The 139,671-nt window shown below is 55.0% G+C and overlaps 5 protein-coding genes across 9 annotated transcripts in view; 3 read left to right on the top strand and 2 right to left on the bottom strand.

The window, feature by feature from the left end:
- Window positions 1-10,785, bottom strand: part of Akt1 (AKT serine/threonine kinase 1) — a 20,650-nt gene extending 9,865 nt beyond the window's left edge. For both annotated transcript variants that reach the window (XM_052184925.1, XM_052184926.1), the window contains exons 1-2: window positions 10,713-10,785; window positions 8,292-8,427 (exon numbers count right to left, since the gene is read on the bottom strand). In XM_052184925.1, the coding sequence (XP_052040885.1) occupies window positions 8,292-8,337 (46 nt within the window). In that variant the 5' untranslated portion in view covers window positions 8,338-8,427; window positions 10,713-10,785. The remainder of the gene's footprint in view (window positions 1-8,291; window positions 8,428-10,712) is intronic.
- A 4,502-nt stretch (window positions 10,786-15,287) lies between these two features.
- Zbtb42 (zinc finger and BTB domain containing 42) lies at window positions 15,288-19,215 on the top strand. The gene is made up of 2 exons (XM_052184917.1): window positions 15,288-15,459; window positions 15,887-19,215. The coding sequence occupies exon 2, from the start codon at window positions 15,904-15,906 to the stop codon at window positions 17,161-17,163; it is 1,260 nt and encodes a 419-aa protein (XP_052040877.1). The 5' UTR covers window positions 15,288-15,459; window positions 15,887-15,903; the 3' UTR covers window positions 17,164-19,215.
- Window positions 19,216-61,744: 42,529 nt separating this feature from the next.
- Window positions 61,745-86,331, top strand: Cep170b (centrosomal protein 170B). 3 transcript variants are annotated; one of them, XM_052184915.1, is made up of 19 exons: window positions 61,745-61,948; window positions 64,337-64,468; window positions 70,911-71,000; window positions 71,704-71,784; window positions 72,190-72,246; window positions 73,254-73,392; window positions 74,939-75,043; window positions 75,130-75,603; window positions 75,934-76,646; window positions 76,912-77,085; window positions 77,343-77,433; window positions 77,618-79,288; window positions 80,638-80,770; window positions 82,688-82,847; window positions 83,166-83,309; window positions 83,445-83,533; window positions 84,005-84,098; window positions 84,273-84,324; window positions 84,408-86,331. In XM_052184915.1, the coding sequence occupies exons 2-19, from the start codon at window positions 64,364-64,366 to the stop codon at window positions 84,653-84,655; spliced, it is 4,620 nt and encodes a 1,539-aa protein (XP_052040875.1). In that variant the 5' UTR covers window positions 61,745-61,948; window positions 64,337-64,363; the 3' UTR covers window positions 84,656-86,331. The 3 variants fall into 3 exon arrangements, with proteins under 3 accessions (XP_052040875.1, XP_052040874.1, XP_052040876.1); XM_052184914.1 differs by having other exon boundaries at window positions 80,533-80,770; XM_052184916.1 differs by lacking the exons at window positions 84,005-84,098; window positions 84,273-84,324; window positions 84,408-86,331 and adding an exon at window positions 83,624-83,988 and having other exon boundaries at window positions 80,533-80,770; window positions 83,445-83,561.
- A 14,066-nt stretch (window positions 86,332-100,397) lies between these two features.
- On the top strand, window positions 100,398-107,917 carry Pld4 (phospholipase D family member 4). Of its 2 annotated transcripts, XM_052184913.1 has the most exons (12): window positions 100,398-100,512; window positions 102,243-102,329; window positions 102,775-102,941; window positions 103,296-103,479; window positions 103,782-103,902; window positions 104,294-104,421; window positions 105,684-105,884; window positions 106,457-106,596; window positions 106,710-106,875; window positions 106,953-107,049; window positions 107,351-107,543; window positions 107,631-107,917. In XM_052184913.1, coding segments are annotated over exons 1-12 (1,512 nt in total). In that variant the 5' UTR covers window positions 100,398-100,485; the 3' UTR covers window positions 107,632-107,917. The 2 variants fall into 2 exon arrangements, with proteins under 2 accessions (XP_052040873.1, XP_052040872.1); XM_052184912.1 differs by having other exon boundaries at window positions 107,351-107,917.
- A 2,993-nt stretch (window positions 107,918-110,910) lies between these two features.
- Window positions 110,911-137,447, bottom strand: Ahnak2 (AHNAK nucleoprotein 2). The gene is made up of 14 exons (XM_052184911.1): window positions 137,355-137,447; window positions 136,647-136,748; window positions 135,795-135,945; window positions 135,339-135,526; window positions 133,550-135,217; window positions 133,061-133,507; window positions 131,698-132,592; window positions 129,509-131,163; window positions 127,811-129,019; window positions 127,085-127,330; window positions 126,590-126,631; window positions 122,230-126,094; window positions 120,500-121,713; window positions 110,911-120,025 (listed from the first exon to the last, which is right to left on the bottom strand). Exons 2-14 carry the CDS (start codon window positions 136,659-136,661, stop codon window positions 111,650-111,652), a joined length of 19,971 nt encoding a protein of 6,656 aa, XP_052040871.1. The 5' UTR covers window positions 136,662-136,748; window positions 137,355-137,447; the 3' UTR covers window positions 110,911-111,649.
- Window positions 137,448-139,671: the final 2,224 nt, after the last annotated feature.

The raw sequence follows: 139,671 nt of genomic DNA, 5'->3' as shown, positions 1-139,671 counted from the left end.
ATGGCGAGCCCAGGGAAGCCGTGACTAGAGCCACTACCAGGCTGAGACTCCCACTCCAGGGGCGAGCAGCTACAAGAGCTAGGGCTCCCGTCTTCCTGTCGTCACTGCAGACCTCCTAGGTCTGACAGCACTGATGCACACCCCAGCCCCACAATGGACAGGGGTTTCAAGTTCTCTTGGCAAGTGCCCAGATGTGGCTGGGGCTCCTCCAGGGCATAGAGACGTTTACTCTGATTCTCTTCAAGGGCCTAGAGTCCACGGTAACCACAGGGCCCTGTAAGTCCTCCTCCCATCTCTCGCTCCCAGAAGCCCAGCTCTCCAGCACAGCCACCTCCCACAGCCATGAGGAGGGGGGCTCAGAGCCATCGCCAAAGCCAACTCCCCTTCATTAGGAGGAGGGTCTGAGACCTCATCACTAGAACACAAAGCAGGGTCCCTACGAACCCCTTCGGGCACCAGCCCTGCTTCTGACCAGGTGGCACACACCTGCAGGTATTTACATGCCCAGCAGCCCCTCGACAGCCCCTCCCCTGGCACAGGGCCTAGAGGGTGCCATGGTAGGCAGGGGCTCTGAGGAATACAGCAGAGCTCTGGGGGGTATACAGCCCACCCCCATCATGTTCCTTCCCGGGCCACCCGCCGTGTGCGCCCACCCGCCAGCACCAGTCTGGAGCTGTCGGCCCCTGATGGAGTGCCTCCCATCTCACCAGCTGCTGCTCCCCGGGACACTAACTGAATATGGAGGCTGATGAGTAACTCGCCCGCGCCCCAGAAATCCATCTTGATTTACCAACTGCTGCCCATCTCACTGTGCCCAATGCAGGCCCCAGCTCTGGCCCCCACACAGAGATCTCCACCCTGACCCTGAATCTCCTACTGGCTCTTAGCCTCCATGACCAGCCCCCAGGCCCGTCAGATTCCAGAGTGTAGACCTGGAGTTACAGACAGCGGGGCACTCACCAGGCAGAGGAAAAGGTAAGCACCCAGCCTCACAAATACACAGAGGGCCCAGGTGCCCCTCCTCTCCCTGGCTGCACAAAGCACAGGAAGGCCACACGGCCAAGGCGAAATGTGAAGTAAAGTGGCCTCGTGGGCACTTTCCCTTTCGCAGGAAAGGGGGCCACAGCTCTGACACACACAGATCTCTTTCTTTATTTCCCGCCTCAAGGTTTAGCCGATTGGTCACTGGGGGCACCGGCTGAGCCAGCTGCAGCCTGGGCTGTGGCCTGCATGTTAATGAGTTCAGCCCAGACAGACCCCAAACTTTACTCCACTGCAGAACTGGGTCAATATGATAGACAAATATAAGAGGCGGCTGCGCTGGCCCTCCATGGCTCCGGGGTATCTAGGACTACTCCTGCCTACCCTGGGGGGTCTCTCTGGACACACAAACTTTGGCAGGTCTCCCTCCAGCCCTTCAGTCCAGCAAGGAGAGCCTGAGGCCGAGCCATCGTGGCCTCTGTGGAAGTGCTAGGCTCTGGCCCAACCCTGCTCTTCCTGGCGCCCTTGGCCCATTCGGATACTTGGTACCCTGCAGTCAGGTGAGTGCAGCTGGGGGAGCACAGCAGCCACCAGGGGAGCACAGTAGCCACCAGGGGAGGACCCTCCACCTGTCTACACTGCTCTGGGAAGCCAGGTGCACGTGGTCCACAAGATGTGCCGGGCTCTCCACCTGGAACTGGCCTTCCAGGCCCGTGTTAACAAACACATGGACAGATGACAAATGGCCAGGCACCACCTCCACAATGTGGTCCCCCTGGCTCTTGAGGGCAGAAGCCTGACAACAGCTTCTCAAGGAGAAATAAAAAACAGCAGAAGAGCAAACAGCCAGGGCTAAGCCCAGCCTCACATCACAGCACTGTCCACCTCTCCACCACACCCAGCTTGCAAGCCCATCAAGGAGGCCTCGTGCCTGCTATGCAGAGGTGACAGTGGTACCCACTCCACCCAAGGACCTGCTCCATCTCCTGGCTCCAAGACCAGCCCCTAGGAAGAGGCAAGAGCTCCCCCAACAACTTCAGGGCTCCCTCAGGCCCACCTCCACCTACCCTTCCAAGACTAGATTCTGTCCAATCCTCGGGGGAAAGGTACCCAGAGGTGCTGCTACTACTCAGCGCCTCAAGGTCTATGCCTTCCAGTGTCTGTGTGCTCAGCCTCCAAGGCCCCTCACCAGGGCCTCCTGTATCTAAATCGTCGCACCAGGAAAGGGGGAGGCAGTGTGAGCCTCAAGAGGCCAAGGCACAACCGGCGTCCTCTCACGCTGGCCTGGCCCATGTCCTTCCTCATCACTGTGAACATTCTCTCCGAGTCCCTGGTTCTTGGGGAAACTGCTGGATAAACACTTTGCCGCAGTAGCGGTGGCAGTGGCAGGCAGCAGCTGGCGAGGCGCCAGGCGGCACCGAGCTGTTTCTCCACAGCAAAGTGAGCCCCAGCAGGCCCGGGGAGCAGGCGCCAGCTGACAGCAGCGACCAAACGTCCCCTACCACCAACACATCCATCGCGCCGACAGCTGCCGGGCGCCCATTTACCTTCTCCAGCACATTGAGCAAGCGGTTTGCTGATGGCGGCCCATCGGGGCCATTAGCCCAGCTCCTGCTGCCTTCTGGGTGGTGGGTGGTCAGCAGGTGGCAGGGTCATCTCCGAGACCCAGCCTCCCCAGCCCCTAGGTAGATCCTCAGATCCAGGTCTCTTGACCCCCAACAGACTCAATGACCAAGAACCGGGCAAAGGCACGGAGTGGAGGGGTGAACTGCCCTTGAGTGGGTGAAACCCCAGGTGCAGCCCTTCCGAGAGGGGTGCTCACGTGGGTCTCACAGGGTGGGGTACCAATGGCCAGTGGCACTTCAGTGGGCCTGGGGACACTTTTTGCCACAGTCCACAAATGTAAAATCTCATGGAGCAAGACGTAGAGTCCACTGTACCCACCAGCTCTGTGGAGAAACTGAGGCTTAGTAGATAAAGAGACCCTAGTGGTCACAGAGAGGCAGGAAACAACCAGAGCTGAGGATGGCCAGGACACAAGCTGCACAGCAGACCTCAGCCAAGAAGAGGCCAAGACCCGGCAGCCACGCGACTGCACCACAGGCCTTCAGCTTCCTGGAACCCACGGTGGGTAGCGTGCCCCTCTGATGCCACACCCAGCCCAGCTCCCTGAGCCACAGGAGCACTGTCCAACTGCAGTCTCCCCGCCCACCTCCTCCACAGCAGTCCCCACCCTCCCCGCATCAGAAAGGAAGGCCGGCCTACAGCCCCACCCTACAGTACACACAGCGCATCTATCCCCAAGCCTCCACCACTCCCATCATCCTGGTCAGCTCACCATCCTATGCCGGCTTTTAGTCTCCTTACGCCAGCCCAACCCCTCTCAGCTATCCTACTTTCCAGACACAAGACAGCTCACAGACCCCACCATGCTCCTGTGCAGAGTCCCCATAGCTGCACTCTCCCCTTACCCATCCTCTCTCTCCACCTCACTGTGCCACAGCCCAGGAGGCCGGGAGAGGATCCTGAAAGATGACTTAGAGGGTAAAGGCCCTTGCCCTCAGGCCTGATGACCGGAGTTCCATCCCCGTAATCCACACAGTGGAAGAGAACCAACTCACAAGCTGTCCTCGGAACACATGCAAGCCGGCTGTAGCACATGAGAGTTCCCCCTCCACCCTGCATACACGCACGCGCACACACACACATATACACACGTACATACACGCTACATAAATACACACACACACACACACAAGTGCGCTATATACACACGCGCACACATATACACAGGTGCGCTACATACACACACACACACACACACACACACACACTACATAACACACTATATACACACACTACACACACACTACATACACACACACACACACTCTACATACACTACATTTTAAAAGGAGGCCCAGACAAAGCAGAAGGGATATGCTGGGGCAGAGCCAGCTCCAGCAGTGCCCTCACCCTACAGATACCAGAGCCCACGTGGGCCAGTCAGACCCTGGCCAAGGGCAAGGAAGCCTTCTCTAGAACAATGTCCACCACCTCCTAAGTCCTATGCCAAGAGTCCAAACAAACCAACAAAGCAAAAACACACCAGGAGGCCAGGTGCAGTGGCATCCCTTGTATTCCCAGCACTGAAAAGGCTGGGGCAGGGAACTCGCTTGGGTTCAGGACAATCTGGGCTACAAAGTAAGACCCTATCTCAAAAGAACAACTAAATGAATGGGGGAGAGGGGGCGGGAGGCGGGTGGGGTGGGGACACACAAGCCACTCAGAGGCAAGGCGAGTGAGGCCTCTGAAAGTGAGGCGTGCTGCCCGAAGACAGGCCACTGATACGAAGGGGCTCCTGGCTGCTCTGCCCACAGGCCTGGGCTGGAGTCTAGGTCTTGGCTGGGCAGACTCTTCTGGGGAAGTGCTGGGTGTGGGTGGATCACCAGCCGTGGTGGGGTGGCTGGGACAGCCACAGCTACTGTTACAGGGAGGGCCTAAGGGTTGGCGCTGGCTCCGGGCCTGGCTCGGGTGTGACTGGGCAGAGAGGATTGCCAGAAGGACAGAACAGTTCTGCCCACTACCCCATGGCACTTCTAGGAACCAGCCTTCCTGATGCAAGCCTTCACGCTACTCCTAGCAGTGGCAGTAGGTCCCGTTCTGGCCATCCACACAGCACCCCGCCCCTCCCAGGTCTCATCGGGCCTCTGCACAGTGCACTCCCCCCGCCCACAGCAGAGCTGGCAGGGCCAAGGGGCTGCCCCAGACCCGGCAGCTCGGTGGAGTGCCGTGTCCGCACGCTTTTCCTCAGCTCCTGGCAACCTCCACGTGGCTCAGCCCCGCTGGGTCAGTTCTGTCCAGGGGATGGCCATCAGGAAGTGGACAGGAGTGCTGCCCACTCTGGAGTCACCAGGCTGGGCCCTACCGACCCTCACGCCCCAGTGGAAGGCCGCCCAGCTTCCTCTTTTGTTGTTTGTTTTTAAGGGAGAACTCAACATGCTCACAAAACAGGAAACTCAGTCTCAGCACCAGCCAAGGCTCAGCCACAACCACTGCCACACAGTGCAGTGTCCTGTCCCCTCCCTGAGTGGGCCAAGGGCAGTCAGCTGCCATCTCTGTCCAGTTCTCCAGGAAAGCCACATGCTCACCTCTCTCTCAGATCGTCCCCATGCATGGCACCGCTCCTGTCCCTAGACGCTGGCCTGCCCGCTGGGCTCAGGACCCTTGACCCTCCCAGAGATCATGAGCTCAGCACTGATCCACACCCAAAGTCAGAGAGCCCCACGCTGACTGCCAGCTCCCTCCATCCTGGTACAAACCGCTTCCACCTGCCAGGAACTAACCCAGTGAGAACAGCTCGGCTTCCTACCCTGCTGGACCCCTCCACTAAGTCTGCTGAGTGAGCCCACGGGTGGCCCTGCCCGCAAGATGGCCCTGCAGTTGGTATGTGCTACCCCTCCAACCGCACGGCCCTTCATTCATTTTCAGTGTCTGCTCCTCTCCTGACCCACCAGGTCTGGACACCTGCTGGAGCTGGGAGACGCAGACAATGGCTAACCTGGCCAAGCTAAGGTCTCTGCCAGGGCAGCTCTCTCGCATACAGCCCAGCAAATGTCGGGGATTTGAGGGAAGAACCCAAAAGAGTAGCACGGACAGGCCTGTGGCCTCAGTACACAGCTCATTTGCAATCTGCAGGCTGAAATCAGAGGTCACGGACAAGCTCAGCCACACCTGCAACTTAACCCCAAGCTGGCTGTGAAGACACGGCTCACCCACCCCAGATCTCTGCATTTGGGGGTTCATCAGACCGGCCACCTCTCATCTCTAGGAGCTCAAGCCCAGTCTCCCACAGGTCTGTGCTGCTGGATGAGACTAGAGACACCAATGCACAGCTAGAATGTCTGCTCTAGTACTGGGCACTGGCTGGGCACCCTCGGGCCCAGAGCACAAACAGAGCTCCTGGGAAGTGGCTTGGGGACACTTCCTGAGGAGCGGGCACCTAACCCCCAGGGAGGAGGAGAAACCTGGACCTGGGGTCTCTGAAGCCATGAATCGAGGAGGAGAGAACAGCCTCTCTACCCAAATAGCCCTGAAGGCGTGGTCAGCCCGGGGGGGGGGGGGGGGGGGGGAGAGGGGAGTGTGAGAAAACAACCTCTCTTCTTTACCCAAATAGCCCTGAAGGCGTGGTCAGCCCGGGGTGGGGGGAGTGGGGGGTGAGAAGCAGCCAAGAACCAGTGTTCTCCAAGGCCCTGGCTGGACATGAGAGGCCTAGCGAAGACGGGTTCATTTCCCAGTCAGCAGTTCTATAGCCTGCAAAAACAACAGAGGGAGAAACACACGGGATATCCAGGTGTCTGAAGGATCATGGGACCCTTAGGGGAACTGCAACAGCCTTCCCTCCCTGCCTACCCCAGCCAAGTCATTACAGCCTCAGGTTAGAAGTCTCACGTGGCAATCCAGGACAGGAAGAGAGCTAGAACCCCAAACTAATGAAGTGCGTGAGCTGGAGCCCACAGCACACAGGGCTGGGTGTGTACAACGGGGAGACAAGGACCACCAAGACAGTCTTTTCCAGCAAGCAGCAGCGGCCAAGCTTGGGTCTTGGCTGGGCCAGAGCTGGGGCAGAATAGGGGGACCCAGCCCAGGACCATGGCGTGCTGATGCCTCTGCCCACAGCAGAGCCCTCACCACCGAGGCTGGGGCTGGGGGAGGATGAGGGACCATGAGAACAGCATGTCTCTTCCGGCCTAAGGCTGGGAAGACCCCACCCCAAAGTCAGACAGTCCTTGCCTGATTCATAGGGGGAGGGGGCAGACATTGCGTCCACTTGTCATCTCACAGAAAACACACTCTCACATCTCTACCTGCTACCATTTCCAAGGCATAAATAAGGAACTCAATGACCTTCTCCTGGAGAGGGACAATGACAGAGCTGCCAAATCAGGTTCGAACACAGCCTCTGCATGCCCCAGGGCCTAACGTCCTGTTCTACCCGGCCCTCAGACAGCTCATCCGTAAGGGGCAACAAGACACCCCTAGGCCTCAGAAGGCTCCCGACCTGGGGAGATGTCCCAGTAACGTGAGGCCCAGCGATCTTGTAGTCGGCTTTAACTCTGACAGCCACACAATACACATTTGTCCATGAAATGGGCTTTGGATGGCCCAGGGTTGGGGAGAAGAGGGAGCCAAAGGGGAGGAATCCCAGGAATCTGAGCTTAGGAGGCAGGATTCCTAGTGGGACAGGGAAGGATGCACTGGAGAGCAGATGAAAAGTCAGGTGGGGGAGCCAGACAAAGGTCACAGGTCACAGCCTCCTGGCAAAGCCCAGCACAGAATCATCCCTGCAGCTGTCAGAGTGGGACCTCCCGGCACACTGGACCACATCTCCACCCCTGCTTGAACCCTCCTGGGTCCCAAGCATCCTCCCCACCCCGCTTCGCTCCTGTGGCCCCTGCCCTGCTCTGCCGCGCACACTGTCTGTTCCCACCTCCCTTCTTCTGTGTCTGGGCCCTCCTCCTCCTGACACCCACAAGTACAATTCCCTCTACAGAGAGCCAGGAAGACGAGTGGGGGGAGAGGCTGGGACGGCAAGGATCACCCTAGGGCTTCCGGAGGGACCAGGTCTACAGGAAGAGGAAGTCAGTAGGGGGTGAGATGCCTGCCCTGGGGCAAGAGCAAGTGACTGTCCCGGGGCACGGGCTCGGAAACTTACTCCTGGCGGCTAGAGCAAGAACGGAGGGTAAGCTGGAAGCTGAGGGGTCCTGGGCCTGGTAGGCCTGGCAAAGAGTCCGTCTCAGTCAGCTTTTCCGTTCTAAAGTCAACATGCCCCCTCTGGGCCATTGCTGATGAGGAGCCCCCTGACCTCAGGAATCCAGGCCTGAGGTGGGCAGAGAGCCAAGCCGAGCAGCCCTGCCCTGTCTGCCCTCAGGAGCCCTTGGGCAGTGCCCAGGCTACCCGCCTGCCAGCCCTGGAACAGCGGCCACGTCCTTGCTGCCTTCCAGGAAAACCAGGAGTGAGGCTGAGCAGCTGGCCCCACCCCCAAGCCACTCACAGCAGGCAGGCCCTGCACAGGGCCTCAGCCTCTGGCCAAGAGGCCCCTGGAGGAGGCCGTGACCTCCATACTATGGGAAAAGCTGGGCCTGCACACTCCTGAAGCCGGCCAAGAGCCCCGAGGTAGGGAGGTGTCCCTCCTGTGCGCGGGCCTGGCCACGACCCTGCCTGCTGGGTGAGTAGAGCCCCCGAGTTCCACATTTAAGAGCTGGGCAGACCCAGGCCCAGCCCTGCCTCCCCACAGAGCACGGACTGACCTCGTTTGTGCAGCCAGCCCTCCTTCACAATGGCTACGTCGTTCATGGTGTCAGTGGCCCCCACAGACCGGGGTAACCCAGGGGTGCTCAGAGTCTCCTCTCAGCAGGCTGAGCCCAGCCGGCCTGGCCGCAGCGTCTAGAAGAAGCCAAGAAAGCATGTGAGGCAGGGTCCTGCTTGGGACCAGCTTTCGTGAACCCCAGAGGACCCACAATTACCCACGTCCCCTCATGTGATCTACCGTCTCAGGTGCCCAGGTCACCTTCACTCTCGGGCAGCCCGCCTAACTTCTCTCCAGAGGTTGTTATATCCAGTAGATGCTGCGCCCAGATGGGGCTTGGTAGTCTGGGGCGCAGGGCTGTGGCCAGCCCCCACCTCCCTGGCCTCGGCTGGAAACACTCATTTCCAGAAGGCTTTTCCTGTTAGGCTGCTTGCTCAATTTGTCACCTCCTCCAGGCAGCCCTGACTGTGTCTGCTCCGCCTCACACTAGTGAGTGCTGCTTACCACTTTCTCACTACCCCTCTGGTCTAGGAGGCCTAACGCAGGTCTCGGGTCCCTGTGGCTCGGGTTAGGAACACAGGGATGCCAACACTGGAAAGCACAGGTAGACCCGGGAATGGCATAAAGCAGAGCCCAAAGGCCTTTGGGACAATACCCAAAACTCCCCAGGCAGAGCCCCAGAACCCCTCAGAAACACAGCGCCCTGCCTCTGAAGCTGTCCCGTTCATTTGGCGAGTATGGTGGGCATCTATGGCTCTGTGGAGCCTTTGCTCTATGCCTGAGACAAAGAGACTTTTAGACAGCCTACTGGGCAGGAGTACCCAGTGCAGAGGCTGCGACACACAATGACAGTGTCTGGGAGCCCACAAACAGGGCAGGCAACAAACGAGACGAAGGGTCCCGCAGTGGCCAACCAGCTAGCCCGTGCAGAGCAAAGTCTGCTAGCTCATGTGCAAAGATGCCACCCACTGCTCCTCTGCTGGAGGAACGCCTGGGTACCCTTCAAATACCCCCAGCTCTGGACATCCTGGGAAAGTACATCTGAACACCCCGTGACCAGCAAGCCTGTGCTGTCCCTCCACCTGGAGTTCATGTGGACAGGCCCAGGAAAAGACTGGAAGGCCACTGTGGCACAGATCCCAAGCAGGGACTACCACAGCTGACTGACAACCCCCAGTGTCATCTCTCTAGCCCAGAAGGCACCCGGAGTCACTGTCACTTTGCCTTGTCTGAAGCTAAATGTAGAACAAAAGGAAGGCCGGCTGCTGTGTGTCAAATGCCTAAGTAAGAAAGACCACACCTGGCCCAAGAAGGAAAAAAGCCCTTCCCTCAGCAAGCAGGTGGCCACTGAAGGCCAGAATGAGAAAGATAAGCCAAGAAGAAATCCCAGCTCAGTGGCTGTCAGAGTGGGTGTGGCCCGAAGGCAGAGGGGTTGTGCTGCGAGATCTCTCAGTCGAAGTCCCCTGCCCCCACCCAGCCCCAAGGCCTGCTGATGACAGTCAGCTGTCCAGAGCCATGTAAAAATAAATTCACACACATGGAGTGAAGAAACACAGCCGTGTTAACGCCGATGTCCACATCGCGCAGCCTTGAGCACGGGACACTCTTCCCACCGTGCCTGTGGAGGACCTCGTCATTCGGCATATGGTTGCTATTGTTAAGTCTTAAGAGTTCAGCCCCTCTGGGACACTGGCCCGGGAGCCACACGCCCAGCTGGGGCCCCACCAAGGCGACTCGCCCTTCACTTTAGTGATGGCTTTAAGCAGTCAAGGCTAGCCACCTGGAGCAAGACCAGGGGCCCGGGGGAGGAGGAGTTTGGCTACACAGCAGAGGCCCAAGGTTCCACCACCGCCCAACTTAGAAACCAGTCCTCTTTAGACAAATCCATAGGCTCGGCCAGTATCCCGGATCCGGGAAGCCGAGCCCACGCTGTCCTTCAGGCCCCAGCACCTCCAGAAACCACCTAGTCCAGGAAGCAGCTTCCGGGCCCAGGAGGGCTAGCAGTCCTTTGTGGGCTAGCCTGGGCACTGTGCCACCGCGCACAACTTTCTGTCCGTGGGAAATGAGTGTTCTCCTTCCCAGGGCCCTCCCACCGCACGCAGGCCGCGGGGCGAGCCTTTCTCCTACCCTCGCTGGCCCAGTGCCCGGGCAGCCCCAGGCCCCAGGGCGCACCGGCCCCCCGCTGCGCACACTAACAGCGCCCCTCTCCCGCGACCTGGCCCCGCGGAGCGGCCACCCAAGGTCACGCAGCGGCCGCCCGCACCCTCGCCGGCGTGGGCCTCCTGTGCGACCAGCCCGGCCCCGCGCGCTCCCCGCCCAGGCCTCCGCTCGGCCACTTCCTGCTCTTGCTCCGAGGCGCGGCGCGGCCGGGAACAAAGCGGGGTGGCCGCGGCCCGGAACAGGGCGCGGCGCGGGCACTCACCGGGCCGCCGCGTGCGGGCGACGGGGCCTAGCCGGGCCGCGGCCTCGGGCGCCCGCCGCTCCGCATCCCGCGGGCGGGCGCTGGGCGGGGCCGGCTGAAGGCAGCGGCAGCCGGGCGCGCGCTGCTGGCCGGATCTGGGCCGCCGCGGTGCCGGCCGCAGGGCGCTGCTCGGTCCGCTCCGCCTGTCCGGGACTCGCGTGCGCTGCCGCGCTGGGCCGGCCGCCCGCCGCCTCGGTGCTGCCGCCGCCGCCGCTGCCGCCGCCGGCCCGCCTTCTCCCCGCCCCGCGCCCGCTCCTCCCGCCCACATCCGCCTCCGCCGCCCCGGGCGCCCCCGGCGCGGCCCGCGGCCAGGGCGAGGCACCCCGTGAGCGCGAGCGCGCCCCGCAGGCGCCGCCCTCGGGTGGCCCCGAGCCAGGGCCACGCGGGTAACGGAGCCCCGCCGCAGATCCAGAGCTCCGGCTCTGGCCTGGTTTTCCCGGTTTGTTGGGACCTGGCACTTCCCGGCCTAGCTCTCCAGACCCCAAGGAGGGAGGCCGGCGTGGGGAGTGAATCAGTTTGACTCTCAAGAGGCCCAACTGTCCCCATCTTGGGAGCCGGGAGAGACCGGTCACCGATGTCTTAAAGGCCACCCTACACAAGAAGGAAGGCTATTGAGGGCTCTTCCAACTCGGCACTGCCTGCCAAGGCAACTGATAGGGAGGGACTCTCCAGGTGACAGGGCGGAGGGGGCACACCTGGACACCCAGAGAGCGCAGATTCGGGGTAGGACTCAGTCCGCCAAGACCTTGCTGTGGACTCAGATGGGTGAGGCTTGGGGGGCGGTTCCTTCTAGTGTCCCGGAATTGAAGAGTCAAGGTGGTTCCTGCCTCTTATCCATCCTCGGTCCTTCCCCCTTCGGCCAGCCTCAGCAGTTCCTGCGCAGGGCCCCTCCCTCATCCCAGAAGCCCGAACTGAGAGTAACTCTTTTGTGAATGTACCTTCATGTGTTTGGTATTTTTAACCAGGGGGCATTTTTTGTTTTTCATACGCGGGTCAGAGTTCACCAGGAGTGTAAACAACAGGGTAGATTTAGTAGTCCACGCTCTCTATCGCCCAGGATGGAAACCGAAGCTCCTTCTCTGGCTCCTGGGGCTGACCTAGGAAGCACGCCCCGCTCCCGGAGAAGAACTCCCTCTCCTCTGCTCTCAGCAACAGCCCCATGCTCATCAGACGGGGATGGGGAGTGGGGGCTCTGTTCTGCGCCCTTTCTGCTGCACAGCTGCCCCAGCTCGGAGCGCCTCCAGGGCGCTCAGTCAGAGGCCCAGCAGCAGGTCTATTCCGCTCCAGCTGTATCCCTGACCCTGAGGATTGCCCTCAGAGGCCGAGAGTCTCACAAATATCCATCACTCACCCAGCAAACCTTCACCCCAGGCCCCCCCAACTCTTCCTCTCCTACTTCCCCATCCCGTTGCTAGACAGGTCTGGGCAGTGAGAGCCAGCAGGGCGCCCTCTTGTGGAACACATAGCCATTCCTGGCTCTTCTCTAGTGACCCGTCTCACTTGGGTGCTCTTCCTGGAAGCCACCGTTGGAGACAGCTCCCACCTGTGGTGAGCCCTGTTTCTACTCAGTGCCCAGTCCCGCCTCCCTTCGTGTGTCTCTATCTTCCCCTGTGTCTAGAGAGGAGGGGGGAGGAGGGTGGTAGGCGACTCCTTCTGGGTCCGCACTTTAGCAACAGCTCTCTTGGGCCTCCGAGACAGAGCCACAAGGTAAGCAAGCAAGTCTGCCCTCCTGAGCCTCGCTGCTGACCTGCTCTGCAGCCATACTTTGCAAGGAAAACTGGGGGTCCCTGGTCCTCTTCCCCCGGTGCAGAGGTCTTCCTCCCATCTCTGGTTGCTGCAGGCAGCTTGGTAGGACTCAAGTGCTGTCCTGAGCTAAGAGGTCTGGGGATGAGCTGCATACTGGGACCTTGAGACAGCTCCCAGGTTAGATGGCACCCTAAATCTGGACAGGTTCTGCCTGTACCAGCTGGACTGCGGCTCTGTCAACTATATGCCACAGAGCACTGGCCAGCACAGACGGTGGAGCAGCCTGAGGAATGTGGAGTGACCCTGCAGGTGTGGCTGGTCCTGCAGGCACCAGATTCACTGTCTTCTTCGTACCCCGCAGCTTCTCTGTCCAGAGAGCTGTGTAGGGTAAGCGAAGGGCTAGGCTGTGGAGGCATTGCTAGGTGCCCAACATGGAGGAAGAGGGAAAGGGGGCTGGTTGGCATCAGCGCTCAGTATCCAGCCAGCATCTTCTCAAGAGCCGTTCTGCGGCAGGCATAGGCTCGACCAGAGCGCACAAGCCACGGCCCTGATAAAGGAACAGGGATGCACATGGGCGGACAACCTTTGTCTCCCTGCACAGGTCGAAGCAGGAGTAGAGGATGGGTTGCAGGCCAAAAGGGATCGGGGAGGAAGCTCACTGAAGAGGTGGCCTTCAAGCAGAGACAGGAGTGGCGAGGAGACAGTGACGGGGACTTTTGGAAAGAACATCCCAGAACTACAGGCACATCACCTTATAATATGCCCGAAGTTGATTTTCCTAGGTCCCTAGAATGTGCTGATTCCCATGTCGCTAGTCCCCACTAGCAAAGGTAGTAAGGGGATAGGGCAGTGGTTCTCAACCTGTGGGTCACAACGACCCATTGGGGATAAAATGACCCTTTCACAGGGGTCGCCTAAGATCATCGGAAAAGCAGATGTTCACGTGACGATTTGTAAAAGTGGCGAAATTAAATTTATGAAGTAGTGACAAAACTATTTTTATAGTTAGGAGTCATCACAACTTGAGGAACTGTTTTATTAAAGGGTCAAAGCGTTGGGAAGGTTGAGAACCACGGATATAGGGGATCAGAATCTCTAACTCCGGGGTGGCTGAGGCAGGGGCAGGCTCCAGCCCTGGCAGGCTCACAGAGGGACAGTAGGATCTGGGCTTACCCTGCACATCGGATGTGGGCCATTCCTGCAGAGGTAGAGTGGTGGTAATCACTTGATAGTCAGAGGGAACTGGCCCTCACCCAGGCAGGGCTCCTCTGTTGGGGACAGCCAAGCTCCACCCCCTCAGCTGTGCAGGGCCTGGATAAATGCAGGGTGACTCTAGGCTCCTTGCTGCAGTTGCCAGACGTAGGAAATACTTCATATAGCTAGTCAAATGTGCATCTCAGATACACAATTTTTTTTTCCAGGATAGGAAGTTGAGGCCTTACCATGTAGCTCAAGCTGGTCTAGAACTTGAAATCCCCCTGCTTCTGCCTCCTGTTTAGCGGTTTTCTTCCCTGTAGAATCTATATGAACCCTGGGAGTCCCTTAGGCTTTGTACAGGCCCCCTGGGGCTGTCCCCAACAGCTAGAAAGCCCCACTTCACAACTGGGTACTCTGTTCTGAGTGTCTAAAGAGCAAGGGAGGGGACTCAGCAGCCCCCCCTCTACCCAGAATGCCTTTGGCTAGTCTACACAAACACCTGGCTTTGCCCCTTTCCTGTAATCCTTGTGCAAGACCTCTTTCCTTCTTAATCCTCTAGCACTCTGTGTGCTGCCCACCGAACATTCTTGGTCCCTGGACTTATAGCAAATCCAAGGTGAAAATTCGGAATGGCCCTAGCCCAGCCCCATAGGAACCCTGGCCCTGCACTTCGGTGCTATGTGGCCCTTTCCTCACGCTAGAACTATAAATGAGAGTATCTAACTGACAGATTTAATAAAGCTCCGAGTGAGCGATGTCTCAAGCAACTTGGAGCCCCCTTAGCCAAGAATACCCCTCCACCTGCACCCTTGGGGGAGAAGAAGTCCCAGCCATCGGCGTAGCCCATGCCAAGGGGCCTCGACTCCTCTCAACCCGGAGCTCGATTGTTCTTGACATTTCGTCTCCCCTGAAGAAGCAGGTGTCTCCTCATACCTTGCTGACCCTGATTCCCCTGGAACACTGTACCCAGGGTGCCGGCTCTGGCCTCTCCATATCACTCCTCCTACATCCTGGGACCTGTCTGCCTAACCCGAGAGGTCTCCTGCCACTTCTCTGTGATTGTGTCTTTAACCCATCCCACCACATCCAGTGCCCTCTGTCACAGATCTTAGTGTGCTTGGCTGCCAGCCCAGGGTCTGCAGAAGGCGGCAATCCTCTGTCGGAGACCCCAGCTCCACAGCCTGTGCCAGATGTGTTAACCTGAATTCAAGAGAATGCTTCCTAGGACAGAGTGAATTTTTTGACATTTTCGGTCTCCCGGTGGCGCCCTGACCCATCTGAAGGACTGTCTTCCAACGGGTACTAGGCCATTGTCCCGGCTACGCCGTCTGTGACTGCTGGTTCATTAGTCCAGGGAGAAGCGACTGCCCCTTTGTCCACCAGGGCAGTCGGGACCCCATGGAGGGCACAGAGGCCCAAGAGACAAGTATCGCGAGAGGGTCCCGTACCCCCTCCCGCCACAGAGAGCAGCGGGCTAGCTTCTAGCGGGGCCGACCGGGTAGAAGGGGTAGCGAGGTGACCTCAGCGGTTCGGCCGCTCCGGGAAGTCGCCTGGCCCGCCCCCTCCAGCTCCAGCCGGGAGTTTCGCTCTTCGGGGCGGGGCAAGCAGCAGGCGTCGCCCCGCCGGCCAAGTTAGTGCGCGCCCCGCCCGGCGCCGTCCGGGTCCCCGCGCCCTCCCGGCCGGGGCGCGCCGCCCGTGGCTCGGTGCGGTCCGAGCTGCACGGGAAAGCTTGCAGAACGAACGGAGAGCCGCGCGTGCGGCGGAGGTGAGCACAGGGGCGGGCACTCGGCTCCGCCTGCCTTGCCGGCCGCTCCCCACGGCCGCGCTGCCTTAAATGGGGCCGACGGCAGCGGTGGCAGCTGGCGGCGGCGCGGGCGGGCGGCGACTCCGGCGTCGGGGGGCGCGGCGGGCGGGAGGGGGGCGGGCGAGGCAGCCTGAAGTCCTGACTTCTGTCCGCGCGGCTCGGCCCCTCCGCTGCGCCCCGAGCCCCGCCCCGGCGACAGAGCGGCTTCTGTTTACTTTCGATCGAGTTTTTCCTGCTCCGGGCAGGTGCCGGGGCAGCTCAGTGCTGGCGGTCGCGCGCGTCACTCCCGCGCCTCTCTGTGGGCTGCCTGCACCCGGGAAGGGCGCGTCGGGGCGAGCGACGGCCACGGCATCCCCGGCGTGTTGACAGGCGTCCCGTTTGTACCCAGGTGATGACTGCGGCGGCATGGAGTTCCCGGAGCACGGCGTACGGCTGCTGGGCCGCCTGAGGCAGCAGCGCGAGCTGGGGTTCCTGTGCGACTGCACTGTCCTGGTGGGCGACGCGCGCTTCCCTGCGCACCGTGCTGTTCTGGCCGCGTGCAGTGTCTACTTCCATCTCTTCTACAGGGATCAGCCCGCGAGCAGCCGTGACACAGTGCGGCTCAACGGCGACATCGTCACGGTACCCGCCTTCAGCCGCCTGCTGGACTTCATGTACGAGGGCCGCCTGGACCTGCACAGCCTACCTGTCGAAGACGTCCTGGCTGCCGCCAGCTACTTACACATGTATGACATCGTCAAGGTCTGCAAAGGCAGGCTCAGAAAGAAGGACCCAGATCTGGAGACCCGTACGCTGGGGACAGAGCTTCCTGGGCAGCCACCACACCCCCTGCCTTCCTGGTCCCCTGCCTTCTGCCAATCTACACCGAAGGCCAAACCCTCATCTCTAGGGGTCAAGGCTGCCCATCCCCTGCCAACATTTGGACCTCCATCTTGGCAGGTTGCAGAGGAGTCAAGTGGGGCCCTGGACCTGTCACTGAAGCCTAGCCCAAGACCGGAACAGGTCCACCCACCCTGTCTCCTCCAGACATCCCTCTGCAGCTCCATACAGCAAGGGGCCCAGCCTCTGGTGAAGGCTGAGCAGGATTCGTTCTCAGAACAAGATAGCAGCAGCCCGCAGAGCGCGGACAGATCACCACCAGTCTGTGCTTCTGCAGCCCAAGGCCTGGCAGTGGATGTGGAGCCACTGCACATCCAAGGGCCAGGCAGCCAGCAGCTCGGGCTGCATGCAGAGCCGGTGGTGGACAGCGAAGAGCTGGCTCCCAGCAGGCACCTTTGCGTCTGCCCGCTGTGCTGCAAGCTGTTCCCCAGCACCCACGCGCTGCAGCTGCATCTCAGCGCCCACTTCCGGGAGCGGGACAGCGTCCGGACCAGGCTCTCCCCCGAGGGGGCCGTGCCCACGTGCCCCCTCTGCAGCAAGACCTTCTCCTGCACGTACACACTGAAGAGGCACGAACGGACACACTCTGGGGAGAAGCCCTATACATGCGTGCAGTGCGGCAAGAGCTTCCAGTACTCACACAACTTAAGCCGGCATGCCGTGGTGCACACGCGGGAGAAGCCCCATGCCTGCCGCTGGTGTGAGCGCCGATTCACACAGTCTGGTGACCTGTACCGCCATGTCCGCAAGTTCCACTATGGCCTGGTCAAGCCCTTGCTTGTGTGAAGTGTTTTTCTGTATCCCCAAGGTGGAGGAAGAGAAGGGGCAGGGTCTCCTGGGTGGGACTCAGGGACGGAGGAAGAAGCGCAGGCTGGTGGTAGCCCTAGCCCAAGGCTAGAAGGTTGCACCAGCCGACCAGAATGAATGATGCTGCTTCTTGGATGGGTTGCCTCCTCCTCCCCCTCAGTCCACCTTGCCCCTGAGGTTGTCCCCTGTCCAGTTAGGGGCACTTTCTTCCTCACTGTCCTCTCTAGCAAGGTTCTAGAGTGCCTGGCCCGCCCATTCCCTGGGCCACCAGTGTGAGAAAACACAGTTTTCCTCTGTCCTGGGGCTTCCCTGACCACCCTGCTGGGATGCTTGAGAGTGTCCTTGTGTGCCTAATGCTGTGATAGAATGACACACTTGTCAAGAAAGTCATTAATGCAAGTGTCTAACGGTGCACTGAGCGAGCAGGCCATTCCTGGTGAGTGACTGCAGGAGCCCCTGTTGAGAAGGCCTCAGGCACAACAAGTACCAGCAGGGGCCATGGAGACCCAGCTGGCCTTTCTCAGGAGGCATAGCTCCAGGGGGGACCCCGGGCATCATGAGGAGGGCGGCTGAAGCAGTGCTTCCCGGAGTGGCTGTCACTGGGGTGGAACTTTGGGCAAAGAAGGGGAATTCGGAAACGGATTCTCTTTCTCTCAGAAGCCACCATGTGTCTGCTAGTAGTCAAAGACCATGCAAGTGACCCCTGCAGGCTTCGTGGGGCTGGGGATGGCAGATTGTGCCTTTCGTGTTGAAGCCGAGGCTGTGTCCCAGCAGGCCTGACCCTGGGGGTCACTCTCCTGCTTTCTAAGGGTCTCCCTGGAGCTGTAGTTATTCTCAGGCTCCAAACACAAGGCCAGAGCTCGTCTGGCCTGACAGGAGGGGCATGGGTCGGGCAGCCGTCCCAGGGAGAAGGGAGGCAGATTGTCCTCCGTCATCTGCAGCCCTGGAAGGAAGGCTGGTGCCTTGGAGTGTGAAGGACTTTGTCCCCTGCCGTGGATATGGGCCACCTTGCTTTGACGACCTGCACCCCAAGCAAGCCTTGGTCATTTCAGGAGGGAGGTGGAGCAGGATGGGGTGGCCTCAGCAAGTGGTAGAGCTGCCTGAAGCCACCTGCCCTCTCCTCAGCAGGCCTGTCTGCTCATTGCGAGGGGCCCGGGGTACAGAGTCGGGCAAGTCTAAGTCACTGTCTTCTGCTAACACTTGATGTATTTATTTGTTTGCTTGGTCTGGAGTGAAGTGGCAGTTGGTCTCCCCAAGTGGACAGATCCCCTGTTCGTCTCCTAACCGTCTCTGTGCTCCCCTAATCTGTCCACGGCTGGCCTGGGAAGTTGGTGCCGGTCAGTGATGCTCCAAAACCGGAAGCCCAGGCCCAGGACAGGCTGCAGTGCAGACCTGGAGAAGAGGCAGTGCTGTCCTGGTTTCCAACTCCACCTCTGGAAAGGCTGGTGGGACCCCGTGACTTACAATTCGAGCGATCGCTCGCTCACTCCCTCATTCCACGTGTGTGTGTGTGTGTGTGTGTGTGTGTGTGTGTAGTACTACACATGCGCAGGCAGAACACCCCTGTGTTGTTGGTTTTTCCTCTAGTGCTTGCTTTCCCAGGGCAGGGAGCCTACCCTGAGTCAACACTGGACTCGTTGTCTTTGGTGCACAGTTACTGTGAAATTAACAAAGAGTAGTGCGTGACTGGTCATATATTGGTGACCAGCGTGGTTCAGTTGCGTGTATGTATGTGTCAGATATGCTACCTGCGTGGAGAGCACAGGACAGGCGCAGAAGGAGTCCAGGTGCTTTCTGCTGTGTGGGGTCCCCAGGCCAACCCGGCTACTGTTCCTGCCTGTGGTCTCACTGCTGCTCAGCCCCTGGAGGGACCTCTGGGAAGTGACTCTACAGGGCAGTTTTTCCTAGGTTTGGCTGGGATGTTTGCACAGTCCTGCTTGCCCCAGCTGCACCTAGGAACGTGCGCCGTCTTCCTGTTCTGCACATTCTGTAGGTCATGACGGCAGAGGAATAAAGCCAACTGCCGGTGAAGATGGCTGTGGTGATTCTGGGGGGGAGGGGAGTGGGCTTTGCTAAACTGGGAGTGGAGGTGGTGGACAGCCTGGGGGCTCGGTCCGAGAGACGCTCGTGCCCAGTGGGGTGAGTGGGCTGGGACAGGCAGCCTCTTCCCCCTGATGGGGAGAGGAGCCCCGGAGAGGCAAGATGACGATGATGTGAGACAGCCCAGGGTCTTAGATCTAAGACTGATTCTGTGCTTGCGGTTCTCTACCTGCTCCAAGCCGTCCAGGAAACCCCCAAACTGTGAGTCTTTTGCTCCCTCATCCCCCCCTCCACGTTACTTCACGCTTCTTTCAGGGTACAGCTGGCCCGAAGGCTTGTTCCCCCCTCCCGCTTCCCCCGCTTGGCCCGCTCCAGGCTGATGGTTTGGGGCCTAGGCCAGTTCCCCTACACCTCCACGTGCTAGACATTGCATAGGGGTGCAGATGTCCCCATGAGTCCCCCAGGCTTTATCCACCATCTTACCGGGCCCTCTGGTAGGTGGACTAGAATGACCTCAGTGTGTGATATCAGCCTCGTTCTGCTTGGACCGCAGTCAGGGCAGGGTAGGAGCTGGGCCTGTCCCAGGGGCCTGGCCACCCTAAGCTGGTACCAGAAGGGCCCAGCAGTTCCTGGACCAATTCCTGTGGCTTTCCCAGTTCTGGCCCCAGATGTAAGTCCTGGGAGGAGGTGCCTAGCCCTCCGCTGCCCCACAGTCACCATGCCTCCCACGAAGCCTGGATGGAAGCCACTGTCCTGCAGGAGGCCCTGTCATGTTCCCAGATGAGCCCGTGACTCAGCCCAAGCTTTCCAGTCGGGGAGGAGGAGGAGGCAGCTGTTGCTGTTCCAGTGGGGATGAGAGGAGGGGGGTCTTGATCCCAGGGAGCGGAGGCTTCCTGGAGCCCCTCTGACTGTGGACTCCGCCCAGCTGGGCTTCACTAAGCCGCCAGCTCTATTCCTGGACATCATGAGCCTCTTGGCGCCCCCATGGGAAGCATCCATCTTGACCTGTAGACCAGATGGTAAACTGAGGCATGTGCAAAGTCTTGGAAGTACCCCAAAATCTCAGCCAGTGGGCAACAAGTCTAGGACTTGCCTGCCTCCCGGGAGTGTTGGGTGCCTCAGCTGTGTGGCAGAGTGGGCGGCGCAGACCCTGGTGGTCAGAGGCCTGGGGCCTCCATGGGACTGGCACTCAGCAGGCGAGCAGGGCAAAGCTAGGGGAGTGCAGGGGAGTCCAGGAGCCTCCAGGTAGACCACGGAGCAGGGGGCGTAGGGTAAGACATCATGTGAGAGGAAGCAGGTGTGGGAAGGTGGAGGCCGTGAGGAGCAAGTGCAGTAGGGGCCAGATGCTGCCCCCCCGCCCTGCCTGGCCCCCCCGCCTCGGGGAAGCTGGGCCACGGAACACACACTGGCTCCACCCCTTCCTGATATTCACAGGCAGCACAGGGAGTTTGTATGGACAACCAGGGCAGCTATTGCTCCACACTTGACCTTCACCAGAGTGGAGGGGAGGAACACCAAGCTCTGCTGTGCCTCTGCCCTGCTCTTCTATATCTACTCCCAACCCTGTCCCATCTCCGCAGACAGCCCAGCTTGTGGAGTCACCGTCGTCATCATCATCGGCACAGCCACCGCTGTGTCCCCCATCCGTTCAATGCCCTCCCCGCTCTTCCACGCATTATCACCGCCTCCATCACCACCTCCACCACCGTCACTTCCACCACCATCAGCTCCACCACCACCATGATTGTCCATCACCACCTTCATCACCATCTCCACCACCATCATGATCCGCCATCACTGCCTTCATCACCACCTCTACCACCATCACCTCCACCACCACCATCATGATCATCTATCACCACCATCACCTCCACCACCACCATCATGATCATCTATCACCATCACCACCTCCACCACCATCATGATCCTCCATCACTGCCTTCATCACCACCTCTACCACCATCACCACCATCACCAACATGATTGTCCATCACCTCCACCACCTCCACCACCATCACCTCCTCCACCACCATCATGATCCTCCATCACTGCCTTCATCACCACCTCCACCAGTCATCACCTCTACTATTTCCATCACTGCTCCCCTCACCAGCTCTCCCACGGCCATCTCATCACCTCCACGATTACCATGTTTTCTAATCACTAATTCTACCACAGTCAGTAACCCCAGTATCACTTCCACCCCCACCGCCACCCCCACCCCCATCACTCCTCCCTCTCCCTTCACCTCTAGCTCCACCTTCGTCTCTGCCACCAGGCCTTCTGCCACCACCTCCCTCCTTGTCGTCTTCAGCATCATGCAGCACCAGCATGGTCCCGCTTACATCACCGCTGTCATCACGATCGTCATGTCCACTGTCACCGTCACCCTCACCGCCCCCACTCCTCCATGACATCTTGCCCACAACCTCTGCAGCCACCGCCAGCATCCCCTTTATGAAGGACCCCTGACTTTGGGCCAGCAGCCGTTTTATCTGTAAACAGAGGCAGCTAGAGGTCAGTACTCTCCATCCTATGTGGGGCGTTAGTACCTGTATTGTACTCCTCTGTCCTCCATGTTTTCTCAGTTTCCCTGAGTCTCCCGTGGAGGAGGCCTGCGTTTCTCCCTGCCAATGCTTACTCCTGGTACATGTGTGGACAGAGGCCTCCAGCAGGCATGACCACGCCCCTCCACACGGGGCCTCTGGCTCCATCCCATCAGGCTCCGTCCTGTCCCCCTGCCGCCTCTCTTCTGCCTTGGTGTTTTCACTTGCAACACTGGAATGGAGTGAAGCCTGTGTGTGTTGCATAGCTCAGCAGTGAACAGGCAAGCGCTGCTGCAGGTCAGAACCGCCCAGGCAGGACACTGGCACCCAGATCTGGGGCACACCAGGCCAGCCACAGCGTTAGGTGTCCCAGGACCTGTGTTGACATTAATGTGAGAATCACTGTAGCTGCAGCTACTCTGTGGGTACTTTTTCCCAACCTCTGTCCTCCAGGTTTCAGCTCCTCACACTAGAGAGGGGAGAAAGAAGGTTAGAGGGGAGGGGGATGTAGAAATCCTTGAACCTAATTTCTTTCTTTTTGTTTCTTCTTTGAGCCTGACTACTAACAAACCACGCCCCCCCTCCACACACACAGCTAACAACTACCAACAACGCCTATGAGGCTCTAGCTTTTATATACCCTATGGAAAAATCCCAGAATTCCAAAGGCTACACAATTGCAGAAACTAGCCACAGCTGGCAAAACCATGCCTCAGCTAGAGCAGGAGGCAAGTCATAGTCAGCTGCTACAAAGCAGCCCCATCTCTCCACACCTAGGATTAAAATGAAAACATATTCTTAAATTTGTATTTTTAAAAGAAAGCAGAATTCTCAGGACAGGCCACCGCCGTTGAGCACGGCTTAGCCGAGTCTACACCTGGGAAAGCCACCTTGTTCTCTGCCTCTTCCCTCCTCTCCACTTGGGCAGCTGTAGCATAAACCGTGGGGTAATGGGAGCTACAGCTGAGGCTCAAAGGCTACAAAGTTGCTTGAGGTAGAGGCAGCTGTAGGCTCCATGTTGGACAGAGGGAGGTGGACCAGATGCCCTGTAGCCGCTGAGGGTGGAGGTGGCTCCCAGTCCTGCCTGTGGTGCTCAGGCATGACTCTTCACACAGCTCTAGCTGTGGTGACACGTGGCCCCTCAGAGGAGCCAGTGGGTCTCCCAGCCCATGGATTCACCCTCCTAAGCAAGATCCTACAGGCCAGGAAAACTTATGGAGGTGCTGGCCTGTCCCTCTCTGCCTGTCTTGGCTCTGCTCACTGACCCAGGTTGTCATGACAGTCCAACAGACAGAAACTGAACAACAGTCGTGTCTCGTGGTCTTAGAGGCCAGAAGTCCTAGAGCAGGGACAGTAAGTAGATTGACCCCTGAGACCCCTCTCTCTGTGTAGACCGAGTCTTCTGTGTCCTCAGTGCATCCCGAAGTACATGTCCTTTCTTAGAAGGACACAATCACACTGAACTAGGACCTTCCCTACTCACCTCTTTAACAGGCCTGGATTCCAAAGCAGGTCCTTATTTCCTTGGTGGCTAGGACTTTGGCATGAGTTTGCTTGTTTGTGTGTGTGTGGAGGAGGGGACGGGGGACACACAACTCTGCACATTTGATGTTTCAGATGTGTGTGGGGGGTGAGAATATGGCCCTTTCTGGCCCCATTGGCCTGGTCCCCAGTAAGAATTATTGGTATTTTGCAGCATGCTAGGCCACAGGCCATCAGGCACTAAAGGGAAGTATTTACTCCCTCCCAAGGACCCCAGATCTGCCCTCTCTGCCTGCCTACCCCACCGATGGCTCGCCGTGTCCTGTATCTTAGGCCAGGTGACCGGTGGGGGTGAGAATATGGCCCTTTCTGGCCCCATTGGCCTGGTCCCCAGTAAGAATTATTGGTATTTTGCAGCATGCTAGGCCACAGGCCATCAGGCACTAAAGGGAAGTATTTACTCCCTCCCAAGGACCCCAGATCTGCCCTCTCTGCCTGCCTACCCCACCGATGGCTCGCCGTGTCCTGTATCTTAGGCCAGGTGACCGGTGTATGTGGCATAGATGAAGCCTGGCACTCTCCTCCCACTGGACAGACTGCACACACACACACACACACACACACGCGCACGCATGCACACACGTGCACGCATGCACACACACGCGCACACACATGCACACACGCACACATGCACGCGCATGCACACACACGCACACATGCACGCACACACATGCGCACACATACACGCGCGCACGCATGCACGCACACGTGCGCGCACACACGTACACACACACACACACGCACGCACACACACATGCACACACGCATGCACACACGCATGCACACACACGCGCATATACACACACACATACGCGTGCACGCATGCAGGCACATGTGTGCACACACACGCGCACACACATGCATGCACGCACACACACGCATGCGCACACACGCACGCATGCAGGCACAGGTGCACACACACACGCACACACACATACACGCACGCATGCACGCACACGCGCACGCATGCACGCGTGTGCACAGTCCAACCCCCTCAGCTGATGAAGGGCCTGGCTCCTAGCACTCAGTCCCTTGCTTCACCCACTCAGTCTTCCTCTCAGCCCCTGCAGCTGGTCATCACCTAACCGGTCAGCCCCGCCTTTGAAGGTGAGATCTGAGCATCCTTTCTCTGCCAACACCAGTGGCCTGGTGCTAGTTTGGTGATGTCACTCACTCCCTCTGCCACCTCTAGTTCCCCCGTTCCCCTCATGTGAGGTGCCACCACCACCCTGCCTCAGTTTGCCTTCAGGTTTAATGTCCTCTCCTGTGACACACAACTTGGCCAATTTGGAGTTCTAGGTGGTCTCAACATTTTCTCCAGAGTGCATTTCAGGCAGAAGGGGACAAATACGTCCAGAATACGTACAACAGGGACTCTGCCTCATTCATACTAAATATAGTAAGCTTAGTCCTTGCGATGCTGGAGCACGGTGTTGAAATAACCCCCTGGATAAAGTGATAAATTTGGGACAAAAATACACATGACAAAACATAACTTGAAAACACTGGCGAAACGTGAGCGTGTCAGGCAGGGCTGAGAGAAGCCAGCACCGGGCTCAGAAACCCGCCACAGCGCTGTGTGTCCATAGCCGCCAGTTTAACAGATGCTGACACTACCTGCTGTGGCTTCTTGGGGAGTGTCCTTGGCAGTGACTCTGCTTCCCCTTTACTGCTGGCACCTTCAATTCTAGAAAGGCCACAAGCTGCACCTACGTGATTAAGGTTTCGCTGCTAAATAACCTTGCCCAGAGTCAGAAGCCAGATTGTTGGGTGACCTTCTGATAACATCGAGTGTGACACCCTGTTTCAACTTTGACCCTGTGCATCACCCAACACTATGCAAACTGCCTGCCATGAGGGAGACACTCACCTCGGATGAGGAAGTCCTTGCTGGGTACACAGTAATCGGACACTGTCTTGCTGCACAGCTCCTGCTCCCGAGTTCCCCCAAATAAGGCTTTGAGGGCAACACCCCACTTCATCTTCTTGGGAGACCGACTTGGATCCAGCAAGTTACAAGAATAGCTAATAAGGTTGGGGGCGGGGACGGTGCATTCCATTTCTAAGTGCCAGGAAATGCAAATTAGCAGAATGAGATACCACCACACACATTCTAAGTTGAAAAGCTAACAATGGTGAATAGCTGCGGGATAGGAAAGCCTTCGTGACACCCATCACTGCCTCCCGGCAGGACTCACAAAGGGCGTGCAGCCCAGGCTGGCTTGGAGCTCATGAATCTCCTGCCTCGGCTTCCTGAGTACTGAGATTATATGTAATGCGCTACCATGCCTAGCAGGGACTGGCAATTTATAATGAATTTAAATCTACTACCTGTCACCAGAACCAACAATTCTTCTAGTGATGTGTTAGAGAAACAAATGTCTACCCTCAAAAAGATTTACACTCAAATGCACAGTAGCTCTAGCCATTATTGTCCAAAAACTGGAAAGGACCAGCATAGCCATCAACAGAGGCAAGATGGGTACAACTGCAGAACTTCGTGGAGTGAAAAAAATCACGTGGCAATGAAAATGATACACAAGGAAATGCATAGACCCTGCATCAGAGAAGGGAGCCACGCCACGTGCTGACAGGGCCCCTCTTGAGCATGAGTCAGGGCAGAACAGGGGCCGCAGGGGCTCGGGGCAGCAGCTGAGTATCCGCTGGAATCCATGGGCTGCTCCTGGGCTGATGTGATTTTGGTCTTACAGGAATGTTACATGGCTATATCCATTGGTTAAAATGTGCACAGTGATGTGGGTTCCAGTGCAGTCGTGAACGGCAGGAGAGGGCTGCTGAGGTCGGTGGTGGGAATGTGAGGTCTTTGCACTTAAAACATTGGATAGCTTGAAGCTTACCATAAATAATTTAGGTAACACACAATGACACCATTTTGCAGATTAAGAGAAAACATTGTGTCCCCCTTGGTCTGCTGAGCAGGCTGGGGGAGCCAACAACGAGCAGCATTCATGGTCTACCGAGGGTGGCTTTCTCTGCCCTCACCTCCTCTCCTCACAAGGATACGAATCCCATCACAGGCAGCCCACACCCATGAACCCATCGAAGCGGAGCCACCTTTACCGAGCCCAGCTGTAAATGCCAGCTGACTCAGACTCAGATTTGGGGCATTCAGATACAATCCGGAATTCGGGGGTGTTTTATACTTGGGGCGACAGCACACATTGTTTGGGGGAAATCCAAGTACAGCCATCCATATTACAACTGCACACGCACCTTCCTCCAGCAGGCGAGGGAGTCAGCCCCACGCACGAGTGCGCAGAGAAGGAAGTGACCTCGACATAAGGCCATCAGGACACTGTTCAATACAGGAACACTGGGGAACCTAACTATCCCGAGAGGAGACCTGCTACCCTTCCATTGCATAGGATACAGTACGTCCTCAAAACCAAAGTGCCAGGCTGGCGAGCTGGCTCAGGGGTTAAGAACACTGGTACTGCCGGGCAGTGGTGGCACACGCCTTTAATCCCAGCACTTGGGAGGCAGAGGCAGGTGTATTTCTGAATTCGAGACCAGCCTGGTCTACAGAGTGAGTTCCAGGACAGCCAGGGCTATACAGAGAAACCCTGTCTTGAAAAATCAAAAATCAAAATCAAAATCAAAAAGAACACTGGTTCTTCTAGAGGACCCAGGTGTGATTCTCAGCACCCACATGGCAGCTCACGAATGTCTTAACTCCGGCTCCAGGAATCTGATGCCCCCTTCTTTCCATGGCATTGCATGCACAGACATACATGCAGACAAAACAGATAAAATTAAACCTAAAACGAAACAGTGAACCGTGATTATTTATTTATATATATAAACTACTACCACGTGAAAATGACTCTCCCCGCCCCCCATGTGATGAATTCTATGCTGGAATTACATGCTCATGAATATGCGCTTATACACAAAGTATTTCTCGACAGGTGTTAAGGATATTTCGGTTTTATTACAGGGAATTTAGCACCTGGAAGATGGTCGTCCCTGAAAAGCTCCTCGCCGTGCGACAAATTGTCTTCTAGCATTTGATGAGTTGGATGAAAACCTGACACTCCTTTCCTCCTGGTTCTACTTCCAGTTCTCTGCTATAGCCAGCAGGATTTCCCCATGACTGACCAGTGCTGTGCTTTACATTTCCTTCACGACAAAAAGCATCTTGGAGGGAAACGTTTTTTTCTGGCCTATAGCTTCAGATCACAGTTCATGGCTGACGGAAGTCAGGGCAAGAACTCACAGGTGGCAGAAACCAGAGGCGAGAGCTGATACAGACCGTGGGGGATCAGTGCTGATGGGCCTGCTCCTCATAGCTTGCTGTTCCTGCTTTTTTACGCCAGCCAGGACCCAGGGGTTCTACCATTCACAGTAGCTGTCATCAATCACTGATCAAAACCATAACCCACAGACTGCCTACAGGAGGTATTTTTCTCAGTTAAGAGTCTCTTTCCTGCCAGATGGTGGTGGCGCACACCTTTAATCCCAGCACCTGGGAGCCAGGACAGAGGTGAGCAGATTTCTGAGTTCAAGGCCAGCTGGTGTACAGGACAGGTTCCAAGACAGTCAGGGCTACACAGAGAAACCTGAGAAAACAGAAGATCCCCTCTCGCCAGTTGCCTCTGCTTTGTGTAGCAATTGACAGAAAACTGGCCAGCACAGACTTACAGAACTCCCTCGATGTCACACATCATCAGATATGCTATGTGTACCTTACCTTTTTTCCACACAAACGGTCCCTTGTCCCTGTGTATGTGCGCACATGTGTAGGACAGTCAGCTCGAGGTGACCTCCCCTGGAGTCATTCCTCCTTGTTTTCCAGCTGTATGTGATGTGGGCGCTCTCACTAGCCTAGGGCTCCCTGGTAGGCTAGGCTGTCACACTCAGGGATCCACCTGTCTTTATCTCCTCAGTGTTAGATCACAGTGCGTCACTGTGCCTGCTTTTGTAAGTTCTGACTGAACTCAGGCCATCACCGTTATAAGGAAACGCTTTCCCTTCAGATCTCTCTCTCCAGCCCAGCCCTTTCATTTCCCCATCCTGTCATGTCACAGTGGGCTTACTCTGCCACACATTTATTAAGTTATCAAGTCTCACAGTGCTGGGCATCTGGGTAGTTCCCAGTTGACTGTAAGCAACCATAACAAATATTCTTAAATGGCACTGAACACTATGGGTACCCAACTCCCAAAAGCAGGATGGCAGGCCTCTTACAGTTCCCTCAGAGGGTGCCAAACTGCCTGCACTAGGGGCATTTTGTTTCCCTGCAGCCCTGACTGTATTTAACAAACCAAGAAGTTTGTAAATATGATAGTTCCCCACTGTGGTCATCTCTCTCAGTATGTGAGCATCTTTTTTCTAGGCTTGAGATCACTCAAATTTTGTCTGGATCAACTTACTTCAGCTTGTACAACCACTTTCCTAGTGAGTTTTTGAAGAACTTCTTAGTCCTTGGGGTTTTTAAAGGACTTCTTAGGTACTCTAATCCTTTGGTGTGAGATGGCAGGTGGTCAAGGTGCAGGCCCAACTATGACCGTTGGGAAGAACAATGTCACCTGTTAGAATACACGTGTTCATCGAACACCCTTGTGTGCAAAGCTGTGTGGAAGTGATGGTCTTCTGGTTCTGCACCCTCTTGTGGCCAGGACACAGTGAGTAGCTGTAACAGATTCCCCATACTCTCCACAAACAGAGCTGGCTATACTCATTCCGTTTGCTTTGCGTTCTCTTGGTTGCTTCCAACCATTCTCAAGGTGGCCTCTGGTATCAGTGTCTGGAACATGGAGTAAAGCTACTCTGGGCTCTGCTCCACTTCAAGATGGCTTCTCCCAAGCTCCAACAGACCCAGTACCCTGCCACCCAGTGGAGCAGAACCCCACCCGGCACCCCTGCACTCTCCACAGGCTCCTTGTTTTCTTTCCACCAGCAGCTCCTCCTGGTTCTTCACTCTAGTCAGTCTCCTCTCTCAGGCATCCATGGGCCTCAGACCTGGCTCTCGCGAAGGAACTCTCCTCTCTACAGTTCATAGCCTGTCTTGGGGTTTGGAAGCTGCAGGCCTGCGAAAGTGGGGCCGAAGTCCTGGTGGCTTGAGATACTGAGAAACGGGGAATGACAGGGGCTGGAGAGATGGCTCAGCAGTTAAGAGCATGGACTCCTCTTCCAAAGGTCCTGAGTTCAAATCCCAGCAACCACGTGGTGGTTTACAACCATCTGTAACAAGATCTGATGCCCTCTTCTGGTGCATCTGAAGTCAGCTACAGGGTACTTACATATTAATAAATAAATCTTAAAAAAAGAAAGAACGAACGAACCAGGGGGTTTGGGAACCTTAAGGACTGGGAGCTGGAGGCCAGATACTCTAAGGCTTAGATTCCAGGCAGCCAGGGATTTTAGAGTTTTAGGGTCTGGGAAACTGGGGTCTAGGAAAGTAATTAGGACTTGGGGATCGGGGGAACTTGGGACCAGAGGAGCTTTAGGAGTCTGGGGGGCAGGGAGCCAGGGGAGGCAGGGCCCGTATAGGGGAACAATCACCCACGCAGGGCCCTTATAGGGGAACAATCACCCACGAAGCGCAGCCCTACGCCGCGGTCCCGACATAGATGTAGATCCTTGTTTCTCCTGAGGGAAGAATCGGAGGAGGATGGATCGAGGGAGCAGCCTCGGCTGACACCAGAGCCAGTTGTGACCAAACCGGCAACTTCCGCCGGACAGGGCCGACGCAGCACTCTCCAGGACACCGAGGCCACAGCAGCACAGTTCCACCCCGCGACCCTGAAGACTCCGGGCCTTCTGCACACCAGCTGCGCACGCGCAGCCTCTTCACGCAGGCGCACTCCACCTCCCGCGTTCCCGGGTCACGTGGCCTCCGGGCGGTGTGGCCGCCGGGAACGCCGGGTGGAAGCGCGAGCCTCGGAGAAGCTGGTTCCTGCTCGGTCCGTGCTTCCTTTGGTCAGTCGTGCCTTGGAGCGTCCGCAAGGACGGAGGCCTCGTGGGGTTCGTTCAGCTCTGTGTCTGCAGAGCTGTCAGGACTGGCACCTCGTTAGGCGTAGCTGTGGAAACGACAGAGGGAGGAAGGGAGGGAGGCGATCCGTTGGATTACTGGTTGCTTCTCTGTCGATGGGATACTGACACCACCATTGTGACAGCAGAACCTGAGACCGAGGAGCTGCAGGGAGTTACAGGCCAACTCCTCCTTGGTGGAGGTCAGAGACAGATTGTTGGTGCAAATCCATTCTTACTTCAAAGGGAGTACGCTTATTCTGGAGCCAATATGAGTGACCCTCATGCTGTGTCATGTAACAATTTCACGAAGTCAAGGCATTCTTAAAGTGGTGTAATCATCAGGTAGGCAAGTTACAGCACCATGAGTACATCTCTGCTGTAGATCTCAGAGGCTGATAACGGTTTTTTTTTTTAGCTGGTGGATTATTGGAACCCGATGTTAAAGCAATTCAATGACTGGCTAGTGAGGGGATAAAAAAAAATAGTCCAAGATAAGTCAGCTTGAGATCTGAAACATTCCAACTCTCTGCAATCATGGAAGGCCCACTCATTTATCAGCCTTGTGGAATCTTTAACAAAATCCCCTATGAATCACTTAGAAAAGAAAGAAAACAGAAAGCCCATGTAGTGATGGTTTTAATCAGCTTACATTTTATGCAGGCCTTATGTCTCCTCTGTAGCTTCAGTTCAATCGATGAGTACTGATGGTGCGTACTTACCTTGCTCAGATTTTCATTGCAACCTTTGGGGTGCACCAATCCTGGCTACAGCATTGTCTATGACAATTCCCACTTACAGCAGAAAGGATCTTCGCATGTCTTAGTCTATGAACAGGACCCCTGCCTTCAGCCCAGCGGAAACTCTGGGGAAGGTGTTTGTCTTAGTTACTTTTCTGTTGCTGTGAAGAGACACCAGGACCAAGGTAACTTAAGAAAGAGTTTATTGGGATAGAGTCCATGACCGTCATGGTGGAAGCATGGCGGCAGGCAGGCAGGAATGGCTCTGGAGCAGTAGCTGAGAACTTACATCTGACCCACAAACATGAGGCAGAAAGCTAATTGGGAATGTCATGGGCTTTTGAAACTTCAAACCCTGCCCTCCACCCCCACCCCAGTGACACATCTTCTCCAACAAGGCCACACCTCCTAAGCCTTCCCAAACAGTTCTACCAACTGGAAACCAAGTATCCAAACATTAGCCTCTGGGGGCAAATCTCATTCAGATCACCATAGTGCTCATGGTATTGGCTGCTAATGACCTACCGTGGTCCTCACCATGATGTTGCAGACAGCTGGCAGGAAGTTCAGAGGGTGTAACTTCTCCACAGTATGAAGACGGATGCAGAAATTCTGAACCTGTCTCCAAAGGCAAAAACACATGAGGTTTAGAGAAAAGCTCTGCTACTTTTGAGCTCCATGATGGACTAGTTGTGGACTGAGAGATCCTGAAAAGCATCGCATCCCCAGATAGCACTTCTGACAGTCAACACCCCTCCCCCAACATCTCTGCAATCTGTTCCTTCATCTCTATACCCACACCGGCATCCAGGGTCCCCATGCCCCTTCTTTCTCTGGTTCTTTCCAAACAGTAGATTTAACCATGTCATGCATTTGCCTTGATTCAGTGAACTGTAGGATATGAATGATTGGTTAGGCGAAGGCTCAGCATGTAGGTGGGTGGCTAGGTGTACTGACGAGCTGTGGGCACATGGAGGGGCGTGTGGGTGTATGAATGAGTGGGTATAGAACAGGCTTCACATAGCGTGGTTTTGAATCAGTGCATTAGTTTGAGGCTGGAGTGGCTGATGGGACCTCGATAGTCCAGCTGTGCCAGCATGCTGCATAGCTATTTTCTCCAAACTGAAACACCCCTACACACACACACACACACACACACACACACACACGAACACGTATGCATGCATGCGGACAGGGAGGGAGGAGACTCCTAAGCTAATGAAACTTACAAGACTCATAAAATTAAAAGACACAAAAGGCCTCCTCCTCCTCCTCCTGGTTCTGTAAGCAATGAGTAATTTCTGGGGAAAGAAGACTCTTGGTGGAGTTGCGTGCAGGTTGGGCAGGAAGCTCCAAGGATGAAGGTGGTGGAGTGGTCACCCATGCTTGCGTGGGTGGTTTTGGTTAGTCAGATGCCTTTAATTTACCCATGTTCCTATAAATCACACCTCTGAAATCATTGGCTTACCAACCTGGATGTAGGTGGGATGGTTTCTGAGGTCTGTTGGTGCCCTGTCTGGAGGGAATAGATATGTTTTGTGGATTTGTTTTATTGCTTGTATTGGGTTAATTAGGTTCCCAAAATATTACATGAGAATCCGACATGTCAGACACTGTGGGTCCCTGCCCCCAGTTGGTTCTAATTGGTAAACAAAGCTGCCGGCAACCAATGGTGGAGCAGGGAGACAAGGGCAGGACTTTAGTTTTCCCAGGCAAGGGAACCAAGGGCAGAAGAAGGGTTTAGTACCGCCATGGCAGGGAAGCAGAAAGAGCAGTCTTGAGAGGAGCGTCCAATTGTGTAAGAGCCCAGAAGAGTGTCCCCAATACCCCATCTCCTCCCACCCCCCCCCCGCCGCACCAATTGGGACAAATTGGGTCTAAGGTAGCAAAGATGGAATATAGATTTTAAAGATTTATTTATTTTTTTATTTTTATTTTTTATGTTCTGTCTGCATGTATGCCCACACACCAGAAGAGGGTACTGGTTCCCATTACAGATGGTTGTGAGCCACCTTGTGGTTGCTGGGAATTGAACTCAGGACCTTTGGAAGAGAAGCCAGTGCTCTTAACCTCTGAGCCATCTCTCCAGCCCGCATATAGACCTTAGTAAGTACTAACTCAGGAGTATCAGAAGGGAGGCTTTAACAATGTGGACGTTTGGGAGTGGCCTAGCCATTGAGCTGATTAAGGCATATGAAGTATAAGGGTGTGTTTGTGCATGCATGTGCACGTGTGTAACCCACAACATTGGAGCGGTAGCAGGGAACTCATGCTGCCACTGCCCGGGGCTTAATCAACAACAGCCACAGATACATGCTCACGTCTCTGTGGAAAAGGCACAGCACAGGGCTAGCAGCATCTTCACAGTCCTATGGGTTTTCTCCTGCGACCTCAAGCAGGTTGCCACCGCTCTAAGCATCACACCACAGTCAACCTAAGAGAGGGAAAAGATACTGATGGAGATTCTCACTTAGCAGGGAAACAAAATTCCCAATGGGCTTCCCCTACATGTGGCGCCTAGAACCGCTATCCTAGTGGAACTACAGTGACAGCAGGTGTTCATTAATGCCCCCGGCCACCACCTTTTCATGATGTGGTCTGTGAGAACTTCCTCTTCTTCTCACTCAGACTGCCTTAGTTGTCTGACAAGATCGATCTGAGGATGGCAGGCTCTGTTTGACTCACAGCTTGAGGGTCTGGAGACACCGGCATGGAGGGGAAGTGTGTCAGTGTGCACTGGTGTAGCTGTTGCTGCAGGAGTAGGAGGAAGCTGGTCATGTCCTCAGTCAGGAAGCAGGGGCAGGCGAGTGCTGGCTGAGCGCTCCCTCTCTCATTTTATGCCGTCCAACCGACTCGTGCCACCTTAGTGAAGACCCTCACAGGTGTTTCCAAAGGTTTGTCTCCTAAGGGATTCCAAGTCCAGTCAAGCGGACGATGAAGACTCACCATCACAGCCTCCAGTTGCCTGGCTTGTTTTTCGGCTGGTGCCAGGGCATCAGTGATCTATGAGACAACCTTTCCGCTGTACCTCGTCCGGGTCAAACCAGGCAATCCATCTCTGCAGCTGGTGCTGGTGTCTGGAGATGACAAGCAGCTGACCGTTCCCAGGGCCAGTGCTGGCAGAGCCCTGGGCATTGCCTGTGGAAGCCTGCCTGGTCCATGAGCTCTCCAGGAATCCCGCGAAGTCACTTTCTATTTACCTAGGGGGGATTCTGTAATGTGTGACTCCTGTGAGTTAAGTTGTGTCTCCAAAAATTCTGTGGAAGTCTTAGCCCCAGCACCATACCTGCGACCTGATTTTGAAATATGAACTATGATCTCCACACTGAGATGGCCAAGGTATGAGCTGCTTTTGCAGAGGATCTGAGTTGGTTCCAACACTCACATCTGGTGGCCTGTTACTCTGCTCCAGGGGATCCAACACCTCTGACCTCTGAGCCCCCCACACGTTCACAACATGCCCACATAAAGACATGTGAAATTAAAAATACAATTTCAAAATTATTTTTTAAAGAGGACATCTTGGCACAAACAGAAGCAGTGGGCTGGAGAGGGAGCTAAGAGGTGGGGTATTTTATGGGCATTGGCCCACGCATGTGTGGAGGCTGAGAAATCCCACACTCTTCCATCTGCAAGCTAGAGGGGAAGAGCCTGGTGTGATTCAGTCAGTGTGCAAGCCCAGTGCTGAAAGCAGAATTATAATGTCCAAGGTCCAGGGGTGAAGCTCTCTCTTAGTTCACAGAGGCCTCCTGCCCTTACTCTGTTCAGGACCTCCTGGATTGGACGGCAGCAAGCACTTGGATAAGGAGATCTCTCTGGTTCAGTGCCACCATCTCAGCATCACACTGTAAGATCATGTTCTGCCAACCAATAGGGCATCACTAAGCCCAGCAAATTGGCACAGTGATAACTGAGGCAGAGGCTCGGGCCCTGTGATAAACTGAGGACAGCAGGGTTGTTGGCTGGGAAGTAGGAAGGACCTTCAGGGCCTGTGGCTGCCTGAACTTCACTCCTGTTTACAGAACTGCGGGAGAATGCCCTTTTGTTGTTTGAAGCCCAGGATATAAGCAGAACACTGAAGAACCCAGCCCAATGTGAGCGACTGTGACCAGAAGAAGAAAGGTGGCGGTGGATTTTGCTTTGTGCTTGAGATTCCTGAACACTAAAGAGACCCACAGAGTGTCCAGGCCCCTCAGTCAGCCTTCGCTCCTACAGCTCCTGCTCCCCACTCCCTCACAAGCCTAACTTCCTTCCTCGTCTGAGCAAGGGGAGTGATGGGGTGGGGTCCTTAGCCTCCTGGCAAAGACTGAAGCGGTTAGGGTAGAGGCTGTGTCCTCTCCGTTCTGAAAGTCTCGGAAATGCTGGCAGCATGGGAAACAGGCCTTAGGGCTGCACTTGTGACACTAGGTGTGTCGTGTAGAGCCCATGACCCCCTCCTTCGCCAGGTTCCTGAGAATGGAGGCTTCCTAGAGTAACAGGCATTCAAGGGATGGGCAGGCGTCGACAGCAGCCTAGGCACAGCAAGGAGGAGTGTCTTAGGGTGTCTGTTCCTGCACAGACATCATGACCAAGAAGCAAGCTGGGGAGGAAAGGGTTTATTCAGCTTACACTTCCACGTTGCTGTTCATCACCAAAGGAAGTCAGGACTGGAACTCAAGCAGGTCAGGAAGCAGGAGCTGATGCAGAGGCCATGGAGGGATGTTCCTTACTGGCTTGCCTCCCCTGGCTTGCTCAGCCTGCTCTCTTATAGAACCCAAGAACACCAGCCCAGGGATGGCACCACCCACAATGGGCCCTCCCCCTTGATCACTAATTGAGAAAATGCCTTACAGCTGGATCTCACGGAGGCATTTCGTCAAGGGAGGCTCCTTTCTCTGTGACAACTCCAGCTTGTGTCAAGTTGACACTCAAAACCAGCCAGTACAAGGAGCCAGACAGAATTAGTTCCTACGGCTGTTTCTAGAAAGGCCACTCATAGATATGATGGGGTTGAGAGGAGTGCGCGTCCCCATGGCTAATCACCGTGGGTGACCATAGCCGGCAGCCATGAGTCCTAGGCTGAAGAGCAGGGGAGAGGCAGGTCGGGGAGACTATGTCACCAGCAGTGTGGCCTTTCCAGTGCTCCCTTGGGACCATTTGGTCCAAGGAAGGAGCAGCGTCCTCGAACCTGAGTAAACATCGCTCTGCTGAAATAGTCTTTATTGTGATTCTTAGGAGACAGGCTCAAAGAAGGTGTGTTACCAGCTCAGTAAGCAGTGCTGCAGGGCAGGAGGACTGGGGGCTGGGTACCCTAGGGTGGGGTAGAAGGAGGGAGCATCCCCTTAGCTGGGGGCAGAGAGACAAGCTTGGTGGGTTGGGCCTCCATGTGGACCACACAGTCTATGCACAGCGCTGCTCTGCTTTCCTGCTTCAGAGCGGGACATGAAGAGGTGGGTAAGAGCAGTTTCTGTGCTCCCTGATAGGACGGCAGCAGCGAAGGCACGGGCCAGGATGCCTGCAGGGCAGGGACGAGCTGCGGCCTGAGCAGAGCCCTTGCTTTCCTGGGCTGTCCCAGCCTCCTCTCCCACTTTCTGTTCATGCTCCAACTTCTGCCTCCCTTGCTGGTAAGAACTTGTGCCAGAACTCAGCCTCCATCCTCACAGCACCCTCTCCGTGCTGGCAGTATCCACAGCCCCATTTTCCTGAGGTGCTTGGGACAAGCAGTCACCTGACTCCACTGCACCAACTGCTTTCCCAGGAAAGATCACAGTCTAAGACAGGAAGACTAGGACTCTAATATCAGAATAGTATGTGTGTATGGGGTGGGGCCATCCTCTTGACAGTATGTGTGTATGGGGTGGGGCCAGCCTCTTGACAGTATGTGTGTATGGGGTGGGGCCAGCCTCTTGACAGCTCCCCAAGGTGGTCTGTGGCTTGGCTCTCCACCACACTTATATGGCTTGCATTTCTTATTACATGGGTGGCCCACACCCTCTTTATGCAGCCTCTGAGCCCTTGGGTTCTGTCTTCATGGGTGTCGCACATTCACCTTTGAACTCCAGGACATCATGCACACCCTAGCATCCCTGGGCTCTGGACACCGTGAGGCCCCAGTTCCAGCTGTGACACTGCAGTCATTTCTCTGGCTGGTGCAGAAGCATCTTCCCCAACAGCCACTTCTGGGCGGTGAGGCTGCCTGGTCGGTCTCCAGTGCGGGAATCACTCTTCCCAGAGGACCACATGGTCGAAGTGGGAGGAAGAACCCTCTGTGATGGCCCTGAGTCTGAGTCCATCCCTTCTCTTGTTCTGAGGAGGGAAGTATAGTCCTCCATTAATCCCTCCTGCAGGAAGCATGTCACCATTAGGATGAAGCCTAGCAGGTCCTCGCAGGAGCCTCTGGAGACTCCTCGTACCATCACACCAGCCCCGCGTTTAAGCACAGACTCTGAGCTCAAGGCATGAGCTGCTGCCACTTGATTGCCTCTTAAATGACCCCATGGCTGCAAATGACATTTGTGGAAAGATTTCTGTGATGCTGTCAGGAACAGGACCCCACAGGGGACAGCTTTACTGTGGATGAAGTGAGCTTGGTGCCACTAGAAGAGCAGGGACTGGCCTCTGCCGTTAGGGCGCCACGTTTGCTGCCTTGGCCATCTTGTGTGAAGACTGTGTAGCTTGCGGACGAGCTCCTGACATCCATTGTGTGTCCTTTTGTCCACCCAGAGACCCCTCTGCAGGGGATGTCTTTGATAGCATTTCCCCAAAAGATACATGCCCTCACTGCACTCCTCAAGGGAACTGTAAACCCGTCTCCCAGCTGTTTCCCATCTCCCCACATATGAGCTACACCTTACCAGCCCATGTGAATGCCTCTTCTGGAAGACAAAGCGGATTACCAGAGTGCTTTCTGGATGTTTCCTCCAGGCCAAGGGCTGCTCTCGGCCGTGCTTTCCGAGCATCCCTGGACACGGCTGCTCTAGCAGGGTGGTGGTACTGATCTCCTTCAGCCCTTGCCTAGACCAGTGTTTTATTTTGCTCCTTTGTTAACCAGCCAAATGGGTGCCCCATGAGGCTGCACACATACCGAGGAAGCGAGGGTAAGCGGCAGGCAGCAACCCCAGGAGAGGGAGCATCTGCCGCAGCACTGCTGTGCCTTCCGGACCCGGGCTCTCGGGCCTGCCTCCCTCTCACAGACTCCCTTTACGACAGGAACGCTGCTGCGCGTGTTTAATTTTATGTTTGTGCAGATCAAATATCACCCTGTGAGCCACGAGGAGCTCACAGGGCAGTCGGTGTTTGGGGCCAAGTCAGAGCTTGATGCAAATAGGCAACACTCGAGCAGAGCCCTCGCCAGCCTTCCAGCATCCTCCCGTGGGTCTGCTGTCAGGACGACACCCAGAATCTGCGTCTTCTCCCGCTGCTGAACCTCCTCTAGGTCTCAGGGCTGTTGGGGCAGGACAGCCTGGATCCTGGCCTGGAACCACAGGAAAGCCTGTTCTTGCTCAGTTCCTACTGCGTGCAGAAGGTTCATGTGCTGCTCTGGAGGGAGCTGGTGCCGGGCAGCCTCCTGGACCCACACATGGCCACACACTGAATTGTTTCTCTCAGGTGGGGGTGGTAGTGCTGGTGGTGGTGGTGGAGACACACATTGTAGCCACTTTTACTTTGTGGGTAGGGTTAAGTGAAAGTCTAGCTGAGACTCCACCTGAGAAGTCTGTCTGTCTCTCACAGTCTGGTGCAGTCTGTCTAAGGAGTGTAGCAGCCTGTCACTTCCCCAGGATCAGGTCCAAGTAGAGTGACACAGTAAAGGAGGAGACTCCAGAGATATGAGGGTAGTATAGGCTCTGTAGACTGTTCTGACAGAAGGCAAGAGGTGACCCAATCCTGAGACAAGGCCACCAGGGTGGGGTGATGCCCTCTAGAGGGAAGGAGTGTTTTTTCTGATTGGCCTTCCACTGTGATCTTGGAAACATGATGAGCCCCAGGGATCAACCAGCATCAATTTTTGACCAGTACATAATGACCCAAGAAAACCTGACTGTTCTCTCCCGGTCCACAGTCACCTGCTTGGTCGTCCACGGGTCCTGGGCGAGGCTTTGCCTCGGTCCTGGTTTACTTTACATTGCTGTGATAAAAGCCATGACTAAAAACAACTCAGCTCACACTTCCAGGTCACAGTCCACCACTGTGAGAAGTCGGGGCAGGAACTCAAGCAGAAACCGTGGCAAACGCTGCTCTCTGACTCTGCCTGGCTGGCTTTCTCATACAACCTGTACCCACCTGTCTGGGACAGTGCTGCCAACAGTGATTCTCCTTACACCTACCGGCCGAGTGAACGTCTTAGTGGTGAGGCTTGGTTTGCGTCCACACCGGCACTCCAATGGGTGTGCAGTGACAATTTTGGAATTTTGGTTTCTTTCAAAAGACAGAAATATTATAAGACTACTAGAAGAATTTTCATATCCCAGGTGTGGGGATATGGGCTGCTTCAGACTGTCCACAGCAGCTGACAGATTTGCCTCCTGCTCTAGCAGGGGCTTGATTTTGCCTGCTACAGATAGTTTCAATTGTGTGACATTTGGAACTCTAGAGATGCTTGAGAGGGTGTATAAATGTTAGAGTCCCAAGAGGCAATGTGTGTTGGTAGTTGTTTGGTGGTGGTCACTGTTAAGTAGTCATACACAAAGCGGAGGAGGAAGAGGAGGAGGAAGAGGAGGAGGAGGAGGAGGAGGAGGAGGAGGAGAAGAAGAAGAAGAAGAAGAAGAAGAAGAAGAAGAAGAAGAAGAAGAAGAAGAAGAAGAAGAAGAAGAAGAAGAAGAAGAAGAAGAAGAAGAAGAAGAAGAAGAAAAAATAATTAGATCTCCAGATGGTAAAGATCAAACCTGCCCCACTGCTCCCAGGAACTTGGTGTCTCTAATCAAATCAGTAGGAAGTAATCTAATGATAATACCACCCCCTTTCCCTTCTTTTTTCTCTCTATCCAGTGTTAGATGGTTGAAAGGGTGGAAGAAGCCAGGCAGAGGTAGTGCACGCCTTTAATCTCAGCACTTGGGAGGCAGAGGCAGGCGGATTTTTGAATTCTAGGCCACCCTGGTCTACAGAGTGAGTTCCAGGACAGCCAGGGCTACACAGGGAAACCCTGTCTCAGAAAAAAAGAAAGAGAGAGAGAGAGAGAGAGAGAGAGAGAGAGAGAGAGAGAGAGAGAGAGAGAGAGAGAGAGAGAGAGAGAGAGAGAGAGAGAGAGAGAGAGAGAGAGAGAGAGAGAGAGAGAGAAAGAGAAAGAAAGTGTGGAAGAAAAGGGGTGGAGAACGGTGGAAGAAAGAACCCACACAGTAGCTACACAGTAGCAACCCAGGTGCTACACAGTAGCACCACACGTGCACTTCCGAGAATGCTCATCCCGTGCAGCCATGTCTCCGCCCCTCAGTCTGACTTTATGAGAGCCTGACTCACAGGCTCCAATCACCACAGAGCAGCAGACTCACGCAGGTCACTTGACTCACAGAGACTGCTCATGAGGGGCTGAGACCCTCATGTGGGGCAAGTGGAACCTCGCCACTGGACAGAAGAACCTGTAAGGTCAAAGCAGATTTAAAAACCCCAGTAAATCTCATAATTGAGAATAGCAGACACTAGAATCAGCTCCTGGTCAGACTACGGTCCTGGGACATGTGGCAATGACACTCCACTAAGAGGACCATGACAACTAGTCACTTAGCACAAAAACCTAGAGTTCTCCAAGCTAATAAGGTATCTAGATAAGCCCCACGTGTTTAGCTAATGAACTTTCCTTCCGGCAAAAGGTGTTTAATCTCCGGTCTACCCTGAGTAAGACATATGCATTTTCTTTCTTTCTTTTTTTTAAATTAAGTTTTATTAGATATTTTATTTATTTACATTTCAAAAGTTGTCCCCTTCCCTCATTTCCCCTCTGAAAATCCCCTATCCCAACCCCCTCCTCCTGCTCACTAACCCACCCACTCCTGCTTCCCTGTCCTGGCATTCCCCTGCCCTGGGAAAATAAGCCTTCCCAGGACCAAGGGCCTCTCCTCTTACTGATGTCCAACAAGGCCATCCTCTGCTGCATATGCAGCTGGAGCCATGGGTCGCTCCATGTGTACTCTTTGGTTAGTGGTTTATTGGGGTACTGGGGGTACTGGTTGGTTCATATTGTTGTTCCACCTATAGGGCTGCGAACCCCTTCAACTCCTTGGGTCCTTTCTCTAGCTCCTCCAGACATATGCATTTTCATCCACCATGAATAACAGTCTGGACAAGCAAGGACCATCTCCTTCATCAAAGGTCAGGGGAGGCCTTTATCATAAAGAGCCGCACCTAGACCTCACAGAGAAGGCCTCTCTCTCTTCCAGCCCCTCTGTACTTCTGGCTCTCTCGGAGATAAGTCAGACTCCACCCCTTCCCAGGCTCAGAGCCAGTCATGAACCCTGTTCCCAACTCCTTGAGGTCCCAGCCATGTCTGGGTGCACAAGAGGATGGAAGCCACCTTTCTCAACTCCTGGAGTTTTCCAGTGCCTCTAGGTACACAGGAATTTGAGAAACACAGCACCCATCCCAGATCTCACTGTTTCTTGCCCAGAAGAATGTGAACTGGAACCCCTATCCTAGACTGCATTCTGCCTTTCCTGGGCAACATTTGGGCAGTGCTCTGGTCCTCAGCAGCAAGGTAGGCATGAGGCCTGACGTCCCTGCATTTTGCCTCCCCTGAGTGGCACATCAGACACTCTCATTCTTGGCTGAGAGGCAGCAATGGCTCCCTGGGCCTAAGGAAAGCAGGTGTGTACAGCCACAATCCAAGGGAAGGCCAGCTCATCACAAGACTGCTTCCCACAATCTGGGAGGCCACAGTCGTTACTGTTGCATATATATATTGGCTTTTCAAGACAGAGTTTCTCTGTGTCACCCTGGCTATCCTAATCCTAGAATCCTGTAGACCAGGTTGGCCTTGAACTCATAAATCTGCCTGCCTCTGCCTTCCAAGTGCTGGGATTAAAGGCGTGCGCCACCACTGCCCAACAAAAATAATTTTATGGTTGGGGTCACCACAGCATGAGGTCATACAGCATTTTGAAGGTGAGAAGCACTGTTCTGATCAGACCTTTTCTTCCATCAGTTCTACAACTTCGTAAAAAGTGTCACCAGCTGTGACCAAGGCTCAAAACACTAGCCTGTGGGGAGGGCTTCTGGCTCAAATGATAACACTGGCTGGGGCTGGAGAGATGGCTTAGTGGTTAAGAGCACTGATTTCTCTTCCAGAGGTTCTGAGTTCAATTCCCAGAAACCACACAGTGGCTCACAACCTTCTGTAATGACATCTGATGCCCTCTTCTGGTGCATCTGAAGATAGCAACAATGTACTCAGAAACATTAAAACAACACAACAACAACAAAAACCACTGGCTCCATATGTACCTGGGGGCTGAAAGCTCATAGCTCATGCATGTCCCCTAATGCCCTGACTCCTTTTCAGGGAACCCCTGGCCTTAGCCTTGGGACTTGATCAAACACTGTACAGGCACAGTTGTACCCAGCCTGCCTCTCTAGGATGCGCATTGTCACCACTATGAGGAAAGAACAGCAGCGGCTCCGCTACTTAGCTGCCCTGAATTCTCAAGCCTGCCTTTCAGCATGTTCTGCCTCTGAAGAAACAAGTACCTTCACTGTCGCACAGGGGGACTATCTGTGTCCTTCTGCCCCTTCAGCAAGGTCCCTGGGCCACCATTAGATGTTAACAATCCAGTCCCCAAAACCCATTCGGAAGATCTTTCTCCTGGGGCTCCTTCTGCATCCCAGGGCTGGCCAGTGGGTGCTTCTGGGAAGCAGTGTCTAGCACAGACACTGGGGACCTTGCAGAGCTGTACTGCATGGAGGTGTGAGTGGAAGACGGTGGATGAATGAATAGGTAGGTGGGAGGAGAGGAAGAAGCATTCATTTACTCAATGGGACATTTTGCGGGGCTCCCTACACAGTGTGCTAACCAATGAAACAAAACAGTAACAGCTTATTCCTGAGTTGGCCAAACATGCTGCCAACAGACTTACCAGGGGACAAATCAAAGTTCCTTCAGCAGAATCACTTGTGGTCACCTAAAAGCAAATACCGGGGACTGGAACATGGCTCACTGGTTAAGAGCACTGCCTGCTCTTCTGGAGAGCTAGATAGAATTCAGTTCCCAGCATCCAGGTGGCAACTCATAACCATCTAGAAGTCACCCCAGAACTGCCTCTTCTGCCTCTGCAGGCAACAGACATGTACGCTGTGCACATACATACACGTGGGCAAACATTCGTGCACATAAATACATCTTAAGACATAGTAATAAAAGCGGGCAGCTAACAGGTGCTGTCGGCTTTGTTGGGGAGCAAGAGCAGGTGGCTTTCTCAAGCTTGTCCCCCACTTCTGAAGAGAGGGAAGGCTGCCAAGGTGGCTTCGTAGGTGGATGTCAGGCGTCATCTATATGAAAAGGTGCTCTGGTGATTGGGGCCTGGCTAGGGGTGCTGCCGGAGCACAAAATGGGAGGCTTGGGAGCTGGGATAGGCTGTCCAGACCATGGGGTGAGGGGTTTTGTGCCTGCGGGTTGGAGCAGTGACTGCTGTGTGGACAGAGGTGTACTGCCAGGTGTGTCTAGAGCATATTGGAGTAGCTCATTTGAGGACTCTGAATAATTTCAGAAGGCCCGGGCCCTGCTGGATGGGACTCACGAAGCAAGCAGATTTTTTCAGACCTAACTAAAAGCCAACGTTGTGCCAGCTGCTAACGGTGAGAGCATAGAGGATAGTGCGAATGGGGACTTCCCAGGGCCCCAGGCATGAATCCTGTCTGTGGTTGATGTTGGTGGCGGCCACATAGCAAGGTGGCAGCATCCTCAAAGTGACAGGGTCTTGCCAGGCTTCTGACCCCATACTGCCTGGAGGAGGTCGTGGGCAAGCCAGAAGGCTCTCGAGGGGACTTGGCCGCCTCGCAGGACTTCTGCAAAAGGGAAGGTGCTATGGTCGAGGTTCGCCATGAGCAAAAGATTTTTTCCGGTGGACAGCTGTGCGCCCAGGACATTGGAGGGGATCCCAGTTTATCTCAGTCCTGTCCAGTTGAAGTTCCAGCCAGGATACCCGTCTGCAGACCCAGCACATCCCTGCACCACGCCTTGCCCAAGAGTCCTCATGGCCAGCGCGACCCCTGGCGGCGATATGGTGCAATTGCGCCCTGCCCCGACCTCCCTTTCTTTGTGTGATGCTCCCCTAGCTCCCTAGGTTCTCCTCTCCAGAACTTCTCAAGGCATCCTTCCTCTCTTCAGCACCTAGCTCTAGGGGGAATATTGCCCTTCCACACCTCGAACACCAGTGAGATCTGCATTGGTGTGACGGCTCTCGAGACCCTGAGCATCCCGGACTCCAAAAGTGATAAACTAGAGCAGAGGCAGAGGCCTGCGAGGGGGTTTGCGGAAGCTGAGGTGCTCAGAGCTCGGATAAGTCCCCACCTGAGGGGGGGGAGACGATAGCATTGGCCAAGACCTGCTCTGCAACAAGAAACCAAAGGGAAGGGATCAGATGAGGGTCTACAGGGAGTAGGGTCACCTAGTGGGGGACATCTTTATGTTTTAAGCAGGACTGAGACTCAGAGAGGCTTTGCTTCTGGGAGGGTGTTCTGTAGATTCTGCAGGAGGGACTGACCTGGTACTCAACCAGGTGAGAGCCAGTGGCTGTGAGAGGGAGGGCTACAGTCAGGAGGCACTGAGAAAGGGTGGCACGCGCGGTGATCATGTGTGGAGGGGGAGGGAACAGTAGGGAGGGAAGGTGTCAGAGTGGAGGCACAGGAATTGACCTTGGACCTGGGAGTTAAGGAACAGAGAGGGATCTGGGCGGGATCTTGAGTTCTGGAGCTAAGTGCAGACTGGAATGTGGGCCTACAGATCATTCTGCTTCTTATTTTAAAATTGCATTTGTTTGTTTGTTTGTTTGTTTGTTTGTTTTATTTGTAGGGTGAGGTGGGTGTGCCACGGCATATGCATGAAGCTCATCAAAGCACCTTTACTCGCTGAGATATCTTGCTGTCTTAGTTACTGCTGTGAGAAGACAGCACGGCCAAGGAGACTTACAAAAGAAAGCATGTAATGTGAGGCTTGCTTACAGTTTCAGAGGGCGAGTCCATGCCAGTCTTGGAGGGGAGCATAGTAGCAGGCAGGCACCGTGCTAGAGAAATAGCTAAGAGCTTACATCCTGATCCAAAGGCGGAGGTGGAGAGATGAAGACTGGGCCTTGAACTGGCTTTTGAAAGTCAAAGCCCACTCCCAGTGACCCACCTCCTCCAACAAGTCCACACCTCCCAATCCTTCCCCAGACAGTTCTACCAACTAGGAATCAAACTTCCAAATACAGGAGCCTGGGGGGCGGGGTGGGGATGGGGCAGCATTTTCCGTTTTTTTTTTTGTTTTGTTTTGTTTTGTTTTGTTTTGTTTTGTTTTGTTTTGTTTTTTTTCCCCCTGAGACAGGGTTTCTCTGTGTAGCCCTGGCTGTCCTGGAGCTCACTCTGTAGACCAGGCTGGCCTCGAACTCAGAAATCCTCCTGCCTCCGCCTCCCAGAGTGCTGGGATTACAGCCGTGAGCCACCACCGCCCGGCCTGGGGCAGCATTTTCATTCAAGCTAACAGAGACCTGTGCACGCAGCTTTCTGTCTTTCTTTCTTTCTTCTTCAGGGCAGAGTTTCTCTGTATAGCCCTGGCTGCCCTGGAACTCACCTTGTAGACCAGGCTGGCCCCTAACTCAGAGATCTGCCTGCCTCTGCCTCCTGAGTGCTAGGATTAAAGGTGTGTCCTACCACCACTTGGAACATGCTGGTTCTTTGGAATGTTCTTAAATAGCACAGACTGTGCTCACTTGTTAAGCAGTGCATGGCATCAGACGCCCATAGCTCCAGATCCCACGGAAGCTGGAACTGGAAGAGCACTTGAGCCTAGGGATTCAGGGCTAGCTCCATGATTTTTAAAAAAGTATCTTAGGACCTAGGATGATGGTTTGGCAAGTAAGTGCTTGCTACAGGAGCGTCGCACTGGGGCTCTGATCCCCAGCACCTACCGAGTGGGTGTGGCAGCCCACCTGGGCACTGGAGACAGACTGAGGATCCCAGAAGCAAGGGATAACTACACTGGCCAAGTCAGAGCTCTCTGAGTTCAAGTGGGAGACTCAGCCTCAGTATATGGAAGCAACTGAGGAAGACACCCAACAAACCTGGGGCCACACACACATTCAAACACGCATATACATGTACCCATACCACATACACATACTAGAAAAAGGTATCTTATGCTAGATATGGTAGTACGCACATGTAATCCCAGCACTCTGGAGGCAGAGAAAAAATGCAGCAACTGTGTGTGTGTGTGTGTGTGTGTGTGTGTACACAATATATACAGGCAGAGCCCTCAAGGGATTGCTATGAAAGTGACTGAGAGAAGCTGGCTGTCCCTCCCACCAGGTGGAGACACAGCATATACGGGAGACAAGGTTGCCCACTCTCTCCCTATCTATTCAATATAGTACTCAAAGTCCTAGCCAGAGTAATTAGACAACAAAAGGAAGTCAAAGGGATACAAATTAGAAAGGAAGAAGTCAAAGTATCACGATTTGCAGATGGTATGATCATATATTTAAGTGACCCCAAAAATTCCACCAGAGAACTTCCAAAGCTGATAAACAACTTCAGCAAAGTGGCTGGATATAAAATTAACTCAAGCAAATCAGTAGGCTTCTCCACTCAAAGGATAAAGAGGCTAAGAAAGAAATTAGGGACAAGAAGAACGGAGGAATGGCCCTTTGTTCTGGAAAGACTCAGTGAAGCAGTATAGAACAAAATCAGAACAGGGAAGTGGGAAGGGTTGGGTGGGAAAACAGGGGGAGGGAAGGGGACTGATGGGACTTTCGGGGAGTGGGGATCCAGAAAAGGGGAAATCATTTGAAATGTAAATAAATATATCAATAAATTTAAAAAAAAGAAAGAAATAAAAAAAGAAAGAAATTAGGGAAATGACACCCTTCATAATAGTCACAAATAATATTACATAGTTTGGTATGACTCTAACCAAGCAAGTGAAAGATCTGTATGACAAGAACTTCAAACCTCTGAAGAAAGAAATCGTAGATCTCAGAAGATGGAAAGATCTCCCATGCTCATGGATTGGAAGGATTAATATAGTAAAAATAGCCATCTTGCCAAAAGCAATCTACAGATTCAATTCAATCCCCATCAAAATTCCAAATCAATTCTTCATAGAGCTAGAAAGAGTAATCTGCAAATTCATTTGGAATAACAAAAACCCCAGGATAGTGAAAACTATTATCCAAAACAGAAGATCTCCTGGGGGAATCACCATCCCTGACCTCAAGCTCTACTACAGAGCAATAGTGATAAAAACTGTATGGTATTGGTCCGAAGACGGGCAGGAAGATCAATGGAATAGAATTGAAGACCCAGATATGAACCTGCACACATACGGTCACTTGATATTTGATAAAGGAGCTAAAAACACCCAGTGGAAAAAAGATAGCATTTTAAACAAATGGCACTGAATCAACTGGAGGTCAGCATGCAGAAAAATACAAATCTTATCTTATTGTATAAAGCTCGAGTCCAAGTGGATCAAGGACCTACACATAAAACCAGATGCACTAAAGCTTATAGAGGAGAAAGTGGGGAAGAACCTTGAACACATGAGCACAGGGGAAAACTTCCTAAATAGGACACCAATGGCTTATGCTCTAAGACTCGACAAATGGGACCTCATAAAACTGCAAAGCTTCTGTAAGGCAAAGGGCACTGTCAATGGGACAAAATGGCAACCAACAGATTGGGAAAAGATCTTTACCAATCCTACATCTGATAGAGGGCTAATATCCAATGTATACAAAGAACTCAAGAAGTTAGACTCCAGAGTGTCAAATAACCCTATTAAAAATGGGGTACAGAACTAAACAGGGACTTTTCAACTGAGGAAACTTGAATGGCTCTGAAGCACCTAAAGAAATGTTCAGCATCCTTAGTTATCAGGGAAATGCAAATCAAAACAACCCTGAGATTCCACCTCACACCAGTCAGAATGGCCAAGATGAAAAACTCAGGGGACAGGAGATGCTGGAGAGGATGTGGGGAAAGGGGAACACTTCTTCATTGTTGGTGGGATTGAAAGCTGGTAAAACCACTCTGGAAGTCAGGCTGGTGGTTCCTCAGAAAATTGGACATAGTACTACCTGAGGACCCAGATATACCACTCCTGGGCATATATCCAGAAGATGTTCCAACATATAATAAGAACACATGCTCCACTATGTTCATAGCAGCCTTATTTACAATAGCCAGATGCTGAAAAGAACCCAGATGTCACTCAACAGAGGAATGGATACAGAAATTGTGGTATATATACACAATGGAGTACTATTCAGCTATTAAAATCAATGAATTCATGAAATTCTTAGGCAAATGGATGGAACTAAAAGGTGCCATCCTGAGTGAGGTAACCCAATCACAAAAGAACACACATGGTATGCACTCACTGATAAGTTGATGTTAGGCTAAAAGCTCAAAATAAACAAGTTACAATTCACAGAGCACAGGAAGCTCAAGAAGAAGGAGGACTTAAGTGAGGGTGCTTTGGTTCCTCTGAGAAAGGGAACAAAATACTACCTGGGGATTCATCCTATAAACAGTCACCAAACCCCCGACACTATTATGAAAGACAAGAAGTGCATATTGAAAGGAGCCTGTTGTGCTTATCTCCGGAGGGGCCCTGCCAGAGTCCTACAGATACAGAGGCAGATGCTAGCAGCCAACCACTGGACTGGGTGTGAGGTCCCCAATGGAGGAGTTGGAGGGGTTTACAGCCCCATGGGAAGAACAATGAGGTCAGCCACCCAGATGCCCCAGGACTCCCTAAGTCATCAACCAAGGGGTACACATGGTTCCAGACAAAAATGTGACAGAGGAATGCCTTGTCGGGCATCAGTGGGAAGAGAGGTCCTTGGTCCTGTGAAAGCTCAATAGATGCCTCAGAATGGGAATCAGGGTGGGAGTGGGATGGGTGGAGGAGCATATTCTTGGAGGCAGGGGTTGGGAGGACGGGTTGGAGGTTTTTGGGGAGGGGGAAACCAGGAAGGGGTATAACATTTGAAATATAAATGAAGAATATATACAATAAAAAGTTAATTACTAATAAATGAACATAGTTCATTAATAAAGGTATAATAAAATGATGCTTTCTATAATTCTGTAGGTGAATTTGTTACATGACAATTAAACAGGTATCAAATCAACAAATCTAATAAATAATTATTCTTACTGAAAAAAAAAAGAAAGTGGCTGAAATAAGATATCTGTCCCACCATGTGGAAACACAGCATACATATGTGTGTGTGTGTGTGTGTGTGTGTATGTATATGTATAGATGTATATATACTGTGCATGGTGACACACATCTTTAGCTTCAGCACTAGGGAGGCAGAAGCAAGTGGATCTCTGTGAGTTCAAGGCCAGACTGGTGTACACTGAAACTTCATCTCAAAACATTTTTAAAATTTTGTTTCAATTAAAAAAAAAATCCCTGGTCCTTGCTTTTTATTCTAAAAAGCCATGTTTTTAAATTGTCTGGGAAGTTGGCTTAGCAGCTAAGAGCACTGGCTGCTCAGGACCTGAGTTCAGCTCCCGGCACCCATATTGGCTAGCAACTTCCTGTAACTAACTCCTGCTCCAGGAGATCTGATGCCCTCTTCTGGTCTCTAAAGAGACTTGCACACATGTGGCACATTATACAGACAAGCAGGCACACATCTACATAAAATATTTTAAGTAAAATAGGGGTGGGGGGAGTGAAGGCAGAGGCTTATTCCTATTCTTCTGGTGTCTGCCATTTTTATCCTGATAATAAATAAGTCACTCTCTTTTCCTTGAACTCTCTGGTGACTCACTTCAGACTGTGGCAGAGAACTATTCTGGGAGTGTCAAAACTGCAGAGTGGAGTAGAGGGCACCCTAGAATCCAGACAAAGAGATGCTGCTGCTTGGGGGTGACAGGTTCCCTTCCCCTTGCTATGGAGTCAAGGGGCAGTCCCTCCCACAGAAGACCAGAGCCCTTCTTCTGCACTCAGTCACCTTGACTTAGAGCCCTGAAGGACACATAAGCCACCCTACCCCCAGCCAGAGGCTTTGATATTTGCTTGGAGGTTCTAGGACCTACCCTTTAGCTGATGAAGTGTACAAATCCCCAAACTGCAAACCAGGGGGCAGAAGATGAAGCCCCAGGCCCCAGCCAAGCAGCTGCACTGTGCACAACTGGTTCAGCTAGAGATCTGCACTCAGCAGGAATTCTTGCAATCCCCTGAAAGTGTGAGTAACGGCACAGAGTCTGAATGCTACACCCCTGACTCCACGGACTCCTAAGTTGAAAAGCTGCCCCTGCAGCTGTGGGGTTAGGTGGTACTAGGAGGTGCAGGCAGAGCCCTCAAGGGATTGCTATGAAACTGGCTGAGAGAAGCTGGCTGTCTCTCCCACCGTGTGGAGTCACAGCAAGAGAGCAGATCTGCAGTCCTAGACTTACACATAGACTTACACTGTGAGGGGCTCGCTGAGATTGGTTTTAAGTCAGGGGTCAAAGTGCTTTGTTACAGGGATGCTGGAAGATGCTGGCCATGTGAGCGTGGGAAAGGGGGTGCACTGGCTGGTTCTGTGTGTGTCAACTTGACACAGGCTGCAGTTATCACAGAGAAAGGAGCTTCAGATGAGGAAGTGCCTCCATGAGATCCAGCTGTGGGGCATTTTCTCAATTAGTGATCAAGGTAGGAGGGCCCCTTGTGGGTGGTGTCATCCCTGGGCTGGTGCTCTTGGGTTCTATAAGAGAGCAGGCTGAGCAAGCCAGGGGAAGCAAGCCAGTAAGAAACATCCCTCCATGGCCTCTGCATCAGCTCCTGCTTCCTGACCTGCTTAAGTTCCAGTCCTGACTTCCTTTAGGTGATCAACAGCAATGTGGAAGTGTAAAATGAATAAACACTTTCCTCCCCAACTTGCTTCTTGGTCATGATTTGTGCAGGGATGGAAACCCTAGGACACAGGGCAGAGGATAACCACTGTGGGCAAGAGGGGACGGACGGGGAGATGAAAGGCATACAGATCTTTGGGTGAGGTAGCTGATGGTTTTACACACCAGATCCTTCCCATCTATAGTCGAGAACTATCCTGAAGGTGGGTGTCAAACCCCCACATTTGATGACACAATTTCACTGTGACTGTGACCACTCGCATACTTTTCAGTTCAGTCTTTTAGGGTTGGTCAAAACTTGCTTGATAGCCAAGCCCTATCTCCGAGCTCACCTGGCCTTCCTGCCCAGGGCTTACCCGACAGCTGGCATGACCCCTGCGGCAGCTTCTGTGAAGCTCTGCCTGGGAGCACTCAGGGTTTCTGGCTTGTGGTCTGCTGGGTGGGAAGCCCCAAGGACGCACGTGAGGACATATAATCTCCCTACGTGAGGACATATAATCTCCCTACGTGAGTGGAAGGGGGCAGAGACCTCACCTGGCTACAGAGGTGGGGCCTACAGAAGTTCTTGAGGATCAGACAACGTCAGGGGGTCAGTGTGCAGCTGAATGCTGTGGCTTTTGTTTGTTTGTTTTCGAGACAGGATTTCTCTGTGTAGCCCTGGCTGTCCTGGAACTCACTCTGTAGACCAGGCTGGCCTCGAACTCAGAAATCTGCCTGCCTCTGCCTCCCAGGTGCTGGGATTACAGGTGTGCGCCACCACCGCCTGGCTATGCTGTGGCTCTATAAGGAGACCGAAGTGGGCACGGGGGCCCTGTGCTGCCTAAGGACTCTTGACATCAAGAAAGCCACAAGATGCAGCTCGAGATTTGACTTTCAGAACTAGGAGCCTGGAGAAACCTCCTCTCTTTATGCAGCAGCCTGCCTTCGGTATTGTGATACCCAGGAGGGACCTGCGGTTACTCCTGTGTAAAATCATTCTTCCCTCAAATCTGCCACTTTAGAAGAAGAGACCACCGGCTTCATGGCCAGGAGTTGTGACTGCAAGGGGCGGAAGTTAAGACAGGAGTGACACTCTCTTATTTTAAAATATTAGATATTTAAAATATTAGATAAAATATTAGAATGGACTTTTGTTAAAAGGAAACACTGCCCACCAATCTTCTAGGGAGCACAGTTTGGCTGTGCTGATGTTAAATCAGCTCTGACACAGAGTGCTGGGAAGCACATGGGATCCCCCCAACCCCCACCCACCCCACCTCACCCCTACCCCCCCACCCCTCACTCCCCCCCACCGCCCACCCCCGTCTTCAGTTAGTGAGATAAGATGTTTGCACCACGAGCTTCAACCTAGCTTTGCCTCTCTGTTCTGTGCTGGGTTTTCTGTCATCACGAGATGGCTGCCGCAGCTCCCCACATCATAGCCTGCCCAGAAAAGGAAGGATGCAAGGAAGAAAAGGGTCCTTCTTCACTCATCTCTATGGGGAACGGCGTCCCCAAAGCCACACCCCAGCCACCGCAATGGCAGCTCCTCATGCTGTACCCTAAATTGAACAAGTCCCTGTGCCAGCTGAGGGCCTGCTCCCTGATGATGAGAAGATCTAGCTGTGGGGAAGAAACAAGGCAGAGCTTAGGGGCAGGTGGCATCAGCGACAGCTGTGCTGGAGAGCATCGCGTTCTCTGTAGCAAGCCCTTCCCATCTCTGCGCCTCGCCCACCAAGGGAATTGCAGGGTTCTGTGAGTGTGTGTGTGTGTGTATGCGTGTGTATGTGTGTGTATTTATACACACATATATATCCATGCACACATATACATGCATATATACATCTATATATACACACATATATACATAGACATATATATACATACATACACACATGCATATATACACATATGTCCGTGATGGAGGTTTGGGAGAGGTGACACAGGACTGGTGGACATGGGTTCTATGATCCACCCTTAGGTTCCAATAGGACCACGGGGCTACCCAACATGTGATTTTTTTCTAGCTTGTATTGTCCTACAGAGTGCCATGAGGCAGAAGAATGGGTATCCAGAGCCCAGACCACAGAATATGTGGGGACACTAGAGGCAGGATATAGGAGGGAGGCAGTGGAGGTGTGAATACAGGGATCAGGAGCTGTGCGGCTACTGGAGTGATAGGGGTGAGAATTGTCAGTGAGGTGGGAATGCAGGGGTGAGTGAGGTGGGGATGCAGGGGTGAGTGAGATGGGGATGCAGGGGTGAGGTGGGGATGCAGGGGTGAGTGAGGTGGGGATGCAGGGGGCAGTGAGCTGAGAATGCAGGGGTTGGTGAGGTGTGAATGCAGGGGTGAGGTGGGGATGCAGGGTGAGTGGGATGGGGATGCAGGGGTGAGTGAGGTGAGAATGCAAGGGTGAGTGAGGTGGGGATGCAGGGGTGAGTGGGATGGGGATGCAGGGGTGAGTGAGGTGAGAATGCAGGGGTGAGTGAGGTGGGGATGCAGGGGTGAGTGAGGTAGGAGTGCAGGGGTGAATGGGGTGGTGAGGTGGGAACACAGGGGCAGTGAGGGTGTGACTTCAGAGCGACAGTAGGAGTGAATGCTGGGCAGCAATGGAGGGATAATGGCACTGGACAGGGTCCTCAGATGGTGCCTGGAGCTTGAGGCCCGAGATGTCGATGCCTCCGGCCAGGGAGCTGGGTGGTGGTGCCCAAGGATGCGAAGAGGAAAGTGGGGTGACGTACAGGGGACCATGGAGGTGTGGGAGCGGAGAAGCCTGAGCTATGGGCTTCTGAGCTCGGGGCGGAGCGGGTGTGGATGTAGCAGATCTGTGGTTACACTGTGCTTCGTGCTCACACTGCTGTCTCTGGCTCTCCTCCAGCTGAGGGTAAATACACTGGTTCTTTGGGTCCAGCTGGTGGCTGGAAGTTTGGCATCATTTAGTTTTTGTGTGATTAGCAAGTGAAAACGAGTCCAAATCAAAAGGATACTGTGGGTCCCACAGTCCCAAAGCCCCGAGAATCTGAGGTTCAAGATGAGTCCTGGAGGGAGGACCCAACCCCAGTTCACAAGAGACTGCTTGTGAACTCACTGCAGCAGTTTCAACAGGCCACAGCATGCTGGGCTGACCCTCACTGCACCCCACTTTCCTCTTCTTCTCATCCTTGGGCACCACCATCCAACCCGACATCTTAGGCCTCAAGCTCTGGGTACCATCTGAGGACCCTGTCTACTCTGAAGCCATAGTGCCTTATCCCTGAAGTCCAAGTGACCTGCTAGACACCCCCTGACCCTGTCTCATTTCTTGGGAAAACCCTTCCCTCCTGATTTTCTCCTGAAAAAATACAAGGAAATATTCTGAGCAACAGAGTGAAGCCAGCCCCACCCCGTGTACCCGTCAAAGAATTCTTCCCCTTTTCTATCAACGAAGAAGGTTCGCTTATACCTCATACTCCTGCTAAAGTTGGAAGTGTGTGCTCCGTCCCCACGTCCAACATACTCTCCCAGATAGCGCTACTCTGCCGTTCTCTAATCATGGGTCTTGTCAAGTGGCTTCTAAGAATATATAGATTTACCAGCATTTAATAGTTTTAATATGTATGTGCATCACCTGCAGAAGAGGATGTCAGATCCCTGGAGCTGGAGTTATGATCACAGTTGTGATCTGCCCCTACATGCATGCTGGGAACTGAACAGCGCTCCTATGCAAAAGCAAGTGCTTTTGACTGCTGAGTGGTGTTTCCAGCCCCATGAGCAGTTCTTGTCGTTTCTTAAACAACCCGGAGGAACTCTCCGGTAGCACAGGCTGGCCTTGAAGTCTTGGGATTATAAGAATGCACTGCAGCACAAAATGAGCATCTTGAGGCTGCAGCCTCGTGGTCTTCTTTTCCCATGGTGTTTGGCTGGTTTCTGAGATCAGTACCTCCTTTCTGTTCCACAACCAGCCCATTGTGGAGCAGGAGTTACAATGTTTCTCTAGTTTGTTGCAATCATTTGACTTTGCGTCAGTTCTCTGGGCAAAAGGTGTCATTTGTAACTTATTTTAGTCTTGGAGGCAAGTGCTTTTACCTGATGAGCCATCTTGCTGGCCCACAGTCAGGATGCTGAAAAAGCACCTACTCAGTGGTCACACAGATCCTGTATCTGCGTGCCTGGTAAATGATCCACGACAAAATGCTCCAGGTGATCTTATGGTAAGTTCCACAGCCCTGGCAAGGCTGGAGACACCTTTTTACCCCTGTCCACCACTACCATCTTTTTCAGAATCTATGCCCTCCTCCTCCTCCTCCTCTTCCTTCTCCTCCCTCTTTCCCCCTCCCCCTTATCACTTACTTTGCTAGTAAATATATATATAATATACTGTGATGGCTAATGTTAATTTGATTGGTTCGAAAAGCTTTAAAGAATTGTAAACCACACCCCTGAGTGTGTCTGAGACATTCGGGAGAGGGTTTACCAAGGTTAGAGAGGCACTATGGAGGCGGCAGGCACCCAGAGGCTGAGGTCATGGCAGAATGAAAGGGGGTGAGGAGGTCTCCGTGAGCACAGCTACCTGCTCCACCACACCCTCCACCACCACAGGCTGAAGCAAATGCTCCCTCCCTCTTTCTTCAAGGCCTTGTGACACAGCATGAAGGTCTAACCCAGAATTGGTACCAGCAGTGGGGTTACTGTCAAGAACTGGAGTTGTTGCTATGACTACCTGACCATGATGTGGTGAACGGCCTTTGGAACTGCTTTGTGGAAGAATTTGGGGAAAGTTTAGGGGTACAGGTGTGATGGTTAATCTTGTCAAGTTGATTGGATCTGGAATAAACTAAAAGATGCTCACTTAGTCTGTCTGTGAGCGCATTTCCTGGACGGACTGAGGGAGACAGGATGACACTTCCATAAAGTAGCTGGCCCCTGACAGCAGATGTAATGAGGAACCAGAGAAAATCTGCCGGCTTCTCTTCTTGCTGGCGAGTGTGTCTACCACTGCTGCTCCCATCAGAATCCAGTTCTCTCGGGTGTTCAGTATGGACACCCGAGAGCTCTCCGTGAATCCTCCAGGCTTCTCGTGCCGGATTGGGGCTCCTGAGACATCCAGTCCTCTGGACTGAGGGGAAATTGAGCTCTCACCTTCTCCAGTGTGCTGGCAGTCTGGAATCCCCAGACTGCGGTGGGTACGCCAGTATTATGCATCCCCGTTGGAATACGTATCTGCACTATCAGTTCTGTTTCTATAGGGGACCCTGGCAAACACAGCAGCCTAACGAAGGCCCACAGTGTGCCGAGCAAAATCCGGTGGGTAATTTTGGCAGGAGCTCAAGAAAGTAGAGTACAAATAAAAAGGTGGACACAGACATTTCATGTGGAAATGAGGCCTCGGGAACTGGAGTAGAGGCCGCGGGTGTCACGTTATACGGAGGAACTTTCCTGGGGTTAGTACATGAGCACACAGAATGAGACTTTAAAGGCGACACACTGCTGAAGGAAGTTTCACGATAGCCCAGAATCCAGGTTGTGCTACAAAACTGCTTGCAGCCAAGTTTTGGGAATCCAGAATAAAGCACAGTGAGGAATAGCTTAGGAAAATGTGACTTTGCTGAGAAAATAGGTGCATGTAAAACTGGGGCGGAGGAAGCCGGGCTGCTGGAAGGAGAGCCGGTAAAAAGAAGAGCAGAGCGCGCTCGCTCACGCCTGTGCTGCTGTGGGACTCTGACGCCCTCTCCTGGCCCCTGCAGGCATCGCATATGCATGTGGTGCACAGACATGCATGCAGGCAAAACACCTAAATACATATACAAGAATTTACAAAAATAATAAATCTTTTTTTGAGAGCTTGGATTTGGGGAGATAGCTTTGTTGGTAAAGTCCTTGAATTACAAAGTATGAGGACCCAAGCTGAACCCCCAAAGCTCATATGAAAACAGCAGGCACCTAGGCATACATTTTCTTGTTTCTTTGAGACAGGATCTCACTCTGCAGCGCTGGCTGACCTGGCACTTACCAGGAAAACCAGGCTGGCCTTGAACTCTCAGATCTCCACCCTCCACTACCTCCCAATTGCTGGGATTAAAGGTGTATACTGCCACACCCAGCAACAGCAAACGTCTGTAATCCCAGCATTGGGGAAACAGAGACGGGAGGATTCCTGGAACTTACTGGTCAGCCAGATGACTTGGTGAGCTCCAGGCCATTGTGAGACATTTGTATGAGAGAAGGGAGATGCTGTTCCGGAGGAGGACACCTGAGGTTCCCTGGGGGCCTCCACACACATGCTGCACAACACAGCACACATTAAGGAGGAAGATTTGGAAAGGTGCATCACGGGGGTGTCTGTGAGGGCCCTTCTACCGAGGATTAACTAAATGGAGACAGCTGGCCCAGGATGTAAGGTCACTTTCTATAGGCTAAGAGAAATGATTGAGTGCAGGCTCACATTCTCTGTCTACCCTGTCTACCCGTCCTGCTCTATGCTTCAGGGCCGTGACATGCCCTGCTCTGCTCTGCCTCAATCTCCCTGCCAGGCTGGACGGGAGCCTCGAAAACTATGAAAGACAATACGTTTCTCCTCCCTTAAACTGTTTGTATCAAGTCTCTTGTTATAGCAATAAAAATACTAAGCCATTTCAAGCACGTAGGTCAGAAGCATCAGCTACACATGCTGTGTAGCTGTCTCTAGAACAATATATACTATATATGTGTATATATATATATTATAAATATGTACTATTTATTTATATATTATATTATATATAATATATTTATATATAGTGTATATAATATATTGTATATTGAATACATACAATATATGTTACATATAATGTATAATATATATAATATATATAAATTTTTTTTGCCAGTGCATAGAAGCCCCATTCTCCCTCCTGTTCCTGTGACTCTGACCACCCCAGGGCCTCTAGATGAGTGGACTTGCTAAGCCTATGTGTTTGTTTGTTTCTTTGTTTTCAAATTCACCCATGCTGTAGCATGTGCCAAAATTCCTTTCCCTTTTAAGATTAATAATAATAGGTTATCACACATGGACCCGTCTACCCATGCTCCTGGATACAGACATTAGCACCGCTCCCTTCTTGGCTGTTGTGAATCGTGCCCCTAGGAAGGCAAATGTGCCACTGGGGAAACCCCCAAACCTCCTTTATTTGCTTAATCTTTCTCTCAACTGGCTTAAAAGTCACTAAGTTTGGGTGTCACACGGCCGGGCTGTACGTGACTGGTGACCAGTAATGTCAGTTGCAATAGCTTAGACTGTGAGCCACGGTAACGGTTCCCTGGCTTTCTTTCCAGGGACCCGAAGCCTGTTCCTGGGAACGCTGACTCTTGGGTGCGTATGCGGGTGATGGGTTGCCAGGAGTAGATGGAAAGATTCGGCATCTTCTCCTTCATTGCTTTCACCTTAATCTCCGTTTGCCCTGCAAGGAGGCACAGTGGTCATGAAAATCCTCCCCTTTTAGTAATTGCAACAGTGTGAGCAGCTACAGTCCTCTGGTAACACCCTCGTCCTCCTCCACCACCCACCCAGTACTCCTGAGGGTCTGGAATCTTCAGGCAAAAATATGGCAGTTGTTAACCGGCCCCAACAACAAGTAAGGATAGACCCCTCCCTTAGCACCAGGGTAACTTGGGCTGTGCTGTCCACTCAAGAGCCAAGGCCTCGCCAGGCATGCCTTTAATCCCAGTACTTGAGAGGCAGAGGCAGGCAGATTTCTGAGTTCGAGACCAGCCTGGTCTACAGAGTGAGTTCCAGGACAGCCAGGGCTACACAGAGAAACCCTGTCTGGAAAAAAAGAAAACGAGCCAAGGCCTCACTGAAGCCTGTCCATTTCTCTATCTGCTTCCTACTTCTATTGTTTCTGAGCCCTTCAAAAGCCCCAAGTCTGTGGTGACAAGAGTGTATGTCAAGAAGGTTTTGAAGTGCCGTGTGTGTGTGTGTGTGTGTGTGTGTGTGTGTGTGTACCTGTTCATGCCTGAGCTTCTGAACTTCTAGTTATTTTAGGAGACTACCCAGAAGAGGGATTGCAGGAGCACATGCGAATTTTAAATCTTCTGTCACTTCTGTAGTAACTGAACCATCTTACAGACCAAGGCCCCCACTTCTCCACATCCTTCTCTGGTAATCACTCTGTTTATGTGGTAGCCAGCTTGAGAGGTGTTGAGGAGGGATGGCCCCCATAGAGATTCATATATTTGAATGCTTGTCCATAGGGGGTGGGGCCTTGTTGGCAGATTGCGTGGAGCTGGCTTTGAGGTTTTATAAGCTCAAGGTTGGCCAGTGTGACAGTCTCCTTCTGCTGACTGTGGATCAAGACCTAAGAACTCTCAGCTCCTTCTCCAGCACTATGCCCGCCTGCAGGCCGCCATGCTTCCTTCCAGGACAGTAAAGGACTAAACCTCTGAAGCTGTAAGCCAGCCCCAATGAAATGTCCTTTATAAGAGTTGCTGTGAACCGGGCAGTGGTGGCGCACGCCTGTAATCCCAGCACTCTGGGAGGGAGAGGCAGGCGGATCTCTGAGTTCGAGGCCAGCCTGGTCTACAGAGTGAGTTCCAGGACAGTCAGGGCTACACAGAGAAGCCCTGTCTCGAAAAAACCAAATCCAAAAAACAAACAAAACAAAACAAAAACAAAAACAAAAAAAGTTGCCATGGTCATGATATCTCTTCTCACCAATAGAAACCAAACTAAGCCATCTACTCAAGTCTTTCGAGCCTGCGGTTATGTTTACTGTACGTTCACTCTGTGGAAACGGTAGGTACCATACTCACTGGGGTTCCTTACCTGGTCTATGTGTTCTTAGATTGAACTAAAGCAAGTCTCTCCATTCAGTGGCTGTAAGTGCCACCCTTACTTGATGAAGATGAAGCTACTGCTGGGCCTGCTCTCAGACCCCAAATGCTGCTTCTCAAGCCACTCACGCGTGCTCGGCCCCTCCCCATTGGGTCAGCAGCACCCCACTGCAGGGCTGCCCTCATGTTTAAGGATACCAACCCACACCAGCTGGCAGGGCCTCAGTCAGAACCCAGGACACCATTCCTTCAACCCCTGTCCTTTGCCTTGGAAGGAGTCACAGCCCAGGTAAAAGTCTCAAATAGAAAAAAATAACGTTTATAAACATCCACTACTAGGGCGTGAGCAGGAGACAAGCTAAGCTAAGACAGTGAGGCCACTGGGGAAAGGACTGGCTGCAGAGCCAGGAGAAAGCACGGGAGAGAGCCCCGCTCAGGAGTTGGGATTAGAAACAGGGCCGTCTCTGTCCACTAGGGAAGGAGCCTGGGAAATCCCTATACAGCTCCCAGAAGCTGAGGCTGGGCTAACAGCCCTGGCAGGACAAGTGGAAGGCAGGAAAGTACCCAGCCCTCCTCTTTCCAGTACCTGACACGCCCGCCCTCTCCATCTCTCCTCTGCCTCCATCTCTCTCAGTTCCTGGCCTCTCCTTGGAGTCCTGGCCTCCCCCTCAGAGTACTCCCGTTGTCCACGTGGACATCTAGAGCTCTCTGCAAGGCCTTCATCTCATGAGATCTCAGCTGCCACAAACCTCCTGCGCCCCACTGTCCTTGGGATGGCATCCAAAATCAGTCACGAGGCTATAGGTTCCTTCTCTGTCCATCCTGCAAACCAAGCTCCCCCAGTTCTGAGCTTAGAATACAGGCCTGGATTCTAAGTTCGCAGGGCCCAACAACCCAGCACATTCTCACGAAGCTTTCCCCATCTGTGTCTTCTCGGAGGGCTTGCCTCTACTCTCCGATTATGTAGAACCCATTATGTAGAACCCCTTCCACCTCCTCCAGGGCAGGACTGGGCAACCGTGTCCGTAGGCTTTGGAGCCTGGGCGGGGGTTCATTGGGTCTATTCAACCCCTCTTCCAGCAGGATAAAGAGCACATTCCTAGGCCTGGAGTCCGGCTCCGGATCCCACTTCCGCCAGGGCCCTCACCATTATCCTTTCAACAGGAATGCAGGAATGCACTCTGAACAGTAGTCCCTCCACCACTTCTGCAAAGCCGCCCCGCCCCACGCTAATCCTTTCCCCTTGGCACTACAGGGACACCTGATACCTCCATTGTTGCACCTGGCACCAGCTAGCGGCGAATTTACCTCAGGAACTGGGAGCGCCTTCGGAGTTCCCCGCCCCTCCCCGCCCAGTCCACTGTGACATCCAGGTCTGTTGGTGTCTTTGCCCACCATCCTGTCCCGCGTCCGTGGCCTGTCCTGTAACGTTGAGGGCGCAGGAGGAAGAGACCCAGCTGGACGCACAGGACTCTGGGATCCATCCTACTTCCTTCGCCCTGCACCCCGCTGGACTGAAAGGCCAAAGGTTGGGGCTGGGCGAGCGACTGGAGCTCGGGCTTTGGAATGTGGTTAAGTGTTAACTGTTCGGCTCTGGGGCGGGAAGCTGGGCAGCGGTACGCTCTGTCTCGCAACCCTGGGGTAGCCGGCGCCAGAGGGAAGAGGATCTGGGTACACAGGGTGGGGAGACACGCGGCCCCGGATCGGGCCGGACCGGGCCGATCCGGGGACAAAGGTGATCGCCGGTTCCTGGCTGCCCGATCCGGTGGACAGAACGGGAGGGGCTGCGTGCAACCTCTGGGGCGGCGCTGCGGAGCCCAGCTCACCTGCTGCGGCTGGCCCGCCCTAACCTGGTTTCCGGGGGGCGAGGCGACACGGGGCGGGGCGACACGGGGGCGGGGCGCGCCGGGGCGGAGCGTGCCGCCGCAGACGTCAGGAGACCCGCCGCGCGAGGCCGCGGTCCGGCGCTCTGCCCGTGGGCTCGGCCGGGGCTGCCGCCAGCGTGCGGGCCGCGCCGGGCATGTCCTAGGCGGCGGCCCCGCCCAGCGCTCGGCCGGGCGGGCGGAGGGCCGGGCTGGGCCGGGCAGCGTCCTGGCGGGCGAGCCGCGGGCCTGGCGGGAGCACAGGTAGGACGCAGGAGGGGCCGCGCCTGCCCTGCGCTCACGGCGGCAGGGCCTCCAGCAGGGCACCTGCGTGCTTCCGGGCCACACCGGCGCGGGCGGGCCTGGACAAAAGCGGCGGCGAGGAGGGCGCTGGGCGAGGGCCCGGCACACCTGGCCCGGCCAGTGCCTGCCGATGCTGCCCGTGTCTGCGCGCGCCCGGGAGGGGCCGCCTGGCACCGGCGACAAGGCCTGGCCCCGCGCATGTCTACGCGGCCTGCCGAGCTGGTAGACCTGGGTGCCGGGTCCCCGCCCGGGCAGGGCCAGCGCTGATTCAGGAGACAACGCCGCTCCCTCCCCCTCTGGGCCTGGCGCGCCTGCCCGCCTCCCGGCCTCCTCCCGGGTGCCCGGTCCCCCCTCCTTCTGCGGTCCCTCCCTCCATCTTCCTTCTCTTCTTTCCCTTCAGCCGCCACAGTCTCCCTGCTTTCCCTGACTCCTCTGGGCTAGTCCGCGGCCCGGAGGGGACCTCCTTCTGTCTGCTCCTTTCAGCCACTGGGCTGCTCCCTGCCTCCTACTGCCTCTCAGCATCCGCATCGTCACCTCCTCCTTTACCTTGGGGTGGTGGCTCTTCTGCTTGACGCGGCTGAGGGGACAAGTTTGGGATGTTTATTATTCTCCCTCCTAGCAACGATGGCCGGGCTAGCCCAGCCCCAAACCTCCAGCAAGCCCTGGCTCCGAAGCCTTTCCAAATTGGACCGGCGGTGGCCTTGGTCACTTCATGACCAGGCTCTGGGGTTTGGCCTCCCTCTCCTTTGAGGGTGTCCCCGTGCCTGCTGTCCACAGTGAGGTGACAGCAGGTGATGTCAGAGTGGGAGACATCCAGGCTGGGTGGGGCTGGGAGGCTCACTGACGCCCTGGGCCTGGGGTCTGGGGGCTCCCTCCACAGCCCTGACTCCTTCCTTTGCCAGTAGGATTGGGTCTTTCTGGGAGTTGAGGCTATGGATATACCCCGTGGCCTCCTAGAGGCTGCAAGGGCATTAACATCTTGCCCCTTTAGTCCGTGCCTCTCAAACTGGGCCTAAGGACAGGACGGGGACCTCAGAGCTGGGTAGGGGTATGTTCCACAGCACCTGGAGCTGCTTTCTGTGGAGGCAGGCTTCTTTTCTCCATCGTCCTCCTGCGTCCTGATGGAGTGCTGTGGGCCTTCGCAGACGGGTAGAGTCCAGTGTTTTTTGCCTGTTGCTTACCCCGAAGGGACCTGAGACCTGGGTGAGCAGCCCGGTGTTGCTGTCTCTGGGCATGGCTCCTGGGCATTGCAGGGCAGGGCTTGGACCCTGAGATCACCAGTGTGACCTCTCCAGTGTGTGTGTTGTGTGCGTTCACACTTCCAGAGAGATGAAGGAGGGCCTTGTATGACTGTCCTGCATCAGTGATGGCTTCTACCTGACCAGCCTTGTAAGGGACTCCGATTCTTGGTCCTGGGCATTGCGGGGCTTGGGCCCTGAGATCACCAGTGTGACCTCTCCACTGTGTGTGTTGTGTGTGTTCACACTTCCAAAGAGGTGACTTGTATGGCCCGTCCTGTGTCAGCGATGGCTTCCACCTGACCAACCCCGTGGGGACCCAGAGCCGTTCATCCAGCTTCCGATTCCTGCACGCTGTGGTCCTGCCTCCTTCACCTCTGCCCACTCTGCCCCACATTGCTGCCTTTCTTACCTGTGACGCGTCCTCCACTTGACTCTTAGTTGTTCCTCCTATTGCTGTCTCCTGACTTTCACTCTCTTGTGAGTGTGAGTGTGAGTGTGTGTGTGTGTGTGTGGTGTTTTAAAGTACCAGGGTTCAAATCCAGGTGGCACCCACCTGGCAAGGTGCCACCCCTGGGGCACTCTAGTTGTTCTTCGTAGTATAACTAGATTGTGAATCACTAGGACTCTGGAGCTCTAGACTGCCCTCTTGGATCGTTGGCCTGCACAGAGCCACTGTCCAGGCCCAGGCTTAGGTTCATGCTCTCCTCCTGAAGCTAATGCCTGTGTTTGAACAAGGCTTGGATTTTTATGTTGTCCTGGGCTCTCTAGGGATGGAGTCAGACCTGTGCTCTGCAGACTTCTTTTCTTGCCCCAGGATTTGCAGAGTGGCCTGCTGTGGGAAGCAGACCCTCTAGTAAGGATGTGTCCCCTGGCGCCCTCTGTAGGCCATGATGGGTACTCCCTGGGAACTGTTTCTCATAGTTCCTGTGGACTTGTCAGCACAGCCAGAGTCACCTAGAGAGAAAAGGGATGTAGGGCCTGGAGCCCAATGGAGATTCTGAGATGGTGGCCATGGGTCTTTAAAGGGGCAGGTCTGTGCTGGCCTTGTGCGTATCCAGGGGACCGAAGTCCAGGCTGGGGAGCTCCAGTGTTGACCCTCTCCCCACAGGGCCAGGCAGGCCTCCTCAGTGCCAAGATGAGCGTGACATCTTGGTTCCTGGTGAGCAGCAGTGGCACGCGCCACCGGCTCCCGCGTGAGCTCATCTTCGTGGGGCGTGATGAATGCGAGCTCATGCTGCAGGTGAGTGGGGCTTCTTACCTTTGGGCAGGTGGTCAGGGACCTCAAAGACGGGGAGATCGCTCCCTCTTTGCCTGGGCCTCAGACCCACGGGTGGGCATGAGTAGGGTGCACATGGGCCTGGGCTCTTGCCCTTTCGTGTTAGACCTGTTTCTGACAAGAAAGTGCCAGAGTTCCAGGAAGTGTGAGAAGTGTTCCAAACAGGTGGAGCTGAGGAGCATCTTGGATAGCACTGACCGGGTGGTACTTTTGCGTCCCCATTGCTTTGCCCTAGGGGTTGCCTGAGGGCTGTCCTGGAGGTCTTACTCCCAAATGTGTGCAGTGCTGTGTTATCATGTGTTCCTGACGGGGTGGGTCCCCTTCCTGGGCTAGAAAGGGAGATGTGGCTGGGCCACCTGGGTTCAGAGCCTGAGTTGCGATTCTTGGAGCTTATGTGTCTCTCTCTGTTGGGGTACTGACCTACAGGGTCCATCCTGGCCTGGGGGTACGGATGAGTTGGGCTCCCTGCAGTCCTGAACTGCTTCCTCCTCAGCATAGAGAGCAAAAAATCCTAGCCTCAAATCTCTGGGCTCCATACCCCATCATGGGACTCTGAGAAGAACATGAGTGTCCTCATGGGCTCAGCTGGCCTAGCTAAGGGGTCTGCTTGGGCACGGAGCAGCAGCCTAGTGTCCCCAAACGGGTATTTTGTATTTATTTACTCACTCTCCCGTGTACAGTTATGGCCACATTGCACACTCCCAGGGTGTGTGAGGTTCCTGGGAGTGGACTGTGTCTGAGCAGAGCAGACAACAGGACAGCAAGCCTCCAAGGCTAGCCCAGCCCAGCTGCTTTCTGAGAGTTTATGCCTTGATGGACCCATCCAAGGCTAGCCCAGCACAGCATTGTACGCTTTCTGAGAGTTTATGCCCCTCAAAGGTTTCATGCTGGACCTGGTCCCTAGTGGGATATTAAGAGGTGGGGACATGAAGGTCCTTGAGTATGGGATTAAAGGGTGTCTTATGTTTCTATTGTGATAAAAACCACGACTGAGGGCAACCTGGAGAGGACTGGGGTTATGTCACTTTACTAATCTGTCATGAAAGGAAGAAACCCAGAAGCAGAAGCTGGCTGAAGTAGAGGCCAGAGAGGACCACTGGCTACTGGCCTGCTCTTCCTGGCTTGCTCAGGCCCACTGTTCAAGGGCAGGATTACCTACAGTGGGCTGGGTCATCCCCTATCAATCAGCGATCAAGAAAATGTGCCAGGCTTGTATGCAGGGGATCGGATGCATTTGTTTTCTCAGTTGAGACCCCGCTTCCCGTTCGACTCTAGCTTGTGTCAAGTTAACAAAACTAGCCAGGATGGGGTCTTTCTAAAAGATGTCTGGGGTAGCTTGCCCACTCCTTATGCCAAGCGAGGGCCCAGCTGGAAGGTGCTGCCTCTGAGATAGCCTGTCTTTGGCACCTTAATCATTGGTACCCATCCCTTAGCACCATGACCAGTAAGTTTCTGTTATTTATAAACTCCATGTCTAAGGCATTTTGTCATAGCACAAGTTAGAGTCTGGATTTTCTGGATTTTCTCCAGATGGTGTCTGGAGAACTTCACCTAAACAAAAACCCAGCTGCTGCTCCTCCTGCTGGGAGACTTCCCTGCACAGCCCTCTGTCCCTTCCTGACTCTGTAGGAGGAGCCAAGTCAAATCTGTCCTGTAAAGGGCTGGGTGGATCGTGCAGTGTGGCCTTGTTTGCCTAGTCTGGAAGAGTGCAGAGGCTGTGGAAGAACACACAGGAAGCTTACTTATCTATGGGCATTGGTTTTATAAAGCATGAACTAGCTTTGGATGCTACTTAGTTATTTGAAAGCACAAAGTCTATGGAACAGGTGCCAGTTCCCGGCTGTGTTCCGAGCCTTGTAGCCCAGCTAGCTGGGTTGTCCCCTCGTGGTGTGGTCTACACACAGGCCTTGGCGATGGCTTTGCTGTCTTCCCCGGCATCACCAGGATGACTCCATGGATCAAGCAACACCTTGGGAGGAGCTGCAGTGAGCCTGGAGTGCTGGGGACCCAGAGCAGGCTCCTCCCCCTACCTGGGCCTGGCCTGGCAGCTCCACCAGGCCTCCTACTCAGGAGTCTTAGTACATAGAGCAGATTTGGGTAGTTTCTGGGCCTGTCAGTGGTGGAACCCCAGCAGTTTTTCCATGCTGGGTAGCCCCTGGTCTGGGTGCCACTGCATTTCTGTCCTCTCTGTCCCTGAGAGATGTGATGTAGGAAGGGGTGTCTCTCTTTTACATACTACATCAGCTGTGGCTTGGGAGGTCTTGCAGGTAGAGGAGTGCAGAGAGGAACCCCGTCCTAGCACCCCTGCAGTAGGCTGCCCCTGCCCTGCCCTGCCCTGCTGGCCCTCGTTCAGTCCATCCCTTCCTCTCACAGTCTTGGTGTCTGTTATCCTTCTGCTCAGTTCTAGACCCCTCACTCTCTGTGCAGATTCCCCTACTAAGAAGCCCCAAGGCATGTTCCTGGGACCCCTCTAGTCTCCCTGGCCTCTTAGCTGCTTACAGCCAGAGGATTGGTACCTGCCCTGACCCCAGCGCCTGGGCTGTTCCATTGCTGCCCCGGGACCTTTCCAAGTCCTCAGGCTTGGCATCATCTTCTGTCCCCTCTACCTATGTCTCTGCCAGGAGCCAGTGTTGCCTCAGTTCCCTTCCCCTCACTGGGGACCTCTGGCGTTCTCCAGCCCCACCTTACGCCATCCCTTGCTCTTCAGGGTCGGATTCTGGGTCTATGCCTTATCCCAGCCGTCGCCGCCCCGAACTAGCTCCCATTCACCTCTGCTCCCAGCTCCTTCTCCGTGGAGGCGTGCATCCCCGGCAGCCTCAGTAATACAGCTTGCTCAATCCCCGTGTGAGGAGAAATATGAGGAGATGCCACTGTTGGTGGGATTGCAGAGCCTAGGAGTGACCAGACACACAGCAGTGATGGGCAGCGAGAAGGGGAGGTGTCGACAGGGTTGTGTGGGAAGGACCGCTGTTGAAGGAGTTGGAGGCTCCACTGTAGAGATGGGTTGGTTATGGGAGAACAGAGGGGCAACCGCTGGGGTTGGGTAGCCTCAGCAGCGTTACAAAGAGGCTATGGCTTGAATCAAGTCAGGCAGAGGGGCTAGAGACATTTTGTTTGTGCTCTGGGGCACAGCCATCAACAATAGCCACATGCCATCAACGGGCTGTGCTGTTCAGGACTATGGTTTATCCAGTACTCCCTGGACAAACCTGGCCCAGAGCCAGCACCTGTGAACGACATGTACTTATGACATTTACATATGTAAATATGAGCACATGCATACACATGTGTGCATACATGAGGTGCCTGCAGGTGTTTTTTTTAAATACGTTATATATGATATATATGCTTGCATGTGCTGTTAGCTTATGGAGAGCTGGCTTTTGCCTCCACCTAGTCTGTTCTTCAGCTGTGTGTGACACCCTAACCCGGAAAGCACATCCCAGAACCTCGGAGAGGCTCTGTTCGTTCCCATAGCAAGTTCAGCTAGCTGCTGCGGGTACCTGCATCTCTTCTATGGTTATGCGGGTGATGAGCTGGCAGGGAGGCATGCCCAGAGTTCTGGGTGTGGTCACTGCCAGGGTCAGCACAGCCAGGACAGGGTGCCAGGCGTGAATTTTAGAAGCCTGTCATTTTAGCATCTGAAGTAAGCACGGGTCGTTAACTTCTCCTTCAATATGTGTCTGGTGCTCTTCTGGCCGTTTCTCATGACTGTGTTTGTCCACTCTCTGCCTCACGGTGTTCCTTCCCGGCCCCTGGGTGAGTCTAGCCCTGAGTGTTGGGCCCAGAGCTTCCTCTCCTGACTGGGCTGGCTTCTGCCTCCTGCACGTGTGGGTGTGGCTGGTAAACTTTGCTGCTTGTCTTTCGGTGTTGATGACAGGAGATTTCTGGCTAGGGGTGGCAAGGAGGTGGCGTGGTTCCTTCTTCTCCTGTAGTCTGAGAGGGACTTGTCAGGAGACAGTGTAAGGGATGGGTGGGCTTCTAAGCCCACCATGAGTCAGGGGTGCTCATGGGATCCTTGGGTGGGGGTCAGACTAATACTGTGGGGGAGGAAGGCTGGGTGCAGGGAGGGGCCGGTACTGGGTTCCAGGCTAGGTGAGGGTGTGGTTTGACTACAGCCCATCTGGCCTGGCAGAGAGGAGGTGTGGAGAGGCTGCCAGGGCCTTGGGGCTCTAGGTGTGCAGGCCTAGGGGGCTCAGGAAGTTACTCCGGACTGGGCAGAGTTGGAATGATAGCAGGACTGCCAGGCTGAGGTGGGGAGAGGGCATGTTTTGAATGTAGATCGAAACCTGCTGAATACTGAAGGCTGGTAGAGTATACCACCAGAAATGGCCAGGGGCATGCTGGGTCGGCATTCCTGGACCCACCCTGGAGGGTAGGAATGGCTGAAGTGCCTGAGGCCTCCCGGGAGAGGAGGAGGAGGTGGCCATCAGGTGCAGGGTGTGTAAAGCCTCAGGCAAGAAGCTCTCTGCCTGGAAGGGTCAGCCTGAAGGGCTTCAGGGGTCAGTCCAAGCTGCTGTCCCCCCCCCCCCTCAGGCCAGCAGAGCCCGGGGCTGTCCTGACCCTTCTGGCCTCTGGAGTCTGACCTTCCCTGAAGCAGGTGGTCTCTCTTTCCCCAAGAGCCCTTCTGTCTGGTAGGGTCTGAAATGTCCTGGCTCATGCACAGGGTAGGCACAGGCTAGGATTTGGTGAGCATGTGGAATGATGTATGGCCAGCCCTTCCCCATGCAAGGCCAGAGAAGGGAGGTATTTGTAGGTACAGCTACAGAGAAGGAATTTGGATCAGCCCAAGACGGACCTTGGAGCTGGCCATCTCAAGGTCAAAGACCCACTAGGTCAAGGCCGGTGGCTTTGGGAACAGGTGAACTAGACCAGGAACAGGCTAGGGAAAATCACAGGGAGACATTGAGCAGGCTGGATCTTAAGATGTTTGTAGCAGAAATGTGGGCTACACTGGAGGAGACAACTGAAGGGTGGACACCCCTGAACACTGTCCCCCTGGACACTGCCCCCAGACACCCTTCGGGGGGTTTATATAACCCTTGTATCCCACCCACTTCCAGAAAGAACTGGGGGTCCTGACAGGATGAGGTGTGACCCCCCTCTGACCCAAACAGAACCTCCCTTCAGCCACCTTGTGGGTGCTTGGTCCCCTGGTGACAAGCTATGGGACATAGAGGCTGGGCCAGGCCCCACCTGGAACCCACTCTGCTGCAGGCCTGTCTTTAGAATCTCCCTAATACCTCCTCTACATAGGCTAGAAACAGCCCCCTCTGCCAGGCTGGGTGGCTAGCAGTAGAGGTGGCCTGGGCCAGAGTTCACGGTCACCCTCTCCCCTGTCTCTACTATGTGCCTGGACCTGGAGGGGTGCTCCCCAAAATGGATCAGTTGTTGCTGGGCAAAGGGCATGATGATGATACCTGAAAGGAAGAGGGGTGGGCTGTAGTGGTGGGCATCTTGGGAGCCCCTGAACGAGCAAGCGACTGCAGGTTTTACACCAAAGGCCATCAGCAGTGTGCTCCGGAGGTGAACCTCCTTTGGAAGGTGCTGCCTGTCATGGGAGCTCAGTGGTTTCCCTGAGTTGGTTGATTCTGTTGTCTCTCTCAGGCTGAGCTCAGGGCAGGGCTGGGGGCCAGGCAGACCCCACTGCTCCCTGCGGTGCCGGTCACGTGCTATAGGGATGGAGAGAGGCAGCGGGCAGTGGTGCAGGTGTTGACGCCGCCTTTCACACAGGGTGACATGGACCCACACTGACAAGTAGCACAACCCTGTCCCCGCCTACGTTCTGGGCATAGAATCTAGGGGCTCAGCCAAGTGAAGAGCTCGGTGACTGTCCTTAGGAGGGGTCCTGGGCAGGTTGGTGGCCAGGGAAGGTGAGAACGACTCGGAGTGAAGTACTCATCATATATATCAACATGAGAGTGGATGCTCACACATGAAGAGGTGCACGCCAAGCCCGGCAGGGGTGGGCGGGGGGAGCTGGCTGGGGAGCCTGGTGATAAATGCGTACTATCAGCTGTATGTGGCCATCACACGGGTTTGTGTGCTTCCTGTGGGCTGGACCAGGGTGTCGCCTCTTGGCTGGTTCAAGTGGAGGTGGATGGCCTCCTCTGCCTGCCCTTGGGAGTGGACGGCAGATGACTAGAGGATTCGCATGCCCTCCCACGCTGACCCAGGAACCAGTGCTTGTACTGGGAATGGTGCTGGGGAGGGTGCTTGGGAAGGAGGTGCCCAGGACAGGATAGAGTGGCCCCGGTGACTCTCACAGCCCAACAGCTGGGTGACTTTGTCTGCACACTGTCATAGGACGGGGGCCTCGGGAGCTTTGAGTCCCAGGGGTGTTGGTGTGCAGTAGGCGTTGGCAGCATGGGATTGGGCACCTGAGATCACTGTCTATCCCTTCCAGTCCCGTAGTGTGGACAAGCAGCATGCTGTCATCAACTATGACCAGGACCGTGACGAGCACTGGGTGAAGGACCTGGGCAGTCTCAATGGGGTGAGTGCACTGGGCTCCTGCTTGGTCCCACCCCAGCCATGGTCTTGCCTCCAGGGACCTGTCCAGGGCCCCCACTGGCTGAAGAGGAGGCTAATCTCGATTGGGCTAGGGAGGCGCAATGCTAGGAGATGAGTGTCCCCCCCAAAGCAATGAGTGCCCGCCCCCACCTGGGAAAGGGAGTGTGTGTCTCTTTGGTTCTTTGGGACTAGGGGAGGAGGGAGGCCCTGGCTGTAAGAGTGAGGAGCTGGACTGGTGTAGAAGGCAGGGACAAGCCCTCTGTGGCTTCATGCATCTGTCCTACCCAGACATGGTCCATCCCAGGACCCTGTTTCAATAAGAAAACAGACTCTGACCTGTCCCTGCCAGTGCAGTCCTGAGAAGGTATCCCACAGTTACCCTAGTGTGTCTTGCCTATATAATGTGAGCCTGGCACCAAGACCTGGCAGTACCCTCAACTCCCCTCCTCCCTGATCCACCCTTCCATAATGCAGCCCTTCCTGCAGGGGCACTGTGGCAAGTAGGCTTTTCCCTTGCCACCCACTGGACTGTGGAGGACCACCAGGGCATCTGACCCCAGTCCCAGCCAGGGTTGCCCTCCTGGGCCCTGCGGGGTCTGCTACCTGTGAGGTCTGCTCCTAGACAGTGAGCCAGGAGCACAAGAAGGCCCTGCTTAGGCCTCCTCCCCGTCCCCTTTCTTCCACAGACATTTGTGAATGATGTGCGCATCCCAGACCAGAAGTACATCACTCTGAAGCTCAATGACGTCATCCGCTTTGGCTACGATATCCTTCTCTGAGGGGCTCCCCTGCTTTGCCCTGTCAGGACCAAGGCCAGGGTTGCTCTGCCATCTTAAAGCGGATTAGGGGATTTCTAAATCACAGAAGAGGCCCTCAGCCTTAGAGGTTGGGCCCCCTCTGATGGAGGGGCATGTCTGCCCCTAGCCTCAGCCTGTGAGGTCACAGAAAGCCTGGGGAACTTGGGTCTTGGAGTCCTGGCTTGACTTTGAGTTCTGGAGCCTGGATATTCTGCGTTCCTGAGTATGTTGGGGCATGATTGGTCCTCCCCAAGAATGTCTTCCCACCTCCAGGAGCCTTTGAGTCCGCCCACTCACCATTGACAACTCCAGTGCTGCGGCCACAGGTCCTTCCTGCTCCTCCCGTTCTGTCTTCTCCTTAACTCGTAGCCACATTCCAACATGTATGTGCTGGAGCGTGTGCAGCACCGACTCCCTGAGGAGGCTCTCAAGGTCAGTGCCGAGGCAGCCCAGGGCTAAGAGAGCCCCCCTTTGGGGCCCCTAGCCGGCCATTTCTGCTTCTGCTCTGGTCTACCCCTAGACACACCCCCCAGGCTCCTGAGCCACCCTCTGCTGGCTGCAGGTACCATGAGTCAGGGCTGCCCGGCCTGCCCGGCTGGCTGGCCCAGTCCTAGTCATCACCCTGAGGCTTATACAGCGACAGATGGTAGGGCAGCTGGGGAGGCGAGGGCTGAGTGGCTAGGGAGGCGAGGGTAAGTGGCTGGCCCTGCTGGAACGGTTGGAGCTTTGGAGGCCTACAATTATAACCCTAGACCTTTCAAGTCAGGTAGTGAGTAGGATACAGAGACTGTGGCCCAGGAGAAAGCCCCGTAGCTGGGAAGCAATGGATAGGGTGGGCCACCTAGCCGGAGGCCAAGATCCTCTGGGAGTAGAGTACACTACAGTGGGCCAGGCAGGGTACAAAGCCAGACCACACTCCTGGGCCTTGACCCGCCCAGGGGAGGATACAAGGAAGGATTGAATTAGACCAGCAAGGGCAGGGCAGGCAGTGTGTCCTCTGGGTTGGTGTCTTTGAGACTCCTGAGGTCACACTGGTTGGAGCCTGATGTAGGACTTAGGATCCTGTGGCATCCCTGTGTTTCCTTTCTTCTGCTTGTGTGGGTCATAGAGCTTTGACTCTTGTGTGGACCATGAGTGCTCTATCCTTATCCAGTTTTCCAAATGAATTTGTAAAGTAAGAGGTCACGTAGCTAGGCCCCAGAGTGGCCCGTTACAGGTGGGGCCCGGAGGATGCTGGTCTCTAGGCTCTGTTCTTGTGGTCCCCGCCTGCTTCCTCCCGTCCAGAGAAGCAAACTCCACTCTGCCTAACTATGTGAACTAGAGCATCCTCCGTGGGGCCTAGACCCTCAGCCGCCTCACCAGATGGACCTCACCAGATTTGTCTGTGGGGGAGAGGCAGGGCTGGCACAGCACCCCTTACCTTGCGTGCTTGCCCACAGCATGAGAAGTACACCAGCCAGCTGCAGGTGAGCGTCAAGGTCTCTGCACCCAAGAGGGGTGATGCGCTGCCGGATCACACACCCTACTGCGAGTCCTCACAGCCCAAGCCAGAGAAAGGGGACCGAAGGCATGGAGCAGGTAGGCCATGGCTGTGGGCACCAGGATGGGTAGGGGAAGGGCCACACAAAATACAGAGCCACTCAAGGCCTTTCTGTCTCTATCCCTGTTGCCCCTCTGTCTACCATCTTTCCCTCCTGTACCCCATGGGACTCCTCACCCCAGCTTATACTCCTGATTCATAATACAGCTGTAGGCGCAGGCCTGCTTAACCCTGGCTTTGGCTTGTGTATGTGCACAGGCATGCTCACTTTTCTTGGACCCCAGGGCCGCCAACAGTTGATGGGTCATTAGGTGCCAGCCCTGTGGTCTGCAGCAGGTCAAAGGTAGGCAGGCCTTAATTTCCTGGAGTCAGGTGTCTTGTGCCTGATTCTGCAGATCACCCCTGGGGCTGGGGTGGGTAGGTGAGTGCAGGTAAGGCCTGACAAACATTTAGGGGGCTACTGTAGAGGCAGAAGTGGTATCTGGGTCTGGGTGGGCGTGGGAATAGCATAGCACGGTGACAGGAGACGTGAGTCCTGCCTGCGTATGCAGTGGTGGACTGGGTACCAAGTTAGATGTCCTTCCTACATCAGGAAGGTCACCTTGCTGCTCAGCCTTGGCTAACTTCTGCTGTGCCCTGTGCGTCAGCCCATGTGCACACATGGGGGATCTTGTACTGCTGTTGTGTGGCTGAGATGCAGGTGTACCCTGAACCTGTGCCTACCTTTGTGAAGACCGCTGGGGGCTGGGCAGGTGTCCAGTCATCTGACTGTTCCCAGCACCTGCCAGTGTCCAGGCTGTGAGTACACACAGCTGGTGACAGCGGCCCAGGGCCTCCCGAGGTTATAGCAGGTGCAGCCAGCTGGGCAAGTAAGTTTCACAGTCCTGCAGAGCACAGCTCATGGAGGACCTCAGACAGGCTGAGAGACCACTGCCCCGTGGCAGACACAGCTGCGGCAAGGACCGCTGTGTACAGCACTAGGTAAAGAGTGAGGTCCCAGCGGTCAGAGAGCCAACAGGAGAAGGGCATGGATGGTGGAATGAGATTAGTGCTTATGGCATACCACAGGGGAATAAAACCCTTCATTTGCATATGGTAATTTTGTAAAGAGTAAAATATGCCCTGGGGGACAAGGAGACATGCAAAACACCAAGGGATAGCCTCATTCTATACGGACACTGTTGACTGATAGGTAGTCTAACCTTCAGGCCTTCTTGCTGCCTGCTGGTGTGAGCACCTAGGTCAGTAACCAAGATCCCTACGGCCATTGGACTCAGAAGAAATGAAAGGGCTTATGGGAGACAAGGCTGTTTTTACCTCATCACTGACCCCCTGCCCTGGGGCACCGGACTCTGTTCTTGCCAAATCAGAGCTGAAAACCTAGATTCATGGGAAATAGAATGCCAAGTTCTAGACATAGAAGATCCTAACACTAAAACAAATGCACCTAACAGCTGGCCAGACACTTGAATAGTGCAGGTCCCAGCAGGGAGGTAAGGTCACAGGGCCTGGTCCACAGACTGGCCCTGCTCCAGACCTTCCCATTAGAGGCCATAGCATCCTAAGTCCTGAACTCCCCCGCAGAGGCGGTAGCTTACCGCACACCCCTGTATGGGCAGCCCTCCTGGTGGGGTGAGGATGACAGTGGCACACCATCTGAAGACCGGCACCAGGAGGAGCCCTACCCAGGTGAGTCTGTGTGTACCCGCTAGGACTGGGTCGGAAGGCAGCAGGGTGGCTTTTAAAGGGCTTGGCCTGAGGACCCCTCCCCACAGAGCGTCCCAAGGACCTGGTACAGCAAAACGGTGAGCTGGACAGCTGCCGTGGCCCTGCCGAGCCACCGGACTACTCGTTCAGACGTGAGCCCAGCTACTTTGAGATCCCCACGAAGGAAGGCCCACAGCCACCACGGCTCCCTGAGGTGACACCTCAGGAAGTGCCCACGAAAGACCAGGAGTCGGGTGCTGGCGGGACGGCCCCTGTGGTGCAGAGCCATGCCTCCTTCACCATTGAGTTTGATGACTGCAGCCCAGGCAAGGTGAAGATCAAAGACCATATCACCAAGTTCTCCCTGCGCCAGCGGCGGCCTCCCGGCAAGGAGGCCACACCCGCGGAGATGGTCTCGGCCCAGACCAAGGTGGCCGACTGGCTGGTGCAGAATGACCCAAGCCTGCTGCGCCGGGACGGCCCAGGGGATGACCGCCACAGCACCAAAAGCGACCTTCCTGTCCACACTCGAACTCTGAAGGGTAAGTGCTGACTGGCATAGGGGCAAGTTCTTAAGCTAGCAGGTGGCCTGCCTGTCCCCCACACCACCCTGTCAGTGGGGGCCTGGGTGGTTTGTCTGGCTGTCACTTTCCAGTGAATTGGCCAGGAATCACCTGCCTGGTCTGGGTGGGGGAGCGAGATGGGGGAAGCCAGCGTCTAGTGTCTTACAGTCACTGAGCCACCTGTACTAGGCTCCCAGAGCTGCAGGACTTCTTCCACATGGGTGTCAGTTTGGGTCTATTCCCAGGGGGCATGGGGTAGTGAGGCTCCCCGAGACTGCTCACTCTACTGATGAATAAGGGTTCTCTCAGGTCACAAGCATGAGGACGGCACACAGAGTGACTCGGAGGACCCCTTGGCCAAGCCTGCGGCGGTGTCTGGAGCCCCAGCCGAGGCCGGTGGGGAGCAGGTGCGGCTGCAGCGGCAGATCAAACGGGACCCTCAGGAGCTGCTGCACAACCAGCAAGCCTTTGTCATTGAGTTCTTTGATGAGGATACACCCCGCAAGAAACGCTCACAGTCCTTTACGCACACCCCGCCTGCAGACCCCAAGGCTGACAAGCGTCGGGGTCCTGGGACTGCAGACAGAGAACGTCCTGGTGTCACGGTCCGTGCCCCTGGCAGCAGCTCAGGGCCACAGAGGGCCAGCTCGCTCAAGCGAGAAAAGACTGAGGAGCGACTGGGCAGCACTTCCCCCATCCCCCGCGGCCCCATGCGCCCCTTCGGCAGTGTGGGGCGCCGCTCCCGCCTGGCCCAGGACTTCATGGCCCAGTGTATGCGGGACAGTTCCCCAGCCACCAGGCCTGGCCTGGAGAAGACGCCTCCAGTGCTGCCCGCCCCTCTGACACCCCGAGGAGCCAGCCCTGTGACCCCCTCAACCACCCCACCGCCTCCCGCTGACCCTCAGCTGACCAAGGCACGTAAGCAGGAGGAGGACGACAGTCTTAGTGACGCAGGCACATACACCATTGAGACAGAGGCTCAAGACCGAGAAGTGGAAGAGGCTCGGAAGATGATCGACCAGGTGTGGAGGATGGTCAGATGGGACCCTCCAAGGGGCTGTGGGGCAGGAATGGACTCCAGGGTCATGTTGGAGAACCAGATATTGGCCTGTTGCTGTCAAGTCATGTGTCTGGTCCAGCTGGGCAAAGGACTTGGAGGAGGGAGGCCCCTGGGCTCTGTCTCCTACCTGTCAGAATGAAGCCTGTTTCCCAGGGCACCATGCCCAGCTGGGTGACTGGGCTCACATCTGGGTACCTCTGACCCTTGGAACTCTCTCCTTATGGCAGGTTTTTGGGGTGTTTGAATCCCCTGAACTCTCCAGGGTGTCCTCAGCTACCTTCCGCCCTGTCATCAGAGGTGACAAAGATGAGTCCAGTGATGGGGGCGGGGCCCAGCGGATGGCTTTGCTGCAAGAGTTTGCTTCCCGAACACCAGGCATGACTCCCCAGACGGAGCAGCAGGTATGACAGTCAGCCATGCTGGGAGTGGTCAGGGTAGAGAAGGGCCATCGCTGCAGACCTGGGAGCTGATGGGGCTGTGACGGTGCTGACATTGGGGTCCCACGGGCCTAGGGAAGGCCACAGGGCCCTCCTGACTGCTTTTGCAGAGGGCATTGTCTGTGGCAGCTACAGCACGAATAAGTCTCTCTAGCCCTGGCTTCCGTCTGAGCTTGTACCTCCCAGGCTGTGGGTATGTCCTCTTGCCCTTCTCTCTGCAGAGCCTCTTGGTCCCAGGTTCCCCCGGAGGTCAGAAGTGGGTTTCCCGATGGGCTAGCCTGGCTGACAGCTACTCAGATGCTGCCTTGGCAGGTATGTGAACCCTGAGTTGCTGTTAGGGTTGGGGCCCATACCAAGGTGGCCTCAGGTCCTCACCATAGACATAGTTTGTCTCGGCCTAGGCCTGGTGGGGGGTTGGGAGGGTTGGGGCTCTGTGTGCCATGTAGGGCCTGCAGGTCTGTAGCCATTCTAACTGCATTGGCCTTGTGATTTGCAGAGGATGTTCCTGGGCGCAGAAATGGAGAGCCTGAGGGGCCCCTGCCTGTGCGAACCCGGCGTCTCCTCCCTCAGTTGCCCAGTGAGAGGGCTGACAGCCCCGCAGGCCTTGAAGCTGCCAGGCGCAATGGCCCAGGGCCACCAGAGCTGGGCAGTGAGCCAGCGAACTGCCTTATAGGCCAGGAAGACCTGGACCCTGATAGTCTCAGTGATGCCAGCGGGTCAGATGGCGGCCGCGGCCCAGAACCAGGCCCAGAGCGGCATGAGGATCGAGCATGGGTCAGGGGTCGGCGCTCACCAAGGGCCCCTGGGGAGCTAGCCCCCACCTCTTTCTTCATTGGTGATCAGAATGGGGAGGTCACCTTCCCCAAGAAATCACTTGTGGGTCCTGGGGAAGTGGATGGCCCGGGACGGGTGGTCCAGAACAGCCCTTCAGCAAGGGATGGGCTTTATGTCAGTTCCAGCGGGAGGATGGTGATCCAGTTGCACAGTGGTCGGTCCCCAGAGCCTGACCCGGCCCCACCCAAGGAGACTCTGACCTTTGCCCGGCAAGAGAGTTTCACTAAGGAGCCGACCAGCGGCCCCCCAGCACCTGGCAAGCTCCCCCACATTTCTAGCCACCCGCTCCTCCAAGACTTGGCTGCTGCCCGCGCCTCGCGCCTGGACTTCCACACGCAGGACACCCACCTGATCTTGAAGGAGACTGAGACGGCCCTGGCGGCCCTGGAGGCCCGACTTCGTTCCAAGGCTGCAGATGAGTGTGAGGGGCCTGGCAACCCCAGGCCTCCGGAGGACTCCCTGTCTGGGGATTCAGATGTGGACACAGCCAGCACCATTAGCTTGCTCAGTGGCAAAAATGGTCCCAGCCCAACAACCCCCCAGACTCCAGGGCCACAGAAGGAGAGCCTGCTGTCTCCGCCAGCAGTACCAGACCCGGGGGGTGCTACCCCGGGAGGCACCCGAGAGCGGCTGTCTGAGAAACAGCATCGTCCGTCGCCTGCAGATTTGGGCCCTGGAGATCCATCAAGGCGTGTGGCCATGCGTCGAGGCCATGGGTCTCGAGGGTCCCTGGACTGGCCTGAAGAAGATCGAGGCTCTGGCCTTGCCCACCTGCCCAATTCTAACCATGAGACCCCTGAGGCTACTGCGGCAGGTCGACAAGGGCCTCGCCGGAAACCAGTGGCTCCCCCACCATCCCCCGCTGCCCAGGAGGAGCAAAGCCGCGGGTCCACCACGGCCCAGAAGGTGCAGCAGGCACTGACCCGCTCCAACAGCCTGTCCACCCCAAGGCCCACCAGGGCCTCCCGACTCCGGCGGGCCCGTCTGGGGGATGCCTCGGACACTGAGGCCATGGATGGCGAACGAGGGACCACGGCCAACCCTGAACCAGCAAATCGTGCCGCCCCTGAGCAGGCCAAGAAACTGACACGCTTGGACATCCTGGCCATGCCCCGGAAGCGGGCAGGCTCCTTCACGGGGCCCAGTGATTCTGAGACCGCCCCTGCCCGTACTGGCTTCTCTGGTCGCAGTGCTGAGCTTTACAGCAGCAGCCGGAAGCCCACGATAGCCGAGGCCCGCGCAGCTGCCAGGAAGACTGCTGCTACTGCTGCCACCACGGGCCCCCGCCAGCCCTTCAGCAGGGCCCGCCCGGGCAGTGCCAGATACTCCTCCAGTGAGTGTGGGTGACGGGGAGCGGGCTGGTGGGTGGGCAGGATGGCCAGCAGCAGCTGAGCCCCTGGGTAGATGTGTCGTGGACCTGCATATACATGTGCCCATGGCACCTATGTGGCAGAAGGTCCTCCCAGGATGCCCCCTGTCACCCTAGGGACCTCAGTGCCTGGGCCTTAAGGTTGACTCTGTCATTCTTGGTGTCCCCAGGCTAGGGGCCCAAGATGCCCAGCTGAGGACCGGAAGAGGGCTGTCCCAAAGTTCTCTGGTCCCTGTCCTCTGTGCTGAAGCCCCAATGAAGGGTGCCTATCTAATGACAGCCCTTATGACACCCTTGAATGGCCACAGAGCCCCTGACTGTGGTCTGTGTCAGTCCACATGAATAGTGACCTCTGTCCCATCCCCTGTGTAACGTGTGTACAATAAGAAAGGACACACTGTTTCAGCTCTCAGAGCTGGCCCCATTTCTGGAGTGGCTGGTGACCTCTCCATCTAGCCCCTGCCCCACCTCATCAAGGAAGCTGTGCTGTACCCCAGGATTGAGTGAACTGGTTTGAGCCAAGGTGCCGCAGCCCCACCCCTTGTCCTTGCTGTCCCTGGCTGGCCCCGCGTACCCCTCCCACCCCACTCCCCAGCATCTTCACATAGACCTCCTGCCGGCTGGGACCACTGGATGGGGATGTCTGCTTGTCCCTAACCTGCCTGCTGCACTGCCCAGCATGCAGGCCCATCCGGCCCTCATCCAAAGTATGTTTGCTATCCGTGCTGGTTGGGGCTCCAAACCGCCCTGAGCCAAGCAATCTAAGATCCTACCCAGGCAGGCAGCCATCCTAAGGATGTAGGTCTGATGAAGGAAGGCTATGGGAACCTGGCTTGGGTGGGTGGTGGTGACCCCACTCACCTGTGTGAGCCAGCTTTGTGGTGCCGTTGCTGGCCCCAAGCTGTGTATGGCTTACCTCATCACTGCCTGGCATCCTTTCCTGGTGCCCAGGGAGAGGCTCTCATCGGGCATGGCTGGTTCCTGCTGTGCCCCCTTCCTGCCCCTGGATGCTGCACTGAGCCCAGGAGTGACAGATCCCTGGCCCTGCTTGTCCCTTAGGCTGGGGGTGCTTCTGCTAGGGGATTCTGGGGACAACTGTGAGGCACCTGCCCTGCAGCACAGGCCTCATCCCGAGGGACCCGTGGCTGCCAGGGCACTGAGTGTTCTCTGTTCTGTTTTCGCTTCTGAATCCAAACCACTCACTCAAGACACGCGGCGTCGGCAGCAGGGTTCGGATTACACGTCCACCTCCGAGGAGGAGTATGGGTCCCACCACAGCTCCCCTAAACACACACGCTCCCATGCCTCAACAGCCACACAGACCCCAAGGGGCAGCAGCTCTACCCGGGCTCGCTCCACGGGCCCTCGAGACACAGACGATGATGAGGAAGAGCCCGACCCCTACGGCTTCATCGTGCAGACGGCAGAGATCGCCGAGATTGCTAGGTGAGTCAGGGCTAGGCCGGAGGTCCCTCCCCTCGGCTGAGAGCAGTCTGAGAGTGGAGGCTGGGCTGGGCTGGGCTGGGCCCTGACCTGAATGGGTTTAGAGATTATTTGGTGGGTGGTGGCTATGTGCGTGGATGGATCGATGAGACCAGGGGTGCCACACCTTTAATCCCAGCACTGGTGGGGGAGAGGCAGGCAGATCTCTGAGTTTGAGGCCAGCCTGATCTACAGAGTGAATTAATTTTAGGTCAGGGCTACACAGAGAAACCTTGTCTCAAAATCAACAACAACAGCAACAACAAAGAAGGTGGATAAATGAATAAATGAATGGGTGTGTGGATGGATGGATTAGTCACTAGGTGATGACTCAGTTTATTAGTAGATATTTGGATGGATAGGTGGATGGGTGGGTGGATGGATAGGAGGGCAGGGGAACTTTGGGTTCAAGGAGCTAGTGTGACACAGTTTATTCTAAATAAACTCGTCACATGGCCATTCCGTGGGGTGTGTTCTGGGAAAGGGTGTGGGGAAATGGGTCCAGCTGAGCTATGGCCAGCGTCCTGGCAGCCAGGCACTGAAAGGCTTGTAGAGCCTTTAGGGACGAGGTGGACATCAGGAATCTTGTTGACGATGCTGATCCTGAACGCTCTTGAGACACTGAGAAGGTGACCAGAAACAGATGGCCCTCCAGAGAGTGGACCATGTGGGGATTGCAATATAGTTACCGTGATCTCACCGGCAGCAATTGAGGCCATGGTAGAATGAGGTCATGTAGGGGACAGGGTAAGAGAGATGGGCTGAAAATGATGGTCCTCCTAAGAGGCGGGTGTGGGCTACAGGAGTATGTATGGCTCTTGGGTAAGACTCAAAAGGATAAGGGCTCCCCAGGTCTCAGGAGAATAAGGAACAAGCAAAGGTGTGGTCCGTGTGGGTTTCTCAAGTTCTGACGTGCCTGCCCAGTGGGCCCGGGAAACTGGCGCCGTGTGCTTCTCTATAGAAAGGGGCCCCAAGAGAGGCAGCATCGGTAGAAGTAGGAATACTTCTTTGGAGGTTTGGGGTCACCTAGAGTCAGGGGGACCTGCTTCTGTGCTCCCTTGATGTCAGAACCATGGGACCAACAGACGAGAGAAGCCTGGATCGCCCAGTTGGGGAACCGTGAGGAAGAGAGGCGGGTATGCCCAAGGCCCAGGATGCAGGTCCTAGGTAGACCAGGATGATGGTCGTAGGATATCCCAGGTCTGGAGCTGAGGGTATGTGGACCACGGTGGTGGTGAGCCTGAAGAACTAACTGTTAAGGCAAGAGATAGGATGTGGGCCCTTTGGTGACCTCCCTAAAGAGGGCTGGCCGTTGTGTGCAGGAGCCTGGCTAGCCTGGGGCCCTCAAAGCAGCAAGCTCAGGGAATTGATGCTGCCTCCTCTGTCTCCTAGCTGCCCGGGTGGGTACCTCACTGGGACAAGCACATTGTCAGATGTGTGGTCGCCTATGGTGGAACCAAACTTAGCTCTCAGCCATATTGTAAGAGCCATAAGGTCCTCTACAACACTGACCTTTGGAGTCAGGAGTCCCCCATGCTAGTTATGAGCCTCCATTCACTCCTCCCCTGCCTCCATTTCCCTGCTCACCGAGGTGGTACCTGTGCCTCCTGTGGCTGAGTTATATCCATTCTGAGAGGGCCTGACGGCCAGTGTCTAGCTCTGGTGTGCAGGAAGAAGAGAACGTCTGGGAGCCCTACTCTTCGTCAGACCCTTCCCCGTATACCCCAGGCCCAGCTCTGGCAGGCCTTTACCCAGCATGGCCTCAGGCAGTGGAGTTGGACCTGACTGCACAGGATGCTTGTGGGTCCTCACCACCTCCTGTGTGCTGGGGCTCTCCTAAGAGGACCTCTAGCAGAACTTGCTTTTTCCTGTTGGCCATAGGCTAAGCCAGACACTAGTGAAGGACGTGGCCATCCTGGCCAGGGAGATCCATGATGTGGCTGGAGATGGGGACTCGCTGGGCTCCCCAGGACCCACTCGCAGCCCCTCTCTTGGGAATGTGCCCAACACCCCTGCCTCAACCATCTCAGCCCGGGAAGAGGTGAGTCCAGGCCTCTCAAAGTGCGTGTGCTCATCTGCCAGGGTCGAGGTCCGACCTTGTGCTTCTTGGCTTGAGGGCTGTAATAAGAATCTTTGGAGTCCCCGAGAGTGTGTGCTTTGGGACCTTGTCCTCATGCTCTGCCATCTCCTTCCAAGGGAGTGGGTGTTGGGAGGGATCCCAGGGCAGATGGGCCCAGGCCTGTCTTAATCCTGTTTTATCTCTTGTCTGTCTGAAACAGTGCAGGGGCTCACTCCACCCCTAGCCCCGCCCCCTAGTGGCTCCTCTACATCACCCAAGCCAATGCTCTGTTCTCTGCAGCTGGTGCAGCGCATTCCAGAGGCCAGCCTCAACTTCCAAAAAGTGCCGCCTGGCTCCATGAACTCTCACAACTTGGACCAGAACATGAATGACAGCCGTGAGGACGCCCTGGCCAACAAGACCAGGCCCCGGAACCGTGAGGAGGCACGGTGCCCCTCCAGCGTGGCATAGCTGCGGGTTGGGGCGTGTCTTAGACAGTGTTGGGATTGTGAGATGGAGGCCAGCTAGCTGGGTGGGGAGGGAAGGGCCCCTGCCATACTGATGCCCACGTCCTTCCAGGTGATCTTTGATAATCTGATGCTAAACCCGGTGTCGCAGCTGTCTCATGCCATCCGTGAAAACACGGAGCATCTTGCTGAGAAGATGAAGTAAGTGGGTGGTCCCCGGTGCCAGCAGGTCACGAGTGATGCATGCATCAGGAGTATCAGTGTGCAGTGGGTGGTCCCCGGTGCCAGCAGGTCACGAGTGATGCATGCAGCAGGAGTATCAGTGTGCAGTGGGTGGTCCCCGGTGCCAGCAGGTCACGCGTGCTACGTGCAGCAGCAGTATCAGAGTGTGCAGCCTGACAGCCACGTCTGCAGCCAGGCTCTGTGCCTATGCTGCTCCCTGGGGTCGGGGCCCCCTGCTTCCCCTCTCTGGCCCTCATCTCCATCCCAGCTCCCCTAGCTGAGTCCTTCCACCTGAGCATTAGGTAGCTAGCCATGCTCCTGCTCTGGCCTTCAGTTTCCCCTGACTCTACCAAGAGACGGCATCAGCTTTACTATGGCCAGAGTATCGGGGAGGCAGCTTCTCTGTGTTCTCTGTCACTGTCGCTGTCCTTGTCCCTGCTCCTCTCCCAGGATCCTCTTCCAGAATACAGGCCGGGCGTGGGAGGACTTAGAGGCCAGAATCAACTCTGAGAATGAAGTACCCATCCTGAAGACATCCAACAAGGTGAGAGACCGAGACCCCATCCTCGGGCCTGGACCCCCATTCTCAGACTTAGCTCCCAGCCAGTGGGCTTTGCTGAGCTGGTCTGAGCCACATCCTCAGTCCCCCAGGAGGACCTGGGGGCCCTGCATGTTCCTGCTCTAGCCCTCTAGCCTTCCTCCTCTCTGTCCTTCCCAGGAAATCAGCTCCATCCTGAAGGAACTTCGACGGGTACAGAAGCAGTTAGAAGGTAGGTGTGTCCCAGGCCGCGGGCAGGCAAGGGCAACCTCAAAGGCCAGATCCTCAGTTGGGCTCCTTGGCCTCTTCCTGCAGTCATCAATGCCATCGTGGACCCCAGCATGAGCCTCGACCTACTCATGGGAAACAGGGCTCCTTCCGGGGCTGGTCAGCCAGGACATGGGAAAGCCCGGCCAGCAGCTCAGAGCTGCACCTCACCTGCCTCGGCGGACACCTCGCTGCCAGCCCTGCCTCTCAGGAGCTTCCCACAACGGGCCAACTGCGGGCCCCCTGGCCTCCCGGAGCCTGCCTTCCTTCCTGATGCTGAGAGGTTTCTGATCTAAGCTGTGAGGCAGGCAAGGCCGGCCTTCTTAAGCGCGTGTGTCCTGTGCATCCATCACGGCCCACCTGCCCGGCTGCAGGCGGCTCTCTGTGAAACCCCCTCTGTGCCATAACCCCACGACGGGTGCCTCCCATCCCCAGGCCCCTCCTCAGCCAGCACCCAGACCACTTCATCCAGCTCATGGGGACCCCACCTCCACAGGCCTCCTAGCCTGGCCCCTGGGGTGTCCACTGCCAAGGGCCAGCCAGTGAGGCCCCATGTTCACCTCCTGTCAGTCACCATTGTTTTTGTCAGTAGCTTTAAAGGAAAGAGTACTTTGCTCCCTTGCAGGAACTCCAGGCCTGGCTCAGGTCCAGCTCCGGCCTGGGAGGCCCTGTCTCATCCCTGTGTGCTGGCTTGAGGCCAGACAGAGAAAGGAGCTGGACCCTGGGCCAGTCAGTGCCAAACACACAAGCTGAATGGGCTTGGCATGTCCCCAGACTGTCCAAGAGGAGGCCACTTGCTTTGTGGCTCCTGCCGAGTCCATGGCGGGAGCTGCTGCAGAGTCCATCAACCTGGGCAGATGAGAGGTCCACAGAGGGATCTGCGGGAGGAGCCCCAGCTCTACACCCTTGGTGCCAACACAACTGCCAAACCCACGGAGTTTGGGTACCGTGCCAGCTCTCCTGAGTGGGGCCATCCCAGCTAGGGGCCCTGGGCTTCCTCACGGTGGTACTGGGTGTGGCTGGGTGGGCCAGCTACCCGATGGTTGTGGTGAGTGCTTTCCCAGAGTGGCAGAAAAAGCTCCTGGCTTTGTGGTCTAAACCGTGTCCCTGCCCCTGCTGTCCCAGACGGAGTGGGCAGGAAGTGGGAACTGCAGCAGGCTCCTGCGGCCTGATCCATTGTGGAGGCCTGGCAGGGACAGGCCCACGACTAGTTACGCTTTCTCAGGATTTGTTGGGCCGGGGCCTGCCAGGTGAGCAGAGTGTGGCTGTCTTGCTGCTGCCCTTGCCGATGCTTCTGGAGGCACTAAGCCAAAGAGCCCGTTGGCTGGAATGGGATGGGGACAGTCCCTTATTGGCCAGGCTGGCATGGGTGTGCTCTGTGACCTGCCCAATGTGTGTGGGCATTGCTCCTGAACAGGATCTGACTGCTGGGGAGAGGTAGCTGCGGCGGGAGACCCCGAGCCCTCAGGGGTAACGTGGGTCTCCCTGTTTACACTTAGCTGATAGAGTCATGCACGGGTCCTGTGTGCCTCTGCCCAGCCCACCTGATGTTTACGTGTGTATGCGTGTGTGTGTGTATGTGTGTGTGTGTGTGTGTGTGTGTGTGTGTAGCCTGCTGTTTGTCTGGAGGAGGTGCCATCTCAGCCTGTTGGCTGCTCCCCCTGCATGTCCCACACATTACCCACAGCCTGCTCCCCATAGGTAAACGGCTGTCCTGCAGAGTCCATGCCTCACACCCCTGGTTATCACTGTGTAATTTTTTTTTTAATTCACAGATCGGTGTTCCTCTCCACACTTAGGTCCTTTGTCACTTTAACCTCCAGCCCGGCCTTGGTCCTGCGCCTGCCTGGCTTCTGGAGGTGTCTCTGCGCATTGTTCTCAGGCGGTCTTGTGGATGTCTTTCAGAAAATGGTTGTTTTATATGATTTGTCATGGAATTTGTTCTAATAAATCATTCCTCCACGTGGCAGCACACCAGTGTCTGCTGCCTCGGCCCTCTTCTCTGGGCATGGGTTTGGGTGAACATCTCCTTGACACAAGGAGTCTCTGTGGGCTCAAGACACTAATGGCAGTGGGTGTGGAGGCATATACCGTTGACCCAAGAACTTGGGAGGCAAGGATCTCTGTGTCTGAGGCCAGCCAGGGCTACATAATGAGTCAGTCTTGGTCTTTAAAAAGAAAAAAAGAAAAAAAAAATGAATTCAGATGTTGCCACCAGGTGGCACCCAAAGCAAGGGAGTATTATGTGTATTAGTGGTTTGCCTACATTTTCTTTTTTTTTTTTTTTTTAAGATTTATTTATTTTTTATTATACACTGTAGCTGTCTTCAGATACACCAGAAGAGGGCGTCAGATCTTATTACAGATGGCTGTGAGCCACAATGTGGTTGCTGGGATTTCAACTCAGGACCTCCGGAAGAGCAGTCAGTGCTCTTAACCACTGAGCCATCTCTCAAGCCCCCTGTCTGCATTTTTGTATGCACTCTGTGCATGCCTAGTGTCTGTGGAGAGTAGAGGAGGCCATTGGGTCATCTGGAAGTGGAATTGCAGGTGTTTGTTATCCACTGCATGGGCTCTGGAAACCAAACCTGGTCCTCTGCAAGAGCAGCCAGTATTCCTAACCATCGAGCCGCCTCTTCAGCGCCAGTTCCTCACTTCACAGTTCAGAAAGCAGACAGAGCAGAAGCAGGGCTGAGCCATCCCCTCCACAGGCCCCTGCTACCAGGCCCCACGGCCTGAGCTCCCACAGTCTTACCTTCTGGGGTCCAAGGAGCTATGTGCTGAGACTGTGAGGGAACATTCTCGATTCAAGCCATAACAAGGAGTCATGGGGTGACTGTCAGCTGAGGGAAAATGCACAAAACAACAGCTTTCAGACGAGGCAACAGGCAAAGCGGGGCTGTGATCCCCTTGAGGGGACATGTGCGCGGACTGCTGCACTAGAGGGCAGTTCCTCCAGACATCATGGCACTGCTGAGCAGAGACAGATCGTAGACAGATCATCACAGCAGGAAGGACAGCAGCGAGGCTTTGCAGAACCAAGCAGGCAAGAGGAACGAACATGGGAGAGAGCAAGCCCTGGGCTGCACAGACTGGCCATGGCCTGCCATGTGGGAGAGACTGCAGGAGGCTGAAAAAGCAACCCCTGAGCAGGATGATGGCTGCGTGTACCTCGAGACTATGCCAGGCCCGGGACCGTCTGTGCCATCACCGTGTAGAGCGAGCTCGTAACACAGGACATGGGCCTTGGTGCAGCGATAGCCTCTCGTGTACTATCAGTAAAAAGCTGATGGCCTGTTAGCAAACATGGGGAGGGAACGGCAGAGAGCATGAGGATGAACCAGGAGGATCTACCGCGAGGTTGTGATGAGTCATAGGACGGACAGACAGACAGACGGATGGATGGACGAAAAGCCAAGACAAGGCTCAGATGCAAATAAAGGACCATGCTGCTTGGCATTGGCAGCCATAGAGAGTGAGGATAGATAAACATCTGCTGAGCTTAGTGCCTGCAGCTTGAAATAACAATACCAGGTCTCTGTCTAGAGACCTAGGAATGCCCTGTCATTACTAAGGAGCAAAGGGACATAGCCCTCCAAAGAATTACTTTGTGTTTGGTGCCCAACGTGGGGCTAGAAATCTAAGCTTAGAGCCTAAGAACTGGGTGGAGGGGACTGAGAAACCACAGGGGCAGTACAGAAGGCAGCTATCTAGAACAGACATACACATGCATGCGAGTGCATACACACACACACAACCTGCGGAACAGAAAAGCAGCTGATCTCTACCTGAGCCTTGGCACAGTAACTGGGTTTCCCCAAGTGTAGCATGATTCAGGAGAAGGGTTGGAAAAGAGTGCGTGTTACAGGCTAGATCTGACGTTGATGTGGTGAGGAGGCGCTTCTGCCTTGTCTTAGGGTGAACAGACACCATGACCAAAGCAAGTCTTATAAATAACAGCATTTAACTGGGGCTGGCTTACAGGTTCAGAGGTTCAGTCCATTGTCATCAAGGCAGAAACGTGGAAGCATCCAGGCAGGCAGGGTGCAGGAGGAGCTGAGGGCTCTATGTCTTTATCTAAAGGAAGCCAGGAATAGACTGGGCATGCTCAGGCATCTAGGAGGAAGATCTCCAAGTCCACCCCCACAGTGACACACTTCCTCCAACAAGGCCACGCCTTCTAATAGTTCCACTCCCTGGGACGAGCATACCCAAACCATCAATCACAGGGCTGTAGCTGGGGTGTACAGAGCACGTAGGGAGGACATAGAGTAGCTGAATTCAGCCCACAGAAAGGCTGCAGGCCAGGGAGGGATCAGGCATTTGGTGAGTTGCCCTTCCTAGCTGGTACCTCTGATGCCAGTTACAAACACATGGAAGGCAGAGACTCCTCTTCTCTGTGAGCTGAAAGGGAAGGGGCGGGGCCTGGCATAGCACCAGCTGTGGCTGACACAGGTAGACACAAGAAGAAATCCGAGTATAGATGAACTAACTGATCAGGTAACAAAAACATTTGAAGTTATGTTTAAATGCTAAAAGGGGGGAAAGACTGGGTCTGAAGCACCATAGATGTAAATAGTAAAATAAAATCCTTAAAGAGAATTAAACACATTAAGAAGATTAAGCCACACAAAGATGAAAAAGAATTTAGAGAAAATTAAATTCAGAAAAAGATAAGTCTAGAAGGCAATAACAGAGAAATAAATAAATGTACATAGAAGATTATGAAAAAAAGAAATGTGGATAAAAATGTTCTAAAAGGTGTGTAGAGGCTAAAGAAGACAAACTGACCGCAGACAGCCAGTGAAATACTGAGTTTAGATATTTCTTTTAAAAAGTCTCTTAGAAAGGAGAGAAAAGTTTCCAAAGGACGGAGAGAGGAAGAGCTAAAGGAAAGTCTCCAGAGGAAGGAGAGAGTTAAAGAGCGTAAAAAAGAAAATATTTTCCATGTTAAAAAATGGAAAACACTCTAGAAGGGGGCGTTTAGATGCCATATAGCTTTGCTTTGACTGTCAGCATAAAAATAATCATGTTCAGCAATGATTATAATTGTATATATTGTATTTATATATATTACAATATATAAAATTGTAATCATTACTCTCTTTAAGTGAGATCAGAATAAAACAGACTAAGAGAAAGAGAAGACTGAAAAATTACATGCTAGAACAGAGACAGTAGAACAGAAATTAGAGGATTTTTTAAATCAGAATAAAGAGTCCTCGGATGAGTCCGATCCGGATCCTACAAGGGCAGCGGAAAAGGCAGTTAGTTCCAGGTGAGAAAAGTCCACCAAGGCTTGAAAAATTAGCATGGCAACCCATAGAGATGCAATTTACCTAGTTAGAGGCCAGATTCTGGGGCTGGAGAGATGGCTCAGTGGTTAAGAGCACTGACTGCTCTTCTAAGTGGTCCTGAGTTCAATTCCAAGCAACCACATGGTGGCTCACAACCATCTGTAATGGGATCTGATGCCCTCTTCTGGGGTGTTTGAAGACAGCTACAGTGTACTTACATTAAATACAAACAAACAAACAAATAAATAACAAAAAAATCCAGATTCTGTTTAGAGCAATGGCACATAGCTCATGTGTTTCATTTTGTAGATATTGAACAATTAAAGTATGTTTATGGGCTAATCCATAATACAATCATTACCTGACCGGAATTCCAAGGGGCTTCTGCCTTGAGTTCTGAAAGGAACAGTTTTGAGATTTCACATTCATTAGAGGTGGCAGCTACCTTGAAGGTTCCTTTGCAGGCAGAAACTGATGGCGCTTATGAAATAGGTATCCATTAGAATACAGCAATATTTCAGACATTACGGCATAAGACATGTTACTGGCATAGCTAACAGTCTTAGAGGATAAGCAGCTGTCCGGAGAACTAATCGTGCTTTTCTTTGAAATCCTCATAATTTTAATGGCCGGTAGCCTCTGGTTGGCTTCTGAATGGTATAGTTAAACAGTATACTTAAGACAGCCCACAGCAAGTCTGTACCCCTAAGAAAATAGCCTCAGCTTCTATCCATACGGCATTGCCCAGTCAGACTTCCACAGCCTGGGACTTGCTCCTGGGCTATGGAAATAGCTATCTTAGTGTAATGAGCTGAATGAACCCCTGACACACCCATGATCTGTTCTTTTTGCTTAAAAAACAAAAACAAAAACAACTGCAAGTATTAAACCAACTACTTGCGCAAGTGTTGTTGCTTTACAGAGAAAACCCAGTGTTGCTTTGGCGATCTGAGCCCTGTGGGCTCCGTGCTTCTGCTTCTCCTCCCCTCTCCTGCAGTCATTGGGCGCAGAGCTCATAACCCTTCCTTACCCGGTACACCAGCAGCCAGGGCTGCTGTGCCGTGCAGTCTCTTGCTGTGCAGGCTGTCCTTCTGAACCAGCGCCAAACTGCCAGGAGACCCCATAGAGAATAACAGGCTAGGCTCAGCACACCAGCGGCCAGGGAGATGTAGCGGAAGTGATCGGGGCAGTGCCAGCGGGGTGATGAGGCAGGCAGTGCCCGCTAATGCTGCCATCTTGTGCAGGCATTTGCCTATGGTGATCCAGCATGCGGTCTCATCTCCAGTTCGGGTGGGCTCTGTCACAGTGCACGTCTACTGGGGCTTCCAGCGCCTGCTCCAGCTCATACTCACACTGGTCCTGGGCAGATGTCATGCACCATGTAGCAGCCTGTAGCTGACAGGCTAACCCTCTTTTGGAAGCCATGGCCACCCAGACCCAGAAGCCTCCTTCTCTTCCTGGCCATCTTGGAGACCCTAATTATATTGTTAAAGAGATGGTTAATAAACAAAGGGATAACAAAGACCCCCCCATACATCACATAGTACTTTATTTGCTTTATTTTTTTAATGCTAATAAACAAAAACAATAGCTGCTGAGAGACATTGGATCGTTGAAAAGACTGGCGGACTAAACCAGCCTGCAGCCTGGCGGTGGTGGCACACGCCTGTAATCCCAGCACTTGGGAGGCAGAGGCAGGCAGATTTCTGAGTTGGAGGCTAGCCTGGTCTACAGAGTGAGTTCCAGGACAGTCAGGACTATCAGAGAAACCCTGTCTCGAAAAAGCCAAAAATAAATAAATAAATAAATAAATAAATAAATAAATAAATAAATAAATAAATAAATATTTAAAAAATTAAAAAAAAAAAACCAGCCTGTGTACATTTGGGATGTCTGAACCTCAGAAGAGAGGGAAAGAAATGTGTTGCACTGGGGAAGAGGTTTTGCCTTTGTTTCAAAAGGAGAAGATAAGCCATGGATTCCATCCAAATTAATAAACATCAGGTTTGACTGGAGAGCCCCCCTGAAGATCCTGACTGAAGAGAAGAAGAAAGAAATCCAGAACGCCAACAAAGCAGGTAAAGTGTAAGCTCTGAGACTGAAACACAAAGACGTCTCCAGCCAGGACTCTAACTTAGCATGGCCAATATTCATTGTGTTGGCTACAAAATCCTTGGGACTCATCACACCTTCCTGTAAAATGGCATGGGTGAAAATTTATATTATAGTTTGGTTATACAGTCTGAACTAATGTATGAAGAAAGACAGATGTCTTATCCCCTCAAAAAAAAAAAAAAGCAGAAAATCATCTTTGACAGATCTGTGCACACTGCACATTCCATACATGTATTGATTCAGAAATGCTTATTACCTTTGGAAGTGTCTGTGTTTACAGACACTAACGAAGTTCAAACGGCGTTTACAGACACCAACGAAGTTCAAACGGCCCTGACAGGTGCACCTTGAAGATGCTGCAATGGACGCTGAGCTGCTGAGGCACAGTTACCCCACCACCCTGCCTGACCCTACCTCAGACTGCCTCAGTGCTGTTCACTTAAAAATCTGGGACATTTTCAAAATGGCAGCTAGATTGTCCAGCACCACAGACTATTCCAGCTGAGACTTTACGCCCTGCACTTCCACAAAGACTGAACAACAAATGGGCGGCTACCTTTCTTTCTTTTCTTTCTTTCTTTCTTTCTTTCTTTCTTTCTTTCTTTCTTTCTTTCTTTCTTTCTTTCTTTCTTTCTTTCTTTCTTTCTTTCTTTCTTTTTTTGGCTTTTTTGAGACAGGGTTTCTCTGTGTAGCCCTGGCTGTCCTGGGACTCACTTTGTAGACCAGGCTGGCCTTGAACTCAGAAATCCACCTGCTTCTGCCTCCCAAGTGCTGGGATTACAGGCATGTACAGCGGCTAGCTTTCTTAACACTGGCTGATATCCCAGTTTTCATTGACTCCCAAAAGAAAACAACACCTCCAGACAGCAGGAAGTGGTTTTAAGAGGATGACGCACCCTTCCCAAAGAGCAGAGTGGATGATTTGTGGCCATTTGGTGGGTGGATTGTTAATGGTCTTGATCATAGAGGACACAAAGAAGAAAGGTTAGATTCAGAGATTTCTTTTTCGTTTTTCTTTTCTCTATCCGTCCTTTTCTCCTATCTAATGCTAAAAACATGGTGGAGGAGATGGGATAAAAGGAAAAGGGGGTATATAGGAATGATAAGGGTAGATTATTGAATCTACTTTTAAATTAAAGAGCATTAGCAAGCCAGATATTTTACATTTGGTGTGGATTTACTATATTAATACAGATTTAAGATTATATCTTGTTACTACATGTATGTATGTTCCAACTCTTGTTTAAGGGCTGTATCTATTACAACTCATGTAAAAATTCAAGTTTAAGTCCTCTTAAAAACCGTTTATGATAATTAAGAAATGCAAGTTAGTGGCTAGTCAATTGAACTTAATGGTCATGGTAGATACTAATTTAGTTAATTATAGAAATAACCTCTCTTTAGCTTCCTATAGATGTTTTCAAAGTTAATCTGGTAGTAGACAGAGACAAGCAATTCAGATATACTATAGATAGATGGTCTTCAAAAACCTCAGAGAGCTACAGAATATGACATTTTAAAATGGTTTATTAATAGAAGGCTTTTCATGGCAGTGAGACTTGTCAGCTCCCGGTAGCACCCCATTCTACTTCAGAGACAATGATGGGCATCGAAGAACCGCCACACGGAGTGTGCTTCAAATGTGGCAAGTGCCCCTGCCCTGGCCTCAAGTCAGACAGCATGCAGAACAAACCGTGAATAAACAGGGCACCGAAGATGTCGCCTGCCGAGCTTTTCCAGGACCAGGTAGGCAATTCCTTCAACATTCCTGCTTCACAGAAACGCCTGTCAGATCTCCTGGGCCAGCAGGCAGGAGATGATCTGCAGTGGCACAGAAGAACGTCCGGGGACTGACAGGCAGCCAGGACCTCTGTCATTTCTATAGTTTTGGAAGCTGCTTGCTCTGTACTTAACCCTTCTCAGGTCTCTGATGGGGTCAAAGACTAGTTACAGTTTCACAATTAAGCTTAAATTGTTTAGGGTTTAAGAAAATGCTTTAAGGTCTAAGAAGATGTATTAAGGTTGGTAATGCAAGTCGCGATAGAAAATGATTTAGGTCCAGAGCCTTGGACTTGCCAAGATTGGCCAGATAATGAAGCACTCTATCCAACATTGTCAAATGCATGTAGTTTTCATAATTGTTCTTATTATATCGTTTATTGATGCTAAAGAAAGAGCCTTTTATTGGACTAAAGGAAGAGATGTGGGTATAATCTCTTGTGTACTGTGTGGAAACATCACCTGTCAATAAAAACCCTTGGCCTATAGGAAAGGGTAGAATAGGGGGTGAGACATTCAGGAGAGAGGTGGGGGTGGGGACTCTGGGAGAGTCAGGCGCAGGAAAATGCTCCACCCAGACTCAGAGGAAGTCAGAAGTATGGAACTATGGCAGACATAGAATAGTATAAGTGGGTTAGAATCTGTTAAGAACTAGCTAGAGACAAAGCCTAACTTGGCCTCGGCATCTATTCATAAATAAAATCTAGGTCATTATTCGGGAACTGTGGTGCAGGTGGAAAATCCTGGGGCTACAGCTTAGTCCTCGGTAGCACACAACTGGCCCAGTAAAATGCCTGCAAGCAAGTCTCAAACAAAAAAAGCAGCTTTGGCAAAATAAAGTCAGCATTGACTGATGGACACAGCAGAATCCAGAACCCAGTGACATGATGTCAAAAGTGGCCCAGAATGCAGAGGCCCCGTGAGAGAGCACATGCGTGATTTTTAATGTAGTATAGGTAGCCCATGGGGGCAAGAGAGACATGTTTTGAGAAAGTGCCATTCTCCCATTCTATTGACTGAAATAATTGAGTTGTTACTGCCCTCATCTAGCTTGAACCTCAGACTGTGGATTATTCCCTCAGCTTTCCTGGGCCATTGCCCCTAATCCATGTTTCTGTTCGCTAGGCTGTCCCTTCCCAGGCCTGCTCCCCACATACTTGCTGTTTGAGTCTTTCTGGGTTCTTTCTGCTGCAGCAGTCTGTTCTGGGGGCGGGGGGGATTTCACTCAGGCACACGCTCCTGGTCCGTCTCCTCTAAACGGAGACCTCCTGTTCTCTCCATCTTCCTCCTCTTCTCCTCCTTCTCTTCACTCTCCCTTCTTCTTCTTCTTCTTCTTCTTCTTCTTCTTCTTCTTCTTCTTCTTCTTCTTCTTCTTCTTCTTCTTCTTCTTCTTCTTCTTCTTCTTCTTCTTCTTCTTCTTCCTCCTCCTTCCTCCTCCTCTTCTCCTTCCTCCTCATGGTCCCTACCTGTGACTCCCAGCCCAGTAACAGAAACTCTCCCGCTTTTTATTCTCTCCAGGGATTGGCTACAGCCACCTTTTCTAACCAATAGTTTTAAATTTGGAGGTAAAGTTCACATAGGATCGGTTGGTGTATGTGAGGATCTGGGGGGGCATCGGTTGGTGTATGTGAGGATCTGGGGGGGCATCATTTGGTGTATGTGAGGATCTGGGGGGCATCGTTTGGTGTATGTGAGGATCTGGGGGGGCATCGTTTGGTGTATGTGAGGACCTGCACGACTGGGGGGAGGGGTGGTAACCAGATCTTGAGGGTCAGTATTTAGCATTTGAATATCTAACAGCACTAGACCAATCCCCCAACATTCGCTGGTTTTGTTTCAGATGGGAAGGCCACCCTCCAGGGTTCCCTGCCACCTCAGTCTAGGTTCTGCGGTCTCTGGAGGAACTGGGCCTGACTGGATTAATTTTTGGTAGATGAAAATAAGCGGAGAGTGTACCCTTCCGGTGGTGAGCCAAGTGGCAGCAGCAAAGCCCGCTCTGCCCAGACAAGCCTCCCTCCGGTTACCACGCCTGCGGCCTGTGCCTATTCCTGTACTGATCTCAGCGCTCTCCCTCCCTACTCACTCCCTACCCACGCCTGGCTTTGTTAGTTAGATACATTGGTTGAAAGAATGCATATAATGATGCAAATGAAAGTGTAAAGACACATAAATGGAGAAGTTTGCTAGGGTAAAGGGCAGAGTGCACCTGCTGCTCCCCAAGAAGGGCGCCATGTGGAGCCCACTGGAACTTGCTCTGCGGCGTTTCGTTTCCTAACCTTCCTCCTGTCTGATCGGCTTGGGCATCTTGTACCTGATGTAACCTTCTTATTTATTTTCCCATGTCCCTGACCTTACCATTTAATCTTGATATTTATTTTGACTGTAACAGTTCCACGTGTTGGAGACAGACATGAGAAGCATTCCAAATGAATCACAAAAGAAAACAGAACACAGCATTCATAGTTTGTGTGATAAATGCTGAGAAATCCAACTTAAGCCAGGACACAGTGGCACATGTCTATAATCCCAGCCCTTGGGGAGCAAAGATAGGTGGATCTCTGAGTTCAAGGCTAGTCTAGTCTACAGAGTGAGTTCCAGAACATCCAGGACTACACAGAGAAACCCTGTCTCAAAAATAAATAAACAAATAAATAAATAAATAATAAATAGAAAAAGAAAGACCTAATTAATAAGTGCCACCATCCCAGAGAAGGCAAGATAAAACAAAAATGCTCAAAGGAATAATGACAAAATAGTTTCCAAGTATGATGAAAGCTATAAACCCAGAGTCTAAAAACCCAGCCAAGAAAAAGACAAATGAAAACACCAAGAAACCTGTGGGGTGGCCTTTGTCACTATGATATGACCTGTAAGGGAAAAAGTTTGGTTTGGGCTCTGGTTTTCTCGAGTTTCCTCTCAAAGTCAAGAGCACAGGAGAACATGGGTTTGATCCTCCACACTGCTAAAAAGAAGAAGCAAGGCTCAGTCCAGGTGAGCTGGGCTCACCGCTGGGGGGTGGGGTGGGGGAAGCAGAGCAGCAGAGCTGTGGAAGGCTGTGTGGAGGCAGCTGCTGCCCCCCCCCCCCCAGCCAGGAAGCAGGCAGAGGGAGCAAGAGGGACCAGTTTGAGGAAAGAGTTGCACTCCAGGACTACACCCCTGTGACCTACTTCTGCCAACTAGGCCCCATCTCCAGAAGTTTCCAGCACCTCTCAATAACACCATCAAATTGTGACCTTATCAAAGGATTAACCATATACTGTAATGTCAGATTCGGTGGTTCAAACCTGCCACCCAAGGAACATGAGATTGAAGCATGGGGCTCATGATTTCAGGATGACATACAAAAATCCAGTCTCAAATCCAAAAGGCCGCTGGGTATGCCTGCACACACCTTTAATCCTAGCTTTGCAGAGGCAGAAACAGGAAGATATCTATACGTTCAAGCCTGGTCTTATATAGTGAGGTCCAGGCCAGCTAGAGCTACAAAGGGAAACCCATCCTTGAAGAAGAAAATGAAGAGGAGGAAGAAGAGAAGGAGGAGAAAGAGTAGGAGGAGGGAGAAGAGGAGGAACAGGAGAAGGGGAAGGGGGAAGAGGAGAAGGAGGAGGAAGAGGAGAAGAAGGAGGAGGGGAAGGGGAGAAGGAGGAAAAAGAGGAGAAGAAGGAGGGGGAAGAGGAGAAGGAGGAGGGGAAGGAGAAGGAAGAAGGGGAGGAGGAGATGAAGTATTTTGCCCTGTGATAGTAGGAAAGATGCCTTGAAGATAACTCAGGAATTAGCAAGACCTAGGCTCACGCATAAGAAAGTGTCAATCCCCCATCAGGCTTTGCTTTGGGAAGAGTACCAGGATGGCCCACTTACAGGCTGTTGGGATGGTTGCTTCTCTGCTTTGTTGCCATGTTGAGCCAAGGTTGTTGCAGCCATGGTACAAGTCAACCTTGGTTTTTTAAATATCTGAACCATTAAGGTTATTGGGGTATCGTGGGAATTCTGGAAATTTGGTTTCTTTTTTTTAAAAAAAATGCAGAAATATTATAAGAATATGTTTTCATTTTAATCCCATGTGTGCGGACCACCTGCTTCGGGTGGTCCACAGCAGGTGACTGATTTGCCTCAATTTGTCTCATGCTCTAGCAGAATCATGGCTTTGCCAACTGCAGATAGTTTCTGTGAGTGTGTGCTATTTGGAATTCTAGGGATTTTTCAGAGGGTATAAAAGTGCTGGAGCCCCAGTAGGCATTGTTGGTGGTTGTGTGTGGGGGATTGGTGTTTTAGTGGTTATGCTCAGAGAAGAAACAAAAAATTAGATTCCTCTCTCTCTCTCTCTCTCTCTGTCTCTCTCTCTCTCTCCTCCTCCTATTCTTCTTTCTCTCCTATCTAATAATAGAGATTGAAGCCAGGGAATAAAGTGTGGGGAAAAAGAACCCACAAAGTTCTTTGCAAACCAGCTACAATGGGGACTTAAGCTGGAGAGACAGCTCGGCAGTTCAGAACATTTGCTGCTCTTCCAGAGAACTAGGGTTCAGTTTCCAGCGCCCACACAGAGGCTCACAATTGTCCAGGTCCAGGGGATCTGATGCCCTCTTCTGGTCTCAGATCACTGACCCATGTGGTGCACGCACAGGCAAAACACAGTACAAAAAATTATGGAAGACTCTTGGGGGTAGAGTCAATAAATTCTGTACTGTGAGGCGGCCATGACCCTTTAGGGGCAAGGCACAGAGACCGGTGAAGTGAATAAAGTGAAATGTGCAGTGTCCCTGTGAGATGGTTTGTATATGCTCGGCCCGGGAGTGGCACTATTAGAAGATGTGGCCCTGTTGAAGTGGATGTGTCACAGTGAGTGTGGGCTTTAAGACCCTCATCCAAGCCAGGCGGTGGTGGCACACGCCTTTAATCCCAGCACTTGGGAGGCAGAGGCAGGTGGATTTCTGAGTTTGAGGCCAGCCTGGTCTACAGAGTGAGTTCCAGGACAGCCAGGGCTACACAAAGAAACCCTGCCTCGAAAAAACCCAAAAACAAACAAACAGACCAAAATCAAGACAAATCCATCCCAAAGCAGTGCTATGCGCCATGCCTGGTCCTGGCCTGCGCTGCAGCGGGGGAGGGGAGTTGCGGCAGATGTGCTTGGGTTTCCTTGAAGCTACAGGGCTTGCCCTCCTATACCTGAAAAGTATTTGTTGAGAGCATCAGGGATCCCTGCACTGCTTTCAGGCAGGAGAAAGACCCTGTTCCACTGAACAGTAAAAGAGGATGCTGTCCCTCAAGAACACAGTGATATTCAGGCATGCAGTGGCTTGACTTCAAGAGGCTACCTTCTGTGTCCTGGAAAGGACAGCCAGCCCTATGGTAAGGTCCTGAGACTTTAGCGCAACTGACTCCATGATGGAAGTTCCACTCAGACTGTAAAACTCAGCATGCTGACAGCATCACCAAAATTAAAACAAAGACCTAATCCATCAAAATGCGTAGTTCTGGGAAAGTCTCCGAATGTACTAACCTTGCTTTTTGGCTTCTGTAGTTCAGCTTCTGGATAACTGTTCTTGTTAACTAAAGTTTATCAACCCAGGACATGATTTTTGTGCTTAAAAGCTCACCCTGAGAAAGGCTAGGAGCTACACTGGGATTCTGAACATCCAGTGTAGTTGCTGGCTGGCTAATAAGGACTTTCTATTGGCTTAGGGCCATGTCTGAGCTGTCTTCTCTGGTGGATAACCCACAACAACCCCAAAGCCACCTTAAGGCATCATCCCACAGGAAGTGAGGCATCATCCCACAGGAAGTGAGGCATCATCCCACAGGAAGTGAGGCATCATCCCACAGGAAATGAGGCATCATCCCACAGGAAGTGAGGTATCATCCCACAGGAAGTAAGGCATCATCCCACAGGAAGTGCAGGATGGGACTCTTCTGTTCACTTTCTGGCTCACCAGGCTTGATATCAGTTGCTGAGGTCAGGCTCTTGCCATCAGGAATGCTCCCCATCCTGGGAGGTTGGCATCCGTCCCCTGAGGACACTCTGAGGCCAGATCCCTGAACAGAGGCCTACCACCTGACAAGGGGGAGGGAGGTCAACCTAGACCCTGATCAAAGTTGGGACTGTTCCCAAGATCCTGATCTAAAGGCAATGAAGTTTGTTCTTCAGAATATCCTTCTTGGAATATGAGGGGAGGCAGAATCCCTGCAAGGATCTTCTAGCCTTTTGGACAGGCCAGGGGACAGCCTCACCTGAATTTCTCAGCAGGATGAGTCATGGCTACCTCCAAATCCCAGCTTCCCTTGCAGCTAGGTATGGCTCCGTGACCAAGCATAGATTGAGTTGTAGGTAACACATAAATGGAAGTTCCCTTTTTGAACTCCAGAAGTGGTCTGGGGATGCTTTGTTCTGTGCTAGGGATATGGAGGTGATGCCTGGACTTTGGAAGGCCTTCTAGGGCTGTGAAGCTTGGATTCCAGGGCTTGGAGGCAGAGACTTCCTGTGACTGTGTCACTGATGTCTTCCCCAGAAACTGGTTGCAGGCCATGGTTGGTGGGTCCAATCAGGCCCCACCTTCCACCATCTCCACCTCCTCCCATCAGGACTATCATTGCCCAATTTGTCAATTAGCTTATGATGCAATTTCAGTAACACTACCAGCCTTCAATGCACAAGCCCCTGGAGGACAGTTAGGTCAGTTTGAGGCGCTCTTACTTGAGTGCTTGCAGTTAAACTTAATTCCAACATTTGGTTTATGACTGAGGGGCTCTCTCAAGAAGCAGGTAGGGTAGATTTTCTCCAGAGGTGAAAGTTCTCAGCTCCGCCCTCTAGAGGCCCCGCTCGGTCCTGAGGTGGGGGTGGGGTGCTTACAACAAAGAGGAAGTGGACAGAAGGGGAAGCAGGCCAGAGAGGAGGCAGGTGCCTGCACAGGCGAAGCCTGCACACAGCGTTTGGAGCCAGGATGGACAAGAAGAAAGGGCACCCAGAGGTAAGTGTTAGCCATGCTGGAGCCGGACAGAGGGCCTCAGGGGGGGTGTCTGTTCACCTCCCGCAGACCCATCCTCCCAGCACCCTAGACCCCACAAACCACCCGGATTGGCTGGCAGATGACTGTCACTCCTTGCTTGATCTATGGATCCAGAATCACTGGATATCAAAGTCTCCAGCCACTAGGCAGTCATGTCCTATCCCACTGGGCTCCACAGTTTAGCTCACAGGGCAGGAACCCCAGAACCTTAAGGATCAGGAGGCTCAAAGCCCATCTCCCAGATCACCCCACTTCTGAGATGCCAGTACCAGGGAGCGTTTCTCTCTAGTCAGACAGTCCCACCCAAGGATTCGAAAGACTCACACGGAGCAAGGATGGGGCAGGTCGGCAGCTGCTTAGAGCCACCCTTCATGGGTCTCCTCTCCTGACCCCAGCTGCCAGTGGTCACAAGGAAGTCGGAGGTCTGTGGCCCTTGCAAGTCCTAGATTACAGCTGCTGCATTCTTGCCTTTCTGTCAGTCCGACTATTTTAAGGGATGAGAACATTTCTCTCAGAGCAGCTGGGAGAGGAAGGCCAGCAGCTCTTTGAGGGACAGCCCAGCCTGGTAACCCTGGTCCAGAACCTCATGTCTGTGTCCCACTGGACATTATAGAGATTGGTTGGAGCCAGAAGCTAGGGTTCTGAAGCTGCCCTGGTCACCTGAGCTGCCTGCTGTGGGTCAGGGTGGGAGACATACCCAAGAGCATGAGCAGCGCTCTGGGTGCAAGTGACCTCCTGACTCCCCTTTTCAAGGAACTCTGGTGAGAGGGTGCTGGGCCTCTGTGGGTGACTCTGGTTTCATAGCACCCCCCCCCCCATCCTCTCACTGTGGTTTCTAGGCCCCACTTCCCTGTAACACTGGGCTCCAGGAGCAGACAGAGCTCCAGGCCTGGCTCCTGTCATCCACTCCCTGTGCTGAGGCTAGCCACATGTCTGCAGGCCGCTGTCCAAGACAACCCCTCGAGGACAGTGGGATTGGTCCCACTGCTCTCACAATGACCACAGAGCTGAAGAAGCCACCAGATCACACCACCAGCCACCTACAGTGCCTTAGGCTCCAAACAGCATCCAGACTGGGAGGGAGGGAGGTCAGCTCCTTGCAAGTGTCTGTGCCAGGAGCTGTGTGACCCATTTGGGGTACACAGGGCCTCCCGAAGAGTTGGCCTGGCTCTTTGTAGAGTGACCCTTCTGAGGGAACGTGGCGAGTTCTCCATCCCAACTAGCTGTCCCCTCCCTTGCCCTCCCCAGCCTCGACAGCAGTGCAGGGTTCCAGACCCAGCTCTTGGTCACCCTCTTGCCATGCGCCTCTCTACAACCAGCCGCCTACCCTTGGGGCCAGCCTCAGGGGCCAGCTGGGGAAGGGAAGCAGCTGCTCATAGCTAAGAAGGAAGGATGGATGAGACAGCCCAAGCAGAAACTGAACTTTCAGGCCTGGTTTCACTTGTGGTTGGAACAAGGAACCGAGATTCACATACTCAAGACACCCGCATCAGGGGATGCTGAGGGAGCCAGGGGGTACAAGCAGGACTCAGGCCCGGGAAAGGTGTGGGCTCAGCCTGCCTGGCTTCCACGGGAGGCCATGTCTGAGCTGTGACTGATGTCTGAAGGCTGGAGAGTGCCTCCCTAGGGACCACCTAAGGAGGTGACGCCATGGAGCTGGGGTTGCTGGTGACACAGACTGTTCTGTACAGATGCTGATGCCTCTCCAGACAGCAGTGGAGGTCCCTGACGGGCCCTGCTCCACTTCGCCTCATGATCCACACAACGGAGTTGGCATGGTAGGACAGGAGATCCTAAGGGAGGGCTGGCCGGGGACTCAGCCCTCTGAAAACAAGCTTGAACCCAATTTCTAATCAGAACCACACCCAAACTTTCTTAATTTCCCAACAATTAGGCCCTGGGGCTTGATTAGAGGGTACAAAACTAGCCCTGCAGTGGTGTGTGTGTGTGTGTGTGTGTGTGTGCGCGCGCGCGTGCTTGTGCGTGCGTGCAAGCAAGGCTACCTCCTAGACTGTTGCATATCTTGTCCACGTGTCCTCGCTGCAAAGTGGACCATAGAGAGAACTATGGACCACCTACCCCACCCAGGCCTTGCTCTGTGTCTCCCTTACCCCCTCCTGCTCACCCCTAATCCCTCCCCAAGAGCCTGGGCAGTTATCTGTTATAGTGCAGGGAGGGCTGTCTTGGCTGCTAGGAAGGCTGCTGGAGTGTCTGTTCCTGCAGGTACTGAGGGTGCTGGCTGTTCTGGGACTCAGCTCCATGACTCTCATCTTGTTCCTGTGGCAAGGGCCCACTTCTTTCACTAGTCATCAGATGGTCCCTGAGGAAGTACCCTCCTGGTCCTGGGAGACCCTGGAGGGAGACACTGGGCGGCAGAGCAACTCCTGTCAGTGAGTGAACACCAGGGGATCTCATGGGGTTGTGGGCTATGTGGCTGCCTCACTGGGTCCCTGAATTGGTGACATCGCTCACAGTAAGGCTGTGCTTGTCTCAGGGATGGAGACTGGATTTCCCCCAGAACCCCCGTGGCCCCTCTAGGCTGAGCATGCCCCATCCCCCAGGTTCCTCATTGTATAGTCCCCTGAATATCACCATGCTTCGGCTTGGGGGGCTCGGGCTAAATCTTCCCATTTCACTGTCCTCTTTCTGTCCCTTCAGCCTGGGGTCAGGCCCTGGAGCTGCCCTGGGGTCAGGCCAGCGGCTCCGACGGATACAGCTTGGTCTGCTTTGGCTTCCGTCCCTAGGCTCGTCCTTGTGGAAAGTATCCCCGAGGACCTGACATTTGCACCTGGCAGCCCCACTGCCCAGCCCCTGGCCCAGGCGTGGCTGCAGCTTCTTGATTCTGCTCAGGAGAGTGTCCATGTCGCCTCGTACTACTGGACCCTCACCGGGCTGGACATTGGAGTCAATGCCTCCTCTTCTCGGCAGGTTGGTCCTTGGTTTTGCTTTTTGACTCTGAGGCATGGGTCTCTCCCTGGATGCCAAGGACTCAGCAAGTCAGGCTGAGTCAAGTCTGTTCAGAGCTCAGGGCTCAGATTTTGGCTGGGGCTGGGTTAGAGCAAGGCCAGGCCCCTTGGGTGGCTTCTTGGGACAGGGACAGAGGGACTGAGGATTGTGCGTGCATGATATCATTTATTTGGCCTCTAGTCATGAACCAAAACTTGGCATACCCTGGACTGTGGGCAAAGAGCCAGCCTGAGCTAGCTTCTCATAGTATCCTGGTTTTGCAGGGAGAGGCCCTTCTACAGAAGTTTCAACAGCTCCTTCTCAGGAACATCTCTGTGGTGGTGGCCACCCACACCCCAACGTTGGCCAATACATCCACCGACCTCCAGGTCTTGGCTGCCCATGGTAGGTGTCTGCACGCTGGGGCTCTGCTGTGCTGAGGTCTGGCACCAGGAGATAAAGCCAAAGACTAGCAGGGTTGCTGGGGCAGATGGAAAAGTTTCTCCAGGACCCTGGAGGACTTGAACTCGGGGCTGAGAAGAAGACATTAGAGAAAGCCTTAGGTTAGAGGCGACAGGAAACAGTGGTGGGCACAAGCATCGTCAAGGCTGTGACCTGGACTGTCTAGCGGGGTCTTGGGAAGCCTGCACCTTGGTTTCCTCACCTGCAAGAGCCTTGCTCATGGGGTCATTCTGAGGGTAAACGAACGAACACAGACAGAGCTCTTAGGCGGCCCTGAAACCAGCATTGAAGAGCCAGCTCTCCGTCCGTCTGTCCGTCTGTCTGTCTGCCGCAGGTGCCCAAATACGACAGGTTCCCATGAAACAGCTTACTGGGGGTGTCCTACACTCCAAATTCTGGGTTGTGGATGGTCGGCACGTCTACGTGGGCAGCGCCAACATGGACTGGCGTTCCCTGACTCAGGTGGGTGCTGAGGCCGGGGGATGGGAAGAGGCCCAGGTGCAGCTTCTCCCCTCGCCGTCTCCAAGGGCTTCAGTTTCTGAAGAGAGCTGGTGCCATGAGGAGTCGGCAAACAGAGCCTTGGGGAACACGCCACTCTTGTCATACCGCCATAGTGGGGCCAGTCAGAGTTGGTCCCACCAGTTCTCAGGTTCCACATGACCCTGCACTCAGGCCCTGGGACAGCACGCTTGAATAGATGCTCAGGCCGTGGGCCACAGGAAGGCTGGGGAGACAGCTCGGCCAGTGAGGTGTTTGCCTTGCAAGCACAAGAACCTGAGTCTTATCGTTAGAATGCAGGTGGAAGGCTGGTGTGGCAGAGCACACTTGCAGTCCCAGTGACGGGGGAACTACAGATTGGAGGATCTCTGGGGCTGGCTGCCCAACCAGCCTCTCCCATCAGCAAGCCAGGGTCCCAGTGAGAGGCCTTGTCTCAGAAAACCAAGATGGAGGGCTGAAGAGATGACCCATCGGTTAAGAGTACCGTCCCATCTTCCGGAGGACTCAGGTTGGCGTTCCAGCAGCTGTGTGGTAGCACACAGCAAACCAAAGTGTAACTTTAGTCCCAGGAGATCCGATGCCCTCTTCTGACCTCTGTAGGCACCAGGCATGCGCAGACAGACATGTAGGTGGGACATAGCCATACACATAGACTACAACAATAGTAATAATAAAAACCAAGACGGATACCTCCTGAGGCATGACACCTAAAGTAGTCTTCTGACTTCCACATGTGCGCATGTACCCGCGCACATACGAACACACGTGCTGGCGTGTGCACACACATGCACACAAAGGTACGGTAGATTACAAAGTCTGAGGCTTTTTAGAAGTGTTACATTTCAAAGGCCTGAGTTGTGGCTCAACAGAATAACATGTGATTAGCATAGCACACCCCTAGGGCTGTTCTCTCTGTCTCTGTCTCTGTCTCTGTCTCTCTCTCTGTCTCTCTCTCTCTCTCTCTCTCACACACACACACACACACACACACATACACACACACACCTGTCAGTGCAAACAGTAGACATAACGTCAGGAGTTACCACTCAGTAGAATTTAACAATGGTTTTATTTCCTTTGTGTTTTCATGAATTTTCTACCCTGGAGCTGATGGCGCCCAGTGGCTGCCAGCTGCACAGGAATTACCCCTGCCTTCCGCCCCTGGTGGTTTCCACAGAGCCCCAGGAGGTCTTTGCTCTAGTGTCTACCGACCCTGATCCCTACAGGTGAAGGAGCTTGGCACTATCATCTACAATTGCAGCAACCTGGCTCAAGACCTTGAGAAAACCTTCCAGACCTACTGGGTGCTAGGGACTCCCCAAGCCATTGTCCCTAAAACCTGGCCTCGCAACTTCTCATCCCACATCAACCGCTTCCATCCCTTGCGGGGTCTCTTCGATGGGCTTCCCACCACAGCCTATTTCTCGGTAAGATGACCCATGAGAACCCTGGGGCTGCTGCAGGAGGCGGGCTCCACACTGGGGCAGGATGCTGGGCCACCGCCCGGTGAGAGAGAGGAACTGGAAGGAGGCAGGCCTGAGATCCCAGGACTCTCCAGACTGTGGAGGGCGCTTAGGGCCAAGAAGCTGTGGCTGGGTACAGGGAAGAGTGGGGAGACCGGAGCATTGATTATTCTTTCCTCTGAGGGAACAGAGGCGATCCCAGCAGCTCCGTTTCCACCAAGGGAAGTCCCTTGGTTGGTCCAGAGACAGATCCACAGCAGAGACTGTAGCAGATGGGGCAAAGCCCACTAGACATGCAGAGTCCATCTGGAGAGAGTGGATCCACTTCCCAAGCCAGACAGCCTGTAAACGGGCCAGTCCCCAGAGCCCAGCGTGCCTGGGGCCTCCCTCACAGGCCTCAGAAGCACCTCTGGCCATTGGGGGATGGTCTCAGTCAGCACATGGGGTTTCTTAGGTAGTGGGCAATGGCGTCATGAGCTTAGGAAAAGCCTGACTCAAGGGTGGCAGTGTTCTGAGAGATGCTTGTCCCACTGCAGGCCTCCCCTCCCTCCCTCTGCCCGCACGGCCGGACCCGGGATCTGGACGCAGTGTTGGGAGTGATGGAGGCAGCTCGCCAGTTCATCTACGTCTCGGTGATGGAGTACTTCCCCACCACGCGCTTCACTCACCCTGCCAGGTGGGTCTGAGGTCCACCCTCCTGACGGGCAGGTCCTAGGCACGGTGGACCTGCAGGTGAGACCCCCTGCTCACCTTGGTTTCAGGCAGAGAACACTGAGCCTCTCTTCCTAGGTACTGGCCAGTGCTGGACAACGCACTGCGGGCAGCGGCCTTCAACAAGCATGTGCGTGTGCGCTTGCTGGTCAGCTGCTGGTTCAACACAGACCCCACCATGTTCGCTTATCTGAAGTCCCTGCAGGCTTTCAGTAACCCCTTGGCCCACATCTCCGTGGACGTGGTAAGAAACTGACCTTATAAGTTGCAGGGGAAAGGGAAGTTTCTTCTCCCACCCTAACTCTCTCCTAATCCCTGAAGAAAGTCTTCATTGTGCCTGTGGGGAATCACTCCAACATCCCGTTCAGCCGCGTGAACCACAGCAAGTTCATGGTCACAGACAGGACGGCCTATGTAGGTGAGTGGACGGAGTGAGATGTACAGGAGGACAGAGAGCTGGACAAGAGAGATATGCTCATATATTCTGGGAGCCAGACTCTTAGCCCAGCTTGCCGGGTGAAGCCCTGAGCACCGGGGCCCAGAATGCTGGTAATGAACTGACTGCATCTACAGGAGGGGCCACCACGCCTGGGGTCTGATGGCAGCACTGTGGTCAGTGTTCTGAGCTTTCCTTCAACCCGTAGCAAGGGCCACAGCACGGGCTGGACTGCAGAGGACACAGGCCCAGGGATCAGTGTCTCTCCCTCCCCCTCCTCCAGGCACATCTAACTGGTCAGAAGACTACTTCAGCGGCACCGCTGGTGTGGGCCTGATTGTCAGCCAGAAGACCCCCAGTGCCCAGCCAGGCGCGACCACCGTGCAGGGGCAGTTGAGGCAACTCTTTGAACGAGACTGGAGCTCCCAATACGCCATGGGCCTGGACAGACAAGTCCCGAGCCAGGACTGTGTCTGGTAGGGCTGGGGGCTGGTGCCTTTGACTCCGGCCTACAGCTCTAGGTGGACAGTTATACTCACCAGGCCTCCATCTACCCAACTCAGAAACCGAGAAAGCAAAAGACCATCACAGCGGGCTGAGATTGTCATCTGACAAACAGACGACAGAGCTTCCGGCAGAGCTCTAAATGGCTTTTAAGTGAAGAAGAGAGTAAAGCAGAGGAAGACACGCAGTGACATGGAAAGACAGCAACTACATATATGTCACCCCAGAACCCGGTTGTTCCTCCCTGGCCTACCTATGATGAGTGGCTAGGGACGTTCCCAGATGTAATGTCGGTGCTGTCCAGCCACAACCCCTAATAAACCCTGCCACCAGCTTGCAGACCTGACCCCGGTCAAAAGTGGGCGTTTCTGTGTTCCCTCCCTCCCTCTTGTCTGTGGTGTGTGTGCGTATTTAAGTCACACAGATGCATGTGCCATGCATGTACAATATCCAAAGGTTGGCACCAGGTATCTTCCTTCACCTTAGTTTTTCAGACGGGGTCTCCTTCTGAACCCAAGGCTTGCTGGATTGGCTAGACTAGCTGTCCATCAGACAACAGAATCCCGTTTCTGCCTCCCTAACATAAAATACAAGGCACTGGCTTTTTACCTAAGTGCTAGAGACCTGAACTCAGGTTCCCACGTCTCCAGCAGAGCCTTTACCTAACAAGCCACACTCCTAGTCCCTATGGGTCATTTTCTCGCTATGCGTGAGCCCTGGTTTTCTGCCAGCCTCCGAGGAAGTGAGTGTTGAAAGGGCTTTGTCATGACTTAACCCACAGGTTTACCTGCCCAGGCGAGGGTTCAGCCTCTGTGATCCCCCACTTTCCTCAGGATCCCTTAGGATATCGTCCTTGAAGCAGCAAAGCTGTCTCACAAGCAAGGTGTCCCACTGAGTGTGTTCAGGACACACGGGAACCCCTTTACCCCAAGGACTCCCCAAGACTTCATGGTTATGGTCACTCTAGCTAAGCCCTGTGTTCATGAAAGGAAGTTTTGTCTCTGAACTGGGGCTTGGGGTTGGAGCTGGAAAGGAGCAGCAGTGGAGGAGCCCAGCCAGCCTCGTCAGGATCTGGAACTGTGGCTCACTGTTGCGCAGGATGCGGAGACGTGGGGACACAGGGGGTGTAGAAGGATGGGGTGGGGCTGAAAGGGATGGGCTCAGGGCTGCATGGCTATTATGGGGGGTGGGATCAGGTCCCTGCCAGGAAATGGTAGATAGTGTCCTGAAGACCAGTATTAGAGCTTTTCTTCTTTGTTTTGTTTTGTTTGTTTTTGTTGTTGTTGTTGTTGTTGTTGTTGTGGTTTCTCTGTATAGTCTTGGCTGTCCTGTAACTCACTCTGTAGACAAGGCTGGCCTTGAACTCAGAAATCTGCTGCTTCTGCCTCCCAAGTGCTGGAATTAAAGGCGTTCATCTTTTGATATCAACCCAGAAGGACTGGCCTGAAGGAAATTCTTTTTTTTTTTGGATTTTGGTTTTTTCGAGACAGGGTTTCTCTGTATAGCCCTGGCTGTCCTGGAGCTCACTCTGTAGACCAGGCTGTCCTTGAACTCATAAATCCACCTGCCTCTGCCTCCCAGATTGCTAGGATTACAGGCGTGTGCCACCAACGCCAGGCCTGAAGGAAGTTCTTATCCTGTGTGCTGAGGCAGGGCATGAAGCCATTGTTTGGGATGGAGTCCTGACGTTTGATGCTGGGCTGATACTGAGTTGGAAGTCTTACTTATTTCTGACCAGCACTCAGGCCTGCCTGCCCCACTGCTGTCACAAGGGTCATTGTGGCTGGAGCTCAGGGATGCTTTGGGAGTGTGGAGAGCACCGGATACTAAACAGATGTCCGGGTCCTTCTCTCCTATAGCCATGAACACCTTCTCTGCCCTCTCCTTCCCTCTGTGCTCAGACAGAGCTAATAGGATCACACCAGGCAGGGGCCAAGCCAGGGTGGGCCTGTTTCACCCACTGGTATCAGTGCGAGACCTCCTGGTATATTCTAAAAGAGATCCATCTTGACAGGCTTAGGAGACAGTGGGGGGCTTGTACTATGACATGGCCCTTCTTGAGGTGGCAAAGAAAGTTTTAGTGGGCTCCATGGTATCCAGTTCCTGGTACTCATACTCCTGTGTACTCTTGCCTCGAGTGTGGGCAAGGCTCATGTCTTGTAAAAGAACACACAAGACAAGGGATGTCACATCCTCAGTTGAGTGAGACTGTACCATCATCTGTCTGGGAGTCTGTGACAGAGAACCCAATAGCTTCCAGGAAACAAAAAAGATGAGGTCGTCTGTGTTCACCCAGCTCCCTGGCAACTGACATAGCAATCATGGCTACTTCAGTGGTTCCTATACTTCTATCTGGAGATGAAACAGAGCCCCTGCTTACATCTGATGGCATCCCCGTGGGGCCTTGAGCAGAGGGCTTGCAGAAGACAGGCAGGGACTCCTGACCCCTAGAAGCTAGGAATAATAAATGTGCACTAGACAGACTCTGTAGTGTTATTGGGCACACATCAAGTTTGGCTGGCACTTGTAAATCAGGCCACACAGAGGCTGGGCATTCTGGGCAAGGAATATTATAGCTGCTCCTGTCTATGGGGCAGAGATCAGCTTTCCTCAACTTGGCTGACCCAACTTGGCTGACTCTCCAGCCTGTGTGGCTACTCATGGAGACACAGAAGAGCCCAACCTCTCCTCTCTGGACTTTCCCCTACACACATCAGCTGCCACCCTCCTAGCCTCTGTGGGTAGCTTTCGGAGTAGCCAGTACTCACACCGCCCCACAAGCCATCCTGTCTGTGAGACAAGGAATACTTGTTGCCAAGAGCCTCTGTGGGTCAGGAGGAAGCTAAGTCCAAGTTTCAGTGTCTCCCTGGGAACAGTGAATACCAACCAGGAGGGCATCAGCAGGCAGTTGGGAGGTTGTAGAAAGCCCCTGGCCCTGCTCCAGTAACGTGTGAATTCGCTTCAGACTGACAGAAGGTCACTCAGGTAAAAGCAACTTCTGATTATGAGCCAAGACCCTGCTAAGCCTCCAGGGCAACTGCACTCTGTTGGCCTTACTCCACACAAATGCTCCCTCCTAGCGCTGCTGTCCAGCTGGCGGGAGGGGTGTGCTCCTGTCCCCTGCCCTATCATAAACTCGGGGCCCTGATATCTTCCTCTGTACCCATGAGGTCTCTGGCTGTGGGTGTGGTCGTCAAACCCACATGAAATGGCAGCCAGTCTAAGATGAAGCTCGCTCTGGTTTCTGGAGCTATACGGTAGAGACGGAGATTGCAGGAGGGAAAAGCAAGAGTAGGGATACACAAGGACCCCAGAACAAAAGACCTCAGCAAACCGAAGCACTGAATGCATCACTCCTTTATTGAGGTGACTGGGTGGGGCCGTCTGCACACAAGGTGCTTCGGAACCAGAGCGTGGAAGCTGTACACATCTGGGGAAACAGCTGCACACGGGCAGGCAGGTGGACAAATAGACACACACCAAGGTCTAATGGCAAACCCATGTGTGAACCCTGCTGGGCAACCCGCAGTTACCACTGGGTGCAGACAGCTGTTGGTCAAACCTTTCTGCTGCGAGAGCGTGCACGCACACACACACACCCTTGCAGTCCACGCCCCAAAGCTTGCCATTAGCCAAAGAGTCGGGGAAGGATCGAGTATGTGAGCAGGAAGGCAGTGGGGTTTCCCCAGGACACACCATACCCTGCCGGCTGAGTTCACCAGGAAGCAGCAGCAGCAGCAAGGCAGAGGTCACCCCAAAAGCTGCTCCTACCCACACAGGCATGGGTATCTCAGAGACAACTCTGCTCTCGCCGTGTCAGGCAGCCTCTTGGGACTTACCCCACCAAGGCCAACAGAGTTCCCAGAACTAGACAATTTTGCAGCCTCCGTTGCTTCCGAAGCTTGGAAGAAAGTAGCGCGTTTTGGTTCCATACAGGAGGGCCGTGGGTGTGACAGGTAAGTGCTGCTCATTTCTGCTTTGGATGATCTACGCGATATCATGTGTTCTAGGGGTCCTGGGGCGTTGTTAGTGCGAGGTTCTAATTGTTTTTCTCGCCTACTGACTCTGACCGTCCGCTTCATTTGGCCACAGGCCTGGGTATAGATTTGTCTCCAGTGTCTCTAGCCTGTTCCAACAGCACCAGTTCTGTTCTTGCACAGGAAGCCACCACAGCTTCAGAACCAGGCCTGGCACTCGTCACCTCTGACTTAGCTTCCTCCTCCTCCTCTGGGGAGAAGCTTTCTCGAGCATCAAAAAAGGTGACCGTTTCCTCCTTGAGCTTGGGTTCTGCCTGGCCTTCCCCATCCTCAGTGCTCCTGGGCTTCTTGGTAGGTGAAGAGGAGAATCCTAACTTGGGAAACCGGAACCAGCCTGCCTTCTCCTGTTTTCTGGGCAGTTCGGGGTCCAGTCGAGCGGTAGGCTGTACATGGACAGGAGGCCTCTGGGTAGTGTCTCTGGAATCAGCAGCCACCTCTTCCCCAGAGGAGAACCCAATACTTGGAAGCCAGGACCACAACAGGCTGGCCTTTTTACCTTCTGGTTTCTGTTTCGTAGCCGTGTCAGGGGCCTTAACCTCCTGGCTGTCCTCAGGAAATTCAAGAATCTCTGCTGAGTCCTCATCAGAGGTGCCGTCTGCAGGCTGGGGCCCAGGAGGCATGCCAGCACTGGAAGAGACAATCTCAAACGGTTCGCCAGTATCAGGTGGGACCTCGGCAGGAGTGGACTGTCCCCCTGCAGCAGCTGGTGTGGGGGCTCCACCCACGTGCTCCTGTGTCTGGGAGTCGGGAGCCACTGTATACACACAGGCCTGCACAGGGGGCTCTGGGATCTTTACTTTCAGCAAAGAAAATCCATAAGAAGGAGTCTGGATGGTAGAAACAGGAATCTCTGATTCCCGCACAATCTGAGTACAGAAGGCTCCAGGGGCTAAGGGGTCAGCACGTGATCTTTCCACCCTACTGGAAATGGCTACTTCTTGACTTTCACCTTGAGACCCCTGAATGTGCACTCTGACCTTAGAAACTGGGGATGCTTCCAAAGATTGCTCAAGGCTTGGTGGTGGCATTCTGGTGTCCTCAGCACCTGTCTTTAGAATGCTGGCTTCCCAGAGCCCGGGGCTAACTTTTTCCCTGGGACTCCCAGTGCTGGCCTCTATCTCCCTCACCACAGGGAAGAACACATCAGCTTCAGAGCTGGGAGCAGGGAAGGAGAACCTGGGTACCTTGAGTTTGGGGAATGTGACAGTTAACACAGAATCCTCCCAGAGCCGCTCCCCACTCGTGCTCACCACGGAGACCTGGGATGGCACATCAGTGATGGAGGCCTTCAGCTTCAGAGGCCCTTGTGGCGGGGAAGGCAGGCTTCCTGTCCTAGCCTCCGTCTCAGCAAGGATATTTCCTCCTGGCCCCGGATGCTGCTGCTTGCATGTTCCTTCTGGAGGAAGCTGGAGTTCTGTGACTCTCACACCAGGGACCTCAAGGGAGACAGAGCCTTTAGATGCATGGGTCCCAAACTCGGGGGTGGACAGCCGTGTATGGGGGAGCTCAGCAGTGGAGCTATGGATCCTAGAGCCTGCCCCGCGGAGATCACGTTTTACAACATCTGCATACGTTGGGCTCTCTAGGGGCCGCACACTGGTCCCGTCCTCTGGGGACCCCAGGGAGATATGTGCCTCTTCCTTTGACTCAGGCACATGGGACAGTTGCAGGCAGGCTGCTGCGTTTGCTCCCTCCAAGGCCGTGCTGATGACTGCGGGCTGTGACTTCTGAGGGGCTTCCTCTTCTCCAGCCCGGTCTCGCTCCTTGGATGAGGAGCGTCTGAAACCAGGAACTCGGAACTTGGGCATTTTTAATCGGCGCTCATTCGAGTCTGTTGATGTCTCTTTTGCTGTGGGATCCATCTCGGGGGTTTCCATGGTGGAGGCGTTATCGCTCTGTCTACCAGATGGCTGCAGGAGGCCTTCTGTTCTGGGTATTACCAGTTCACCAAAGGGCTGACTAGCAGAGACAATCACGAGACATTTGCTGTCACCTCTGACATTCAGGTCATCTTTGGGAGGAGGAAGCTCAGTTTTGGACCTGGCCAACTCTTCTGTGGTGGAGGAGGATCTGACATGGAGTTCTGTGGTGACATCTTTTGGATGAGTGTCCCCAACATGGGCATCACTGACAGTTGTTTCTAAGACTTCTGAGTCACCTCCACATGTGGATCCACTGAGTGAGGGCCTCAGGTCTTCCGGTGGCACAGCAGCTGACCCCTTAGAAACCTTTATCTTGGGTAGTGCCAGTCGTGGCATGGAAAAGCTCAGCTTCCGGCTTCTTCCTTTCTCCATAGCCCTGTCCAGAGGGCCGTGCTGGGGGGATTCCACCACGGAAACACCACTTTGATTTTCAGAATCCATTTCCAAAGAAGACAAACCTAGACTAGGCATGGGGGCCTCCTGTGCCTGAGAATCACCTATCGGCTCCGCTGCCTTCTTTGGAGACCAATTCAGTGAAGGTAACTTGATGCTGGGCAATTTGAAGGAAGTGTCTTTTGCTTCTTGATTAGATGCTTCACGTGGCTGACTAATTAAAGGCTGACTGGAGGGTGGATCCAAAAGGCTGCAAATAGAAGCATCAGAAGAGAGGACCTGAGGGCCTGCTGAACCTGCCGGTGTAGGAGAGGTTACACAAGGTTGGACCCCAGGAACAGAATCTGAGAGAGGACATTCAGACTCTGACAGAGGTACGGATAAGGAAAACTTTGGCTTGTGGAACTTGGGAAACATTATGCGAGCAGTAAAATGAGGGACATTAGGATCAAGACATCCATGTGGGGGGTCAACAAGACTCAAAGAAGGACGACCATAGGAAAACAAAAACTGAGAAGACTCAGAACTAGAAAATCCATGACAGGACGGGGAACTAATGCCCACAGTATCGCAACTGACTTCATCAGGAAATTGAAAACTTCCTTCCTGGTTAGAGGCGCTCACCTCGTCCTTGGTGACTTTCACGTCCACTTTGGTGCCCTTGATGTCCACGTTGGGCCCCTTGAGGTCCACCTTGGACATCTTGAGGCTGGGCATCTGCACCTTGGACAGGTGGCCCTTCAGGCTAGCGCCAGCAGCAGCCTGTGCAGCCATCTCTCCCTCGGGCATCTCTCCCTCGGGCAGCGTCACGCCCACCTGTCCTGCGTTGAGCTCCACTTCAGCAGACGGCAGCTGAATACTGAGGTCAGGGGTCTTCAGGTCACCCTGTACGGAGGGCAGGTCCATGTCTGCCTCTACCTTGGGCGCGCCCACCTCCAGAGAGGCCTCCATGCTGGGTTTGCCAGGCAAAGACACGCCGAAGGAGGGCATCTTGAACTTGGACATCTTGAACTTGCTGTCTTTGGGGGCCATGTACTTTTCTCCCAGTGCCAGTTCGCCCTCCAGCTTGGCACGGGGCACCTGGAAGTCCACCTCAATGGCGGGCACAGACACCTCCAGGTCGGGGGTGCTCACCTCACCCTTGGCACATTTCTTGTCCACTTTGGGGCCCTTCAGCTCCACGTGGGGCCCCTTGAGGTCCACCTTGGGTATCTTGAGGCTGGGCATCTGCACCTTGGGCAGGTGGTCCTTCAGGCCAGCGCCCGCTGCATCCAGTGCTGGCATCTCTCCCTTGGGCAGTGTCATGCCCACCTGGCCGGCCTCGAGCTCCATTTCGGTGGACTGCAGCTGAATGCTGAGGTCAGGGGTCTTCAGGTCGCCATGCAAGGAGGACAAGGCCATGTCTGCCTCCACCTTGGGCGCGCCCACATCCAGATTGGAATCAATGCTGGGCTTGCCAGGCACAGACACGCTGAAGGAGGGCATCTTGAACTTGGGCATCTTGAACTTGCTGTCTTTGGAAGCCATGTCCTTGTCTCCCAGTGCCAGTTCACCCTCCACCTTGGCACTGGGCACGGACAACTCTATGTCGGGGGCACTCACCTCACCCTTGGCTCCGGTCACATCCACTTTGGGGCCCTTCAGGTCCACGTGGGGCCCCTTGAGGTCCACCTTGGGCATCTTGAGGCTGGGCATCTGCACCTTGGGCAGGTGACCCTTCAGGCCGGTGCCAGTAGCAGTCGGTACTGCCATCTCTCCCTCGGGCATCTGTCCCTCTGGCAGTGACACGTCCACCTGGCCGGCCTGGAGCTCCATTTCAGCAGACGGCAGCTGAATGCTGAGGTCAGGGGTCTTCAGGTCGCCCTGCACGGAGGGCAGGGTCATGTCCGCCTCCACCTTTGGCATGCTCACATGCAGAGAGGCCGCCACGCTGGGCTTGCCAGGCGTGGACACGCCAAAGGAGGGCATCTTGAACTTGGGCATCTTGAACTTGCTGTCTTTGGCGGCCATGTCCTTCTCTCCCAGGGCCAGTTCACCCTCCACCTTGGCACCGGACACCTGGATGTCTACCTCTGCGGCGGGCACGGAGACCTCTAGGTCGGGGGCACTTGCTTCACCCTTGGTGCCCTTAAGGTCCACTTTGGGGCCCTTTAGGTCCACGTGGGGCCCCTTGAGGTCCACCTTGGGTGTCTTGAGGCTGGGCATCTGCACCTTGGACAGGTGGCCCTTGAGGCCGGTGCCATCAGCAGTTGGTACTGCCATCTTTCCCTCAGGCACCTCTCCCTTGGGCAGTGTCATGCCCACCTGGCCGGCCTGGAGCTCCATTTCGGTGGACTGCAGCTGAATGCTGAGGTCAGAGGTCTTCAGGTCGCCCTGCACAGAGGGCAGGGCAACGTCTGCCTCCACCTTTGGGGTGTCCACTTCCAGACAGGCCTCCATGCTTGACTTGCCAGGTACAGACACGCCGAAGGAGGGCATCTTGAACTTGGGCATCTTGAACTTGCTGCCTTTGGTGGCCATGTCCTTTTCTCCCAGGTACAGGTCACCCTCCATCTTGGCACGGGGAGCCTGGATGTCCACCTCGACAACGGGCACAGTCAACTCCAGGTCAGGAGCGCTCACCTTGCCCTTGGCACTGGTCACGTCAACTTTGGGGGCCTTGAGGTCCACCTTGGGCATCTTGAGGCTGGGCATCTGCACCTTGGGCAGGTGGCCCTTCAGGCTGGTGCCAGTAGCAGTTGGTACTGCCATCTCTCCCTCAGGCATCTGTCCCTCTGGCAGTGACACGCCCACCTGGCCGGCCTGGAGCTCCACTTCAGCAGATGGCAGCTGAATGCTGAGGTCAGGGGTCTTCAGGTCGCCCTGCACAGAGGGCAGGGCCACGTCTACATCCACCTTTGGGGCGTCCACTTCCAGAGAGGCCTCCATGCTTGGCTTGCCAGGCGCGGACACGCCGAAGGAGGGCATCTTGAACTTGGGCATCTTGAACTTGCTGCCTTTGGAAGCCATGTCCTTTTCTCCCAGTGACAGTTCGCCCTCCATCTTGGCACCGGGTGCCTGGATGTCCACCTCGACGGCAGGCACGGACACCTCCAGGTCGGGGGCGCTCACCTCACCCTTGGCACCCTTCAGGTCTATTTTGGGGACCTTGAGGTCCACGTGGGGCCCCTTGAGGTCCACCTTGAGCATCTTGAGGCTGGGCATCTGCACCTTGGGCAGGTGGCCCTTCAGGCCGGTGCCATCAGCAGCCGGTACTGCCATCTCTCCCTCAGGCATCTGTCCCTCCGGCAGTGACACGCCCACCTGGCCAGCCTCAAGCTCCACTTCGGCAGAAGGCAGCTGAATGCTGAGGTCAGGGGTCGTCAGGTCGCCCTGCACGGAGGGCAGGGTCATGTCCGCCTCCACCTTTGGTGTGCTCACCTCCAGAGAGGCCGCCACGCTGGGCTTGCCAGGAGTGGACACGCCGAAGGAGGGCATCTTGAACTTGGGCATCTTGAACTTGCTGTCTTTGGCGGCCATGTCCTTGTCTCCCAGGGCCAGTTCACCCTCCACCTTGGCACCAGACACCTGGATGTCTACCTCCGCGGCGGGCACGGATACCTCCAGGTCCGGGGCACTTACTTCACCCTTGGCGCCCTTCAGGTCCACTTTGGGGCCCTTTAGGTCCACGTGGGGCCCCTTGAAGTCCACCTTGGGTGTCTTAAGGCTGGGCATCTGCACCTTGGGCAGGTGGCCCTTCAGGCCAGCGCCTGCTGCAGCCGGTGCTGGCATCTCTCCCTTGGGCAGCGTCACGCCCACCTGGCCGGCCTGCAGCTCCACTTCAGTGGACTGCAACTGAATGCTGAGGTCAGGGGTCTTCAGGTCGCCCTGCACGGAGGGCAGGACAACGTCTTCCTCCACCTTGGGCGCGCCCACCTCCAGAGAGGCCTCCATGCTTGGCTTGCCAGGCACAGACACGCCGAAGGAGGGCATCTTGAACTTGGGCATCTTGAACTTGCTGTCTTTGGTGGCCACGTCCATGTCTCCCAGTGCCAGTTCACCCTCCACTTTGGGACCGGGCACCTGGATGTCCACCTCGGCGGTGCCCACAGACACCTCCAGGTCGGGGACGCTCACCTCACCCTTGGCACCAGTCACGTCCATTTGCGGGCCTTTAAGGTCCACGTGGGGCCCCTTGAGGTCCACCTTGGGCATCTTGAGGCTGGGCATCTGCACCTTGGGCAGGTGGCCCTTCAGGCCAGTGCCAGTAGCAGTCGGTACTGCCATCTCTCCCTCGGGCATCTGTCCCTCCGGCAGTGACACGCCCACCTGGCCGGCCTCAAGCTCCACTTCGGCAGATGGCAGCTGAATGCTGAGGTCAGGGGTCGACAGGTCGCCCTGCACGGAGGGCAGGGTCATGTCCGCCTCCACCTTTGGTGTGTCCACCTCCAGAGAGGCCTCCATGCTTGGCTTGCCAGGCACGGACACGCCAAAGGAGGGCATCTTGAACTTGGGCATCTTGAACTTGCTGTCTTTGGCGGCCATGTCCTTCTCTCCCAGGGCCAGTTCACCCTCCACCTTGGCACCGGACACCTGGATGTCCACCTCGGCGGCGGGCACGGATACCTCCCGGTCGGGGGCACTTACTTCACCCTTGGCGCCCTTAAGGTCCACTTTGGGGCCCTTTAGGTCCACGTGGGGCCCCTTGAGATCCACCTTGGTCGTCTTGAGTCTGGGCATCTGCACCTTGGGCAGGTGGCCCTTCAGGCCGGCGCCGGCAGCAGCCGGTGCCGCCATCTTTCCCTCAGGCATCTCTCCCTTGGACAGCTTCACGCTCACCTGGCCGGCCTGGAGCTCCATTTCGGTGGACTGCAGCTGAATGCTGAGGTCAGAGGTCTTCAGGTCGCTCTGCACAGAGGGCAGGGCCACGTCTGCCTCCACCTTGGGCGTGCCCACCTCCAGAGAGGCCTCCATGCTTGGCTTGCTAGGCACAGACACGCCAAGGGAGGGCATCTTGAACTTGGGCATCTTGAACTTGCTGCCTTTGGTGGCCACATCCTTTTCTCCCAGATCCAGGTCACCCGCCATCTTGGCACGGGGTGCTTGGATGTCCACCTCGACGGCAGGCACAGTCAACTCCAGGTCAGGAGCGCTCACCTTGCCCTTGGCACTGGTCACGTCAACTTTGGGGCCCTTGAGGTCCACCTTGGGCATCTTGAGTCTGGGCATCTGCACCTTGGGCAGGTGGCCCTTCAGGCCAGTGCCAGTAGCAGTTGGTACTGCCATCTCTCCCTCAGGCATCTGTCCCTCTGGCAGTGACACGCCCACCTGGCCAGCCTGGAGCTCCACTTCAGCAGAAGGCAACTGAATGCTGAGGTCAGGGGTCTTCAGGTCGCCCTGCACAGAGGGCAGGGTCACGTCTACATCCACCTTTGGGGCATCCACTTCCAGAGAGGCCTCCATGCTGGGCTTGCCAGGCACAGACACGCCAAAGGAGGGCATCTTGAACTTGGGCATCTTGAACTTGCTGTCTTTGGTGGCCACGTCCATGTCTCCCAGTGCCAGTTCACCCTCCACTCTGGGACCGGGCACCTGGATGTCCACCTCGGCGGTGCCCACAGACACCTCCTGGTCAGGGGCGCTCACCTCACCCTTGGCACCAGTCACGTCCATTTGCGGGCCCTTCAGGTCCACTTTGGGGCCCTTTAGGTCCACGTGGGGCCCCTTGAGGTCCACCTTGGGCATCTTGAGACTGGGCATCTGCACCTTGGGCAGGTGGCCCTTCAGGCCGGTGCCAGCATCAGCCGGTGCGCACATCTCTCCCTCGGGCATCTGACCCTCAGGCAGCGTCAGGCCCACCTGGCCGGCCTGAAGCTCCACTTCGGTGCATGGCAGCTGAATGCTGAGGTCAGGGGTCTTCAGGTCACCCTCCACGGAGGGCAGGGCCACATCTGCCTCCACTTTGGGCATGCCCACCTCCAGAGAGGCCTCCATGCTTGGCTTGCCAGGCACGGACACGCCGAAGGAGGGCATCTTGAACTTGGGCATGGTGAACTTGCTGCCTTTGGTGGCCACGTCCTTTTCTCCCAGGTCCAGGTCACCCTCCATCTTAGCACCGGGCGCCTGGATGTCCACCTTGACGACGGGCACAGTCAACTGAAGGTCAGGAGCGCTCACCTTGCCCTTGGCACTGGTCACGTCAACTTTGGGGGCCTTGAGGTCCACCTTGGGCATCTTGAGGCTGGGCATCTGTACCTTAGGCAGGTGGCCCTTCAGGCTGGTGCCAGTAGCAGTCGGTACTGCCATCTTTCCCTCAGGCATCTGTCCCTCTGGCAGTGACACGCCCACCTGGCCGGCCTGGAGCTCCACTTCAGCAGATGGCAGCTGAATGCTGAGGTCAGGGGTCTTCAGGTCACCCTGCACAGAGGGCAGGGTCACGTCTACATCCACCTTTGGGGCGTCCACTTCCAGAGAGGCCTCCATGCTTGGCTTGCCAGGCACGGACACGCCGAAGGAGGGAATTTTGAACTTGGGCATCTTGAACTTGCTGTCTTTGGTGGCCATGTCCTTGTCTCCAAGTGCCAGTTCACCCTCCACCTTGGCACTGGGCACCTGGATGTCCACCTCGACGACGGGCACGGATACCTCTATGTCGGGGGCACTCACCTCACCCTTGGCTCCGGTCACATCCACTTTGGGCCCCTTCAGGTCCACGTGGGGCCCCTTGAGGTCCACCTTGGGCATCTTGAGGCTGGGCATCTGCACCTTGGGCAGGTGGCCCTTCAGGCCAGTGCCAGTAGCAGTCGGTACTGCCATCTCTCCCTCAGGCATCTGTCCCTCTGGCAGTGACACGCCCACCTGGCCGGCCTGGAGCTCCACTTCAGCAGATGGCAGCTGAATGCTGAGGTCAGGGGTCTTCAGGTCGCCCTGCACAGAGGGCAGGGTCACATCTACATCCACCTTTGGGGCGTCCACTTCCAGAGAGGCCTCCATGCTTGGCTTGCCAGGCACGGACACGCCGAAGGAGGGCATCTTGAACTTGGGCATCTTGAACTTGCTGCCTTTGGAAGCCACGTCCTTTTCTCCCAGGTCCAGCTCGCCCTCCAGCTTGGCACCGGGTGCCTGGATGTCCACCTCGATGTTGGGCACAGACACCTCCAGGTCAGGGGCGCTCACCTCACCCTTGGCACCCTTCAGGTCTATTTTGGGGACCTTGAGGTCCACGTGGGGCCCCTTGAGGTCCACCTTGGGCATCTTGAGGCTGGGCATCTGCACCTTGGGCAGGTGGCCCTTCAGGCTGGTGCCATCAGCAGCCGGTACTGCCATCTCTCCCTCAGGCATCTGTCCCTCCGGCAGTGACACGCCCACCTGGCCAGCCTCAAGCTCCACTTCGGCAGACGGCAGCTGAATGCTGAGGTCAGGGGTCGTCAGGTCACCCTGCACGGAGGGCAGGGCCATGTCCGCCTCCACCTTTGGTGTGCTCACCTCCAGAGAGGCCGCCACGCTGGGCTTGCCAGGAGTGGACACGCCGAAGGAGGGCATCTTGAACTTGGGCATCTTGAACTTGCTGTCTTTGGCGGCCATGTCCTTGTCTCCCAGGGCCAGTTCACCCTCCACCTTGGCACCGGACACCTGGATGTCGACCTCGGTGGCGGGCACGGATACCTCCCGGTCGGGAGCACTTACTTCACCCTTGGCGCCCTTCAGGTCCACTTTGGGGCCCTTTAGGTCCACGTGGGGCCCCTTGAGGTCCACCTTGGGCATCTTGAGACTGGGCATCTGCACCTTGGGCAGGTGGCCCTTCAGGCCGGTGCCAGCATCAGCCGGTGCGGGCATCTCTCCCTCGGGCATCTGACTCTCAGGCAGCGTCAGGCCCACCTGGCCGGCCTGGAGCTCCACTTCGGTGCATGGCCGCTGAATGCTGAGGTCAGGGGTCTTCAGGTCACCCTCCACGGAGGGCAGGGCCACGTCTGCCTCCACCTTTGGGGTGTCCACCTCCAGGGAGGCCTCCATGCTTGGCTTGCCAGGCGTGGACACGCCGAAGGAGGGCATCTTGAACTTGGGCATGGTGAACTTGCTGCCTTTGGTGGCCACGTCCTTTTCTCCCAGGTCCAGGTCACCCTCCATCTTGGCACGGGGCACCTGGATGTCCACCTCGACGACGGGCACAGTCAACTCCAGGTCAGGAGCGCTCACCTTGCCCTTGGCACTGGTCACGTCAACTTTGGGGGCCTTGAGGTCCACCTTGGGCATCTTGAGGCTGGGCATCTGCACCTTGGGAAGGTGGCCCTTCAGGCTGGTGCCAGTAGCAGTCGGTACTGCCATCTCTCCCTCAGGTATCTGTCCCTCTGGCAGTGACACGCCCACCTGGCCGGCCTGGAGCTCCACTTCAGCAGATGGCAGCTGAATGCTGAGGTCAGGGGTCTTCAGGTCGCCCTGCACAGAGGGCAGGGTCACGTCTACATCCACCTTTGGGGCGTCCACTTCCAGAGAGGCCTCCATGCTTGGCTTGCCAGGCACGGACACGCCGAAGGAGGGCATCTTGAACTTGGGCATCTTGAACTTGCTGCCTTTGGAAGCCACGTCCTTTTCTCCCAGGTCCAGCTCACCCTCCAGCTTGGCACCGGGTGCCTGGATGTCCACCTCAATGTTGGGCACAGACACCTCCAGGTCAGGGGCGCTCACCTCACCCTTGGCACCCTTCAGGTCTATTTTGGGGACCTTGAGGTCCACGTGGGGCCCCTTGAGGTCCACCTTGGGCATCTTGTGGCTGGGCATCTGCACCTTGGGCAGGTGGCCCTTCAGGCTGGTGCCATCAGCAGCTGGTACTGCCATCTCTCCCTCAGGCATCTGTCCCTCCGGCAGTGACACGCCCACCTGGCCAGCCTCAAGCTCCACTTCGGCAGACGGCAGCTGAATGCTGAGGTCAGGGGTCGTCAGGTCACCCTGCACGGAGGGCAGGGCCATGTCCGCCTCCACCTTTGGTGTGCTCACCTCCAGAGAGGCCGCCACGCTGGGCTTGCCAGGAGTGGACACGCCGAAGGAGGGCATCTTGAACTTGGGCATCTTGAACTTGCTGTCTTTGGCGGCCATGTCCTTGTCTCCCAGGGCCAGTTCACCCTCCACCTTGGCACCGGACACCTGGATGTCGACCTCTGCGGCGGGCATGGTTACCTCTAGGTCGGGGGCACTTACTTCACCCTTGGCGCCCTTCAGGTCCACTTTGGGGCCCTTTAGGTCCACGTGGGGCCCCTTGAGGTCCACCTTGGGCATCTTGAGACTGGGCATCTGCACCTTGGGCAGGTGGCCCTTCAGGCCGGTGCCAGCATCAGCCGGTGCGGGCATCTCTCCCTCGGGCATCTGACTCTCAGGCAGCGTCAGGCCCACCTGGCCGGCCTGGAGCTTCACTTCGGTGCATGGCAGCTGAATGCTGAGGTCAGGGGTCTTCAGGTCACCCTCCACGGAGGGCAGGGCCACGTCTGCCTCCACCTTTGGGGTGTCCACCTCCAGAGAGGCCTCCATGCTTGGCTTGCCAGGCGTGGACACGCCGAAGGAGGGCATCTTGAACTTGGGCATGGTGAACTTGCTGCCTTTGGTGGCCACGTCCTTTTCTCCCAGGTCCAGGTCACCCTCCATCTTGGCACGGGGCGCCTGGATGTCCACCTCGACAACGGGCACAGTCAACTCCAGGTCAGGAGCGCTCACCTTGCCCTTGGCACTGGTCACGTCAACTTTGGGGGCCTTGAGGTCCACCTTGGGCATCTTGAGGCTGGGCATCTGCACCTTGGGAAGGTGGCCCTTCAGGCTGGTGCCAGTAGCAGTCGGTACTGCCATCTTTCCCTCAGGCATCTGTCCCTCTGGCAGTGACACGCCCACCTGGCCGGCCTGGAGCTCCACTTCAGCAGATGGCAGCTGAATGCTGAGGTCAGGGGTCTTCAGGTCGCCCTGCACAGAGGGCAGGGTCATGTCTACATCCACCTTTGGGGCGTCCACTTCCAGAGAGGCCTCCATGCTTGGCTTGCCAGGCACGGACACGCCGAAGGAGGGCATCTTGAACTTGGGCATCTTGAACTTGCTGCCTTTGGAAGCCACGTCCTTTTCTCCCAGGTCCAGCTCACCCTCCAGCTTGGCACCGGGTGCCTGGATGTCCACCTCAATGTTGGGCACAGACACCTCCAGGTCAGGGGCGCTCACCTCACCCTTGGCACCCTTCAGGTCTATTTTGGGGACCTTGAGGTCCACGTGGGGCCCCTTGAGGTCCACCTTGGGCATCTTGTGGCTGGGCATCTGCACCTTGGGCAGGTGGCCCTTCAGGCTGGTGCCATCAGCAGCTGGTACTGCCATCTCTCCCTCAGGCATCTGTCCCTCCGGCAGTGACACGCCCACCTGGCCAGCCTCAAGCTCCACTTCGGCAGACGGCAGCTGAATGCTGAGGTCAGGGGTCGTCAGGTCACCCTGCACGGAGGGCAGGGCCATGTCCGCCTCCACCTTTGGTGTGCTCACCTCCAGAGAGGCCGCCACGCTGGGCTTGCCAGGAGTGGACACGCCGAAGGAGGGCATCTTGAACTTGGGCATCTTGAACTTGCTGTCTTTGGCGGCCATGTCCTTGTCTCCCAGGGCCAGTTCACCCTCCACCTTGGCACCGGACACCTGGATGTCGACCTCTGCGGCGGGCATGGTTACCTCTAGGTCGGGGGCACTTACTTCACCCTTGGCGCCCTTCAGGTCCACTTTGGGGCCCTTTAGGTCCACGTGGGGCCCCTTGAGGTCCACCTTGGGCATCTTGAGACTGGGCATCTGCACCTTGGGCAGGTGGCCCTTCAGGCCGGTGCCAGCATCAGCCGGTGCGGGCATCTCTCCCTCGGGCATCTGACTCTCAGGCAGCGTCAGGCCCACCTGGCCGGCCTGGAGCTTCACTTCGGTGCATGGCAGCTGAATGCTGAGGTCAGGGGTCTTCAGGTCACCCTCCACGGAGGGCAGGGCCACGTCTGCCTCCACCTTTGGGGTGTCCACCTCCAGAGAGGCCTCCATGCTTGGCTTGCCAGGCGTGGACACGCCGAAGGAGGGCATCTTGAACTTGGGCATGGTGAACTTGCTGCCTTTGGTGGCCACGTCCTTTTCTCCCAGGTCCAGGTCACCCTCCATCTTGGCACGGGGCGCCTGGATGTCCACCTCGACAACGGGCACAGTCAACTCCAGGTCAGGAGCGCTCACCTTGCCCTTGGCACTGGTCACGTCAACTTTGGGGGCCTTGAGGTCCACCTTGGGCATCTTGAGGCTGGGCATCTGCACCTTGGGAAGGTGGCCCTTCAGGCTGGTGCCAGTAGCAGTCGGTACTGCCATCTTTCCCTCAGGCATCTGTCCCTCTGGCAGTGACACGCCCACCTGGCCGGCCTGGAGCTCCACTTCAGCAGATGGCAGCTGAATGCTGAGGTCAGGGGTCTTCAGGTCACCCTGCACAGAGGGCAGGGTCACGTCTACATCCACCTTTGGGGCGTCCACTTCCAGAGAGGCCTCCATGCTTGGCTTGCCAGGCACGGACACGCCAAAGGAGGGAATTTTGAACTTGGGCATCTTGAACTTGCTGTCTTTGGTGGCCATGTCCTTGTCTCCAAGTGCCAGTTCACCCTCCACCTTGGCACTGGGCACGGACAACTCTATGTCGGGGGCACTCACCTCACCCTTGGCTCCGGTCACATCCACTTTGGGGCCCTTCAGGTCCACGTGGGGCCCCTTGAGGTCCACCTTGGGCATCTTGAGGCTGGGCATCTGCACCTTGGGCAGGTGACCCTTCAGGCCGGTGCCAGTAGCAGTCGGTACTGCCATCTCTCCCTCGGGCATCTGTCCCTCTGGCAGTGACACGTCCACCTGGCCGGCCTGGAGCTCCATTTCGGCAGACGGCAGCTGAATGCTGAGGTCAGGGGTCTTCAGGTCACCCTGCACAGAGGGCAGGGTCACATCTACATCCACCTTTGGGGTGTCCACTTCCAGAGAGGCCTCCATGCTTGGCTTGCCAGGCACGGACACGCCGAAGGAGGGCATCTTGAACTTGGGCATCTTGAACTTGCTGCCTTTGGAAGCCACGTCCTTTTCTCCCAGGTCCAGCTCGCCCTCCAGCTTGGCACCGGGTGCCTGGATGTCCACCTCGATGTTGGGCACAGACACCTCCAGGTCAGGGGCGCTCACCTCACCCTTGGTGCCCTTCAGTTCTATTTTGGGGACCTTGAGGTCCACCTTGGGCATCTTGAGGCTGGGCATCTGCACCTTGGGCAGGTGGCCCTTCAGGCCGGTGCCATCAGCAGCCGGTACTGCCATCTCTCCCTCAGGCATCTGTCCCTCCGGCAGTGACACGCCCACCTGGCCGGCCTCAAGCTCCACTTCGGCAGACGGCAACTGAATGCTGAGGTCAGAGGTCTTCAGGTCGCCCTGCACAGAGGGCAGGGCCATGTCTGCGTCTACCTTTGGGGCGTCCACTTCCAGAGAGGTCTCCATGCTTGGCTTGCCAGGCGTGGACATGCCAAAGGAGGGCATCTTGAACTTGCCGCCTTTGGTGGCCAGGTCCTTTCCTCCCAGGTCCAGCTCGCCCTCCAGCTTGGCACCGGGCACCTGGATGTCCACCTCGACGGCCGGCACAGTCAACTCCAGGTCGGGGGCGCTTACCTCACCCTTGATGCCGGTCACGTCCACTTTGGGGCCCTTCAGCTCCACGTGGGCCCCCTTGATGTCCACCTTGGGCATCTTGAGGCTGGACATCTGCACCTTGGGCAGGTGGCCCTTCAGGCTAGTGCCAGTAGCAGCCTGTGTGAGCATCTCTCCCTCATGCAGCGTCACGTCCACCTGGCCGTCGTCCAGCTCCACTTCAGCAGACGGCAGCTGAATGCTGAGGTCAGGGGTCTTCAGGTCACCCTGCACGGAGGGCAGGGTCATGTCCGCCTCCACCTTTGGCGCGCCCACCTCCAGAGAAGCTGCCACACTGGGCTTGCCACGCGCGGAGATGCCAAAGGAGGGCATCTTGAACTTGGGCATCTTGAACTTGCTGTCTTTGGCAGCCACGTCCATGTCTCCCAGGTCCAGCTCGCCCTCCAGCTTGGCACCAGGCACATGGATGTCCACCTCAACGGCAGGCACAGACACCTCCAGGTCGGGGGCGCTCGCCTCACCCTTGGCATCCTTCAGATCTACTTTGGGGCCCTTCAGGTCCACCTTGGGCATCTTGAGGCTGGGCATCTGCACCTTGGGCAGGTGGCCCTTCAGGCCGGTGCCATCAGCAGCCGGTACTGCCATCTCTCCCTCAGGCATCTGTCCCTCCGGCAGTGACACGCCCACCTGGCCGGCCTCAAGCTCCACTTCGGCAGACGGCAACTGAATGCTGAGGTCAGAGGTCTTCAGGTCGCCCTGCACAGAGGGCAGGGCCATGTCTGCGTCTACCTTTGGGGCGTCCACTTCCAGAGAGGTCTCCATGCTTGGCTTGCCAGGCGTGGACATGCCAAAGGAGGGCATCTTGAACTTGCCGCCTTTGATGGCCAGGTCCTTTCCTCCCAGGTCCAGCTCGCCCTCCAGCTTGGCACCGGGCACCTGGATGTCCACCTCGACGGCCGGCACAGTCAACTCCAGGTCAGGGGCGCTCACCTCACCCTTTATGCTGGTCACGTCCACTTTGGGGCCCTTCAGCTCCACGTGGGCCCCCTTGATGTCCACCTTGGGCATCTTGAGGCTGGGCATCTGCACCTTGGGCAGGTGGCCCTTCAGGCCGGTGCCAGTAGCAGCCTGTGCGAGCATCTCTCCCTCATGCAGTGTCACGTCCACCTGGCCGTCGTCCAGCTCCACTTCAGCAGACGGCAGCTGAATGCTGAGGTCAGGGGTCTTCAGGTCGCCCTGCACGGAGGGCAGGGTCATGTCCGCCTCCACCTTTGGTGTGCTCACCTCCAGAGAGGCCGCCACGCTGGGCTTGCCAGGAGTGGACACGCCGAAGGAGGGCATCTTGAACTTGGGCATCTTGAACTTGCTGTCTTTGGCGGCCATGTCCTTGTCTCCCAGGGCCAGTTCACCCTCCACCTTGGCACCGGACACCTGGATGTCGACCTCGGTGGCGGGCACGGATACCTCCCGGTCGGGAGCACTTACTTCACCCTTGGCGCCCTTCAGGTCCACTTTGGGGCCCTTTAGGTCCACGTGGGGCCCCTTGAGGTCCACCTTGGGTGTCTTGAGACTGGGCATCTGCACCTTGGGCAGGTGGCCCTTCAGGCCGGTGCCAGCATCAGCCGGTGCGGGCATCTCTCCCTCGGGCATCTGAACCTCAGGCAGCGTCAGGCCCACCTGGCCGGCCTGGAGCTCCACTTCGGTACATGGCAGCTGAATGCTGAGGTCAGGGGTCTTCAGGTCACCCTCCACGGAGGGCAGGGCCACGTCTGCCTCCACCTTGGGCACGCCCACCTCCAGAGAGGCCTCCATGCTTGGCTTGCCAGGCACGGACACGCCGAAGGAGGGCATCTTGAACTTGGGCATCTTGAACTTGCTGCCTTTGGAAGCCACGTCCTTTTCTTCCAGGTCCAGCTCGCCCTCCATCTTAGCACCGGGTGCCTGGATGTCCACCTCGACGGCGGGCACAGACACCTCCAGGTCGGAGGCGCTTGCCTCACCCTTGGCACCCTTCAGATCTACTTTGGGGCCCTTCAGGTCCACATGGGGCCCCTTGAGGTCCACCTTGGGCATCTTGAGGCTGGGCATCTGCACCTTGGGCAGGTGGCCCTTCAGGCCGGTGCCATCAGCAGCCGGTACTGCCATCTCTCCTTCAGGCATCTGTCCCTCAGGCATCTGTCCCTCCGGCAGTGACACGCCCACCTGGCCGGCCTCAAGCTCCACTTCGGCAGACGGCAACTGAATGCTGAGGTCAGAGGTCTTCAGGTCGCCCTGCACAGAGGGCAGGGCCATGTCTGCGTCTACCTTTGGGGCGTCCACTTCCAGAGAGGTCTCCATGCTTGGCTTGCCAGGCGTGGACACGCCAAAGGAGGGCATCTTGAACTTGGGCATCTTGAACTTGCTGCCTTTGGTGGCCACGTCCTTTTCTCCCAGGTCCAGGTCACCCTCCATCTTAGCACCGGGTGCCTGGATGTCCACCTTGACGACGGGCACAGTCAACTCCAGGTCAGGAGCGCTCACCTTGCCCTTGGCACTGGTCACGTCAACTTTGGGGGCCTTGAGGTCCACCTTGGGCATCTTGAGGCTGGGCATCTGCACCTTGGGAAGGTGGCCCTTCAGGCTGGTGCCAGTAGCAGTCGGTACTGCCATCTCTCCCTCAGGCATCTGTCCCTCTGGCAGTGACACGCCCACCTGGCCGGCCTGGAGCTCCACTTCAGCAGATGGCAGCTGAATGCTGAGGTCAGGGGTCTTCAGGTCACCCTGCACAGAGGGCAGGGCCACGTCTACCTCCACCTTTGGGGTGTCCACTTCCAGAGAGGCCTCCATGCTTGGCTTGCCAGGCACGGATACGCCTAAGGAGGGCATCTTGAACTTGGGCATGGTGAACTTGCTGCCTTTGGAAGCCACGTCCTTTTCTCCCAGGTCCAGCTCGCCCTCCATCTTAGCACCGGACACCTGGATGTCCACCTCGACGGCGGGCACAGACACCTCCAGGTCGGAGGCGCTTGCCTCACCCTTGGCACCCTTCAGATCTACTTTGGGGCCCTTCAGGTCCACATGGGGCCCCTTGAGGTCCACCTTGGGCATCTTGAGGCTGGGCATCTGCACCTTGGGCAGGTGGCCCTTCAGGCCGGTGCCATCAGCAGCCGGTACTGCCATCTCTCCTTCAGGCATCTGTCCCTCAGGCATCTGTCCCTCCGGCAGTGACACGCCCACCTGGCCGGCCTCAAGCTCCACTTCGGCAGACGGCAACTGAATGCTGAGGTCAGAGGTCTTCAGGTCGCCCTGCACAGAGGGCAGGGCCATGTCTGCGTCTACCTTTGGGGCGTCCACTTCCAGAGAGGTCTCCATGCTTGGCTTGCCAGGCGTGGACACGCCAAAGGAGGGCATCTTGAACTTGGGCATCTTGAACTTGCTGCCTTTGGTGGCCACGTCCTTTTCTCCCAGGTCCAGGTCACCCTCCATCTTAGCACCGGGTGCCTGGATGTCCACCTTGACGACGGGCACAGTCAACTCCAGGTCAGGAGCGCTCACCTTGCCCTTGGCACTGGTCACGTCAACTTTGGGGGCCTTGAGGTCCACCTTGGGCATCTTGAGGCTGGGCATCTGCACCTTGGGAAGGTGGCCCTTCAGGCTGGTGCCAGTAGCAGTCGGTACTGCCATCTCTCCCTCAGGCATCTGTCCCTCTGGCAGTGACACGCCCACCTGGCCGGCCTGGAGCTCCACTTCAGCAGATGGCAGCTGAATGCTGAGGTCAGGGGTCTTCAGGTCACCCTGCACAGAGGGCAGGGCCACGTCTACCTCCACCTTTGGGGTGTCCACTTCCAGAGAGGCCTCCATGCTTGGCTTGCCAGGCACGGATACGCCTAAGGAGGGCATCTTGAACTTGGGCATGGTGAACTTGCTGCCTTTGGAAGCCACGTCCTTTTCTCCCAGGTCCAGCTCGCCCTCCATCTTAGCACCGGGCGCCTGGATGTCCACCTTGACGGTGGGCACAGACACCTCCAGGTCGGGGGCGCTCACCTTGCCCTTGGCACTGGTTACGTCAACTTTGGGGGCCTTGAGGTCCACCTTGGGCATCTTGTGGCTGGGCATCTGCACCTTGGCCAGGTGGCCTTTCAGGCCGGTGCCATCAGCCGCTGGTACTGCCATCTCTCCCTCGGGCAGCTTCACGCCCACCTGGCCGGCCTGGAGCTCCATTTCGGTGGACTGCAGCTGAATGCTGAGGTCAGGGGTCTTCAGGTCGCCCTGCACAGAGGACAGGGCCACTTCTGCCTCCACCTTGGGCGTGCCCACCTCCAGATTGGAATCCATGCTGGGCTTGCCAGGCACAGACACACTGAAGGAGGGCATCTTGAACTTGGGCATCTTGAACTTGCTGTCTTTGGCGGCCATGTCCTTTTCTCCCAGGTCCAGCTCGCCCTCCAGCTTGGCACCGGGCACCTGGATGTCCACCTCGACGGCGGGCACAGTTAACTCCTGTTCGGGGGCGCTCACCTCACCCTTGATACCGGTCACGTCCACTTTGGGGCCCTTCAGCGCCACGTGGGGCCCTTTGAGGTCCACCTTGGGCATCTTGAGGCTGGGCATCTGCACCTTGGGCAGGTGGCCCTTCAGGCCGGTGCCAGTAGCAGTCGGTACTGCCATCTCTCCCTTAGGCATCTGTCCCTCTGGCAGTGACACACCCACCTGGCCGGCCTCGAGCTCCACTTCGGCAGACGGCAACTGAATGCTGAGGTCAGGGGTCTTCAGGTCGCCCTGCACAGAGGACAAGGCCATGTCTGGCTCTACCTTGGATGCACCCAATTCCAGAGAAGTCGCCATGCTTGGCTTGCCAGGTGCAGACACGCTGAAGGAGGGCATCTTGAACTTGGGCATCTTGAACTTGCTGCCTTTGGTGGCCACGTCCTTCTCTCCCAGGTCCAACTCACCCTCCGGTTTGGCACCGGGCACTTGGATGTCCACCTCGACGGCGGGCACAGTCAACTCCAGGTCAGGGGTGCTCACCTCGCCCTTGGCGCTGGTGGTCACGTCTATTTTGGGGCCCTTGAGGTCCACCTTGGGCTTCTTGACGCTGGGCATCTGCACCTTGGGCAGGTGGCCCTTCAAGTCGTCGCCAGTAGCAGCCTGTGTGAGCATCTTTCCCTTGGGCATCTCTCCCTTGGGTATCTTTCCCTTGGGCAGCTTCGTGCCAACCTGGCCGGCCTGGAGCTCTACTTCAGCAGATGGCAGCTGAATGCTGAAGTCAGAGGTCTTCAGGTCGCCCTGTATGGAGGGCAGGGCCATGTCCGCCTCCACCTTTGGGGTGTCCACTTCCAGAGAGGCCTCCATGCTTGGCTTGCCATGCGTGGACACGCCAAAGGAGGGCATCTTGAACTTGGGCATCTTGAACTTGCTGTCTTTGGTGGCCAGGTCTTTTTCTCCCAGGTCCAGCTCGCCCTCCAGCTTGGCACCAGGCACCTGGATGTCCACCTCGATGGCGGGCACAGTCAACTCCAGGTCGGGGGCGCTCACCTCACCCTTGATGCCGGTCACGTCCACTTTGGGGACCTTGAGGTCCACCTTGGGCATCTTGAGGCTGGGCATCTGCACCTTGGGCAGGTGGCCCTTCAGGCCAGTGCCAGTAGCAGTCGGTACTGCCATGTCTCCCTCAGGCATCTGTCCCTCTGGCAGTGACACACCCACCTGGCCGGCCTGGAGCTCCACTTCAGCAGACGGCAATTGAATGCTGAGGTCAGGGGTCTTCAGGTCGCCCTGCACAGAGGACAGGGCCACTTCTGCCTCCACCTTGGGCGTGCCCACCTCCAGATTAGAATCCATGCTGGGCTTGCCAGGCACAGACACACTGAAGGAGGGCATCTTGAACTTGGGCATCTTGAACTTGCTGTCTTTGGCAGCCACGTCCTTTTCTCCCAGGTCCAGCTCGCCCTCCAGCTTGGCACCAGGCGCCTGGATGTCCACCTCCATGTTGGGCACGGACACCTCCAGGTCAGGGGCGCTCACCTCACACTTGGCGCCCTTCAGTTCGACTTTGGGGCCCTTGAGGTCCACCTTGGGCATTTTGAGGGTGGGCATCTGCCCCTTGGGCAGGTGGCCCTTCAGGCCGGTGCCAGTAGCAGTTGGTACTGCCATGTCTCCCTCAGGCATCTGTCCCTCTGGCAGTGACACACCCACCTGGCCAGCCTGGGGCTCTACTTTAGCAGACAGCAGCTGAATGCTGAGGTCAGGGGTCTTCAGGTCGCCCTGCACGGAGGGCAGGGCCACGTCTGTCTCCACCTTGGGCGCGCCCACCTCCAGATTGAAATCCACGCTGGGCTTGCCAGGCACAGACACGCCGAAGGAGGGCATCTTGAACTTGGGCATCTTGAACTTGCTGTCTTTGCCGGCCATGTCCTTGTCTCCCAGGGCCAGTTCACCCTCCATCTTGGCACCGGGCGCCTGGATGTCCACATCAACAACAGGCACGGACAACTCCAGGTCGGGGGCGTTCACCTCGCTTTTGGCACCAGTCATGTCCACTTTGGGGCCCTTGAGGTCCACCTTGGGCATCTTGAGGCTGGGCATCTGCACCTTGGGCAGGTGGCCCTTCAGGCCGGCGCCACCAGCAGCCTGTGTAGGCATCTCTCCCTCAGGCAGCGTCACATCCACCTGGCCGGCCTGGAGCTCCACTTCGGCGGATGGTAGCTGAATGCTGAGGTCAGGGGTCATCAGTTCACCCTGCATGGAGGACAAGGCCATGTCTGGCTCCACCTTGGGCGCACCCAATTCCAGAGAAGTCGCCATGCTTGGCTTGCCAGGTGCAGACACGCCAAAGGAGGGCATCTTGAACTTGGGCATCTTGAACTTGCTGTCTTTGGCGGCCATGTCCTTGTCTCCCAGGTCAAGTTCACCCTCCATCTTGGCACCAGGTGCCTGGATGTCCACCTCAACAACAGGCACGGACAACTCCAGGTCGGGGGCGCTCACCTTGCCCTTGGCGCCGGTCACGTCCACTTTGGGGACCTTCACATCCACTTTGGGGCCCTTGAGGTCCACGTGGGGCCCCTTGAGGTCCACCTTGGGCATCTTGAGGCTGGGCATCTGCACCTTGGGCAGGTGGCCCTTCAGGCCGGCGCCACCAGCAGCCTGTGTAGGCATCTCTCCCTCAGGCAGCGTCACATCCACCTGGCCGGCCTGGAGCTCCACGTCGGCGGACGGCAGCTGAATGCTGAGGTCAGGGGTCATCAGGTCACCCTGCATGGAGGGCAGGGCCACATCTGCCTCCACCTTGGGAGCTCCCACCTCCAGGGAGGTCGCCACGCTGGTCTTGCCAGGCGCGGACACGCCGAAGGAGGGCATCTTGAACTTGAGCATCTTGAACATGCTGTCTTTGGCAGCCACGCCCTTGTCTCCCAGGTTCAGCTCGCCCTCCACCTTGGCACCGGGCACCTGGATGTCCACATCGAAGGTCGGCACGGACACCTCCATGTCCGTGGCACTCACCTCGCCCTTGGCACCTTTCTTGTCCACACTGGGCCCCTTGAGGTCCACCTTGGGCATCTTGAGGCTGGGCATCTGCACCTTGGGCAGGTGGCCCTTCAGACCGGTGCCAGCAGTAGCCTGTGTGGCCATCTCTCCCTCGGGCATCTGTCCCTCAGGCAGCGTCATGCCAACCTGGCCAGCCTGGAGCTCCACTTCAGCGGACCGCAGCTGAATGCTGAGGTCAGGGGTCTTCAGGTCGCCCTGCACGGAGGGCAGGGCCACGTCTGCCTCCACCTTGGGGGTGCCCACTTCCAGAGAGGCCGCCATGCTGGGCTTGCCAGGCGCGGACACGCCGAAGGAGGGCATCTTGAACTTGGGCATCTTGAACTTGCTGTCTTTGGCAGCCACGCCCTTGTCTCCCAGGGCCAGCTCGCCCTCCACCTTGGCACTGGGTGCCTGAGTCTCTACCTCTATGTTTTGATCAGCTGTGTCTTTCAGAGACAATCTTGCAATGCCAATTTCCAAACTTTCTACCTCCTCTTCACTACCTTCCCACCTCATTCTTCGTGTTGGGTCTCGTGGTGGTTGGATAAGTTTAGTCTCCTCTTCTTTTGTCTTTGGCTGCTTTTTCTTTCTTTGACGTCTGTCCATCTTTAATTCCATTTTTCCAGGGACTTCTTTTTCCAAGTTGGTGTAATTGTCCCTCATTGTCATTTGCTTAATTTGAGTGGACACGAACCCAGTTGTCTCTTTCTTGTCATTCTTTTGGCCCTCAACAGGTCTGCCTGTGTCCCTTGTTTCATCCTCCTGTTGTGGTCGCTCTCCCCTGTCTGTGGACTCTCTGCGTTTTTGCTCACTGGTAGCCGGGCTCTCTCCTGAGGTCATTCCAAACCTCAAGTTCAGGAATCTCCGTCTTCGTCTACCTGTCCCTGTGTACTGCTCTTGTCTGTCAGCTGTCCTCTGGACCTCTGTGTCTGTGCTTGTGGGAGACACATCACTAGTGTCCCTGCGCTCCGAGGCTTCTGAGGAACTGTGTGAGCGTCGGGGGCCTGCCCTCTGCTTGCTCCTTAAGGCTTGGAATTTTGGCCAGGAAAATCTATCCTGGGACCGCCTATGGCGGCTGTCCCTGGACTTAGAAATAAGCCTTTCTCGGTCTCCTGTTTCTTCTAGAGATTTTGTAGGGGTCTCCATGCATCCATCAGCAATGTCCTTGTCCTGAAACAGTAGGGAAGGAGTGAGTTGTTTGGGGACAATAGCCCATAGCAGAGAAACTTGGTAGGAAAGAGATCTCTAGTGTAACCAAAGCCATCTTGGTTCTTACTGGCCTAAGCCTTACCTGCTTTTCCTGGCCTTTCAGACCCTGCTGGGTGGCCTGCTGAGTGGCCCCTTCCTCTCCCCTGCTGGACGAGAGTTTCCGTTTGATTCTGAACTGAACTTTGTATGGTTCTGAGTACTGGAGGATTTTAAGAGCATCTTCATACTTCATATGGTCAAAGAATATGGTTGCACTAAGCAGCTGATCTCCTGAAGGAAACAGAAGCAACCAGGCTAAGTGCCCCACAGGACAGGGAAGTGCCCTGGGGGCTGCATATTGGCATTTGTTTAGGTCTCCACCTGCACCTCAGACAGCTGGCAGAAAACCAGGGCACAGTGTGCCTTCTCAGCCTGAAGTGGTTGAGCAAAGGCCTTAGGCCACCCTGAGCCTCAGGTGAGGCCCCCCCACCTCCAGGCTCTGCTTCCCCTCCCATCCTGGTGCTGATGGTGGAACCCAGAGGCAGAACAGTTGTGGTACCTTCCCTCAGGCTGAACAGCTTTGCCGCCGAGGAGTCCTTCAGTACTTGCTTGACAAAGATCCCCTGATCCCCTCCACCTGTGACACTGTAGCCACTGGCTCCCGACTCCACGTCAGTCTTCAGGGTGACTTCTGTCAACTCCTGCACAGACTGGAGCAGAAGAACGTCAAGGGCATGATGACAGTTTGCCTCTCTCGTGTGGGCATTATTGTTGGGTCAGTCCCTCCCAAGGGTGGTGCTCTGTGCTGACTGGGTAGAGGCTGGGGCACCAGCCATGTGGGCCAGGCTCCTCTGTCTGGGATGTGGAGAAAGCCCAGCTACAGCAAGCCTCAGGTGGAGTCATCTCACTTTGTCTCCACAGGGGACAGACTGTCTAAGCAGCCATGTCCTCAGGGGAGAGACCCCTTGCCAGCCGTCCTCCTGATCATCCCTCATTGGTTTGTTACAAATACGTGAAGCATCCAGCCTACAAACCACACCTGTTCTGCATCCCCAGAGAGACATAAACACTGGGCACTACACAGGAACCTCTGCTCCTTCAGAGGATGGCAACCCCTGTGTCAATCAAACCAAGGCTATCCAGAAAGGCACAGAGGCAAAGTGCCCCTTGGTGGGTACTCACTGAAGCCCTCACATCTCTGGCCAAGGCCCTTCCTCACCATAGCCTGGGTACCATTTTCTAAGGTGTTGTCCACTGCACAGTGGGGCATAGCTGTAAATATGTTTGTCACATTAGAGACTGGCCTCTGCATATGTCCAACTCCAGGGCACAAGGGTACCCCACCTCCATCTCCTGGGGTTGAAGCCCCTAAAGGATGGTTTCCCTGATGCCACACTGCCGAGGCACCTACCTCCGGATGACTCATGCTGGTGAAGGCTGTGGATTCCCCTGAATCCCGTTTCCACCAGGATCTCCGTCTGCCGGAGGAGCTGTGCCTGCCTTGGCTGTTTTCCTGAAGTCAAGAGAGTGGGAGTTACTTACTCTGCAAAAGAGCCAGGAGTATCAGGGAGGCTCCAGGCAGATGAGCCCAGGATATGGGAGCACAGGGACTCTGGGGGTGCAGAGTATGGGGGGGAGCTGAGTACCCAGGGACCTAACTGGGAAGGGCAACACTCAACCCTGCCCCATTTCCTTATTAAGGAACAGACACCCCCCACCCTGCATCGGTTGGAGGTATTTCAGGGTGGGGAAGATTTCCAAACTGTAAAACAAGTCCTTTAGAGTAGACAGGTCTCCTCTGACCACCGCTAAGCCTCTCTCACAAGGAAGCCTACAGTCTCCTCTCCAAGATACACATGCATGTGCCTGTGCCTCTAAGGTGCATGTCCCTGCCACACATGGCTTCTCAGGGTTTGTCAGACACACACACACACACACACACACACACACACACACGAGCTGGAGGTGTTCCCACCTTAACAGAGGGACACTGGAGGAGAGGGGAGGGCAGACAAGCACCAGGCGGGGTAGGCAGGCTGACACCAGTGAACAGGGAGAGTGTTGTCTGCGGGCCACAGATGAGCCTTCCCTCTGCCAGCAGCTCAGCCCAGGGCCTTACCTGGCCTCCAAAGCCAGCACCTTCAGCTGTGTATTCATAAACAGGTGAGGACCCCTGTGGCCTTGGCCGAATGATCTCACCCGCAGGCCCTTGGGTCACCTGGCAGAAGAGACCAAAGTTAACCTCTAACTAGCAGCTCTGCAGCAGGGGGGGAGGTGGGATGGAGAGGGGAGATGGGGCCAGGTTTCCTCTAAGGGCCACACTCACAGAGTAGTCGTCTTCCGTCTCAGCCCCTGGCTCCGGCTGCTGCAGCTGTCGGCCAGACACTGCAGAGAGAAGAGCTGTTAGCGGGCACGAAGGCAGTAGGGCATCAGGGGACATGTGTGTGCCAGGGTGAGCCGGGCCTGAGGTAAGATCCAGGGATGCTGGGTAGGAGAGGTGGGGGCCGCAGTAGGGCCACGGAAGGGCGATGTCTGGGCCTCAAAGTCTATAGATTTACAGATCTAGTCCACCGAAGAACCACAAGCAATAACTACCCTGAGCCTGAAATTAACACCCGGAGTTGCTGCGATGTGTTCTCCTAAATGTCCAGCATCTACCCAGAAATCGTAGGCAGTGAAAGGAAACAGGAAGGTGGCGGAGGTTCTCACTACTGAGCGAGGCCGGCAACGGGAGGTGTCTCCAAGAGTCCACAGGCGGTGCGCTCAACACAGGCTCAAAGGCAGCTAGCAACTTACGCATTGTTTAAAACATTGAAGGAAACCCATGCATGGATGGGAGGTTCTCAGAAGGAAACAGAAGTATGAGGCATAGGAATGTAGCTACAGTGTCAGACTGCTTGCCTGCCGTGCACAAAGCCCTTGGTTCAGTCTCCAGGACTGCAAAGCCCAGCTCGGTGGTGCACACCTGCAATCCCAGCACTCGGGAGGTAAAGGCAGGAGGATTGGGAGTTCAAGGTTATTTTCAGGCCAGCCTGGGATATAATTTACCACATGTCACACAAAAATAAATAAATCCAACCCTGAGTTTTTAAACCAAAATTGTGAAAACCCTGGAGAAGAGCATGTTTTAGAGGGACTCTGCGTAGATTGGAGGAGTCTCAGGTAAACACTTCACACTGGATCTCATACACGTTTGAAGAACACATGAGGAAACACTGAAGAAAAAGGAGCAGAGCAGAGAGCCTCAGTAACCTGCTGGGCAGCCCTTCACATCTGAGAAAAGGGCAGCTGAAGAAGCAATGGAAGGAACACAATAGGCCTGGTGACACCGATGTCTTAGCAGGCAAAGATGCTTGACAACCTGAGCTCAAAACCTGGGGCGTGTGTGATAGCCAGAGAGAACTACCTCCCATGAGCTCATGACATGGACACCTGTATACACACACACACACACACACACACACTCACACACTCACACACACTCACTTGCAAACTCACTCACACACAGAGATTCACACATACTCACATATTCACACTCACATAGACACAGACTCATACACACTTACACTCTCTCACATACTTATACACACACACTCACACTCACACACACTCACACACAGAGACTCACTCACACATACTCACATACTCACACTTACACAAAGACACTCTCACACTTATACACACTCTCTCACATACTCATACACATACACTCATACTCACACTCACTCATGCACATACACTCACACACACTCACACACACAGAGACTCATACACACCCACACACTCTCTCGCATACTCATACACACTCACACTCACTCATGCACATACACTCACACACACTCACACACACAGAGACTCATACACACCCACATACACACTCTCTCACATACTCATACACACACTCACACTCACACTCGTGCGCACACACACTCATACACACACACTTGCACACACTAACACACTCTCTCACATACCCATACACACACTTATACTCACTCACTCATACACTCACACACTCACTCACACATAGACAATCAATCGCACACACTCTCTCATACACTCACATACTCTCTCACACTCACAGACACACACACTCAGACACACTCACACACATTCACACACACTAACACACACTCTTTCACATACTCATATACACACACTTACTCACTCATACGCTCTCACACACACACTATTTTAATATAAAAGAAACATACTTTAAATCCAGATTTGCAGATGCATGTTTAAGATCCCAGCTACTCCAGAGGCTGAGGCAGAAAGAACAAATCCAAGTCTAAGCAACACAGCAAGACCATGACTCAAAGCAAAAGAAAGAAAGAAAGAAAGAAAGAAAGAAAGAAAGAAAGAAAGAAAGAAAGAAAGAAAGAAAGAAAGAAAGAAAGAGAAGTCAGAGTGTGGTTGTACACTTTTAATCCCAG

Source organism: Apodemus sylvaticus, chromosome 6, assembly GCF_947179515.1.
Source record: "Apodemus sylvaticus chromosome 6, mApoSyl1.1, whole genome shotgun sequence".
NCBI classification, from domain to species: Eukaryota; Metazoa; Chordata; class Mammalia; order Rodentia; family Muridae; genus Apodemus; species Apodemus sylvaticus.
Note: the sequence above shows the minus strand (reverse complement) of the source record. Positions and strands in the feature narration are given on the sequence as shown.

Coding starts and splice junctions, on each gene's coding strand:
- Zbtb42 (XM_052184917.1), top strand. CDS start 15,904: ATGGAGTTCCCGGAGCACGGCGTACGGCTGCTGGGCCGCCTGAGGCAG.
- Cep170b (XM_052184914.1), top strand. CDS start 64,364: ATGAGCGTGACATCTTGGTTCCTGGTGAGCAGCAGTGGCACGCGCCAC. Junction 83,310..83,444: donor GGCCCCGGAACCGTGAGGAG/GCACGGTGCCCC, acceptor ACGTCCTTCCAG/GTGATCTTTGATAATCTGAT. Junction 84,099..84,272: donor TCCTGAAGACATCCAACAAG/GTGAGAGACCGA, acceptor TGTCCTTCCCAG/GAAATCAGCTCCATCCTGAA.
- Pld4 (XM_052184912.1), top strand. CDS start 100,486: ATGGACAAGAAGAAAGGGCACCCAGAG. Junction 103,903..104,293: donor CCAGGTCTTGGCTGCCCATG/GTAGGTGTCTGC, acceptor TGTCTGCCGCAG/GTGCCCAAATACGACAGGTT. Junction 105,885..106,456: donor CCACCACAGCCTATTTCTCG/GTAAGATGACCC, acceptor GTCCCACTGCAG/GCCTCCCCTCCCTCCCTCTG.
- Ahnak2 (XM_052184911.1), bottom strand. Junction 135,527..135,794: donor GCTGTTCAGCCTGAGGGAAG/GTACCACAACTG, acceptor TGTTTCCTTCAG/GAGATCAGCTGCTTAGTGCA. Junction 120,026..120,499: donor TCCAGGTGCCCAGTGCCAAG/GTGGAGGGTGAA, acceptor GTGGACATCCAG/GCGCCCGGTGCTAAGATGGA.